Source organism: Rhyacophila brunnea, unplaced genomic scaffold, assembly GCF_057557595.1.
Source record: "Rhyacophila brunnea isolate RB1 unplaced genomic scaffold, BYU_Rbru_1.0 scaffold_24, whole genome shotgun sequence".
Classification (NCBI taxonomy): Eukaryota; Metazoa; Arthropoda; class Insecta; order Trichoptera; family Rhyacophilidae; genus Rhyacophila; species Rhyacophila brunnea.
Genome location: NW_028232904.1, coordinates 10,107,712 through 10,251,890, shown reverse-complemented (window position 1 = coordinate 10,251,890; position 144,179 = coordinate 10,107,712). Strand labels below are relative to the sequence as shown.

Sequence of the window (144,179 nt, the reverse complement as noted above, 5' to 3'; positions counted from 1 at the left end):
TAAAATATATAAAACTATGATTTTTATAGAGTCTATATATCATTTATATTTTATTAAAAGTGGTAGTTTTAAAATTCGTCATCTTTCAAACAACGTTCACTAATTTTATTTTGAATTATTACACACACACTTCTATTAAATATTTGCATCCCCTCTACTCAATTGTTACGTGGAAATTTTATCACCTGTCCCTTTTTCTCATTAAAAATGTCTTTATCTACTCCTTGTCTCACAGCATTGATAATAATTAAAACATTACATACACTTAAACGTAAAATCCTGGTACATTACCTACTCGAAACTAAACTACTACTAAACGAAACACGTGCCGTGAAATATGTGTTCTTTATTATGAATACCTACCTACTAGTCTTAGAGACTTTTAGTTCATAAAATAATTCAAGGAATTTACTTAGATTTCAAAAGTGGCTTGTTTCATTTTGTTAAGTACAATAAATTAAATCTGTAGTCTTTGGTAAATTATACGTTCAAAACTGTTTGTTTCATTAGAAGAGTTTTTACATTTATTTTGTCCCTGTCAATCAAAAAAAAAAGCTGCAATTATTGTATATTTTAGAATTCTTCTTCGTCAGAACCTCGTGACTGAGGATCGTAAGACAGATAATTTGGCGACAGCCTTTTCCGCCGCTTGGCGCCATCCCATTTGGCATTCAGAGACACTCAAGGCTGTGTATCAGTGTGAAACCTATGACATTCTTGGTTCTGTCCATCCATCTGGGGGGACTTTCCACCTACTATCAAGTTTTTACATATTGTGTACGCTAAAGTCAACCCGAGAAGAGTCAGTCTCGAATCTGAAGTTCGCTGAGTAAGGAGTTTATATTTGATATCAATCTCATATCCACTTTTGTAACAATTTTCTAATACCTACTAACCATTAAATGCTATTGAAATTTCAACAGTTCGGGGTTGACCAAATGAAAATTTAGTAAAACTGAATACAAACCCAACTTACCTCAAAATTATTAACCAAAAACCACACATTTTTGTTATTTAAGCTTTCAGTTAGTTACTTCAATGTACCAATTAGATCTGTGTCGTTCATATACCACTGACTTGAGACATGTGAGTCAAAATTTGCCCGTAAAACAGTCGTACACTAGCTTGCGTCATGACTAGGGAATCCAATTTGACAATCCCGGAATTGGCATTTTTTCCATTGTTAATAAAAAAAAAATTATATTTACAAATAACATTGATAAAATCGGTCAAAAATAAATCTAGTATAATTTACACTATTTAAGACATTATTGTTAATATTGTATACGTTCAATCTTGGAAATACATAAGTTTAATGGAGTAAATAATATTGTAATATAAATAATAATGTGAATTTAATATGAGATTGCTGTTTCTGATAGTAAAGCAAATTATGGTGTAGGTTATGGCCAAATATGAAACTGCCGTAAAACGTATGAGATCATGGTGTAATTACTTTGTTAAAAGTGCGAAACATTGTTTTTTTTTTTCAATCTTTCTCATTTTTATTAATTTATGTGAAAAAATAAAATGAAACGGCAACTTACATATGGGTATAAATCAAACTTCATCCAAACTCAGTTTATTTCTAATGTAGCTATTTGTTATTAATAGATATATTTTCCTTTTTATTTTATTTTCCATAAAAATTAATAAAAAAATCAATTCCGGGATTCATAGGTATCGAAAATAGCTCGGGATCCCGGAATTGGAATCCTTAGTCATGACTGTTGCATGCATTCGTTGATATTTTTGTTCTTATTCGTGACTCGAATGACCTAATCAGTAAGTACGAGTCATAAAATGTAATTATCGCTCTCTTATGTTACTCACTTCCCATGACTGGAATACTATCAATTAGTAACGAATATTGACTGTATACAAACGAAACCCGCTCAAAATCGCAACGCAACTATAATCTGCCTATTACGACCACCATAAACGGATTATCATGATAAGAAGCTATTGCAAAAGTCGTTAAGTATACACCCACTGACATTCTCGTATATATTTATATATATATCTTGCCATAAGAATTAAGAAACAAAATTGTATATTGTAAATATTTTATAGGAAAAACAACATCCTCTAATATATTTATTATTTAATTTACTTACTACATTTTTTTATAAATATTTTTCTACTTAATTATAAGCAATAGTTTTATTAATTAAAACTATGTATATTTTTGTAATAAAAATATGACAATATATTGTTTTAATATTATAAAATTACATAAGAATATATTTTGTATTAAATGATAAGGTTACAATGTATATTATATTGTTATAGATGCATTTTGTTCCTAAGATATTTTGTACTCTTTTTTACATACATAGTTATTTAATTATGTCTAGTTGTATTAATTATTTTTCTGTATTAATTAATTAAATAATCGAAAGTATTTTTATACTACGTGCTGTGATTTCTGCTTATTGTATTTTTTTTTTTTTTTTTGAAAAAAAAATCAACAATTTACGAATAATATTTTTTTATTTTGTAAATTAAATCGTATTTTGTATTTATGAACATTGGTGGAGATATTAATTTATTGTAGCATTTTTTTCTAGCTAAAAGACACGTTTTATTATACTTAAATAAATTATCTTAAACTTTTCCTACAACTCTAATATTTACTTAAATTAAATAAATTATTTTTATTTAATATTGTTTATATATAATATATTAAACATGTGTGTTGCTAGTATTATACTTTGCTCTCTGTAACGATAATTAAAACTAATAATGTTCTCATCGAATTTAATAACGAATACTTTGTCTTAAAATATATTCTATAAAAATCCTTTTAATACTCAAATTTTAATTTTAAATGCCAAAATTATTTTTTGACGTTTTTTTTTAGAAAGACATGTGGATACTCAATATATTCCTAATTTAAATTGTATTTAGCTAATTAATTTAACGTATGTGGTCGAGTATACTTTAGTATACATTAGCAATTCTGTGGGGTTTAAAAGTTTATGGTTAGTAGAGATCTATAAGCTATGGTTTTTTTTTATAGAATCTTCAACTAGCATTACAGTAATCTGTATCACATAGCAAGTTAACTTTTATTTTTAGATTTAACACAATTTCTCCGATTAATGTTTCAAAATGAACACACAACAGCGAATTTTCAACTGAGAACACATATTGTCTGTTTTATTTTTAATATTAACTAAGTGTGCGATTTCTATTAGTGTGGTACATGCATTTCTATGCCCACCATTCCCCGCTACCGTATTTTTACACTATATACATACTGAATTACTAAAAATATGCACAGATCCATTTGGCACATTGTAGGAATGAGATTGAAAAATGAATTCTACCCAGGGAACACAGAATTAATGGGAACTAAAATACCTAACGGGTTCGGAGTAACAAGAAACCGATCTCGAGTTTGGAAGAATATGGGATTCACTTAAATACGTGTCAAGAATACGTCATTCTAAGTCTATCCTCAGTTCTGACAAACTGGTCTAGTATATGTATTTGAAATTTGCAACATACACTATTGCACGTCTATAATGTGTGTTTCATTTATCGTAAGACACTCACACATTCAAAATCCTGCTTAAAAAAGTAGTTTATTGGGGTATAGCCTATCTGAATTCTATTTAATAATCTGTTCTGTAATTCTACCTGTATTGCATTAGGGGTGCATATTGAAAATTCACGTTTATGTCTTCATAGCTACACTAAATAATAACGGCATAATGTCCGTGAGGAGAATGCAGTAACTTACTGCAGTATAATTCTAACATTCCCACATAAATATTGAGATTATATAAATATTATGCAATGCAGTGTTAATTAGATTACGAATCGATGACCAAAATATAGATATCGCACATAATCTACAACATTAATAAATATTTCATACTTGCTATTATTTTTTTTTTAAATAAACGTTTAATCTTCTCCTATCATTAAAACAAACATTTTAACTAATATTTTAAAACATGTAATAACAATTTCCCAGTGAATTAATTGTCTTGGCTAATCTTATTTATTTTTTTAACAGTCATCAATTTTTATAATAACTGTAATCATCATGACATCTGATTTCTTTTTAAGAATTTTAAAAATTAAGAATATAAAAATGTATTTCACTGCCAATTTTTATTAATGTGTTATTTATTCTTTTAAATTTAAAATTATATTTTATAATTGTTCACTGCCAATAAAAATATAAACTTGCAATTGAGATTTTTATACTGCCTGATGTAATACTCAATCTCTGTGTACTCATTTTATTTTCAGTATTGTGACTTGAATAGTTGAGGAACTGTGTGGAAGAAGTGCGTAAGTTCTAAACTATATATTTTTATAAAAACTTGATTAAATATTCTGATGTCGTAAGTATATAAATATAACATGTCTCAGTATACGTTTTGACCACTAGCGGCAGCTTCTCATTAATATATAAGTAAGTAGTTTTACATCGATTTACAAGACGTATATGTTAAAAATGTTTAAAATTATACATTTTATATAAATCTATGCCCGGGGTCGCACATTGAAAATTGTTTCGACTGGGATATATGGTCATAAATCAAAACCTGGTGCAATATTGCATTTTTTCCCTGCGCACAAGCCAAGCCTTGCTGGGATAGTGGAGTCACTCGGATAGCCGAAACGAATATTAAAAAAAATCTCTACACATGTATCGATGTGACATTTTGTCATTCTACCTGAGCCGCATGTCGAGTAAATTTTCGCGACAATTAGATGATTTTTTTTTAAAAATTGCTAAATTCAAATATTATGTTTCTTTAATGACAACAAAATCACATCGACAAATTCGACGTGTTGCGATCAAGATGAGTCTCTGTGTGCGACCAGGCTAAGATTCCTCTTCTCCAGGTAATTTTCCTTCAATTTAAGACGTAGAAGTTGATATCTCTCATGATGATAAATTATGTGACCAAATTATGTCAACATTCTAGTTTTTCGATTATTTATTTGACCTGTTTCATCTTTGATTTCACCTCGACATTCGTAGCTTTGTCTTTCCAGGTGATATTGAGTATACATGTAATATTTTGAAAGCATTAAGTTTGCTGAGCGTTGTTTCTGTGAGTGTCTTACAATTCCTTTTTTTAGTCCCAGGTTCAGGTAAGCTTTTACCATATTTTACTTCTACAATAATTACGCAGTGGCGATAGGTTGTTAAGTTCCGACATAAATAGTGCATACTAAACTTTGTCAGTTAAACGCATTTGTTTTCATTGAACTAAGACTACAATGTATAGATAGTGTTTGTTAGTTTCTTTTAATTCAACTAAACCCTGCCTAATCCTAGCCATAGTAGATAATAGTAAAAAAATATTCGTTTATCTATAAATATCTAAAATTATGTCATTAAAACATACATAATTTAAGATATTTTATAGAGAGAAGAATGTTTTTATCGATTATGGTTTGGTATAGGCTAGGCTTAATGAATTTTAAAAAAAACTAACTAACACCATCTGTAATAATATGTATTTGTAATTCAAAGAAAATAAATAATTATGACTGAAAAAGTGTGCACTATTTTTGTCGGATGGCCCATAGTATACCAAAACTATTATGGTTTGGTTTAGACATGGTTTAATTGAATTTTAAAAACTATTCTGCACCATCTGCAAAATGTATTCTTAGTTCAATGAAAACAAATAAATATGACTGACAAAGACTATTTATGTCGAATCTTAACAGTCTACATCCATCCTTCGCCACTGCAATTAGGATTGGCTACATAAAAATCTATAAGTACGTCATTATCTATCTAAAATTTATGAATTTTTCGCTTTTTACTTTAATTGACCAAACACCACAGATATATTTCTGAAAAATAACTTCAATTATAAATAATACGTTATTAATTTATTTGTGTTTCATGTTTATATAGTTAACCTTTAAATCGACTATATATTTTACCTCTGATCTAAAATCACTGCCATAGATTTTAAACATATGTTAAAAGAAATGTTAATAAATTATTTCAATATGTTAAATTATTAATTTACAAACTGTAAAAGTTGTATATTGTGTAATCAAATTATTTATTCATCGATTGGCGTGATATCATTTATTTTATTGTGAGATATAATATAATATATTATGTACCTCAGACCCAGAGTGACATATATTCAATTTTTCTGAAAATTACCTAGTAATTAGTAGAGATTTTGAACATAAAACTTCCATACATATTGGCCCCAATTCACACTTTGAGACTATTCTAAACTTGAAATTCTCAAAACAATTACTCGATGCAGAGCCGTTGACGTTAAGCAGCCGTTCTAACAAGAAAAACATGTTAAGTACATGGTCTTTCTCTCTTCCACTTAGGCGTTCTAATAAGAATTATATATGTTTTTCTTACTGAACTTAGATTGTCGAAATCGGCCCCTTAAAGTTAGGTACGTATCTTAAGGATCACGCGCCTAAATATGGATCTGCATCGCGCTCTAAAGCCGTTCCCGAAAGTGAACATTTTATCTTAATCTCTATGTACAGACATATATTTAAAAAATAATCAAATAAGTGAGATTGTCGAATTAATTTTTCATCAAAACTAATTCAATATACAGATTTAAAACATAAAATTAACTTTAACATGTACTTAATTTAAAACGAAACGTCAAACTGCTATATTCCTAATTCACTGTTTTCCGAACAATGCAAGCATGCAATTCTTGTACTCTTTTCGTAATAATAATTTACATATTATCAGTGTTGTCAACCATATTTAAATTTGATTTTTTTTACCCAGATACTATGGGGTCGTCCATGTACAGCATCAAGGGGGTGTGTTCTTACATACTATGATGATTTGTGTTAATAACGATAGAAAATGTAATGTCATACAACCAACAAAATACTTACAATAAACAACTTGGTTGGAACATTGTGATGATATTTACGATTGAAACAACCAGGACGATTGGCGGAAGAATTTAAAAGTACAGAAAATCGTGACACATAATTTATAAACGACTCCTATATACGATAGTAAGTTAGTATGTTTAATATTATTATATGTCAAAATACTATAATTTTCAATTTCGGTACATTTTTTTTTATTGGAAGTATGGGAAATGTGTCTAATCTCATCTTCTCAGAATATAATAAAATTACATACACCTAATTCCTCGTCAAAAGAAAACTACGATAATATTAACATGTTGTAAGTTTTGGAAACACTGTTCTAATTGATAATATCCCTTTGGAATCGGACAACTGGACGCTAAGACAATTGGACGCCGCACTGTCGTAGACACGTAAACAGAACGTAGACGATGAATTTTAATCAGTTTTTATCTACTATTTAGTAGTTTTAATTAATTTTACTCTTAACATAATGTTTTTTTTTATTGCAGATTGAGAATTACCATGCCCAAGGCTTTATATAAAAATAAAAAACTCTTTCTTCGTTGAAATTTAAACATATGCACGATTAAACCATTATTTAAGTGTGCAATTTAATTTCTCACCAACTATTAAATCATAATATAATAATTTAAATACAAATAATTTTTAAAGGTACGTATAAGTACATAACGTATATTTAATTTCGAATTGCGTGGCGTCCAGTTGTCCCGGCGCCAAATCGTCCTAGACCCTATCCCTTAATAATATACACACTGTATACATTATTATTATTCTGTTACGTACTTGTAACTACCCAAAAATCATGTTACAATATAGAATAATATGGCGTAGTTTTGTTTGTCTCTATGTTCGTAAATATTGGCATTGCCATTGGCAATATTCGAAACAAAAATAATTTTAAATTAGCACACAGAACTATCTCAATTATTATATAATTACTTTTTTATGAGGAATATTTTGACAGCAATCAGTTGGCCGTGACCCAGAGACCCTAGTAGACAAAACATTGTAATTGATTTGTTGTCTATGAAAGACCATAAATAATAATTTATACCGCATCGGCAAATAGTTTACCATTCATACTAGATCATTTTTAATTAATTTTATTACTTTCGTTTTAACAATAATAAATTTATGTACTCACTCTCATATGTTTATCAATTTAATTTAATAATATAATTTATCGTTATTTTATTTTATACTTTAAGTTTTTTTTATTTCATTGTGTATTATTTTAATATGTTTACGTTTTGTTTTTGTATAAAAAATAATTATCTACCGCTAAAAACGCTTTTGATTGTAGTGCGTGAGTTCTGTATTCTGACCGACACGCTATTACAACTGACGTACGTACATCGCTATTCCCCAACGACATTATTAATGGACAACGCACTCAATACAGTAGCTAGCAATTAAATTCACGCACAGCAACATTCGCACATGTATAGGTAGACGTCACGCAATTTCCATTATGCGATATCACGCATCGGGAATTTATAGCAATATCACCTTTATTATAATGGCGTTAGAATAGTGTTTCTAGTGTAAGTGTTCATTTGAGCGAACCCGTTCGAACCGAACCGTCCGGCAGACCCGACTAAAAGCATCGGGAATTTATAGCAATGTCATCTTTATTGTAATGGCGTTAGAACAGATTATGCCATTCGGCAGACCCGACAAAAAAGTGAGTGTCATTTTTATTCCCAGATGATTCGTCCATATTAATGTCATTGCTATTCCCTCATCCCTTGCTGACTGCAAATCACTACTACATTCGAAGTCCTCCCAAACGTGTCGATTAAAATATATATGTCGCACTGTAAATGTTCTTTTACTGGACTAAGTACTTACTTGATAATGAAACTTATTCTTTTGTATCGTATATAGAAGTATATTTTACGATTTATAATTGGGCAGGTATTTGCATTTATAAATCAACTGGTTCTTTTGAAAGTAACATAATTCAACTTAAATGTCCATACATTTTATTAATAATATGTACCCGATCAATGTGCTCAATTCAAAGTTTTATAAAAATAAACTAGGCCCCAGAGTATAAGGACGATTACACACACGCTATTCGAGAAGCGCTTCGAACGCGCGTCAGCGAACGCACGTTAGTAAACAGTGACAGTTTTATGTGTCCCTCTATCTTTATTTATCCGTGTTGTTTTCCAGGATGCCTTTTTGACTTTGATCTCTTACATTCTGATGGGGCGATTGTTTTATCTGCTTCATGAGAACTGCCACTTTATGTTAATACGTCAAAATGTACGTAACGTGCTGTTCAAATATGAATGTGTGAAAAATTATTTTATCAAATGAATTCATATCACTGTTTCCATTCTCTATTTATTTTCATATTAGTAAATCAGTTATGGTATAATTAAAAATGCGTTTTAAATGAGAAAATTTTCATTTTTTGACATAGGACACTATTATACTCTCGCGTGTAGAATTAAGGAGAAGCTGTCACCTATATCTCATTTTTTTAAATAATATTTCGCTCGATCTTTTAATGACATTAAATTATCTTATAAATTGTTATCTTTTACACTACTCTTCCGTCTACTTTATAATACTAAGTATTTAAACATGACTGTATACCTACATTAAAATATTTTACACGTTAAGTAACCGTATATTTTATACAACCAATTTATTCCTAAATAAAACATTGCATTATTAAAATACTTGTGTGCGAAAAATATGGCTCCAACTCACATTAAATTTACATTTCATTAAACATAACATTCAAATATATACCGATTTGATATTAGAAATAATTTTCTGAACAATAGCAGCTTACTATTTTATGTATGTAATAACTTAGCATCACATGCAGAAACCCGTTAAATACAACATGTTAAGGGGGGACATGCTCGTCGAAGGTCAAAATTGAGTTTTTATTGTATTTTCAAACCATGATCCTGGACACTCCTTAAACGTTGTAGATAATCTATTTATATAATTTTGAAGCTTTATTATCCTTTATAGTTATTTTAAATATTTGATGACTGCATAAAGTATTTTTGTTACATAAAATAGTATTCTTTTAAACCTCTCGCTCTAATGTTTTAGAATATAGTCATATTTCGGTACATAACTGTGCAGTGGTGTTAAGATTTTTTATTTTTATTAATTTTTAAACGAATTTATGAAACCATTAGTATAATTTATTGGGAGATAATTTTTGTAAAATATTCACGATAAAAAATTATATTGATAATCTCTGTGATCCCAAATTTGACAAGAATCAGGCATTTTATTATTAAAAAAATCGGCAAGATTAACACATTTGAAGATGATTCTAAAGATATTTATTATAAGCTATGTTTTTGACCATTCAAGTGTGATAAACATCTTATGAATAATGATTGCTTTATAATAATTATTGACCTAAGAATAAGGTAGTGTTTTTTTGAAAAACGCCATTTCTTTTGGCATTCCCCAGGAGTTAAGCTACAACATACGGCCGTAGCCATAAATTGACACACTATAATTAAAATAGGGAGTAATATTATGTTAACGCGCGTGTTTGAACATGTACCTAACCGATTTTATTTTTATTTTATTTTTAAACGGTACATGTTCAAACACGCGCGTCAATATCATATTACTCCCTACTTCAATTATAGTTTGTTAATTTATGGCTACGGCCGTATGTTGTAGATTAACCACTTGAGAATGACAAAAGAAATGGCGTATTTCAAAAAAACACTACCTTATTCTTAGGTCAATAATTATTATAAAGCAATCATTATTCATAAGATGTTTATCACACTTAAATGGTCAAAGACAAAGCTTATAATTGGTATCTTTAAAATCATCTTTAAATGTGTTAATCTTGCCGATTTTTTTATAATAAAATGCCTAATTCTTGTCAAATTTGGGATCACAGAGATTATCAATATAATTTTTTATCGTGAATATTTTACAAAAATTATCTCGTAATAAATTATACTAATGGTTTTATAAATGCGTTTAAAAATTAATAAATGTAAAAAATATTAACACCACTGCACAGTTATGTACCGAAATATGACTATATTCTAAAACATTAGAGCGAGAGGTTTAAAAGAATACTATTTTATGTAACAAAAATACTTTATGCAGTCATCAAATGTTTAAAATAACTATACGGGATAATAAGGCTTCAAAATTATATAAATAGATTATCTGCAACGTTTGAAGAGTGTCCAGGATCATGGTTTGAAAATACGATAAAAACTCAATTTTGACCTACGACGAGCACGTGGGCCGTTAAGTGACTGATTTTCCAATGCTTTTAACACAAGCGATTGTTTATGTATATAATATAATATTTTATTATGTATGTATTTCAAAACAAACTGATTGTATTTAATATGTGGCAGTTTATTTTTTGGTACCTAATAAAACGCATCACTAATGTCTCAGTATTTCTAAATTAAATTTTATTATCGAACCATTTTTAATATTGTAATAACATAGACATCATACAATTTTGGACTATACTTAATTAAAGAGAAATCCTGGTAACTTGCTACACTATGCTAAAAATATACAAAATTTAGCATGCCAATTAATTACTAGTTAGTTACTATCTAGCTACATATCTTCGCTGTAAGATTGGTTTGTCGAATAGACCAAATTTCAAATGTTCAGGAGACGAAAAACAAATTTCATTATCCTATATTTAAATACATGGAGGTATTTAAATTGTTGTTTTTACAGCATATTAATGCTGTATTCATTACAAAGCAATTTAAAGAAAAGGATGGTTCTGGTCCTTTCGACAAAAACGGATATTCGACAAACCAATCCTTATAGTGACGATATTTAAAATAATTCCCCTAAATTCCCGATATACCAATTGGCTATTACAATCAAACATTGTCAAAAGTCATTTCTTTTCAAAAATCAATACAATTATTTATAAGTTTCAATATTGAAATCGGATTAAGAAAATATTGAAATCAGCCTTAAAACGTGATGTTATTATCAAAATGGATTTAATCCTTACGTAATATCAATAATAATAATTATTTTTTTTAACTAACTGAAAGACTCTATTTCTAAAAGTAAATTATATTTTTAAATCGCAATCTCAATTCAGTTTAGTTTCAAATGCGGTCAAGCTTCTTTAAACTTATTCAAATCGATTTTCTGCCAAAACTAAGTATCTTTAGTTAAATATTACTTCTTCATAAGAATGTATAGTACAAGACAGTCTACAGGAAGTCAGGTGGGAACCGTGCTAAATTTCATGGCCGATTTTGATAAAATTCATTAATCCAAGAATGAAAACCTAACCTAACCCAACAAATAATTCAGTATATCGGCTATTTATACCGCCGGCGTCTTGTAAACCGATAAGAACCGAATGTATTTTTTACAGAATATAAAACTGTAACATTATGAAAAAACGTAATATTTAATTTAAAATAATTACAAGATAAAAAGAACTTTTTATATACAACGTTTTTAAATTTTCTGTTGAATTATTATGCTCAATATGCTCAAACTTGTACTTGATATGAAGTAAATAAAAAACAAACAACCAAACAAATATAGAATACTGAAAAGTCATTTTGACATTTCATTTTGATTTCCATAGTAACGCACGTATTTTTTAATAATTTAGCTGCTAGGACCACCCCCTTAGCAACCAATAATAGCCTTTTACTTTTTACGGAGTTTTATGAAATAATTTTCCATACAAAACAGAATTAACTCAAAATTAATTCAATTCTGCTTAAAGATGGCTAAAAGTATTAAAAGAATGCATTGGCATCGTGTTCTGATACATTCGAAAAGTTTCAAATGTCTAGCTAGTCGGGAAGTTAGTTAAAAATCGATTGCAAGATTTGTACTGGACAAACAAGCACCAGACAAAAGAGAATACGAGCTAATAAAAACGTTGTAATAATAAAATAGTCAAACAAACTTTTACTTCCTCTGAAAAAAAATGAATCTGACTTGATCATGTTTGATACTAGAAGGGTCTTGTAAAATCTCCACACATAATTAAAATTATTCACCCTTTTCATAATATTTTTAATATGTTCATAAAATCCCTAATAAATGAAGTATGCTCCATTTTTGATGGTTCTTTACGCCCAATAGCAAGAATTATTATAGATTTTCAATCTCTCGACAACGTCAATTTTATAACGCCCTATAATTATTAGATTTCAGTTATAATTTAAAATCGGTACACAAAAAAAAATGCAATGCAATCTCATTTATACCCGAATCATGCATTTAATGTAATAAATTTTAAAGTCGTGCATCTAAATAACAATTAAAATGTGTACAATTTCTTTTGAAATTACTAATTTTAATATCGCGGCGACCGGCGGACGTTGGCATGTATATATTATAATAATAAAAAAGTAGTTTGTCGTTTGTAAGTACATTTTTTTTCACTTGTTTTGAACACAGAGACGAGTAGACCGGTCGAGTAACTTTCTTCTAGCCAGCAAAAATTTTGATTTACACACTAATTTAATGAGAGGAATTTCTAAAACACGCCCGTAATTATCATTACCATTGCAATTTTACTGCTTATAATTTTTGCAGATAGACAGAGGTATTAAAAATATTATTATTGTACCAAGTACGATTGTTGGAGATGATAAAAATTTTACCGGGTACTCCAGTCAGTGTGCAGAGTGGCAAATCCAGAGTGGCAAATCTAAGAAAAACTGGTTCCATGACAAAACAGAATAACGATAAATATAACTATCTTTCAGGAAAATATAAGCTTAACATTGAAATTGTCCTATCTCTATTATGTTGATAGATTTTTAATAGCACATATTTTCTGAATACAAAATTCTAAATCAAATTATATACCTAATTTCTGCATTCCTAATCGCTAGAATGCCTCAAATAAACGGGACTTTGCCGGCAAACTTCAGATATCTCATCTTAATAAACATAATATGTTCAAATGATTGGGTGACTAGCTACAACGAAATAATTACCTAACGTAACCTAACTTAAATAGATTCCACAAAAAAATATGTTTTGTTTTTCCCCTGGCTGTTCTGTTTTGTCATATTCTGTTTTGTCTGGTTACCGTAAAACTATAGTTTTCAATACAGAAGAATTCAATTGATAATTATTTACAGATTATTTTACAGGATCGGTTAAAAAAGGGTTTTCTTCTTTGTTCGTATTATTCAGTACCTACTGTTACTTCAATCTAACAAGTGACGATAGTCCCCTTCTTCTAAGCTCCATCACTTCCTCGTTTCACTTTCCCTGAAGGTTACCCAAAACCATCAGAATTATATTGAATCTCTGGACGACTGATTTTATATTCTCTAGTTCAGTTGTGTCCCTTGTTATATAATTATAGCCCTGCACTTTTGATTCTATGTAAAACAAACATTAATATTACGGATGGCATTCTCAGACAATTTTAGTTTTATAAGGAAAATCTATACCTATAAAACAATATCCCTTAGAAAGAAGTTTGAAACAATGAGCGATAAAGATGCATTGTAAAACAAATCTTTATCAAACGCATTGTCAGACAATCATTATGCTGCTTATAATACTTGATAAGACTACAAATATAGGCTCAAAATTGCGGGGTTATAACACCCCCATATTGGCAAATTCCAGTTAGGCCACTGACTAAATCAATTTAGTTTTATATTAATTTTACAAATGATACAGTTGATTAAATAAATAATTTATAGTATCATATTGGCTGGTTAAATCAAGCAAAATAGTTAGTTCATAAGTAATTTTATACAATGCAGAGATCAGGACCAGTTTCGCTGACAAGTATTACCACTTTTATAATACAAATTAAATATAATAATTGCTGTATTATTATTATTTATTCATTATATGCTTAGTGGATTCCTTCTAAATTTTAAGTTTGTAAAAATGGAATTTCTGCGTTAGATCTCCATGGTATAAGCAACGTAACATCGTCGTGAATCGAACGAGCATTGAATATAATATATTTTTAAATCACTCATACCGACAAAATATAATTTTGATACAAATTCAATGTTTTTTCGTTCAATTCTCGGCGATGTTCTACTACGAGGTTATGTATATAACTAATCATATTTTTTTTAACTCGTCATCATCAAACAATACAAAATGCACGAAGATATTGTTTGTAAAACGTGCTCAAACTTTTGTCGACTTATTTTATAAAACAGCATTAAAACAGCTGTTCTCAAACATTTAACGATAATTAACAACGACATTAAATGTGCCGTACAGATGCTCTACTGAACTAATCCCCATATTTCTAATTTTTAATTAATATTGAGTATATACATCAATTTGTTCTACAATTAAATTTGAGAAGACATAATATAGCAGTTAATGACGGAAAAACATTGTATACCTTTATAATAAGTATTTCTTCACATATGTAATTTAATTGAATAACAATTGAACCGGGTCTGTCTTGTTAAGATATTCTCAATTAATCTAAAATCAATATTTTATCCAAATAAAATCACACCTTTAAAATCTATATCAATAAAAATTAACAATAAACTTACATAATTTTAAAGCATCTCATGCATATACATACCAGAAAAAATCATTTTTGTAACATTGGAAAAGCATACTGGCGCGAACCCAGCAGATACAGGTTCAAGTCACGTCGGATGTCGTATTTTTTTCTACAAAAAATATTTTTTATAGTGTGTATATGCATGAGATGTTTTCAAATTATGTACATGCAATAATATATAGAATGTTACATTCACAAATCTTGAGTCTTATTTGTTGAATAAAAAAATAGTTTAGTCTCATTTAGTGCTAACACCACGACTGGCGCGTTTGGAGTACTTAGCCATTAGATATAATTAACGTATTATTTAAATGTGGTAATTAAAGGTCAGCAGTGATTGTATTTTAAATAATAAACTTTTCAAAATGTGGAACAGTTCAGTAGACCTCTAAGCACCCTAAATAATTATTATGATTAGTTTTGGATTAGGCGTTTCTTATAGATCTCAGTTTACGATTTTTTTTTTGTATAATGTTGAATAAAATTATAGAAAAAAATGTTTTTTTATCGAATGTATGTAAATTATAAATGTTTTTTTTTTGTATGTAATTAATTATTTTTATTGTTATGGTAATATTACAATGTACATGCCTATTATTATTTATAAACTATTATTTTTTTATTGTTTTTTTTACTATACTTACTATTTTTTGTATCGTAACTTTTACAAAATAAATAATTATATTTTTTCTATATCAAATTATTATTGTCTCAATTTTATTGTGCATTCCATTTCCTATCCCCAAAAACAGCAATTAATTCATATTCAGATTTTATTGTCAGGCAACTAAAAGTGAACAACTGCAAAAACAATATTTTACAGTAGAGCCTTTTTTGTGTTCAGCTAGGTACTTATTAAATGGTTACATTATGTAAGATTTTACATAATAACATTTATTTATTTTTTATATGTAATAGATATGATTAATAATTTTCATAACTTAAGAAATTTATTTATTTTATGAGAAAATAAATAAATAGTCACTTGGTCAATTTTACTTGTACTACAAACATAAAATATGCAGTTAATTATTAACACCATCATAAGAAATAAAACAAAGTTTTACTTTATTTTTGATGGTAAATAATATAGTAATATAAATATTCAAGACATAAAACATAACACATTCAACTGTAGTGTAATTATTAAATAATAATAATAATGCAATAAAGAAAAGAAGCATTGTAGTTCTACAATAATCAAATACGAAGTAATTTAATAAACAAATATATTTAAAATCACCTCTTACTTGGTTTTGACACATTTCACATATTGATCTACATCTATGAATCATTTATAAACGAATTTTGTAACTGTATTGCGAGACAAAAATTCCCTGTAAAATTGTCACTTGGTCAATTTTTCCTGATAAAAAAATGTGTCTTGCCGATAGTCATTTTGACAGACTCGGGTTACTATGTTTCCAGGCTGTAAATCAGCTGGGCATTTTTTCCAGACAACCGGAACGCTAGTAAGATTGCAGATAATCATTAGTGCGTTTTCACGAAAAATGCAGTTGTACAGTAAAAATTATAAATTCAAAACGTTCACAACATCACCTGAAATAATTACAAGATAAAAAGAACTTTTTATATACCACGTTTTTAAATTTTCTGTTGAATCATATAAACTTGACAATTGTATGTATTAATAAAAACTTTTTATTGTACTTGATAGAAATACTGAATAAATATAGAATACTGAAATGTCATTTTAACATTTCGTATTGATTTCCATAGTAACGCACGTATATATTAATAATTTAATTGCTAGGACAACAATAATAACTTTCCATACAAAACAGAATAAACTGAAAATGAATTCAATTCTGCTTAAAAATGGCTAAAAGTGTTAAAAAATGCATTGTCGTCGTGTTCTGATATATTCTAAAATTTTCAAATGTCTAGCTAGTCGGGAAGTTAGCTAAAAATCTTCAATCGTCCAATACAAATCTTGGACAAACAAGAAAAAATATGTACTGGACGAGCTAATAAAAATGTGGTAAAATAAAGAAATAATAGTTACAATATTTAAACAAAAAAAAAAACAACACAATAAAAAGAGTAAAAACAAAAATGTTAATAATGTGCCTACACTGAGTGAACTAAGTAGACTTTATTTTTAAAAATGTACATATATCTGCGTCCACTTAATTCACCCACTCAAGTGGAATATCTGAATCGTTTTGGTCGAACACTGTTATTGCCCTCCCACCAAGATGGCAGATTAGTCTTACACATTGTGATAGCAAATAACTGATGTTCCCGATTTCTAAGACAGTTAATTAATGACAGAGTTGTCAATGACACTGCGTATAAGTTGGAAGAAACACGTAACTGATAAATATATAATATATTCTAACCTTTTAACCTCTGTATGTATACTTAGAGAGAAAGTCAGTCACAACGTTAAGTACGTCTCAAAATTTAATTTATTTTTAACCATAATACCGTAATCCAACTTTTGCAGGGCACAAACAATCGACCAATGCTTCGAACTAAGAAATTATGAATAAGTTTTAATACCCACTGAAGCATTCGAAAATATCAGAAGTATAAGCAAAAATAAGTCCAATGTGGCATGTAACGCTTTGTTACAAGTAAGGGTGTTCGTCCACTGTCCGATCAGAACGGTCTAAATCTCTGATCATCTGAAGTGACAATCTTTACATTTATATACGCCACAACGCCTGTCATCCGAAATCCATCACCTACTATTTAATGGTAACCATATTCCAACTAAAAGCCAGTTTACTGCCAAACGTAATGTCAATATTAAGCTTGGGAATTGGTGATGAAAAATTCTGTCCCACCTTTTAAAAATCTAGCAACAGACGTATGTATGATAGAGAAGCGTGTCCGGAAACCTGTACGTATGCAGTTCGCGCTATCACCCTTCACCGCGAAATGTTGTATCGTAAATATATGGTCGTATATTAAAGACCGTCCAACCTCTTTGGGTCGTATAATATTGAAATAAAATTCATGTGTAAATAAAACACGGTTCTTGTCGATTTACAGGAAGCCAGTGGCAAACAAATTTTGAAAATAGCCAATATTTTGGATTATTTGTTAGGTTAGGTTAGATTAAGTTAGGTTAGGTTTTCATTATTAAATTCATGAATTAATTTTTCCAAAATTGGCGTGGTCCCCGCCTGGCTTCCTGTAAACAGACTTGTACCTAACATACTTAATAAAAGCTTCCTACCGAAATACAAGGGAAAGACAGTAGAAAATAGATATGTAATTAAATTAGAAATACATAACAACGCGTAATTTTTTTTATCTTGGTGCTATTGAGATGACGGTATAGCAGCGATTTCCAAACTGGGAGGAGCGGAGTGTTGCAAAGGGAGGCGCGAAAAGTTTAACACAATTAATGTAGCCACAGGTTTGCACTTTGCAAATGCATAGTTTATAAAACGGCCGCTAGTTATAAACTACATAAAAAGCAGTCCTATAAAAGGTTGTTTGCAAACCTGTCTAAAGATATAGAGACTAATTTTATAATACCTCACTTCTATACTATTGTGAAGCGCGCTGGCTATCTCGCGAAAAAATTAAATAAAAGGGTCAAATCATAATATTGAAATTTGAGGAAAATTTGTTTAGGAACGACAATTTTTTTGTTAAACTTATCCATTTGGTTGAAATAAAAAAAAAGAGTGAATACATCAATGCAAGTACCACTAATGCATTCACTGATTTAAAAAGACAAACTGAAGGCATTCATAAAAAATTGGAGCCATGGAAATCAAAATTACAAAAAAAATAATTTCCATGTTTTCACTTTTAAATAATGATTTCTGCGCCAGATATATTGAAGCAAACAAAAATCTATTTACCCAGTTCTTGGATAGTTTGCTAATGCACTTTTCACATTATTTAATAGTAAAAAAAATCGCCTGCGGCCCTACTTTGTTTCAGGGCTATTAAATATTTTAAATATGTGGTTGTGCGATGCAATTTTATGTGATACCTGATGTGATGATGGATATAGGTACTTAAATGATAATGGATATAGGTACTTAAATGATGATGGATATAGGTACTTAAATGATAATGGATATAGGTACTTAAATGATGATGGATATAGGTACTTAAATGATGATGGATATAGGTACTTAAATGATGATGGATATAGGTACTTAAATGATGATGGATATAGGTACTTAAATGATAATGGATATAGGTACTTAAATGATGATGGATATAGGTACTTAAATGATAATGGATATAGGTACTTAAATGATGATGGATATAGGTATTTAAATGATGATGGATATAGGTACTTAAATGATAATGGATATATGTACTTAAATGATGATGGATATAGGTACTTAAATGATGATGGATATAGGTACTTAAATGATAATGGATATAGGTACTTAAATGATGATGGATATAGGTATTTAAATGATGATGGATATAGGTACTTAAATGATAATGGATATAGGTACTTAAATGATGATGGATATAGGTACTTAAATGATAATGGATATAGGTACTTAAATGATGATGGATATAGGTACTTAAATGATAATGGATATAGGTACTTAAATGATAACTACCGTGTATAATTTAGGAAACACTACTTTAGAGCATCACACTGCAATTAACCTCGGCGATATGTAGGTGGGCCCGCCAAGGATCCTGGCCTGGAGGCCTGCTTCAGGATGTGGGGCTCATGATAGAATCCATTTGTCAATTAACGATGATGAATTTGTATTGACTACTATTGAAAAGGAAACATTGGTAGAAGTATCATGCGATAATTCATTGAAACAAAAACCCTAGTTCAATTTTGGTTGAATTGAAGTAAAGAATAATATAATACTTTGTCAAGAAAAGCAATGCAAGTTGTAAGTAAAGTACTGCTACCATTCGTAACGACATCATATTTATGCAAAACGGGATTTTCTGCATTAGCTGCGATGCAATCCAAATATCGATCCCGTTTAGTGGAAAAAGAGCACTCTGTGCTAATAAACAAGCACATTCATTGCATGGAAAACAAATTAATTTAAAAATGAATAATAATATAAGTAGTAAAACCTTTTTATTAAAAAAAAAAAAAAAAAAAAAAAACATTTTTGGATTAGTACATTTTTGAATATTTAGAAAGGTGTCTATGAAAGGTGAGGCGCCAAGATCAGATTTTCTTTAAAGGGTGGCGTCGTAACACAAAGTTTGGAAACTACCGCCGTATAGTATACGGTCATCTCTTTCCGATAATAAAATGCACGGCTACGGTGAAATGTAATACGTACAATTTACATGTAACCATAGAGAAGGACTTGAAGCTATTGTTGGTGCAGAAATTTCCTGAAGATAGTCGTAGGAGGCTCCCTAGAAAGAGGTTACTTGAATGAAAGTATGGTAAGTAAGACAACCATAATGGGAATGGGACGACTGGACTCCGGACAATTGGACGCCGCACTGTCGTATACACGTATACAGAACGTAGACGAGGTATTTTAATCAGTTTCTATCTACTACTTAGTAGTTTTAATTCATTTTAATCTTAACATAATGTATTCTTTATTGCGGAATGAGAATTGCCTAAGGCTTTATATAAAATAAAAAACTTTTTTTTCGTTGGAACTTAAACATATGCACGATTAAATCATTATTTACGTCTGCATATTTACATTCTCACCAACTATTAAATCATAATATAATCATTTAAATATAAATAATAATATTATTTTTTTGAAGTACATAGCGTCTATTTATTTTCGAATTCCGTGGCGTCCAGTTGTCCCGGTGCCAAATCGTCCTAGACCCAGCATAATAACGTCATAATAAAATAAAATTGATTTTTTTATTTTGGAAGTTTTATAGATTACAATAACTTTCAATATAATATGACACACCTGTACGAACAAGGCGAGAGTGCCGTGTAAAGAATCTAGATACATATTATAAGAATTCACCTGGTCATTCTACGCAAGCTATCAATTTGATTGTCAGTAGGTAAGTAGACAAAGTAACTAAGTTAAGATATTTAGAGGTACGCCATTGGAGTGAAGCAGACAATGGTCACCACACCCTGAGGAGTGCACCGCGCGCCCCGCCGTGGCGTGACGTGTGTCTCTGTGGAACAAACTCGTCACGATTCAGCCGTGACTTTTCGCTGACCCGGCCATTTTCAACAAACTAACTTCGCCTAAATCTCTGCGATTGATAAAGTTTGGCTCGCTGTTTAGGGTGTGGGTTTCCTATCGATTTGTTGGTTTATAATATTAGACGAAGAAATCAGTAGATGAATAAAAATTCGTCGCTGTGTTCGACAGGGATGTAAATTGTCACCTCTGCTATTTAACATGTACTCGGAAGCTATCAAGGAAGCCTTACAAGGTGAATCGGCAAGTATTATATTTAATGAGAAACCTATTAACAATATACGGTAGGTATACAGATGACACAGTGCTGATTGCTGATAGCTGGGTTTGCATCAACTGGTAGAAAGGGTTAATGAGGTCAGTTGCGTACCCAGGGGTGGGGGGGGGCAAGGGGCCCTGGCACCCCCCAAAAATAAAAAATTATCAGAATGATTTTAAACATTGAAATTGAAAGCTAATAAACTATACCTTTTAGCTTAAACAAATAAAAACACGGAAAAAAATGATTTGTAATAATTCTCCAGCACCCTTTTTAGAAAAATTTACTAATGTCAGGTTTTCTTAGAAACCCAATCCCTAATGGAACTGTTAAAAAATTCTCGGTGTCCACCCGAATTCCGGAGTGGTGTAGGTCATGGCTGGGGAGGGCTGACAGGGCTCTAGTCTGGGGGCCCGGGCTGTGGGTGGCCCGGCGTGTCGGGTTGACCAGATAAGTGAGATAAACACACATCATAAATTAGCTTTAATAGTAAAAAAAGTCGCCTGCGGCGCTATTATACTTCATGGCCATGAACATTTTCAATTACTTATTTAATTGTGCAATATATTTTTTGATTATTAGTGTCAATACTCGACAGCTCCATTATTAAAGTAGATGTATTAAAAATCGCCAATAATTCACTGTATAAGTAAGTACCCTTAATTTGAACTAAAACACAATTTGAAATACGTTGATGTATTGTTTCACACTGCCTTTAATCTTAGCGGTAGATAGGGGGGCCCCCAAATATCCTAGCCTGATGTGGGAACCATGGTGTAGGTGCAATAGACAAAAGACCGATAAACGAGAAATTAGGCTGTGAAGAAGAAAAAGACCCTATAGGACTAATTTACATTCTCCTCCTTGGGCCCCCCAATATTAAATCCTGGGTGCGCCACTGAATGAGGTCGACATATACGATATGGTATAGAAGTATGGACTCTAAGCCAAAATATGCCATAGAGAGTTGAAGCTTTCGAGATGTGGATGTATAGACATAGACAGATCCTCAAATTCCTTGGACTGATCGGGTGAGAAACGTTGAAGTTCTCAATCGAATGGGAAAGGACCGAGAAGTTCTGCGTAGTATCAAAACCAGAAAACTACAGCACCTCAGCCACATTATGAGAGGACAAAAAGTACAGCGTTCTCCGACTTGTCATCCAAGGAATGATCAACGGTAAGCGTAGCAGAGGACGACGCCGCATTTTCTGACTTAAAAAGCTCTACTGAATTGTTCGGTTACATGTAAATTGTACGTATAAGTAGCACAGTTCGCCGTGAGCTTTCTTATCTATAGCTTTCTTTCTTATAGGACAGCACCAAAATGAAAAAAATACGCGTTCTGCGTAGAGCATTGCAGACAATAATGTTCCTTCAAGAATGAATATCTAACCTAACCTAACTTAACCTAATCTAACCTAATAAATAATTCAGTAAGTATATAGGCTATTTTCAAAATTTGTTTGCCGCTGGCTTCTTTCTTGTAAACCGGCAAGAACCGTGTTTTATTTAGACATGAATTTTATCGATATACTGGATTATTTGTTAGGTTAGATTAGGTTAGGTTAGGTTTACATTGTTGAATTCATGAATTTTGCCAAAATCAGCTATGGTCTATTAAAGTTTGATTTAGGCAGGACTATGAATTTAAATAAATGAACCGACAATATTGTGTAATATTATATTGTAACTATAGATACTTAATCCAAAGAAACGAAATAAGTATGAATAAAAAAGTATGCACAATTTTGACGTATCGCCCAATATATACAAAAGCTATTATAGTTTGGTTTAGGTAGTATTAATTGATTTTTAAAATCTAACCAACATCATCTGTAAATTTTATTGTAGTTTTAGTTCAATAAAAACAAAAAATACTTACGTATGACTAACAAAGTTTAATGTGCACTATTTATGGCGGATCTTAACAGCCTACATCCACCCTTCGCTACTGATAAATACCTTCCTACTTACTAGTAGGTACCTATCAGGGAACTCAGAAATAATGAGAACTGAAATACTTAACGGGTGTGGAGAAACTGGCAACCGATTTCGAGTGTGGAAGAATATGGGACAAACTTAAACACATGTGAAGAATACGCTTGTATTTCGTTCTGACAGCTGCTCTCGTTTTATGCACAGACGCTAATTCAATATTGATTACAACACTCACTGTTGCTCGTCTATAATGGGTGGTTCATTTTCGTATGACACTCACACATTCAAAACCCTGCGTAAAAATGTAGTGTATTATATAGCCTATCGAAACTATATTTATTAATCTGCCCTGTGGTACCTATAGTAATTGAATTACGTACCTTCTTGTTTATATTTTAGAAGCAGTGGCGTAACTAAACACGAAAATGGCGACGTCAAAATGCACGCATTAAATTGACTCCCTCTTGCGGTTCAATAAAATAATTATTATTTAACTCGGCGAGCGATTTCGCCATTTCGTTCGAGACAAACCGAGACAAGAGCCGGCGCGATGTATTTACAGCGCCCAGTGGACGTATATCCTAATCTACCAATGCGCGTAGAGTGTAGCTGTAACTGTAGACCAGTGTTTCCCAAAACTTTCGACATATGTATATCCATCTATAATTTTCGTAACACTGAGTACACCTCGTCAAAAAAATGCGTACTTATACCTTAATAACAATCAAAATATGTTTTTTCTCTTTTTTTAAGTAAGTAAATAAATAATATAATAATAAACGAAAAATAAAATTCATTCATAATAAAATAAATAAAAGTTATATGTATTATAAATAACATTCATTATAATCAATGAGAAGAATGAAATTGTTTATGTTGAGACAGATTGTCATAATTTGGATCCCTGATAAAGCAACTTCACATGAAGTTGGAAAAGGTAAGATGTATTTCAGGACTTCCTTTGTTAAAACTGGATACACCTGTCGCATTTGCAACCAGAATGATGTTAAAGTACACTCCTTACATTAATTATTTTTCAAGAATCCGTCTGAAGCTAATAATCATTCCAACAATTGTTCTTCTTCTGCATGCGATAAACCATTTTGCAAGTATGTTGTATTGATGCACCATGCGCAGCCAAAGCCCGGTACAGCGCGTACCCCCACCAAACTCTTCCCGTACCCCACTGCTGTAGAACACCATAGTCTTGCAAGACACTGGCTTCTCATATCATTGTTTATGGGTTCGATTCCGGTGAGGTTACAATGCATATGTAAGTACCTACGTTTTCTATTCAACTTTCAGTTGGGCCGATCAGCTATATTGCAACCTGGATTCTACGAGGGAGAATTATTTGCGGCATCACATTGCGAGAGAGAATGTCTTTACGCCTTATTTAGACTCAACGGAAATACCAATAGTCTAAGTCAAACTAGGAATCACATTTCGTTTAGTGCACTCCTCTCACAACCAGAGTGTTAAAGGTAAGTCTTTCCTGGAACGCTTCCGGCACAGTTTTTCAGGGCGCCTCTCCTTTGTTACATCACGGTATATATCCGAAAAGACATGGGTACCAGATAGATGTATACCTACATATTCTTTTTTAACACTACAACTGGCTATGAGGCACAATGACAGTAGTGTAATAATTAGTAATATAAATGAAACAATCACAAACTTTGCTTTGAGAAAATCACATAAATATATTGTAACCTCACCGGGATTAAACCCGAAGCCCCCTTACGTTAAATGTCAGATAAGTACGCACTGGAATACGTGGACTGCAAATACGCTGTAGTAATTCATCTGGAGAACGTGTGTTTCAACCACAAAAGACGTTGAAAAAAACCTATTATTTCTATAGATATAGAACCTACATGAATGAAAGTGAGGCTGAAAAAACGTTCTAAAAACATAACATATTATAATAAGGTTCGATAGTTTTGGCAGACAACAAGACATAGTCGGATGGGCACTGAGCGAGAGTAAACGATGCAATATTGTTAATGTAAGTACAGTCGGCGATAGCAACCGAAGCAATAATGAATTATCACATTAGCCACGTTGAATTCTGAAAGGAGTGAAGCTGACCATGGCCGATAGCCAAATCGCAATCAAGAGGTATCTACCGACATAGAAGAAGTTATTATATTATTAATTATGAAAAGCATTTGCCCCCACCTTGACGCGGTTCTGCCCTAGTCGTGACGAACGATCAGTTTCACCTACTCCACGACACTAACAAACTAAGGCGAAATTTGTACAATATTTATTTATAATAACATTTAAGTGGGATACTTTAAAATAGATGACAGCTATATTATATATATAAAAAAACAACACAGTATAGAGTAAATTCTCACCTACAATCATTAGTAATTATTTTAATATAATATGCCTACTGATTCGTGTTTGAGGTGATTCTAATAATTGGATAGATGGTGGATGTCAATAACGGGCACCCTCTGTGGTATAATAGTGGTGGAATTTTCGGTCTTGAAGTCACGGGTAGGGATCACTGTTGTCAATTACTGCCATTCATAAAAATATGCCGGATAGGATAAGAAAATAAGAAAAAATGCCAGATTTTTCAAAATTAAAAAATATACCCAGGAACTAAGTCATGATTTTACGAGATTATTGTAGAAGACCAATAATCAAGTAAAAATAAAATTATGGAATGTCCGATAAATTCATTAAAATATTGTATAATAATATAACATTTATTTTATTGAACATACATTATTTGAAGACACCTGACAAATTAAATATTTACAACTACTAGGAAAAATCTTTTTTTTAATCCGCTGCATTCGCGCCAATGTGCTTTACCAATTGAGCCGTGTGCGCCTTATCTAATTACGACAAAATTAACTATTACTTGTAACATTTTTGTAGCGCTTCACAAATTGCGTTCATTTTGGCAGTCGGCTTTTGTTTTAATTTAAATCTATGTATCAATCGGTGTCTGGATCTCTCCAAACTTTAGGTAGGTAGGTATAACGTACTTGCACTTGCTAATTATTTTTCAAAAAGATTATACCTTGATTTGTAATTCTTTGAATCTTGCGAGGTCCAAATGCTTCACTTTGGAATGCTCATGGTAATTTACTTTTAATTACGAGAATTTACCAATAAAATGTAATTAGTGGCAGAAAAAGTAATATTTACTTGTGTGTTTGTTTAAATTAGTTGGCGACGTCTCTCGGAATCGTAGAAACCTCACAATTATTGCAGCCTACTGCAGACGAATTCTAAACCTAAACAATTACGCCGTTGTCATCACATATAATTTACAAAATTATATGAGTGAACTACGTAGACAATTTTAACAAATTTACAGCTACCGAAAAAATAAAACTGTGTTTTCAAAACAGGACCTCTGGTCTACTAGTTAAATTGACTCATTGCAGGTTCATTTGAAGTCAACTTTATACTTATGCTATGACACTCCACTATAATTACATAGATACCTACATGCTTATATGTGCGGTATCAAAGCAATGGTTGAATATAAAATTGAATTTAGCTATAAAAACCTGTGGAAAGATACTCTTTTGTCAATTTTATGTAGGCAGCCAAAAAAAATATATTGACCATTATTTTTAAGATGAATAATCACAATACACCGAGAAATGCGTATGAAGGTTATTTAAAAAAAGCAACAGACTTCAAACCAGAACATGCGCCCCCATTTTTTTTGGGGTTGCCACTAGGAGAAAATAATGAACTTGTTACCAGTACGACTACATGACGTATAATCATTCGATTCAAAAATCGAACTGCCTTCAAAACTCTTAATACGAAATACTTACAAAACAAATTCTTTACTGTCCTAGCACTTTTTTTTCAGTTATCCATTACTTACCTCCAATTAAAAAGCACTCTTCGCAGCTGCTTTATAGGTGCAGATGGAGAGAATCGTTGTTACAAAGGGTTAAAAAATAAAATACTGACATACAATATTATTCGTATATTTGTAATAAAAAACATAAATACAATGTAAAGTTATCAAAAAACATTTCAGTTTATTTTATAAAAAAAAATAACATTACATCTAGCTTGAAGCGAATTCTTAGTATCTAGGGTTACAGAGGAAACCATATAATTTTTTTGTTTCACCAGAATATACCGAAACAAATTTACAACCCATAGTCTGGCAAGAACACATCTTCAATACGAATGTCAGAATGAACATCTTTAAGTCAAGGTAACGACTTTACCAGCACAATAACCTATCATTCGTACCCAAATATGAAGTATTTCGATAATTTAATTGTCTTTATAATGTGTAGGTTAGATTTACTTTTAATTAAATATGTATTAACGGAACAAGACAAGTGGTGTATCCATAAAATTGAATTGAATTGAAAATGTCATCTGCTAAAAAAACCAAGTATGGAAAAATTATTCGCCCGTGTTACTTTCAAAGCGTTGTGAATTAAAAGTTTAAAGCAGTGGTCTCCAAAGTGACAGTCGGTCTGTGGGTGTACGCCAATACAGATTCACTGTAGATTTCTGCTCAATTAAATCGCAAACACATATATACGTATATCTATTTTTTTATTGGGGATGTGTAGTATTTCTTTTTTTCTACTTTAGGCGTATACGAAGTCTGGAAACCACTGGTTTAAAGAAAACCTTGTTCTATTTAAGATTTGGGTCCAAATTTATGAAAGTTATGCTGAATTATAGTACTAAGGCTTATTGGTTAAATTAACTGTAAGAATTTGTAGCAAACTTCACAGTTATGCTCTAAGATATGTCAGATCTGCACGGAGATAAAAAAAAAAAAAGCTAAAGTAACCAATGAAATACTCCAAGACAACCTGCCATTTTCATTTTTATTCACAGACAAAGCTAGGTGTGCATAGAATAATCGTATTTAAGTTACCAATTATTAAAACATACTAGAATTGATTTGAAATCGCTACCAAGTATTGCACATACTTAATACAATGTGTTGAAATGATTTCCTCAAGCTATAGTCCAAAATCTTTGGTTTAAAGCTATGTATCTGTTTCTCAAAAACGTTGGCTGATTTAAAAATGCATCCAATTGATATCACTGCAATAAACCATGTAACTATTTAAATTATTGTTGCCAGACTACGGGTTGCGACAAAAATTAAAATCCCCAACAGTCAAATAATGTCAAAGAATAAGATATACCGACTCCATCATCATTGTAGTATTTATTATAATAATTATTATGTATAATTTAATTTATTTTGTACAAGAGAAGTTCTAAAACACAAAAGTATCATTGCAAAACTTTTGAAAATTATTAATGCAAAAAGTTGTATCATACATTTATTTTTAAATAAATCTCGCCACAGATTTGACTCTCAAAATGTTCACCGAAATTCCAATCCACGGTTAATTTACAATCATTTTTAAGAATCGGGATTCTTTCATCAAACAGTTGATTGTGTAAGCGTAAAAGCTTAGATGTATTATAATTTTTTTGAAACTGGATTCAGGTTTTAAAATAATAATGGGATTTTCAAAGTTCGGTTCCAGTACTTAAGATTAAAAAAATATATATTATTCTTTTTAACACTACAACAGGCCATTAGGCCCAATGACAGTAGTGTAATTAGTAATAGAAGTGAAACAATCACAAACACCCAGGCTTTTCACAAATGTATTGTGACCTCACCGGGTCGAATTCGGAGCTCCCGGATGAAAGACCAGCGTCTTACGCACTGGACTATGAGGGCTGCTCAGTTCCCAGCTACGGTTTTGGTACTTCGTTACTATAATAACGAAGTTAATTGTTTCACACAATTGAATTAAAATTAAGAATATAAATTCCCATTCAATCAACAAATTAAATACATATTATTTAAAGGTTACGTAAATCAAATGGAATTCTTTGGTATTATGATTCAAGAGTCGAATCTGGAGCACTTTCTTCTACAAAATTAATGAATAACTTCCAGCCCGGGACTAGATGAAAAAGAACTGATAGTCATCAGTGTAACAACATGGTGTTTCTAATATATCTTATACTCCAAAACACCGATGTTTAAAATATAATTTAATAACCACCTCGCACTCCGGCAGGAATGATTTAAGGATATTAAATATCTCATTTACTACTAATTCAGCTGTTGAATATAGTATTTGAAAACAATCTTCCCGTGCAGCAAAAGTGCTCATGAATTCATGAGTAACACAGATCCTCAAGTCAACAAACAACCAAAAACTCTTGGGACAGGAACAGAACGTATGGATTTTACACCAATCTGGAGGATAATCAATTATGTAGTTATGACACACTCCTTGTCGTCTAGTTATCCTGTGTTGTGGTGATAATTATGATCACATCATGAATTGGCAGCGCCTGTTGATATGATCTACAAAAATATCTAAACCTGAAGAAAAGAGTCATAGTTTCACAAGATGTTATCTCACATTTTCAATTTCAAGAAGAAGCAAGAAAACCCCGTAGCTACTATGTAATAAACATATCAAAGAATTTAATGTTGTAATCGAAAGGTCATTAAAACATTTTTAAAATGTCATCTAAAATTATTGGAAAACCTTAAAATTGTGAAACTTATGAACGTAGCAAAGAAACTTAGGTCATGTGACAAATGACATCATTTCATGTCATTGTAGTGGAGTTAGCGCCTTCTGACTTTTTCCAATAATTTTAATGATTTTTTTTTAATCTAATAGTCTGTACAAACAGCCATTCATGTCAAAAGTGGCATTAACAACTTATGAAACTGATTCATATCTAGTTAAATGTGTGTAGAGATAGTTTTCGATTAAGAGGATTCTATCTATATAAGAAATCAAATTCAGATGAATCTGCGAGTTAAAAACCACTAACGCGTCAAGTTGATTTTAGCAAGTTCATGCTTTATGTTTATCAATCGAAGAGGTGTCCTTTATCATCCGTTGATCAGTTATATAATCTTACAATCACAATATGAAAGACATCTATTAAAAATATGATAAGAGATTGCGTCTGAATTTTAGGTTAGGATTTAAATGAAGACATGCAAAATCTGAATCATCATTCATGCCAGAGTACGATAAAATAGAAATTAAAAAAAAAAAATAAAAAAAAACATTTTAAATTCTTAAATATCTATATTATTAGTATTTATATATATAATTTATATAAAGGTATATTTGTTTCTATAATAAATTTATATACAATCCCCTTTTGCTCCCGAAATCCTCAGCGTTTTGTCATGTTCATGTACACGTTACAATATTTTTATTCTGTAATGAATTTTTTTTTACAAGCAATAAAAAATTATTTATAAACCTCACATGCTGCGGCGACACCGAACTAATTAGAATAGTCTTTCGATAAAATCAGAATATAAACAAAATGTCCGCCTTTAACGTTTTTCTCCAAAAATTTCAAGATCTCTCAGTCAAATGAAAAAATACAGTCTTGAAATTGCACCACAAAAATTGTCAAAGAATACAATAATTTATCATATTAAATTAATTACATAATTATTCCAACAATACCTCCTATCTGCATATTTTTTTGTAAATTTGACATAGGACCTTTTGCAAAATTTTTGACATGTCAAGTTTTTACAATCAAATATTAAGAGTCTAAAACACAGTCACGCCAAAGAGATAAAAGACAAATAAATAATTTAATTTCTTTTTTAACCATGAGTAATTATATTATTCAAGCACATTTAAAAAAACATCATATAGGAGGTATAATAAAAACATGGAGTACAAGTTAATTGTATACCAACCACGTTTATAAAGACGCTTAGAATAAAATTAAGTTTGATAAAAAGAAAAATTGTTTATAGAACCCATTCAAGGGAACTATTAAAGGAGGAATTTTTATAGGCTTGGTTACCATTGTTTCAATTAAAGAAAAAACATAATAAATAGATTACAATTCCTAGGAAAAACCTCTAAATGGCTAGTATACAATTAACACGACATACCCATATTTAAAATACAATATAAAAAGTTTTTTTTTAATAAAATTACTGATGCTGTATGTTATGTACCTATATATTATTATGTAATCATTTAAACACTAGAATAAATGCAGTTTTATCAATACCACTAATCATAAAAACCTCATATGGAATCAAAATTAGAACCGTTATTTTGAGCTATCGTAAATTAGTATTTTTATTTCTGTACAACACACACGACATTGTATAGGGTTGTCACCGTATGCTATTCCTGTTTCTGATATTCCTGAAGGATTCAGGGGGCGCATATTTGACAAGCCGTTGCGGATGACTGAAGAAGTATATTGGCCAAACCTCGTGTGAGTGAAAGACTGCAAATTTTACTTACAAACCAACTGAAATAAGAAATATTTTTCACACTTAGTAAAGGAAGCTGTTGAAATACACTGACGATATTATTAGGGTTTAAGAACATCATTGCTTCCGGCTCTTTCAGCAAAATTCAATACTCAATCTGAAATTTCCGGTCATCGCAACTAGAAACACAGTAACTATAGCTCCCTTTTTTGCTCTAGAGAGAAAAAAAACTTTTCGACAGATTTAAGAGCGGTGTTTTCATTCACACACCTAACAGTACGTAACAATACACTATCTCTTGAGAATGGGCTCTACAATATCGAAGAAAGAAGAATAAACAAATGGTGATACCTCAAAAACCTAATACAATAACAAACCATGAAAATATGAAACAGTATATTTATATCATTTTTACTAATCGTTATAATTTAAAACACTAAAGCATACCAGAGTCAAAATAAGGCTTGTAAATCCCACTTCTTCATTTTGTATCAGCTTGTCTTATTTGGCACAGGATACACAATTCGTCATAAACTTTTAATACAATATAAATCTGGTATGGCTCCAGAATGAGATGTATTATGTGTTGTACAGAATCAACAGTAATAATTTACAAAAGTCTTAATTCGTAAAAACTAAGATCTACGTTTGATTCCATAAGATTAGATTCTTTCTTATTCAAAATTATACAGAACACTCGAAAAAAAAAACAAAGAGTCGATGAAATCAATTATAAAGATATTGTTTAATTCAAGGGAATATTTGAAAACATTTGGAAGTTTCATAACAATTTCACGCATACGTATTTTATCACAATATAATATAATGAATACAAACAAATGCCCAATCAATTCCTCGAAGGATTAATCAAATAGTGACTCAAACGTTTATCTGACATATTCAAAATTAGTCAAATGAGCGATGAGAAATTATTTGTAAATCCTTCCACGAGACAACCAATCTTTGCCGAAGCACCGTGACAGTTGACAATACGTTTAGGAGAATTATATTTGGCGTGCAACACCCGATCAAGACTACAGCGAAAATGTGCCATGCAAAAGAAAACGTATTTCAACTCTAAAATTTCATACTTACAGCTGTATTTTTGTTATAAATACGACTTTCCAACATTACTGTCACAAGACCAGAAAAATTCGCCAGAATCTTTGTCGACACATTTAAAATCTGACTCTTTTGATTGAAAAAAAAGTGATGAATTCTGATTAACTCTAGTCATATAGTGGCTTTTCACTGAGAATGAATCTAGAGAATATAATACATATTACATTTGTCCAACCATCAATGCATCTTTACTAAAAAAAATGTGGCTTTATCAGCCGTTAGCAATTCATTATAATAGCTCGATCATCTTCGGCACTTCATTGCGGCAGACTTTTTGAGCAAAATATTCTCCTTCGAGTATTGTCACTGTGACGGTGTTCGGTCATATCTGAACCGATCAATAGGCCAACTAGCACTAGAAGATACTGCAAGCCGAACGAATCGCGAAAAATGAACAAAAATGAAAAATAAGCGGCCGCCTATGGAAATATAATAATGTACCATTGTTTGTTGATTGGGTAATATAATAGATTCCTTATCATTACAATAAAAAATGTCTACAGATTATTCTAGCTACGTTTATCTTTATACCTTGACTTAAGGTTGAGGAGAGATACCTAACTAACCCCCGATTGCTTATCAAATGTTTGATTTCAAACTCAATATCATATCAATGATTGCGACAATAAATGAGCACTAATAATTACCTATTCAATAATAAACATACAACATAATTTTGATAATGTTTCCCTTTCAAATTATAACATGATTAAGAATTATGAATTACAAATTATAATTTTTTATACTGTATTTAATTCAATAATATCTGGGGTGGGGGGGCTAGTCAGACTTCACTATTCATAGAAAGCTACAAAATGCTATTTGTTCTTCCGCTAAGGGCCATTTTAAAAAGTTCCACCCATCTAAAAGTGATGTAGAAAAGTCACTATATTCGTAATAATAATATATAATATGTTATATATATATTATATATAGATATCTTTATGGTACACTTAGCGTAATATTTAGTTTAATTTTTACATGTATTTTCACAATACCATTATCATTAAATCGATATATAAAACCGTAAAAAATATGGGCACTCGCTTTATACTTGGGTTATACAAATAGTCACTGAAGGTTGGTTTACATATATATATTACGTTTGTTATTTGTTTTGTTATATCATGTATAACAGGATTGCCAACTGTTGTACAATATAATATAGTGACCGGCATTCAACACATGCTGACAATAAAATATAAATAAAAGACATACTCCCATCTTTAATCATCTTCTTTTTTAATACACTTGTAATATTGAATGAAGGAGACAGAAAACAGTGGTATTCCTTTTTTATTATATTTCAATTTATTACACAATATGACATGTAACGCCGGTCATGGAATATTATACTTCTAAAGTAAGGTATTAAGATTCAATATCGAAGGAATTTATATTTTTTTATAAGCCATTCTACTTTGGATATTGCTTCATTGATAATATCTATGCATTGACAATCCCGTCTGCTTAGTATACAAGTTCTTTTTTTTTTGTTGATGTTTTCGTAGCATTTTTTGGTTAATTTATTTATATATAGTATTAATTTAATATTGACAGGAACATTTAGGAATTTTAAAATTTTATTCAAATTTCGATTGTACGTACAAAAAAAAATACCAAAAGACAACAGTGAGATCTAGAAAGAGTAGGTATTAATTTATCTTGAAATCATTAGTCACAAATTTAAATCAAAAACAAACAGACATTTTAACTGTCAATTTTTGTAGTGTTGCTAATAATAATTTAAAAAATTCCCTAAATTGAGTACCAAAAACAAATTGTAACTTAATATGATTGATTCATTTTATATTTATACAGTTCGAACTTCGCTGTTCTTTTTTTAAATATATATATATTATATTTTATATAATAAACACAAGATATATATAGAAAATAATTACGTAAAAAATCCAATGTCGCACAATGACTCATTATTATAATAATATTAAATTTCTACAATCTTTTGTTCGTCCGCTGTCAAACCAGTCAGGCTCGGGTGATATTCCATTACAAACATATCATATAAAAGCACAATATAAATAAATAAAAGTATGACCATCGTTCAGTTTAAAAGTGGAGCAACCGCCAATAGAAATGTGATATTGATCACATTGATGATCAGTAGAGTGACCCATATGGACCTCGACAGTGTCAAAGCGCCCTAACATAAACACATTCTTTGAAAAATTTACAGCAAGTGAATTTAATTCACTCACTGAATTTTACCCTACGCACCATTGAACAAGAGATACCACCTTCCAGCCTCTACCCCATGGTAGAAAATTGAATTCAGAGATGTCAGTTAGTTAAACATAGTGAAAATAATATTGATTTCAATTCTTCAGGACATTTAACTTTCCAACTTCACATCTCAAGTGTGTATTCTGAAATTTTGATTTGAACCGAAATTGTTATCAGGAGAAAGACATCTTTGTGTTGGTTAAATGGATAAGACATTTTTTCAATATGAGGTCTCGAGTACTGTGGTAGCCTAAACCTCAAAAATTGAGAAATTACATTAATTAAATTAACTGTGCGTAATACAAAATATTATTTTCAATGTTGAATGCATTGGGTTGAATATGACACTACGATAATCGCCTCAAAACTATTTGAAATTTGGAAAAAAAGAGTGATTTCAGAGAATCATATTTCTTATCGAGAGATATTTCGATAAAATATCTCACAGAAATATGGTATCAACCACAAATTAGCGGCACGCGAAAAGTCAGATAGTAGATAGTGCACACAGGCAACAGAAGTGTACGCTTGATTTTCTTGAAACTAAGAATATGAAGAACCACAGTTCAGACCACTGTAATTCTAACAACATCGAATACAAAATCGGGTACATTAATAAATATTTAGAATAGTATCGTTGAATTGTGAAAATAAGATTATAGGAATGAAAATATCTATGCTTAAGAATTTAAAAAATGTGAATAAATGTGTCGGGCCGTTAGTACTAACGGATCCAAACTATTGGCGGTTACTTCACTTTAAAATTCATGAATAATTCACACACTACAATGATAAAACCTTTCCACACTTCACATTGTCTGTAACATAATTATATAAAAACAGTCCGATTTGACTTCACTCGAAAACGAAAGCTCTTTTCATTTCGATTAACTAACAATATTGATAAATCGTAATAATTAATTTTCATTATAAGATATTCATTTTATAATATATGTAAATAGCGTGTTCAAACATTTACTCAATGCGTCATTCAATTCAGACACAATCAAAGACCAATACAAATTCTGGCGTGGCACTACTACAGAAAATCAGTACATATAAAAAACACAATAACATTGTTAAAAGAAACGACAGATTCCGCGTCAATAATTGTTCATATCGATGACAAGGCTATAATAATAACGCATTAGCAAGCTAACATATAAATCCAACAAGACCACAACTCAGCAATTTAATTAACACATTGCTTAATGTACGAATGCAAGGGTCGACAAACTACAGTTCGCAAGACACTTGCAGCTCTTTAGAAATATTGAATGTGAAAATAAAACTAGGTGACAACAAAACATGCCCCGTTCGGAATCATGATTCTGTCGGTGACACGAAAAGAAAAGAAAGAGAGGAAAACCATACACGGTTGTTATTTCACAAACATATCTGTAGAACTGAAATGCAATATTGTCGATATTTCAAATCAGTTTTTAAGACTACATGTATATTGGGAAGAATGGGTTTCTTCAATAGAATTATATTTAAAACTTGAAAATTTCTAAATCGTCACGCTACTCATATAATATGGGTGTTCTGTTTCAAAAGTTTGGTGACCCCTGCACTGATGGGCAGTAAACACAACATTGTCTCCAGGATTTAACAGTTGATCAGCGTGCTTGTTGCTTACAATAAAATTGTCATATATCAACAGGCATCAAAGATGTACATTAGATAGAAGTAATTGATTCTTTGTGCCTTTGAAGACACAAAAATATTTTTTTTATATTCCCTACACGGATGAATGAATGAACTATGCTATATTCACAAACACCACATACACATTCATTCAATTCAATTCAGTGGAATTATGGTACAAGTCCATCTTTACTTTTTAACACAGTTTGGATTATGCTGAAATTATTTACTTAATATGGAATGACTTACTTTGAGACCAAACTGATTGGACTAAGTACATAATTAATGATATGCGTGTTTCAATTGGTTGCCAGGAGTATATCTCAGGTGAAATCACATTACTCCTGCTTGTTCGGTACTAAGTGAGCGGTATACCAAAATACTAAACAATGGAAAACTTCCACAAACTGAGATCTACTCTCTCCATGACACCACAAAGATATAATTATAAGTCGACATGCCTGTTATATTTTATATACAGCAATCGCGATGATCAGCGATTATTGAACGGAAAGAATAATATGTAATATGTACACTTGAGTCACTACGTTACATATATTTACGCTGAGCAAAGTGCGGCAAATCTTTTGAACTTATTCAGCTTCACCAGAAATAGAATATGTTCAGTAAATTTAAAATTTCTGAAACTCATATCTCTCCATAGTAGCAAATATATTTCAAACAAATTTTAGTTAAAACTCATCAAGTGCACTAGATTATTGTTGCATTTAATGAGTTTTATCCATATGATAATAATTAATAATCGTTTAATATTGATTCATCGCCATTGTTATACAGACACAATAAAAACAATTATTGACTGGTAGTCCAACGTTTTCTCCGATATTGTATTTTTTTTAAAATAAAAACAAATGCAGTCCGGCAACTCTGAACAATCTATCTCTTACGACAAGAGATGAGTAGATATTTCGACCAACATCTGCCGCTGCGGCTAACAGTAGTAATTTCTTCTAGAGACAAACCGTATATTATTTCTTACACACCTGTCGAGACACAAAAACGTCTCAAATGCACGTGTGAATCAGATGGTATGAGATCAAGACATAACAATAAATGCATTCTGCCGCATTATTAAAGGTTATAATATAAAAGTTTGTGACACAGTTTTTGAGCCTTAGGGTTTGGCCACACCAAGAGAAACAAAAAGGAATTCAGACCGTTAACCGAACATCTAAATATGATTTCAAAGTGCAAATACATATCGAATATGGAGTCGATAGATATTCTCTCCATCTCCATTTATAAATCTCTGGAAAACTAGAGACTTTCGCGTTTCGATATATAGATATCCTTGGCTAATATAAAGAAAACCAATAAATAAGAAAGTATTAAAACAAGCCAATAGAACTATACATGATTAAAATAAAAAATGATTCTACTCCAATATTTCAATGTCCAAAGCTTCAATGATCTGACATATCCGGCCCAGGATAAGGAGACAAGATGAAAATCTATTATAAACATTTAATTGGATATGACTAGCCGAGAAGTGGTATTGCAGTAGTGCGGCGCTACTCATAAGATATCACTTAAGATACTGCGGAGACGCAACAATTTTTCCGTTTGCACTATTTCGCCCAGTGTGGCCTGGCCCTTATTGTTAAATTTAACTATCATTTAATAGTATAAAAAAAACTCTACGAAAAATAGTTCTTTTAAACCTCTCATCGCGTATGTACACCTAAATTATATATATATTTTTTTTTATTACACCTAATAAAAAGGATTATAAACATTTTATTGGCTGTGTTTAGAAAAATACATTATGGTTTGAACAGAGAATTATAATTTTCTTTCAGAAAATGTAACCTTGTTACTGTAACAATAAGCCTTTACGCATTGATGTGACAAGATACTCTATAAAGCAATTATAAGTTACAATTTAGCCACAATGATCAGAATGTTCAAAATACTTAAGAGGTAAATGTAGAATGGTTTGGAATGATTGGTGGATGGGTAATGTAAACAAACGGTAGGAGGATTAAAAGAACTAAGACAGATAAAATGATTTGTGACATCTTTACGAAGATATATATTTTTAAAGGGATATAATATTGTTAAACTGCTCAGTCAGTATATAGTAAAGTTGTATTACTAATATGCAAATTATTTTTTTTACACCATGCACATTATAAAACGTGTAACACATCGGTTAGTTTTTGCGCCACGTGCCGACCATGACGGTCGAAGATTTAAAGATTAAAAAAATCGTGACGATACAATATTCTCCGTCAATTTTCCCTCGCGCGGAGAAATCTGGGAAATATCTCCCGACCGAGTTCGAAAGCAACGTTGTAGGTACCACACCAAAGTCAGTAACTCTCACGGCACCGCGAGATCCTCACGCTCCCGAGGATAACATTAATAGCACATCGTAATCATTCTACGGCAGACCGGACGTCCGCTTGAATTCCTTGAGCTTAATTCAACATAAATTTAATATTCACTCGTAAAAGCGATAAGGTATTATATAGTTTTCTTTTTTTTAACATCTCACTCGAATTTGTATTGCGTTCATATTATTGTAATTAATAAATTATCGAACTGATGTAAAAAATAACACACAAAAATCGCCAACAGTAATTTTTCTTAGATTGGCATTTGAGATTTGTTTCTGCATCACTTTATAATGTTACTCCGTAACCAGATCGCCGGCTCGGCTTGCCGGAGTGTAAATTAATTTGTCACTCTTTGCAAAATTACCGGGTGACTGATTTACTAATTTACGAAATCGCCGAATTCCTCATAATATCACCGGGTGACCGAATTCACTCGATCGCAACGTGAACAAATTACAAAATTATAAAATCGCGTATCTGAATTACGAAATCACCAGGCGGCCCGGATCGAATGGCATCGCAGACGCGGGTCGACGGGATTACCAGTTTGCCATGCCGGGTTTGTTGAGGGTCATGAAGTAGATCTGGCAGGAGGAGCCGCCCTTAGCTGACGAGAAGAAGACCTTGTCGTTCCTCTCACATAGGAATTTGAGACGTTGCGCCTTCTTGTGCATGAACACGCCGTCCAGGTGGCCCGACTCCACCGAGCGGATCTCGATGGCCTTGTTGCCCCACCCCATGATTTGGCCGGTGCCGATGTACGCCACCGACGTTGGCATCTCGCCCCACTGTAACAACACAATCCCTATCAAATAAACATAATAAAAGGAAGCTTCACTGAGCCGCAAAATTTCGAGGCTTAAGTAGCAAACCTGTAATTTTTTTCTTTATTAAACACCACAACAGGCTGTGAAGCCCAAAATGAAATAGTAACTATATATTTTTGTTTTTTTTGAATAAATTTAACAGACCTTACCCTCAAAGTACAAGCAATAAGCCCATATTAGACACAAAAATGCGCACAATTGATAGGTAATTTTATGACATATCTTATTACTTATTTAACTGATCAATATTGTTTAGGAATTGAGTACCTTGGTATCAAAGTGCAAAGCTTGGTATCAAGAAACCATTTACAAAATTTTACAGGAGACTCACAAACATGTGTGAAAAGTGTCTGTTTTTCATATAAGATACCAACTTTAAACTCAAAAATCTCTATGAAAACTACCGTTTGTAATACTTTTGGTGAATTTTTTGAAAAGAGCATCACTTGCACTACCATAAACAATTAAAACATGAATTTAGTGGGAGATGGCGTTTGTCCCACTTTGATACCAAGGTACTCAATTGCTCCTTCATTTTATATTCCAACGTCTTTAAGCCTTATGAATACTTTACTTATAAATAAAATTAGCCCACCTGTAGGACAATGTTTTTGCTAACTCGTCCATATGTATTGACATAGACACCTTCGTTGTCGTAGCAAAGCAGCAACTGCATCCCGCCAGAATTTGGCAACGGAACAATGCAGTGGGGAGATATGGCATTGGCGGTCTGGAATCACAAAACAAAAATACTAATTACAAACAAATAAGTTTTCCTTTTTTTTTTTCACAATACAAGTGATGTTTGGTGAAATGGGCATCAATTTGTATACAAAAAATAGTGTCGAATTATATTTAAAGAACTTAGGCGTCCTAAACAGTAGGGAAACGGCTTTGGACAGATCTGGATGGAGCAGATGCTGGAGGCGACCGAGACCCACATAGGGCTGTAGCACCAGGAAGAAGAATTAGTACCATAATAATGCACTGCAAACAAGTTACAGTAAATCCACGTTAATTCAAAAGGACAGAAAATGGTAAAAAATTTGAATTAGGAAATGATTGCATTAGCGGGAAATCACTTATATTTCATATATTTTAGCAAAATATTTCGAATTAACCGTATTCGTATTAACGGGGTTTTACTGTAGATGTTTTTCCAATCCGAATCGAAAATTGATGTGCCTAAAATTGCGAGGCTCGTGGCATCTAATCCTCTTGCTAACACTGATGCATGGCTTTATCTCAGACCAGTCCTGGCAAATATATTTCAAACCACAAAAATGTGATGTTTGCTGGTCTTTTGCAACACTTTTATTATTAATAATAAAGGTTCCATTAGTATAGAAGAAGGTTTTTCTTCAACATCTTTGATTATAACCCTCTCTTGTGGCTAACATGACAATAAAATTAAAATAGTTGCTGACTTACATGTTTAGGCAGATAAATATCGTAGACGGAAGCAGAATCCAGATCGACAGCATGGAAGCCGTCAGCGGAGCCGTATATCACCTTCAAACGAGTGCCTTCCTCTATCGTCAGATCAACTAACAGGGGCCTGAAATAATCAACATTACACTTTATGGGAAATCCCAGCATATTGAAGACAGTTAGGCTAAATGGCAATTTTATAATTCCTTATGTATGTAGTTTGGTATAGTTGAGTTTCACAGAACACATCATGTATTAAGATACACATTTGTGACAAATTTGGAAGGCGCTCAACATAAATGTCTGTAAAAACTGAATGTATAGTACAAATAGTATCAGCGATCATTCGGGCACAAGGTTTTCAACTATACTCAAACTTGAATTGATTCTATGGATAATAGTGGGATTACAAAATGTATGAAATGGACAAAATGATGTCCAGGTTCCTCACCTATGGATAAGATCCCCAAAGCTTTTGAAGGCCATGAACTTGTGGTAGGGCTTGGGCGCCCACGCGTATATTTCGATGCTGTCTTTGAGCGCAATCACCAGGAACTTGATCCTCTCGTACTTGACTATTTTGAAGTGGACCGCGCCCTGCAGATCACCCACGTTTATCCATCCGTTTCGCCTTTCCACCAATTGCTGGAAAATAAAATATTGGGAAATCGTATCATTTAAGTGCATCATTGTCATTCTTCAACTGAAACAACAATATTTGTCTTTCGTCACGACAAATAAATACTTGATTTCTTATACGTCTTGAAAATGATAAATGTCTGTCTTCTTTTGGGCACTAGTCGTACATATTATCCGAATATGCAAAGAGCATACTGGGTAGCGATAAGGGAAAACTATGCCTCAATTTAAATGGCAATATCGACCAAGATCCATCCAGTGATCTAAGGCATTGGATATGTCTGATTTGCATGATTGCAAAATTGTACCTAGTTTGGACCATAGCTGTATGCTTTTACAATGCTTTTGCGGAACGCGGAACACACATGGCTGTATTCACGATATAATAAAAATATCTATGTATAGATAATAATATCACTCACATCACAAACTCCGTCAGTCCTAAGGATCTTGGACTTGAGCCAGCTGAGGTAGTACACTCGGACACGATTCTTCTTCCCCGAGACTGTCACCAGGATGTTTTGCCCTTCGAGTACTTCCATCTGCTGGAACCTTCGTCGGGAAATAAGCTGATATACTTTGCCCTGGCCAGACCGGTCCAGTAACATCAGACCGTTCTCCGTGCCGATCAGTAGATTCACGCCTGGAATGAAAAAATGTAATATATAAAAAATCAAACCCAAGACGACTGAGGCATTCAAATAAACTGGATACACAGCTGGCACTCAAGTGAAATTAGCAACGATACGATTCCATCAAATAAAGTGTTTTCAATAAACAAAGAAACTTACCTATCACATAATACATAATTACGAATGTGACAGTTGATAGATATGTACATAATACAATAATATTTTTCAGGGTGAATTGAACTATTGACGAATTGAATCAATGTTGAATCTGACTAAATCATTGATAATCAATCGGAGAGCGGAGAATTAAATGGATCCAAACAAACAGGTAACCAAGTAAATTAAACTAACTTCAAAGTTAAATGTGTCATATGCAGTTATAAATTCTATATAACTATTCTCAACATTTTAAAATGTCTCAAGAGTTCAAAAATGCTACAGTATTCCTAAATAGTCAGTATTCAAAAATATTTATATTTCTTTATATTTATCAGTGTCTATATATTGTATTGCTTTAACAGTTACAAGTGACGCCAAAGCATTCACATTAGATATGTTGCTATGAAAACAATAATAACTCAGATTTCGTGAAATGTAATAGTTAAAATGTTGGGAATAAAAAGTTTTTTGATGCATAAATAGTTATGTGGTGATATGAAAACTCCTAACTAATCTGTTACTTTTGTATTTAGCAGTACTTTCCTGAGATCCTCAATTATTTACATGGTCTATTTAAAGTACAACCACTAACCCCACAGTGCAGCGCAAAGTATCTCCGAGTTGAATCTCTTCTTGTACTTCCTGATCTCCGGAGTGTCGGAGCCGATATCATGACTGGTCGGAGTGACGTTAACATTGACATGACTCTCCCTCCGCGAGGAGGGTCCCTCGCTGCCGGTCGTCCCCTGGCTTCCGGCGCCGAAGCCAAAAGTGAGGAAGCTCCGCTGCTTCTGTTGAAGCGGAAGGAACTGACTGTGTATCGGACCCATCGAGCCCGGGGAGGGGGCCATGAAAGATTTGGAAGGAGTGGAACCTGCCGAGGAGGTGGGAGTTGGGCGGGGGGACGAGTGCCGGCCGTGGCGCGTGTGATGCTGCTGAAAAAATTACAACACAAATTATATAATTTGTCAACGGCCTTTGAAGCTCAACCAAATTTATTTTTTTAATAATTCTTTAATTCAATGTCACTTCATGGTTTTCAAATAACGCCAATTAACTTATGTTCGAAAAATCAAAATCCTTTTTTTTTTTCAAGAAAAAAATCTACATACACTAAAATGTAAATTGATACTTCAATGGTAAATGGTTATACGATGCAGTTTTAGTCAATTTTTAGATTTATTCCACGAAATATCGCTTTGATGTAAAAATATACAGCTGCTGTAACTGTTATGCACGCAACTACTTGTCAGTACTACAGATCGCAGGAGTTAATTGCCAAAACAGTCCTGATATGAGGCTTTGACGCAGGAAAATGTGTTTTGTCACTCTGGCAAAGAATTATGTATGCATGGTGTGCAACGTATGCAGTTTATAATCCGCCACGCTGCACATTCACCGTATACATGTTTCTTTCACGGTCAAATTCTCAATTTCAGATCGTCTTTGCGAACACCTCGTCTGCGACCTGTTGCATCGACAAACGTTTGAAGTGTGCACACAGTGTTACCGAGCTTGAGAAAAGATTTCTCTTACATGTCATTCAAAAATACAAATATTTTGATATTGCAAAAGAATTTAAATAGAAATGTAAAATCTAATGAAAACCTAACATGTATTAAATTTAAAGATTTAGAAAGAGAACTATTAATAATGAATATAAGAATAGCATGATATGATTGTGTCTGATATAGACCTAGGAAGCTGTCATTATGGACCAATCAATAATGTATATGAATAAAGAACCAAAAGAGTTACAAGCAATGTTACGTATTATATAAATACAAAATTGATGAAAATGATTCACAATTTACGATGGTTATTATTATAGATAATTACAGCCAACTTTAATTCCCAGTTCCCAAAACCAGAAGGAATAATTAATATTATTCGGAATGTTAATTAGGATTTAAAAAGTAGATTTAAATAACCTTTAGCTGTCCGTAAAGAGTCAATATTTGTGCACAATTATGAACAATATTCAATTTTGGACAATGTCAGAGCTCTAGTAATTTATGACTGATTAACACGTCCGATTCCGTGAATTTCCCATGCCATAAGAACCAACCACTAATTTATGACAAAAGCAGAATGAAAAAGTTATATATTTGAAACAGATGACGTGTTTGAAAACTATAGATGTTTTTCCTATACAGAATTAGTCACAATAGAATCCCGCGTGTAGTTTACTTTGGTAACACTTTTCTATAACTTTTTAAAGTCTCTTATGCCTTCTCTAAAAGCAAATGCCGCTTCCGAATTATCACAATAATAATTCCTACAAACGGATGAAAATTCCGTTACACAGAATCTGCCAATGGACTTTTTGATTGACACAATTTATGCAAAAATATTGAGTGTCTATGGACAGCTGTGAGATACGTTTAAATCTTGACATAAAATTATGACATATTTCTAAAATGGACGATGTATGCATTTATAAATCAAGCAACTTATTCGCAATCTGAAATAACCATCTTTTCTTAAAAATGTACGCAATTGGCGCAACGATGCTCAATTGAAAATCTGGTGAGACTCTCATAATCCGTCATCAATGTAATTTTTTCCAAGCCTGGGTATTTCTGTGATTGTATCAATGCTACTACTACACTATTGTCATTAGGTCGCATAGTCTATTGTAAAAAAGATCTTTCTCAAAATAAATTAGATCCATATTTTTGACCATTTAAATTTTTGTTATTTTTGCAGCCATATCTTATTTTGTTATAAATGTCATTCAATCTATATTTGCATAATACAGTCCTCGTAATCTGTAATTAATTATAAAGTAAACTTTAAATATTCAAATAACTCTTAAATTTCTTTGTTTGTAAGAGAATGCAAAACATGATTGATGGATAAATGAAACGACGGCACTCGTCATGAAAGTGTGAGTCGAAATTGATGAAAATATGACGTGAAGTTTACAAAATCGTCATTGAAAGATTTGATATTATTTCGCGATTCAAGAGTGAATACAACAAAAACTAAAAATGATTTTAACATTTTCACTACAAGACATTGCACAGCTCGGCGCATCCATTCAATAGACAAGGCTGCTATCAAGGGAAGTTTATCATATTTGTGTATTGAGGTATTATAATTGTTACAATAAGTTAGCAGTCTAAACTGTCAAAATTGTCTCGCTCTAAAAGTTAACACAGCCAAGAGAGGTGCAGTTAAAACATAGCACTTTTTGACAGTTCAAACGGTTAACTTATTGTAACAGTTAACCGCCTCAATAGATAAATATGATAAACTACCCTCGATAACCACTGATAGCAGCTTAGTGTATGAATAGATGCGCAGGAGTTTATAACTTAATTGCTTATCAAAAACCGACTGGTATTTCGGCTCACCGTAAATTGTAATTTTATTGTATTAAGAATAATGATTTTGTAATATTTTAAGTGCTTTACGAAGTGAACGAAAGTGCTCATTCCATCAAACATAAATGTGCAGACATAACAGTGATTGATTATCACAAACTATCCAAAGTAATTCAAAGCATCATACATTATCATTGTCACAGTAAAAAAGAATAACATCAACATTCAAACAGAAAATTTGTAAAATAATAAATTTAATAGTGATTGACAACCAAAAACAGATAAAATAAAATGTGTATAATATAGCTTAAATGAAATAAATAACTGAAAGTAAAATCATAATAATTATGTAAAAATGATTGGGCACGATTAAGGGCACCCATATCCACATGGTAAGAAAGATAAACACAACATTTACGTCAGAAATTCACTATTGCCTTCAACACACGCATTCAAATTATGGATTTGTTTTGCATACGAATGTGGTTTATGCGGATATGCGATGATATCCCATACATAATACGGTTCGGCCGAGTGTAATAACGAAATTTTGACAAATAAATGTTTAATACTTGGTCAACTACAAAAAAAAAGCGAAATCATATTTCCAAAAACCCTTTTGACAGCAGCCGTTATGCAGACACTCCGTCAACAAGCAAATCAGAAGCCTTCACAGCAAAATAGAATAGCAGCAAGACTTGGCCATCATGCGAGCATATTGTATCGCCCCATCTGTGTGGGAAAGGGTTACCGACTTCTGCTCTACAGTATGCTAGTCTGGCCGCCATGTTGTTTTGCTGTGAAGCCTTTTTATTCGGATTGATATTGACCTAAGTCGTCTGACTCGCTCGTCAATGGAGCGCCTGCTTTTGAAAAACAGTAATGTTGACCATAAATGAAAGTAACATGTTTTTATCATTAACACCAATACTGCCGCAAACCAAAAGGTTAGTTTTAAACCATATATAAGACTGTTTACAGACCCATCATTATCAATATTATCTGGAACAGTTCTGTCACTTTTGGACATGTAGTCAACTGACAATATCCATCCAAGCGAACAAAACCAGTACTTTTTTATTATATAATGGCGTTTTAACGTAGGTTTAATATCCTTTTTGTATAATATATATTTTATAACAAATTGTTGCTTCTCTGTCTTTTCAGAAGTTTTGATAATAATGGCACAGCCGATTATATTTTATAAATAATAATCCATTTAAACAATAAATTATAAATAAAATCGTCAATATTTAAAAACGGAAATAAAAATTAAAAACTATGACACTTGAAAGAGAAAATAAAATTTTAATGAATGAAGCGTTTAATTTCAAAACTTCTTATTGGACAAAAGCACAAAAAAGAAGGTAGACTTTTTTAATGTAAGTCTCTGAATAACTTGATTTGTTCTAAATATATGGTTGGTAGTTGGAGCCTCGTTATCGAGTATTTATAATGGGTCCAATGATGTGATGACTGCGCGTACATGAAGATATTAATTGGTCTTATTAAAATTATATCGGAGGTTTCTACAATAATCATATTTTAATTTTGGATGTATATAGAACATTGAAGACAAAATAGAAATATAAAATCAAATGTCACATCAGAAGTTTCAATAGCTCAACAAGGAGAACATGTATTATCTTCGTATGGCAGCCGTTTTCATTTTATCATTCAGCTCTATATACTGTGGGCAATTGTTTTAGTGAAATTTGAAACTAAAACATTGCACACTATTTTAGATTTTGAAATCCGAATTAAAGTAAAATTACACAAACTAACTTTTAATCAAAAAAAAATTGTGAATTTTGTAATAATTAAACGCTTCATATTAACAACAATATAAAAAAAATACACCACGTAACATTAATGTAATTAATACTAAAACTAAATTACGACAACATTGTTCAGCCAGTGAGAGACAGATTACAAGATTACAAGAGTAGATTAAATTTAATATGCAGAGGTTGGTTTGTTTTATAGCGAATATATGGGGGTAGGGGGTTGTGCAAAGCATACATGGTCAATATGTACGCCACGTTTACTTACCGCGGGACACGGCCGGCCGGGCGGGCGCCATTTTGTGCACCTCGGGAGCGGGGGGTATGCGCGCCAGAGAGAAAGACAACACGGACACAAGTGTGAAATGTGGGGACAAATTTGTAATAATAATAATGTTTCAATATATAACAATCGACAAACATATATCGGCTAGCGATTGTGTATTTCTTCCCAATTGGAATTTATCAATTATGGGATAATAACTAATACAGATGTGAAACCCAGAACACAACATCTAAGTACCTGACTCAAGTTACTGACTGTAATATTTTAAAAAATATATCATCATTCGAATAAGTATAGAACTATCCTAAGCAAATTAATAGCGTTTTGAAAACGTGACATTTGTGCCACGGTAAGTTGATGCGTTATAAATTGACATTGTTTATTTGTTTTTTATTTAATACATTAAATGACATTTCTCATTAGGTATCTCTAATTTTATTAAGTTCTGTAAGTAAGTGAGTGACTTAGGATAGTTCTGTATTCATAGCCGTAAATAATAATGAATATAGTCTTCTTCTTCGTTTTATAATCTTTCAATTTCACATCTCTATTATCTATTACTATTACTATAAAATTCTGGCTGAATAACAATCGGGTTATCACAATAGGAGGCGTAAAATGAGGCTTAAACGACACAATATTTACCATTAAGAATAATCTCAGAGTGTCATGGAATAAAGAGCTAACTTACTTTTGTACAAAAGGGGCTAAGTGACATTTGTATTTCAGTACAAAAGATGATCTGCATAACGAGAAAAGTCCAATTTACTTGCATGTTTATAACAATAATGAGGTTTATGTCATAACTCATTATTCCACGGCACACAAAGTTTATATGTATTATATTACTGTGTGACACACAAAATACGGACCCACAAAGTAAAATATAGAGGAGTTTTGTTATATACTTGGTGATACAGTAAAATAAAAGTATGTATTCTTTTATAACTGAACAAATTATTACAGTAATTTATAAACCTAATATTAGCGGACATTTTCCAACCGTAAGCAATAATATAATGATGAATGGGTGGGTGGTGCATATTAAAAACGAGTTTATTTATTTGGTCACTTTCACCTTTCCTTGATAGCCAACATATGGATATCTTTACTTTCACCGCCCATTTATAATGAATAAATAATCATTCGAGGACAGTAATACATCGATTAATGAAACCTTCTCATAAAATTTGACAACTCAAAGGTGTGAGAAAATGTCACACAAATATAAAATAGTATTCTAAATTTACAATTGATTTTTTTCAACAGTAGTAGTCACCCACACATACTGTTGAACCAACAAGTACGTGAAAATGGTTACATTACGTTTATAATTTTGTAATGACTACGGACCGTTCCTTTGCCGCCCATTATGACGGCTAGACGCAACCACATATCGTGGCAGTCTGGGTGAACATTTCTGGAACGGTTTGAACATGCGGATATTTTACAAGGGGGTGTACATGTCACACACCTTCCGCAGCTCAAACAAAACCAGTCCAGTCACAGTTCTTTTGATCGAGCTGCAGATTGATGGCCGCATAACACATCCTCATCTTGATGTCCGTACCCTCCCAGAAATGTTCACTTAGATTCCTACTTCCCACGATTTGTGGCTACGTCTAGCTGTCGTAATAGGCGACGAGCCTAAATTTTCGGGAAATAATTTAGGTACTTCATAAACCGAGGTATTCACTGTACAAGGTAAAGTGACTTCTACATTTGCAGGTGACATAAATTTTATTTCCTCATTAAATTAATTAGTCTGCAGTAGACAAAACAGGTTTAGCAAGCCATTTTACTACACAACCGCAAAAGCGGACTTAGGTGGTTCTAACATCAATTATATTAATAAATCTGTAACGATGTTCAAAAAGACCAATGTCACATTTTAGTATCCAATGTCAATTGCTGCAGATAATAGTCAATTAAATTATCCATTAAACTAAAAACTGTCTTAAATGAATAAATGGATAAACAATTGGTGCCATACCATCCTAAACGATATTGAATAAAAGTGACTTACCTCTTCGGCTTGTGGTTTGTCATGCCTCGGGGGAGGCGTGGCTGGTCTTCCGGCCTGGCTGAGGAGATCGGGGAGAACGGAGCTAGTCCTGGAACCTTCAGCGCCGCTTCCTCGACCACCCTGACATCGGAAAATCAAATATACAGTCAAACAAGTGTCATTTTTGTGTACACTTTAAGAGATCAAGGCAAAAGTCTCTGGACAATAACACAGTATCACTTTTGTCCTGTTACTTATTATTTTATTGCGGTTGTATGGTGTGCAAAAAGGATCCAACCAATACATAAAAAAATCTAAAATAAATAAGTCAATTGAATGAACAAAATTATAAATAAGAAAATTAATTATATTAAATCAATCAATAAGTATTAATTACAAAACCATTGTAATTATTGTAGAATGAAATAAGCACATAATCCCATTTATAAATAAAGCACATTTGGGTGGTACTTTGCCAGAATAACATAAGATATTCCATAAAAGGCCTAAGTGCACTTGATACATAGTTGTGAGTTAGGATATTATTACAAGCGTGCAAATTGAAAGATGTTTTGAATTTAATATCGTAATGGATGACGAATGTATGAAGTCAGTAAATAAAATGGCACATATTACATTGGAGGTACGTTCGTGTTAGCCAGAACACGTAGATTAAAAAAATAGACCCAACATTATAAGTTCGTGATTAATGATGAATTAAGCACACATTTTTTTTTGTTAGTACATTATTGACAAACACACAAGAGAAAAAAAACACAAACATACTCAAACACGGCATAAGTACACATCACAATAACAATGGTATAGTTTTTTTGCAGTTGTCTTAACAGTAAATATTATTTAAAGCTTGGATGCACTTTTTCATATTACTAAAACGATTTCATATCATGAGCAAGACAAAAATTGTTGTCAAGCATGATTTAAATATGTTTTACTTTTTAAATTCCTTCACATCAGTCATGCTATATATAATCGTCATCATGCCCACAATGCATCATGCAACAATTCCGCAATTTTTTGACACATTTTTTGTCACACGTGGCAATGTCTTTTTATTTCTGTCCGTATTATTAAAAACCTGGCGATCTCGGGATGGAGTACAGACGTTGTAGTGGGGATTTCTTTTAATTGTAGGTATTTCGTTTGTGTGGGTTAGTTGTAATTTTATAGTGTGGCATCATAGTTAAGTGTATGTATTATGAGATATGTCTAGTTATTGTGCAAAGTAAAACCATCACCAACCGTATTGAGAAATTATGAGTTAATTATTTTTAATTGATCTAATTAATCTATTACAATAAAATTAAAGAATATAGATGCAATAAAGGTCTATCAAGGCAATCTACAAAGGCACATTTTTACAGTTGAGATGATAAAGTTTAACATTTGTATGTTTAATGTTAAAAATATTCATTAAAATAAATGGTACTTGTTAAGTAGCACAACGCATTTTAACTGCTGCAATACTATATTAATGTTAAAAAATATATGTATAATATATTCTTTTTAACACTGCAACAGACCATGAGGCCCAATGACGGTAGTTTAGTGAAAAAGTAGTGCAGTGGTAGAAACGAAACGATCACATGAACACACCCAAACTTTGAGAAAACCACATATATTGTGACCTGACCGGGAACCAAACCCGAAACCCCCTTACGTTAAATGTCAGACAAGTTTCGCAAGCGGGCCTCCAAACATGTCAATGCCTCAGGCTTCTGTGTACCTAAAACCGCCACCAGTGTCACTACAGTAATAGGTTCGCCTATATCGAAAGAATATCCCCTTCTACTTGTAGGGAACCCATGGTTGACCAATTCACATGTTGTTTTTTCAATGTCATACCCCGGATCCCGGGTCTAGCAAATTCTCATGTTGTTTTTCAATTATAAGACCAATATAGCGATTACATTATTTCAAGTCCATAATATGAACTGTTGATTCATAATTATTATCCAATTTATATTGTGCAGTTTTCCTACTCTTAGCAATGTATTAGTGTTGCCATCTTTTTCTAAGTGGACAATAGTGTGGAAGCGTAAAAATATATATATAGTACATGCAACATTTTGCATTTTTTGAATCCTTCAAAACTACTATTTAAAATTTTTCGCAGAATCAAAATTTTAGTATGGGAATTTTAAAAAAACAGAAACACTTTTATAGCAAAAAACGACATTGTCTTTTTATGTATAGTTTCAACATTATTATAAACTGTGCAACATATTCATAATTTGTAAGTTTAACATAATGTTGACCTCTTTGCATCTGGCCTTAAGTCTATAATGATTGGTGAGGAAACGGTGAAAACCAACGGCTTCATGCAGAATACAAGTGATTATTAGACAACTTTGAACTACTGTATAAGCATACTGTACACATTCCTTCGTCCTAACATTGCTTTGGTCAAACCAAGACATAGGATTAGTTTCAAGTCTTTCCTGTATACACACCACCTCGAGTTAACTACGCAATGTTAATGTTAGAAGCACAAATGTGTTAATTCGATGATTGCCCAGCGTTTAGTCGTGTTAATGTTTTGGATTGTTAGTCACTCTCTCCCCGCAGGCACGATGGGTTATTATTGTCACAAAAGCGATATAATATTACACCATACGACGCACCACACTAGTGATTCGCTTGACGTCATATTCTATGTTTCTTACTATGTACATATGAAAACTAAACAAATATTCATACAAAAATAATCATTTGTAGATATATTGGCACAGAAATGATAACGTCATCAAAATCACTCAGTGTACACGCTCTCTACGAGTTTGCAGCAGTTAAAAGGTTTAGGGATGCCTTAAAGTTTGATATTATTTTTTTTTTAAGTTTCAAAGGTATAGACAACAACTTTCCAACACAAACTTTTCACCATTTTGTATTGCACAATTTTAAGCAAACATGACATTTAATCTCTTGACACAATAGGTTTTATTATTTAGTTATCTTTATCATAAAGCAACATATTATATAAACCAGTATTTCCTAAACTATGGCACATGTACCCCCGGGGAAGCCGCGTATGACTTTAAAGGGTATGCGGTTGAACATTCTTTGGACAGGCCATAAAACGCAAAAAAATACAAAGCCTGCCGAGTGTGCTCAAATATTACCAATATTGAATGCGCGTTTCTTTTACGTGAAAAACTATGTTATGATACAGACGTTACTATTACAAATAAAATATTTTTCAACACGTGTTTAAGTTTATACTATATTTTTCCACAGTCGAGATTTATACCTTAGAACTCACTTCCCTTATTTTTGGGTTCCCAAACACATTTCAATAACAGTATGTGTACTCTGTGGTGCCCAATATGATTTTCTTAGGATCGGACATGGTCAAAAGAAGACAAAGAAGAAAAAGAACTCTGTTGAGAAGTGTAATTTTACATTTTTGTACTATAATTTTGTCAGGAAGACTAAAAAAGCCTCAAAACTCAGTTTGAAGGGAAAATTTTGAGTTTACTGCACAGAATATACAAAAGGACTCGCCGAAAATACGGTATGTTGGTAAAATCCACATTCTTAAGTTTGGAAAACACTGAAAACAATAATATCACCAATATTTTTATGAATCTTCATCGAGCCATCACGTGTCCCATAGGTTATAGACATAACGAGTCAAACCTGTTGTGCGTTCAATATCAACTTGTTCATAGTACAACCAACTAAACAAATATAAGAGTATAGTAAGCAAAGTAATTACGAAGTATCTATGGCAGAAATGATCATGTCAGTTCGGTCTCTTCGAGCATTTACAGTGAAAAATTGTATTACAGTCGACAATATTAACATAGTTTTAAAACTCGACTTTATTTTTATTTTGACCCACAGTAGCGTAGTTAGTAGAGCACTCGTCTCTGATGCCGTTTATGCAGATTCAATGTGAGAGAGAAAATGTGCTATTTTTTTAATATTTTCATCTTCTGCCAAGACAAAATTTAATACAAACAAATAAATAATGTAAATCAAGTTCTCTGTTGTACTCTAAATTTCAAAAACAAAATCTACAAACTCTCGACTGCTACGAATTAATATGAAAACAATAAAATTGCTAAAAACTATTCTTTTAAATTTGCTAATAAATCTATTATTACTCAATAAACTATCATAATAAAACCGGTGTAATTTCGCCACTGTGTCGGTGAAATGGAATACTCCATGCGAATATCCCATTTTGACTAAAACAATTAGCAGAATGGGATATCCCGATATACCTCTAGCACTATAAACAATATACCATATCCCAAGACATCCCAAAACCATCAAGCAACAGCAAACAGTGTCCCTCCAAGCAATCATAACATATTACAATCATCGACGGTGAAATACTTAAGACACAAAATTTTACAAAAGAAACTTTATATCAAATAAATGGTGGGCGCATTCAACCAATCAAGAGTAATAAATCAAGAGAACTTATCGCTAGTCATATTTCCAGCAATAAACAGATTCTTTTGGCAACGTAACCTCTGTAAGTGGCTCAAAGTCCAAAGGGGTTTATGATCTGATACAATTACCCCAGGATTGAGATGTACTGTAATTTGATTGCCAAACTTCATTAAAAGACAGTAACAACTTTCTTTAACTGTGATGACGGCTATACCAGAGGACAAACGACCATTTGGGCGAGATATGAATCAGCTAAAGATTGTTTTTGGATTAAAAAATCAATGAAAATTCCATTGATTTGATTGATTCTAAAAATGTTATGTCTTCACCATAGCCATTAAGGGTATGAAAGAAAGTAGGGAATTAATTATGTGACATTACAGGTATATATTAAGCATCAATCCTGTTATTAGAATTGGACCTAGTTATAGATTAGAGTGAAGAATGCCAACTGCTTATAAAGCTTTTGAATTAAATTAAAAAATAATAATAATAACCTAAAAGCATGTTATTTTAAGATTTCTCAATCTGTTGAACAAAACAATTCAGCACATAACATCGCTTCCATCCAAATTTATTTGGATATGGTGGAGCTCCATTATGTCAACAAATGGTTATAATATAACCGTTATATACAAGATAATGGTAATTATACTACATTGACAGTTTGGGCTTGTACTATAACAATGTTCAAACGAGGGATGAGAAAAAAATTCATATTGAGTTCATAACTAAAAACCTCATATTCATAAGTCCCATTTGAAAAATTCAGTATTTCCTTTAGTTAAAATATTCCACAATCGATGATGTAAATAAACGTGCTCGCGTTGTTAATACGTCATGTAATGTCAGGTCCCGGCGTACGCGTCATCCGTCGCGTCTGTTTGTTTACCTGATTGTGCATAGCGTCCCGCGACCCCATCACGACTGAGTGCCTGTAAACAATGTCAGACTCGGTTTTTTCCCTCCGCGGCCGGCGCAGGAAGTCTAAGGGGGCATTGCCAGCCCCCGGTGCGAAGGCGATACTGCTGGCGATGCTCGCCGTGGGAGAGTTGCCGTCTTTAGGGACCGCCGCGCTCTTATCAATCAACACTCCGATGTTCCTCAGAGCATTACCGCCGCCCTCTTCGTCCAATTTCTCGAAGCCTTTATTGCTATTGCCCGTGTCTTTTTTGATGATTTTTTTAATCTCTCCTTGGCGTGACATCTTTAAGCTGTCGTTCATTTTAATGAACTCCGTCAAAACGGGTTCGCCTCTCGCGGCGGGTCGGCGGTTATTGTTAAATATTCCACTAGACCTTAACGGATTCGCTTGAACGGCCGGCGGGTCGCTTTTCGGTATATAAATAGCCGAATGCCTCGTACTGGACAACGGGAAAAGATCTGAATTCTCTCGACGGAATCCTCTAAAGAACGGACTCGATATCTTCGAATCGGAATCTTGCCTTCTGTGTAAATTGAAAACGGCAGAAATCTTATCGTGCGTTTTCACATCAGACTTTTGAGCGACACTGATAACCTTCGATTGTGTTATATTATCTTTGTATTTATTCTTGACTTCTTCGATATCGATCCTCGACTGCCGTTGCAGCAGATTGCTCATGTTTTCTTTGAGATCCGAGTCCCGTTTGTTTTTGTCTTCGGTGAACTTTGACGGGAAGAACTTGGCAAAGTCCCAGTCTTTCAGGAGGGTCGCTTCCTCCTGCTCCGATCGGCGGTTTCCGTCCGGTTTCTTGGCCGCCGGTGATGCTTCTTTCTGGTCCTTCTGCTATTCACATTGGTAGATACATTGCAGTCATGGTGACGTTGGTAGGAAATGTGATAAAACAGAAAACAAATAAAAAAAAAATAGAAATAATAATAAACAAGTGAGAGAGAGAGAGTGGTAACATGCCGTGTGCGCGGAGTGTACATACAACGACAACGACAATTGGCAAACGACAACACTGCGATATGGATAATGATATTGTGCACGACATTTACACCCGATTATTTCAGATCTTTAAAATGTTATTTTATTTTGTTTCATGATCAGCGTTTTAACTTTACCAACAATGTCAAAACACTTTGTCAAAAAGTAATTGTTTTCATATAAAATAATTCAACTGTACAAAAATACTAATGAATAGCGAACGGAATGATTGAAATGAAGCTTAAAGCACATGGATCAAATTTAATAATGTTTTATAAGCAATTATAACTGATTTATACACTCTACTCCGTGATTTTGATGCGGTAGTCCCGATCCCGGTCCCGTAAAAAGTTTGATGAATATTCAATGCATGTAAGGCACTGGTCGTAAAACAAAATGAAAGCAAGCAATGATGCGGTAACGAGTGATACACTTGCATGTCACGATAGCACATTAAAACTATTTCAGTCAATAGATTATGCACTGCATTATATCCCAAGTGAGATCCTGCCATCGCACAAAATCATCCCAAGTACATATTTGGACAAAAGTAAAATGGTATTTTATTTTTTTATAAAATTAACAAATCAAGAAGCAATACTCTAAGCTAAGTTATCTTTTAATAATCTCCTTTACGAGTCTGAAATGACAAAAGAGAAAAATAGGATAGCTCATAACCGAAGAATTAAATAATAAAATATTTCACTTCTTGATCTTCTCAGTATAATAGAATAAGTGTAGACAATGATTACTCAAAGATACGTCTGTCAATACGGAAAGATCCTACATGCGAATTAAATATTTATAAAAGAAAAAAGCAATCGAGTCACATAGGATTATAAATTGCATTTGAGTGGCATATTCATTTTAAAACTCTTTAAATGGTGTTACAGATAGTGTCATATCGAAAGAAACGTTTTAATACTTTTTTGACAGCCCTAGCCGCGAGAACTTCTACTATTCAGATATTGTGCCAAAAACAATTTGGCATAATGAAAAAAAATGTATCCAAAAATGTCACATAGGATGATTTTGCATACAACTGCTAAACTACCCAATTGCCACTGCATTAAAACCTTATAAGTGTATGCCCACTTTGAATGTATATTCACAGAAATGTCTAGTACCTGCTAAATATTAAAACTATCGGAAAATTGCAACATCTACATATATTATCTTTGACAACAAGTAAACAGATTAATTAAATTAAAATTTTGGCTGTCATTAGTGAACCTTACCCGCTATCTACAACCGTGAATATTTTACAAACAAATTTACTTTCCGGGTTAGTTGTGGTTAACGTTACTCCAAATCTACGGAAGTGTCACCATCAGAAAAAAAAGTTTTTTTATCATTGTAATCTTACATAACCCCTCACAAATTCGATCTACTAGTGTGCAGAAAGCAACCAACCCACATGACAAAAAAGTGACATAAATTGAGTCCAGTAAAGTAATATTAAAAAAAAAACATTCAATAATATTTTATCAAACACAACAATACAGATTCGATGATTAGTAGAATTCTGCAGATTTGATAGTTTACGGTAATACAAAGATCTGATCAAATGCACTGTTTTATATAAAAATAAAAAAAAAACTGATTAGTTTCCAATTACTGAATGCTCAGTGAAGCTTTAGTTTGCAATCGTTAACTAAAAGTTGTAGCGCCTGTACACACATGTGCATGGATTTACTTGCAGCAATAGTGTGTATTTTAAGCTATCACGATAATAACTGTTTACACTTAAAAGTGCTGACTGTCTCTCCAATCTCATTCTTCAAGAGTAAGTAAACGAGACGCGATGTTGTCATTTAATAGTACTGTTTGACAGGTCGTGAAAATCGGTTAACCTCAAAATGAGTGTAGTTCGTTTTTTACCGGCAGGTTTGCCACTATCGTTCCACTGCACAGGCGCAGAATGGACGCAGATATAGAACAAATCCCAAATGTCTTGTGAAAATTCAGAAACTTTCAAACTTTTTTGATTCATGCATGCAATCTTGCAACTTGCATGATTAATACATGTTTACACATGCATTTTCTTGTTATGGCCACGATAATATCAACAGTAAATCCATGCACGTGTAAACGGGGTATTAGCCTAAATTGTGGGTTGGTGTTGGTGCACATAACATGGGAAAATTGACCTACAAATAACCGTCACCAATTGTCCATAATTTCAAATATCTGCATTATTTTTTCCATTATGTACATAGCAATAAAAAATATTTACATGTAAAACAAAACAGTACACAACAGAAAGACAGTAATTTGGACTATCACTCGCTTCGAAAAGGAGACCATGTTTTTTTAAGATATTTAGCCGTTCCCAAAGTAAAACCTCAACTTACACAGAAACTCACAAACAAAAATATTGATTCTCACGTTACTCGGAGAGTTTCGAATTTAAAGAATTAATTAATTGAGGTACTGAGGATTGCACAAATACAAGTGTGCCAAATTTAAATATGGGATTGTAAATTCTACATAACTGTTTTCGACATTCTGTAAATAATGATATCTATTAATATATACTAATGTTTCTAGCGTTTGAAAGAGGACAAGTGAGTCTAAAACATTCAAATTATATACGGTTGCTGTGAAAATAATAACAACATTTTATACACTGTGTCGTAGGAATATAATCCAGTTTCAAATATAATTGGCGATAGAAAAACTGCTCTGAACTCATTTTTTAATTATACCTCACTTGTACTCGTTAAATCCCCAGCACCTTAATTATGAGTTAAAAGACAAAACATAAACGTGGATTTCTTAATATAGCAAAAATGTCATTTCTGCCAATTAACAATCCAGGTGTTAAACGTGACGACAGTTATTCAAAAAAAGAATAACCAAATGTCAGGTTTCAACTCCATTCATCACTACTCGTCAATTTACTGTTCTCCCTAACTACCCGGTGAAAGCCGACGGCAAAATGTGTTAATTAGTATTGTTGCATGAAACTTTGTGACAGATGAAAAAAAATACACAGCACTTACACACACCTACATCAACGTTAGAGACGGAGGCTAACTTTATGTCGGTTATTGTTGGTATCGAGGGCTTCTTTATGCAAGTATAACAAGAAATGCGTGAAATGAGTGAATCATTTTCACTGCTGAGGCATGAAAAGGACCACGTAAGTCTGACGGAAGTCGTAAAGGAGGTCTTAATCCAACAGTCCATTCTCCGGATAAAATCACCAATACAAACAATTGCCGAATCAAAGTTCACCGGTATCTCCATAAAGCAATAATTATTAACAATTAACAGAGAGTAAAAATAAAATTGATCATACCCTCTTCATGACGAGGGTTCTATCTCCGTGCGCAGCGAGGGTGTCATCGTCGTCGGGCGTCGGTGGCAGCGGTCGATTGGGCGCACCACCGCTCATCATGCTACTCACACTGTTGGCGTTGCCCGCCCCCGCTGATGACGATGATCCTCCTGCGACATCCTCGGCCAGCGGCCCCAGATTGGGTCTGTAACAGAACTCTGGACTGATGGGGGGCAACGCAAAAGAGAATGGTAAAATAATGGGTGTGTATTCGTGAATTTCGAATTATGAATTGTGTTTCGAATTATGAATTATGTTTTCAATTATAAATTATGAAATTTTAATGTGCGTCACCACAAGATACATATTGCAGAATTACAAATAAGAAAATATCATCGTTAAAAACATGATATAAATAAATAATTGTGTAAGAAATAATATATTTTTGTGTAGATAATTTTAGTTGTTTGTCGACGATTGGTAATATTGATGTGTTGCCGTGTAATAAAAGTATATTTGAAATAAAAAATTATCGAAATTAACACAATATAATTAAATAAATAAAAGGGATGGGGAAAATTAAAAAAAGCATATTAGTAACAAATAGGTATTACTAAAGAATAAAATATACTGTAATTGTAGCAATAAATGTTATTACTGAATAATTCAATTTGACAATTTCAACTTGTCCTTTTCTTTATCCATGTCCACTTCTTAGGTGGAACATATGGACGCCATGATGCCCTCCAAAGAATCATTACCACTGAATTTGCGAAATTGCTTTACATCATCTCCTCCGCCTTGCCTTGGAACGCCGGTTGGACACACCAAAAGTATGGAAGTCCTTGAATAATTATGATAATTGCATGAAAATGATATTCTGTTCATCACGCAGATTCTCTCCGGATTCCCTTTTCAGAATTTGATTCAGTGTCAAGACTGATATTCGAAGATAACTGCTTGCAAAATGAGTACATAGCCATCTTGGGTTTCCCTACGGCCGATATTGCTAAATACTTTTCAACAGTGTAGTTGACTTCCTACAAATATTCGATTGAGCCCAATAAGCTCTTCTTTCAATTGAATCAATATTTGCATGTCAATTATTTATTTTTTATTATTATTTCGACCATGTCCGATCCTGATAGGATCATATGGGCCTCCACAGAGTGGAGGTTTGTATTGACAGATTTTTTGTTTTTTACGAGAAATGGATGTCAGCCACTTGCTCAACCTATTAGGTCCGTACCCTGACACACACAAATTGAAAAATAATATGTGTACTTGCCAGACCCAAGATTCGAACCTGGGACCCACGGCTTTATAGTCCAACGCTTAAGCCGCACGGCCACCGTGGGTGTGAAATATAAGTAGGTTTTAATGTTTTATTAAATGAATTCAAGATGGAGTCTCACAGGGGCTTGGGCGGATCGCTAGCCAGAAGGGTGCCATCGTTGCGGGCCCTTCCGTTGTTCTCTTCGGGTTCTGAGTCCGTATCGGAGTCTTCCAGAGGGTCGAGGATATTCCGCTCGATCGGTGGAGGCACTGCAACGAAAAAAAAGCAAAAAAATATAATCATTTCAGTAGATCAGGTGTTTGTTGTGAGACGATCGATGGTGAATTTTTATATTTAAATGATTAAGTACTTCACTCTATATCCTTCACATAAGCGCCAATAGAAATTGATTCAATTCCATAATATGTGTGTGCAATCAAGAATGCAACTTTGTTTCTGAGTTTAACTTAAGTTGGCCTCAATGTCACAAAGTAATCAATAACTGTCTCCAAATATTTTCATTAAAACTAACCTAGTGGCACCTATGCGATTTGAAGAGAAGCTTTTCTATCATCAGTGATGTGTGTGTATAGAACAGCATGAATCAAATTACGACATAATTACCTTGAGGATGCCCGTGTCCATTTGCAGTCTGCGGTCCGTGGTGCGGTGCAGGCGGCAAGGGAGGCGGTCCGGCCGAGGTGACAGCCACAGCGATAGCGGCCGCAGTGGCAGCGGCTGAAGAAGAAGAATTGGCAGATGACCCCCGAGGAGGGGCACTGCTGCCGCCACGGGCCGAGTTGCGTGGGGGCGCTTCCGGCCCAGACACCACTCCCAACTCGTTCAATTGAGCGGCTAACATGTCCAAATCCTGGAATTGCATCAATGCATTTTATTATAGACCTGTTTTCTAATGTAATGACAGAACTTACAGGAGTACAAAAACAAAGAAATACACGCAATATTAGAAAAACAGGATAAAGAGTACATGGAAGTACACCAAATGAACTAAGTATACCCTATTTTTAGAATTTATAAAACAACGCCCATATATAAAATCGTGCTCACGTAAGTGGAATATATCAATAACTGAAGCAATTTTGTTGACCAGAGTTATTACTCTCCCAATTGGCATTATATCTACTTTATTGTAATTTTAATGGCCATAGCCCTGAATAAAATATATATTTTTATCGAGTCAGCCGACCACTAAATTTTTGTTATTATTAGATGAACACAACCTCTAATTGAAATCCAGCTTTGTGGCTTTCGTACTAGCAGTGGAAAGTAGTGTATCTCAAATAAATGCAATGTATTTTTTTAAATAGCTAAAAAAAATTGTTTGTTTTTCTGAACGCTCTTCTTCCTATATGAATAGGAATAATGTTTTCAGCGAATTCACACTACAACTACTTCTTTTGAGCTTGGTAAGACACTGTATAAACGAGTGAAGATACTCATTGTAAGAACACTTTGAAAGAACATTTTTATTATCTGTCATTCATGCAGAGGCTGCAATATAAAATTAATTTTCTTCCCTCACACCGTAGTTTACCACACGACACTTTTTTAATTAAATGCTTTGAAATAAGGCTTGGTAAAAACCGGATACAGAACAATATGAGTGTGCTGTACGGCATGATGTATCGCTGGCTTCATCCGCAAGGTTATCGTGCATGGCAAAGTTCCACAGTAGATCTGTCTGATGAAATAGTACATGACTGCCCTCTTAAAATTCACATGACAAAACACAGATATGGCAGTTGATCAATGGACTCACCTCGGGTTTTCTCGCCGGCAGCTGCGTTTGTTACACAAGCGTCCGATTCAAATATGTGCGTACATTTACAATGTTCGAATATTGCGTTTGAATGTGCGTACACACGTATTAAAAGCGAAACACGCGTGTGACGGACAGACAGACAGAGAGAAAGAATGCGGCGACACATGAAAAAAAAGAAACAAATAAATAAAAAGGAATCTGTCGGCGAAATTAAAAAATTATAAAAAAATCACTGCTTACAAATAAAGGAGAGATTAGGAAGCTAAAAATTCCAAATGCAGCACACCTTAATGATTCGATTTGTTATTAATTGAACAGGCGTTTATGCATTCAAACTACATCACAATGGTTTTAAAACAAAATCTTTCTTAATTCTATGATATTTGAGTTTTTTATGTTTTGCCCCATAAACTACTAACCTCAGAACAATCTAAATACAGTATAACCCCTATTTTACGTTTTTTAAGGGACTGAAGAAAAAAAACCTAATTGGAGGGAAAATGTAAAAGGGGGGTATTGAAAAAAAGAACATTTAAATATTATGTTTCTAAAAAAATAACTTTTTATTAAAAAACAAGTCAATTAAAAAAATTATTGAATTTTTTTTTATTTTTTATTAAAAAAATCATGTATATTAGTTTGTTGCATTTTTGTTTTTTTGTTATGTAAAGACCAATCACCGTGCGCCATTCTAAAGACACGGAGTTTTCCCTCCAAACACCTTACCCCGTTCGAATGTCATGACCCAATCATTGTCAAGCGCGCGTAACTCGCATATTTTGAATATTTCCGACGTAAATCGCGGGAAAGAAAAACGTAAATGCGGGTATTAAATGTACTGAAATACATCGGGACTGAAAAAATTACACGCAATTGCCGGGAAAACGTGATATCCAGGCACGTAAAAACGAGGTTATACTGTATCTACAACTATATTTAGACCATTCTGGAATGAGCTTTTGAAAGATCTGTTTTGTATGAGAAATTGCTACTACTTCACACCAACCCAAATATGTATAAATGCGAAAATCTAGTATAAAATACAATAAAGTGCCAGTTTCACGGAGTCATAGATAATAAAACTTTTACGTGTTCAGTAATACATGCCATGAATTTTCAAGACATAATTGGACACTGTTCAAAACAACTTGCTAACTTTTTAAAAACCACACGTTTAATTACGGTCCTAAAATTGGGTTCACTAGTCTGAAATATCTGTCGATATAATATGTAAATTGCTATTTTCAATCATAAGTAGATTATGGGAACTCAGATAATGAAGAATAAAAAATAATTTTGTTTCAAAACCAATGCACCTGTCTATTTTAATACAGATTTACGAAAACATCGAAATCATTCAACTCCAATAAAAAATTAATTTATTCATTTTAATTTCTTGAACATTCGAATTAATAAAGTTTTACTGCAACATGTACTATAACTACAAGCGAATCTAAGTTATCATTTAGTTTCCGAACCCCCTGTGTCCAAATTACCAGCCAGGCCAAAAAAAAATCATAAAACGGATAGCAATTTGGACATAAAAGATTTTTGAACTAAATTTAACGATAAAGTAGATTGTTAACATAATGGCTCACTCTCTCATTTAAAAGACTACGATGAAGATAAAAAAAAAAATGTGATCATAAAATTATGATGAAAGCTATAAATGTACTACTATAGGAATGATCGCCCCGTTTGGAGCTGCAAGCAAATCCCTTGAACATCGCTGTAGACAATTTGGGATAAGCATTATTAGTAATTGCAGTGGACGAAAATTTATTTTAATTATTAAATTATTATTATTTTAATAATTAAAATTTTTAATTATGACTAAAATTTTGTTATTTATTTACAAACAAAAGAATCCAAATGAGTTTTTCTCTGTTTTACACAGTTGTCATCACTTTCTGACATTACATCACAACTGAATATTTAAAATGTATGAAAAAGAGATACCAATGGCAACTGTGTTATTTATTATTCACTGATTCAATAGAAAAATTCATTGGATTCACAGTACGCAAAATAAAACAATCGAGTGAATTTACACATAAAATACAGAACCAACCTACTAAGCAGTGAGCCAAAATATCTATAAAAATGAAATCCAAAGATTTTTAACTGTAACTAGGAGACTTTTTTTTATGTACCACACTACAGTTTCAGTGTGGTTGAATTGTAGTCATCAATATTCTATACGCTGGCGGCACATTGCAAAAAGATAACATCGCCATCTTTATCCTTTTTTGATTATGTACGTATTTATATGTATATAACATACACGATCCATTGTGATTTTGCATCCAAAGATTGGAAATAACGGCATTCTTAAATTAACCAAGAGAAGGTTACCTTTAACATCTTCGAATCAATTTTTACGAATTATGGTTAAAAAAAAAATGACAAATGTTGGATAGCTCCTTTTTGCATATCGACCCAATTGCAAATAAGATCAATGCCGTATTATATCAATGGTTAATATTTCCACAAAACTACTGATTTCTTGTCCAAAATGATAATATCAAAATCATCATGTGTTAATAGCCTCCACAAAAAGTTTATACAGAGAGCCGACGAGAATAAAAATGATAATTAATCAAAATTCTTAATATGGAAGATGAAAAATTAAAAAATTTAAAATGTGGGTTAGATAATTTGGGTTCATAGCTGAAAAAAATTTGAGTGCAGTTTTTTTTCCATGAGTCCGATCGACATACCATTGGCTTGAAGATATGTTGCGAGTTCCTCTGAGGTTGCGGGGGCGGCAGGTTGGGGCCGTTCGAGGTGAGTGGGCTTCCCGCACCGCCATTGCTGGAAGGACCGTTGCCCGAGCTGTTGGATGAGCCTGAAGAACGAGGTGTAGGGGGCAGAGGCCTAGAAATCACACCCGATATTAGTCCTCATTTAATTCAGTCTACTACTGACACACTTTGTACAGATCCATAACCCCTCGTCGACACAAATGTGCGAATTTAAGAGAAAAAACACAATATCATTTTGGCTCCAATAAAACTTTAAATCCAAAAAAGCCGTTTTTTATTGCTATATCTTTATTAGAACAAATATTTATTGGACTCATTTCTGGTCATGTTTATTGATTTTTTCAATGTAGCAAGTTAATAAAATGCAGTATAGAGCAAGTGACCGGCTCCGCTAAGCTATACGCATTATTATTTAATGAATAATATATAAGATTCAAGAATGCAACATTCTTTTCTGAATGAATGTGATAGATATAGGTTCAAGGCCCATTCAGTACAAATTTTAATCTATGATTTTTTCTAACATTCAGTATTCTTAAGTTGTTCCAAATTACATTAAAATGATGGGATTTATCGCAATTTACCATAGCGTATTTATTATTAATAGATTAGTATTTATTATTAATTAATTACAGTAGCGTAAATGAGTAAATTTAAACATTAGTATAATAAATAATAATTGTAGAATTAAAATATGTCTGTTGTGTACCTGTATCGGTTGGGTTGCACGGGTTGGGGATCGGGTACGACAATCAACCTCTGAGGTACTGCCGGCCGAGATACTGCTCCGGGATCTGAAATAAGTTGCATTATAACATTGAAAACGTCTGAATGATAATAATCGAACATCAGATTGCTTAGATACTTAATATAATTATAAAAAGTAAAACCTTGGACTGCGAGTTAACTTGATCTGCAAGTGTTTTGCAATACGAGCAAAATTGTTTGATAATTAATTTAACAACTAGTATTTCATTACATGCTCACAACCGAGATGACAGTTCTTTTCTCTCTTTCTCTATCTCTCGCTGAGAAATCCTCAAATGCAGGCAAAAGCATGTGTCATTGGATAGATACCGTGGTAAAGTCGCACAAAAAGAAAAAGACTCCAGCGAGCCAACAGACAGCAACAATTCCGTTAGTCACAGTGGTGAATGTCGTTCTACACAATAATTTATAAATTCGATTACATTACAGTTTCCATTATTTCGTATTGAGAAATTTGCTTTTGATACACAAAATGTTCTGGATTACAAATACGTACGCATAACAAATTATGCTCACAATCCAGGATCTGATTGTATAGTAAATTATACCGATACTATAAGGCTCTTTTTTCAAACGTTCAAACACACGCGTTAACATCATTTTACTCCCTACTTCAATTATAGTTTGTCAATTTATGGCTACGGCTGTATGTTGTAGCTTAACCACTGGGGAATGCCAAAAGAAATGGCGTATTTCAAAAAAACACTACCTTATTCTTAGGTCAATAATTATTATATAGCAATCATTATTCGTAGGATGTTTATCACACTTGAATGGTCAAAGACATAGCTTATAATGAGTATCTTTAGAATTATCTTCAAATGTGTTAATCTTGCCCATTTTTTTAAATAATAAAATGCCCAATTCTTGTCAAATTTGGGATCACAGAGATTAACAATATAATTTTTTATCGTAAATATTTCACTATAATAATGTCGATATAAATTATACTGACGGTTCTATAAATGCGTTTAAAAATTAATAAATGTAAAAAATCTTAACACCACTGCACATTTATGTACTGAAATATGACTATATTCTAAAACATTAGAGCGAGAGGTTTAAAAGAATACTATTTTATGTAATAAAAATACTTTATGCAGTCATCAAATGTTTAAAATAAATATAAAGGATAATAAGGCTTCAAAATGATATAAATAGATTATTTACAACGTTTAAGGTATGTCCAGGATCATGCTTTGAAAATAGAACAAAAGCTCCATTTTGACCTACGCTGAGCATGTCCCCCCTTAATGAAGGTATCAGGTATGTCTGGGGTTAGTTATGAACTCAGTACAATAATATAAAGAGAGTGTGTATTGTTCAGCTATATAAGCCGTATTTTTTGTACATAACGCACAGTAAAAACTCAATTTTAATATTCATCTTAACTATGAAACATTATACCATGTTGCTTCTCAGTATGGCTACCAAATTTAAACACAACATAGTTAACCATATTTCCTACTAAATTAACTAAAAATAATTACCACCAACTTTATATTAAACACAAAAACAATAAATTTCAGCAATACGTGCTCGCTGTTTTTGAATTACTCTAGTCATCCAAACCAATATTTACCGGCGATGTGTACAAAAAATATTCAATTTAGCTGTAGAAATTTTATCTTACTCTAACGCATATTGCGGAGAATATAAGCTTGCCGAATGCTTTCTCACTCGCACTTATGGTTTGTTTTTGTTCAGGCCTTGGTTATGAACCATGAACCAAATTCATGATTTATAATATGAACAAAGTAAGAAATTAAAGCGATGAACCAACCTGGCACCTCCTCTCTCTCGTGTTTCCTGGCCTGTTTGGGCAGCGGCGCAGGTGGTTTCTGCTGCGCGACAGCCGCCTGCTGTTGCTGCAGTTGTAACTGTTGCTGCTCGGCGGCAGCGCGTCCCTCTTGGATCTGCTGGAAGTTACGGCGGAGAGTGTCGCCACCCGCCGGTCCCTGGTGGATAATGGATGACGGTTCTCCCGCCACTGCTGTTTCTTCTTCTTCGCCCTCCGAGCCAGAGTACCTGTAAAATACAATATTTGATAGTTAAACATCAAAACATAATATCGTCTAGTAGTATGCAATGTAAAAAATCCAATATGTTGATTACGCTTTTATACTGTTGTTTAATTTAATAAGCTTTTGGACAAGGTGTATACAATATTATTACAGTAGAACTCAATGAATAGTCCATCACTTCATCAAAAACTGAAACGCATACAAAAATATCATTGGCGCTAATTAACAAGACCCCAGTAGATCAAGAATCAACTATACCCAAAAATGTCAGTTCACCCGATACACGTAGAGGCCGTCGATATGGTCCAAGGACATTATGAGTCTAAACAACCTAATATCACTTTTTCAATAAATGCATGATTACTAATTTACCTGTAGTCTTCTCTGACAGAGTTCTCTTGCTTTCTTTTCTTACATCTGTCGATGTGATCTTTCAATTGAATTCGAACCTGTCGTTCCGTCGGCTGATCCCTGAAACATAAAATTCAAATTTTATATCCAATATGCTTGTCATAATAATTTATGAAAATATAAATACGCCAATATAAATCACATAGTACAAATCTGGAACTAGAGCCACCAAGCAGCTAATAAGCTACAAATTAAAACTAATGAATGATATGTCACATTAATTACCTGATGAAGGCGTGTTTGAGGAGTATCTCGGTGTAGGGCCTCTGATGATAGTCCTTTACAAGGACAGTCTCGATGAAGCCGTGGAATTTCTTTGCCCACTTCTTCGATTTTAAGCGGGGCGGGGGATTTCTGAAAACAACCAACAAATCTTATATTAATGTTACGGGGACAAAAATATTAACATCAATCATCAGTGAGATGTCGTCAATCCACTGCAGTTTGAAAGCCTACCCCAGTTCCGACAATTCGCTTTAACGTATTTCTGTGGAACCTAATAACTACATCTTTTCATTTAGCACCAACTTCACCATGTGTTCGAATTATGAGAATTGGTCATCGGCTATTTGCACAACCTATCCGGCATGAGCCTAGCATTCATCCATGTTTTTTTTTAATTAGCTCTATATTTGTGGATCTTAGCATCATAAAGAGGTATTTTATCAAATTTGTGTTCACAAGAAATGAATGCTGGCCACATGCTCAACTCACTAAATCCATGTTCTGAGTCCAACGCATTGAAAAGACAACATGTGAGTTTTCCAGATCTGGGATTCAAACCTGAGACCCACGACTTTATAAGCTGATACATTAACACTAATAGGCCATTGAGGAACACCATGCGAATTTACCAGTAGGTAAGTCACAAATGTAAAAGAGGATGTACTCTGACTATTCTGCAACTTAAATTACACGGCTGTGTTTTCATAGTGCTATATAAAGGACAGAAATGCGGGTCGACATAGATATGTGAGGACGGATTTATAGAAGGCAGATCGCCACTAAGATATCAATAGTCCCAAGTACACCCTGAGTTAAACCATTACCTGGGTATAAGAAAGAGCGCCCTCATGGGATGCAGGTCGCAGAGGGGCGGCTGGCTCTCTGCCATCTCAAGAGCGGTGATACCGAGAGACCAGAGATCGCTGCGGTTATCGTATGTAGCTTCGGGATTCTCATCACATGCAATAACTTCAGGCGCCATCCAATACGGCGTGCCGATGAACGTGTTACGCCTTCCGATGGTTCTGTCCAACTGGGCCGATACTCCAAAGTCAACTGGATAAACACAAATAATTTTTTCATCAGTAAATGAATAGCACATTTGAAGACGGCGAAGAAGTGACATACATTTAATTTGATTTGAGTTCAATCGCTTACAAATAATTGCACAAGCCGGGACCATTTACAATAAAAATATTACTCCTCGAGACGTCTGTCCATTTGTCCGTCAGGTTTATCAGACGTGTGATACCTTGCCAAGTGGCATGAACTTGATTCTAGGGCAGAAATTTTTATTTATTCTTTAAAAAAAAATACAAAACATTGTGGACATAACAAATCTGAATTCAGAATGTTCACAACATAAGATTTAAATTGAAAAAAAAACTGTTAAATAATAATACATACTTGTATAGCAAATATTACCCTCACAAGAGAAAAAAAAATAAAAAATGTTATACAATAAAATAAAATTTAAAAAACAAACTACACAGCACATCACATAGTCTGGCATGGTGCCTGATGAGCTTGACACGAGGAAACGGTTCTGACCCAAGTAGGTCATAGATAGGATTGGAAACCATCCCTCGTGATAGCAGGCAAAAACGTCTCAAGAGCAGAAGTGCCTTGTAGAAAATCGGTCAAAAAATAATCATTTTAAGTCACAATTTAGTAATTTTAAAGACTATATTACAAAATTATGACTTCAAACCTATTAGAATACAAATCAATCCAATGAATAGGTATCCTCCCAGCATCAAAATATTAACAAACAACTACAATATGGATCTATTTAGTCAATAAAAATGTAAGATATAATATTGTGTATTTTTACAATCCATATGTTTGCATCGCTGTGAAATACTTCCTGACTAATGGATGGCCACCTTAATGTAAACATGTGACATGATGTCATACTTTGTCAGACCAAGCTGATAGTTTCGAAGGAATTATTATTTCTTCAAATATAGATAGGCACATCAAAATAAATCATTCATTGATTCTTGGAAATACTTATAAAAATAGCATTCCTTTTCAGTGGAGAAAAAAAGTAGATAAATATTATATAAAAACACAATTTATAATAATATATTCTTGGAATTTCAAATTTCAATATCAAGTGGATTTCATAGTACACCTGTTATTAAAATTCCAAGAAGAGACTTTCTCACTTAAAAACCATTGTGCAGTGCAGTAAATTTTTGTTTCAAGATAATATTTGAATATTTTCATTAGTGTTGCAAGCATATGATCAAATATCGAATCTAATTCTCCTAGATTCTTCTGGATCATGGAACAACAGATACACAACAGATACACAACATCAACAACGTAGAAATTTATTCCAAACATAAACTCTGCGATCACTCTTTCCAAGAACATACAAATATCACACAAACTCACACAGAATACTAACAGGCCACAGACCAGTGCGAGCCCATCTAAAAAGATTTAGATTGAGGGATGACGACTGTTGATGTGACGGCTACACATCTCAAACTGTGTGGCATGTCATCAACGAATGCTCTCTACTAGAAAAAGAGCGGTGGACTCTCAGAACTCTATGTAGACAGCATAACCATGAAATTGACCTCCAAAAAACCTTATGAAATAACCAATTGGTTAATGTGTGTCTTGTATATCCCGTAAGTCAGTTTACCGGCCTGACTATCTTCCGCCATTGCTCTAAGCAGCTCTTGCAGCCTGTGACTTAAAAGGAACGGAATACTTGCATCATGCTCTCACTAAAACTTATTATGTGCCTCACGCGAGATAGTCTCAAGGAGTAGTTTAATGGGATGTAAGGGGAAATCATTGATCCATTCTGCATATCGATTAAAATGAGATATTTATTGACAACAGTGTGAAATCTCAAGAATAATAATAAAGAACCTAATTTTAAACTTTCCACTCCTATTACGCCAAAGTATCAAACAACGCCTAAGCAATATAAGTACAGTAGAACCTCGATATGACGGACAAAATATCCAGTCAAATGTGAAATTTGTTAAAAATATTTTGCTAATATAATACATGTTTAAATCCAAGTGTCACCGCTTGTAAACAATGTTTTGTTAATAATAATCACGTCATACCTCTCGCACTCGAATTCGAGTCATAAAGCCATCGTGCTCATAGACTGAACGTAGCACTGACATGTGCAACACTGTCCGCTAATTCACACAGCTGCACATCAGTTTAGTTTGTTTACCCGAAGTGAATGGATGCATTTATTACTTCATTAAATAAGATTACAATGGTTAGGAGTAGATGAAAGTGACCCTGGGTATAACATCATGACTGAAAGTGAAATAGCAGGTCAAGTTATGATCTTGTAAAATGGGGATGGAAGTGAAGATGGCGAGGAAGAAGAAACAACATGCCGTAAAATAAAGTTATCAGTGATAAGATTGCATCTCGATGACCTAATAACATTTATTGACTATTTGTCAGATAACGAAATCCAACTATATTACACGCATTTTCGTAATTCTAGAGAGTTGATTATAAAAAATCAAAAGACTCAAAAGTGCAAACGAAACTAGATTATTTTTCATAGCAGGATTACGGTATCGAACGATATCGAACATTAACGTCACTCCATAACGGTTATGTCTGGATATATCAACCGAAGACGAATAAACAGGATTTTGATTGTGTTTTTATATAACAGACTTTCAGCTTTAACGGACACCCCTTCGCTCGTATTAGTCCCGTTATATTGAGGTTCTACTGTATATAAATACATATTTTCAACAATTAATTGTCTTTTAACTAATGGTTCCCATGCATCTCAATCCCTTTCAACATCGACATCTTCCCCTGAAAATAACGAAGTTTTCATTGGTCAAAATCAACTAAGGACGACCCCAGGGTCTCTGGACTAGAAAGATGAGGGGTTTCAAGGTGCTAATACTGATTCGTTATTAAGCAGATAATATACACTGACAAAATATGTCAAGACAAATAATACTAGTAAACATTAGCTGTACCCAATTTCACTTCTGCATTATCGGTGAGCAGCACATTCTGCCCTTTGATGTCTCTGTGGATGACCTTGTTGGAGTGCAGGTAGCTCAGTCCTCTCAGGATCTCTCGGCAGATGTAAGCTATCCACTCCTCCTTCAGGGAGTTACCTTTGGTCGACTTCACCAGATCTGTCACGGAACCTATCGACAAAAATACAGAAGGAAATTATAACAAATGTTTAAACTCAAGTAAATGAGGCAAAAAACCAAATGGAAATACAATATATTCATTGACGAACGTGACTCGATACTATCCCTAATCCATATCTGTAAGTGGTCAACCAGATCTACGTTTGACTTCTGGCACCCCGAATATAAGTTTCTTTGACGTGAATGATTCTTCCGTCATATGTACATGGCCCAGAAATCCAAGACAACCCAATTGACACAACGATGTGATGCCTCCTGCAACTTGGTTTTATATATCTATCTCCACTGTGACTCGTGTGTCATCGGTGGGTCAGAAGATACCACACAGCACACTTCGCTCAAATCAGCCCAGCACGATACATGCGTCGTTCATACTATAATTGAAACATGTGAGTCACGGGCTGCCCGTGAAACAGTCGTATACCAGATTTGATGCACATGCATCATGACTGATTCATTTGTCATGGCTAAAAACTACATTTCCATCCAGCCAACGTCTTCGTGAAGGCTCTGAAGATAGGAGCGAGTGTTGACTGTGAATACATTCGATGAGAATTTTTGATATTCGTGACTCGAATGACCTAATCAGTGAGAACGAGACATGAAATGTAATTGATGGAAAGACTTATGTTGAAATTTAAGTGACTCATTTCTCATGCTACCCAGTTAGTACTCAATCCACGTTTTCGCAGTTGTCACATGCCATTTTTTCTATTCATCTATATTTAAAACATCGTCTTTATGCTGCATTCGAATCAAACACCTCCTTGCATATTATGCTGCCCTGATAGCAAAGTTTTACTTCAAAAACTTCAAAGCAAACACTTAACTTATATGAATTGCAATATGACCCCTCAGGATCAGAAAACCGTATCCCATTTTTCTCTGTTTTACAGGAGACGCTAAACACAAGTAAAGTCTTTTATCTGTTGAATTATTTGATAAGTCTCTGTGTCGCAACGTAATATGTTATTTTATGTCCGCTACCATATGTAACTCTAAAAATAATAAATTTAGTGTTTACTTTACAGATAATTGACTAACATAAAAGGGTCTATGTCAGGGATAGCAAATTGGATTTCATCAATGTGCCAAAGGAAGATTAAAATTAATCCAATATATTTCCCATGTCTATGTACAGGGTATAGATAAGTACTGTTATCATACGAAAAACCCTAGTGCGGGACAGTTCCAAATTCCAAATCAGCAATTTAACCAAAAACATCATTCGGATACCCCTGACGAATGTTTAGAATCTCTGACAAAGATAAGTAAATAATAGCACCCTCGATGGGCGAAAAAAAAATTGTACCTGCCGGCGAAATCGTCGCTCGGCCGAAATGACAGAAAAAAATCACCGTTAGGTCTTAACTTGGCCGGATAGCTTCCCCTCACCCCACAGCCGTAGCGATGCGTCTCCCGCCTCACCTTACCAACCAACACGCTTTTTAAAAAAAAGATATTCAGTTTGCAAGTAACCCCTAAATAAACCGGCCGTGGAGAAATCGTTTCTCAACGGACGAGTCGCTCCTGCGGGAAGCAGCACAATTGGCAAGATAAGCCGGACGATATGTTACCCTAAATTGATATCAGTGCACCCCTTTTACCGGTAATGTGTTAATATTAATTCCTATAACTACCTTTAAACACGAATCGTGCGTCCGAAAAAGTGCTTTGGCGTCAATGCCGCCGGTGTGACCTAATACGTGCTCAAAAATAGCGACAATAATGTGCCTAATCTAAGATCCTCGTTGTAGCCTATATTGTAAAATTATCAATGTTTATCCTAATGTAATTACAACCCAGGCTTGTATAATTTAGTGTAATTAAATTTCTCCGCGCGGAGGTTTCGAATCAAAGTTTCTGAATTATAATTATGTCCCATGATGTCACACATTTCCCCCAACTCGAAGTGATGCTGGATGAAGGGTCTACCAAGATACATGTGAGTCCTTCTTCCCGGTATTAGTACCTACATATAATAATATTAGTTCAATATAAACAATAAATTATCTAAAACCAGTTCTAAAAATATATATATAAGACATAAAGAGATGGTAAATCTTTTGTGTCATATTACTTGCAAGATTTTTTTACGATGAGCCTGTATATTGTCGATTGCAGGGTAATTCCGCCGAATCTTCTATTTACCAGTTTGTAGTAGTATTTTAAAGCTTCTGAACCATGCATGCAATCTTGCGACTCGCACAATAATACGTATTTACACGTGCATTTTCTTGTTATGGCCGCGATAATACGTACTGTCAGCAGGATATCCATGAATGTGTAAACGGGGTATAATTACGCACAACACAACGGCATGACATAACCGCTGCAGTGGGTCAATCGCCCGCTATTGCCTCCCGAGGCGTTAACTGTCGCCCGATTATCAAACACCTGCGGGACCGGTAAAACATAATATGTGTTAATTATAATCTAAAAGTTCGGTTTGATGGCACAGTCAATAGCAGGTGAAGCATGGTGGTTTACCTGCTAGATTTTACAAAAATTCCTTGCATGCCACTTTTGCATTTGCCATCTCTGGTCAACATTATTGGTGATAAAATAAGCTAATCTGTCATTTCGTACATACTCAGTATCACAATACTGAAATTGTATGATTGATAAGCTTAATTTCTTTATCAGCATATCCAAGATACAATACAAAAACTGGTGATAGCATTTTATTACAAGGCCTTGGTAAATTCATTCTCGATTCCACGAATCCGTTGCACTTAAAAAATACAATAAGGAATATTGTTAATATTACTCATTTCAAGTGTTCGCTTATCTCTGTATATGTTAATTTTATCTTACTAATAATATCTGGGATATTTTACTCAAAATATCTTGAATTTTGGTATACTCGGCGTCCGCAGTGTCAGTTACAGACGTTTCTTTACACTGCTCCTTGCCTAATTTGTCTAAAGCAGTGACGATACATTGTTTGAAAGATAAAGAATATGCCTACAAGCTAACAAATTTCAAAGCTAATGTTAAAATGGCAGCCATGTCAAAATCCTTTTTCTTCTTTCGACCATGTCCGATCCTAATAGGATTATATTTGCCTCCACAGAGTGGAGATTTGTATTAACAGATTTTGTTTTTACGAGAAATGGATGTCTGCCACTTGCTCAACCTATTAGGTCCATAATGTGACTCATACACAAATTGAAAAACAATATGTGTACTTGCCAGACCCACGATTCGTACCTGGGACCCATGATGCTATAGACCGATGTCAAAAAGTGTCAAAATCACCTACGAGTTTTACATTTTCACCATCTAAAACGTTCAATATCTCAAAAAACATTTTAACACCCGCAAAAAAAGATCACAAAAACATTGAACAATCAGCGTGGTGTTGTATGTATGTATAATTTGTAATTCAGTCATAGCTTATCAAATCCCAGTTGGGTTTTAATCGTACAATATTTTACTGTAAAAAGCATGGCGTTATATTCGAGCATTGCTGAAAAACAATACATAGATATGTATTTCCCCCCACAAGCATTTACCTACCAAATTCCAAGAAATTTGTCTAGACAAGATCTGTAGTATTTAGGTGATGTAACTACTTACTGTTGCATTTTTATTGTCATTTGAGTTAATTGTTAATTTCTTTTATTTTGTTAACTGTCAATTCATGGTGGAACTGCATTGTATTGTTGTTTTTATTTAATAAAACGCAATTTTTATGTAGTACTTATTCTACTTTTAATCAAGAGATTAGGACCGGTTTCGTCCGCCTCAGAGGGACATTTTCTTGTATTGAATTCTATCCAAGAACTCTCTAAAAGTAACATGGACAACATTTTGCTTGTTTATATTATTTTATTGCGGTTCATCACTCTACCTCACAGATTCTCGCATCGTAGCCGACCCACCCTCACCATGTAGCAATGCTACAAGAGCGTTCTACATGTTGCAGAGTTAAAATGCCGTTAAATTGAAGGAAATGATGATTGTGCTTGCTCGTTTGCTTTATGCTGTGAGGCTAGATTAGAACATTTTTTTTGAGTGGGGTCTACACCCATAAACTACCATGGCTGCCACGGACCATTTGAAGACGCTCGGTCAATGGAATAAAGCAATTGAAGTGGGGTAGCATTGCATCATCCGGGGATGGAGAAAGTTTCCGGAGAATTGCAAGACCCAAGAAGTGTAGTAGTACCAAAAATGTAAATTAAAAAAAATGTGTGGAATTTATTATTTATATGACAAACGATGAGACTTATTTGTATTTTTAGCATCAGCTGATAAAAAGCCAATGAACCCACTGCACTGTTCACATTAATTTTATCTTAAAACGTATATTCAATACTAATTATTATTACATAAAACATTTAATGACTGTCAACGAAAGGCCATTTCTCCACTCAGATACTGTCATTGGATGCTGTGAAAGGATAGCACTGTAGAGTAAAACATACAGTGATCTGCCATTGTCCAGTCATAGGCAATAAAGCAATAAAACATAAGATATTTGAAAACCGGTCGAAAGGCATCTGCAAAAGCATAACTTTTTAGTTCTAGCGTATTATTTACCATATAGACACGACAACACGAATTTAGGTGAACATTTTGCTAACCAAGTCTGTACATTTAGTCAGTCAAAATCGTAAATATCTGTTACAGAAATCACTTATTTAGAATGTAAAAAAAACCCTTGTACTATTATACTTTTCCAACTTTTTTCAGGATTTTCATTCCAAGATGATTATACCTATACCAACTGAAGTACTGGGCCTCAAACAAGGTCGTTTTATTGATCGATGCATTTACCTCACTTAACAAAACAATAATAATTACATTCTTCAATATTATATCTAGGAGGCATACATGTCAAATTGAAAATAATTCTGACAGCCAAAAAAAACAAAAGAAATTAAAATTGAATCTAAAATAGGTAAACTTTATCAGCTGTGAACATGGGCGCCGCCAGGATTTTGTGTAAGAACCTCAACTATAACAACATTCATCACAGTCGGTACCTTTTACAATAATAGGTGCCGTCAGCGTTGTCTATATACGGAGTATGTGTGTGAGTATTGAGATCAATGAAATGCTTAACTAAAATTCAGATAATTATCTAAAAAAAAATTTGAACTGAAGGTTGTGCACTTGCACCACCTTGCACCACAGTGCCGGCGCCCATGGTTATGAAAATTCATAATTGAAATTGGCAGACGATGTAATTTGACAAAACCAACTTTGTATTTTTATAAATGCAAATGCCAGTTGAGGTCAAATAGGAAAAGAAAATCAAAAAATCATAATATTTTGACTGTATTATGTGTATGCCGGGCTGGATTGAGTGTCGCAATAGAGTTTGTAGTCTAGCATTAAGAATTGCAAAGGGAAGTGTTCTTTTGGTCCGGAGGGCAAAACCCTTGTCGTTAAAACTATCAATATGAAAAACTAACCATAAAGGTGTAAAAGTATTATTTCCTTCTAAAACCTTCCAATAAATCTTTTTTATGCTTTGCAAAATGTTTTCAATTATTTTAAGGGCCCACATGTGCCACGTAGGTCAAAATAGAGATTTTATGGTATTTTCAGAGCAAGCTGGTTTTTTATATAATGTTAAGAAGTAGGTATCAGCGAGATGTAAAATAATATTGTTTTCATTTTAAAATGCAGTTCAATAATAATTTTCGTAGAATCGAAGAAAACACAAAAAATCTTGTACACACTTCGCCCCTTAAGGAACCACCACATTAATTACAGTATAATTTATACATATATACTGTATAATTTAATTAATAACTAGTTTTCCAGTGCGTAATGCGAATGAAAGCTTTGAAAAAATGTTTTTTAAATAATTGAAACTGCGCATTTGGAAAATGTCTTTATTTAACCCATTCGCTGCTGACTAGATAATGATTTTTTAATTACCACTTTTAAAATGCACGTTAATTACATCGATTGGCCGCCTGGTCATCACGCGCTAGGTACGTTTTCAGCGTCTAAAGTATTAAGTACTCATTTTCACAATAATGACTTAATATTTTTACTACCAATCGTAATAATTAATTAATAATAAAAATAAATAAACAGTTGCAAAAACGTTTCGATCACAAAAGAGCCTGTTTGCCTTACAATATCGAATTTCTCAGTTAAAATGAATGAATAATTTTTTTTCTCAAACAATGCCTCCCAAACAGATTAAAATATTCTGTACATCACTCAAATATTTAGATTGCTAGACTAAATTGAAATCTTATTTTTGCTATCCTTAAAAATCTTAAAATTGACAAATGGGCACTTCTGCATCCGAATACTGAACTGTCATTGAATAGTCAATGTTCACTTGAACAGTAAAGTAGTTAATAATATTGATTATCTTACCGGCTCCGCAGTACTCCATAACCAGCCAGAGCTGGTCGTCCTTCCCCGGCGGACTTTTCTTAATGAAGGCGCCGTAGTAGGTGGCGATGTTCCGGTGATTGGAATACTTCTTCAGGACGTTGATCTCCAATTTTATTTCCTCTTCTTCGTCTTCCGTGACGTCCATAACCTTAATGGCGGCCAGCTGTCCCGTCTTGGTGTGCCGCCCCTACACAGACATGATAACACATGGAGATTAATCATAATGAAATATAAGACACTTATGAATGCACTGATTGATGTTTAAGTAAATATTAATAGACGATTTCGAAAGGTGTATCAAGTATTTATATTTAAATATCAATAAACATGCCAGGTTTAATATTAAAAAATCAATACTAAAAAGAAATAATCAGTATTTTATAGAAGTAACTCGGGTCAACAGAATAAAATAAATGCCTATTTTAATGTTAATAGTTTCTTGACAAGTAAAAAACTTTAAATGAGCTGCATAGCGGTTTAGGGTTACCATCATCCCACACGTAATTCATGAATGTAAATTGTAATAGCTGAGATAATAGTATTGGAATATACTTATATATATATATATATATATATATGAGACGAAAACACAGAAAAAACAGCTAATAGTACAGTTCACAGGAAAGGAAGAGAATTTTTGTCTTCCAGACTCAACTTAAAAGCGCCGAATAGTCCAATTGTTTTACTACTTTTTTCGACATCACAACTTAGATATATTTGAAAAACGCTTTAAATGTATTTCTGTGATCAATTAAGTTTTCTGAAAAACGGTGCAAATACATTAAAACTAAAATTTGGAGACATCCTGATGACTTCTAGAAATCACCTTCAGAAAGTATCTACCTTAATTCGAAATCACAAAAGACAGTCACCAATATTATTGAAAATTTTAAAATATCTCCCGACGCATAGTTACTTATTGGTTAATTTGTCATCTGTGTCAATTCAAGGCAAGCACTAATATATATTTTTTAATATGTATAATATGGTAAATCTAATGTGTAGGTAGGTATATATCGTAATAAAAATTAAATGAAACTAAAAAATTAATAGGTATGTATCTGACTCATTTCGAATATATGTTTTTTTTTAATTTAAATAGTTACCTACTTAACCCACAATTACTTTAAGAAGGTTATTATCTCTATGCAGAGTTACAGTTATTTATATATGAGTTTCAACATAGTAACTCATATTTCTGAAGAAATAATGTCATTCTGGTAATAAGCCGTGTATATTGAGGGGTGTGTACCACCAAACATATTACCCATGAATCAAACTATTTAAATTGATCTTAAATGCTCATCCAGTGAAACAGAATTCCAAGAAATTTCAGTTATGTGGTGAATCATCACAGCAGTAACAAGGCATCTTATCACATATCATATAGATATCTTATCAGAGGTAAAACAGGTCACAATAAAACATATCATATGTTACTACAAAAGAAAAATAAAAAACAAGAGAAATTTTGGATTGTTTCAAAACATATTATATTATTTATCAATAATAATATTATATTGCATGGATTGTCATTGCAGTCAATTGACCCATAAAAGGTGACTGACTGGAGGCTGATTGTGATTACAATGTAGATGTCAGCATTTAGAATTAGACAAATTAATAAGCAGTTAGAGTCTGTTTTCTATAAGCTGTGCCGGTTCCCCCACCCCCCGCTTCAGCATCCATCTCGTTCCCTCCAATTGAAAACTTGCAACAGTTGAACGCGATGGCACAATGCTTTCCGTGTGACGTGTACGCCAGTTTAAAGAATACAAACTCTAACTACCAAAGTATTACCGATATTTAGTTAATTTTCTACAATAACTCACCTGTGGGGTGGGAAAGAGGTAAACTCAAAATGAAATCTTCCTAGAGCCGTACCATTTGGAGGATTCAGCAGCAAAAAATGTCAAATGAAGAGAGTTTGGACAATGCCAAAGGAGTCTTATAATTTTTTGCATTACAATTCTCAATGTCGATTCTGTGACATTCTGTGTGGTAAAATGTGTAGCTATATAACGATTTTTATTCTATATATTGACACATTGATGCATTGAAACATCTTTTTATGTTTAATTATTAAAAACTAGCAATACAAATCGACCCTGTCCGTGTGAAGTAAGGTCAGATATACAGAATGAAGACATAGATTGATTGTAAATGTTTGCTATCCCCACCTTTATACTGAGTTAAACTTGAAGATGCCGAAAGGCAAAACCAAGTCCATAACAGACAAATTTTGCCAAACTCTTGTTTGCCTGAGTTTTCCTGAGTTTGCCAAACCTTTCACTCTTTGAAAAGTGAATGAATGCCTACAAATGCTCTTAGTAGAATGTCTACTAAATTGGTTGACTTCTTTCTTTTTAACAATACAACAGTTCATGAGATTCAATGATACAAGTATAGTAGTAGCAGTGAAACAATCGCAGAAACATCCAGGGCTTAATGCAATGATAAAGTCACATAGATGGATTGTGACCTCAACGGATATCGAACACTGAGGCCCTGAATGAGAGACCGATGCCTTACATTTTGAAATACAAGGACAATGTTATGACACATTCCATGTTGAGAGGATGAACTCTTGGATTCAAGTGGATTTAGTGGTTAACACCAATCCTCGGAAGACGAGCTTGTTAAGATACCCTTGCATAGGTCATAATTCATAATGATACATCTTCTACAGTAAGATGAAATTATTAATTTTTGTAATTTGGTTATTGATGTTGGCAATTTGGCTATTAATATTAATTTCATAATTTGTGTTATTACTTAGTGATGGTAATTTGTTATTAAGTAAGTACTTTTTGCAATTCGTCGTTATTTATATTAGTCATTTGGTTGTTAATATTAGGATATTTGGTATGTCTTATTGTAATTTCATATATTAACGTTGGTACCAGTCTCGGTCTTATTTGACAGTAATTTAATCATACATAATTATACTTCATTTGGATATTAATGTTTGTAATTTTGATGGTTTCGTCTTAAATACTTTGAAAATTAATTCTATTTAATCTATAATCTAATTTAGTTATTTTAACCATGTCTGATCCTAATAAGATCAAATGGGCCTCCGCAGAGTGGAGGTTTGTATTAACCAATTTTTGTTTTTACGAGAGATGAATGTTAGCCACTTGGTCAACCTATTAGGTCAATGCTCTGACTCAAACATATATTGAAAAACAATATGTGTATTTGCCTGACCCAGGATTCGAACCTGAGGTCCACGATGTTATAGGCCGACGCTTAAGCCGCTTTAGTTATTAACGTTTATAATTTTGATCACCTATGTTTTTCTCGGTTAACAAATATTACTGCTGCACCACCACACTGTCTGTGTCTTGGCTCTTATAGCCATGGGTATATATATGGGTAGTTTATGGGTGTGTACTTCAATACATGTACATGTGCTCAGTCTGGATGTGGACATGGCAATTTCAGTTCAATCAGCCAAAAGTATTTCACGGTACAGTTCGGTTATCAGGAATACAGCGGAAAACACATTTTGAAAATACCCGATATACTGGATTATTTGTTAGTTTGGGTTAGTTTAGGTTAGGTTAGGTTGTGTTTGGTTAGGTTGTTACTAACAAATAATCCAGTTTATCGGCTATTTTCAAAATGTGTTTTCCGCTGTATTCCTGATAACCGAACAGTACCTATTTCGCAAAATAAAGAATTATTTTATTTCAGAAAAGATCGTATTACATTATTAAAATTATATAAACTAAGCCAATACTTCTCAAACTGTTAGACCACCACAACAGACCACCCAACAGATTTTCACAATAGATCAGTTGACCACAAATTTTATATTTCTTTGAACAAGTTCGTTGATGTAAAATCCCAAACGCCTACATACAACTTTCGATGGGCAGTAATCAACCAAACTATGAGGAAGTTTGTCAACTTAATATCATTTCATAAACTAGAATGACTCAAGCACTCTTTTTGTACCAGCCCAAAATACCTTCCCCTCTTCCAGGAAGCAGGATATATATTATAATAACAGTTTTATTATAAGCAATGACAATATTAGTATTTCTAACTAAAACATCAGACACCTGTAACACAAATACGCATTATGTACGGCTTACTTAACTGATACTACCTTCCAATGACAAAGGGTGGAGGTAGGCTATTGAGATTCAACATAAATAGTGCACACCAAACATTGTCAGTCATACTTTGTTAACCTGACAATACAAATTATTGCAGAAGGTTTTTAAAATTTGATTAAACTCTACCTAACCAAACCATAATAGAAAAAAAATATTCCATGTATAAAATATCTAAACTTATATATCATGATTTAATGGCATAATTTTAGATATTTTATAGGTAGACAAATATTTTTTGACTATTATCTATTATGGCTTGGTTTACGCAGGGTTTAATTGAAACCAGACAACAATTAGTAGTCTTAGTTCATTTAAGTAAAACAAATAAGTATGAGCGATACAGTTTAGTATACGCTATTTATGTCAGATCTCCACAGCCCACCTCCACCCTCGGCCACTGCTATCTACTTATCAGATGTAATTTAGGTGAATAGAATATTACTTCTTCTTGTTCTTAGTCAGAACCTCATGACAGGATCGTGGCTTGGATGACTTGGCTATCAAACTGTCAATGGGTTGGCCTCACATCTGTGCGCATTCTACATCAGTGTCAGTAGAAGACCCGTGATAATACAATGTAACCATTACTTTGGTTTAATATTCTGACGTGGCACGTCTCAAAGACAAGACACCGCGGACGACACAAACGGACATTAATGATACTAATAATTATGACCGTTAGGCCACGCACATTCGATAACAATTTGTGGGTGTGACAGATCGCAAGAAGTCATCGGTGAGCATGCGTAGTTATAGATGCAAGTTAGGTGTACATCCCTATACCCAAAGTACTGAGTGTCTGGGTATGGGGAATGTACTTGGGAAATGCAAGACTCTTACTGTCGATACAATAAGATACTATAAACAGTAGGCAGGGTAAATATGGAAGTGAGTGGCAACTGCTAGATTTTGTTAATCATCAATTAATGTTAAAAATCAATAATAGGTAGGTATGTTATTTCGATATGTTTTAGAAATGGGTCACCCAAACCATTTTTCTGTGTGTGAAGCTGTTCCATTATCCTTTTTACATATCATAATAGTATATGAGGAGTCTATTTACAAAAGCCAATAAATCCAACAAAAGAAATGTACATAGGTATATTGTACAACACATACATAGGACTTAATAATAAATGTATTTTCACACATTCTGTGATGATTTATAATATTGTGCAAAAATCGTTTTTAAAGCACAGAACAGATTAATAAGATTGAAATGAAAAAGCCAGACGCCATGGAACAAGGCTTTGAAGCTAATTTCGGTTTATGACTTAATGACTGTCAGGCTGTAAATAATACAAAGCTAGCCTGAATGTTCTCAAATATTACCAACATTGAATGCGTGTTTCGTTTACATGACAAACTTTATTCCGTATCAAATAATATAACTATTGAAAATAACAATAAGTAATAATATATTTTTCAAGACATATTTAATTGTATCCCATATAACTACACGCTCGAGAATTAAGCCTTGTTACAGTGTCACCCAGAAGGCAACCCACTTCCCAATACTTCCTGGTCTAAATCATATGAAACAAATTTATAAATAATGATGGTTCAGTATAAATTTCGCTGTCTATATTTATGGTTTCGCAGGCAGTTATAAGCTATGTTTGTATTATAATGTGAATGCTCTGGTTCCGGTACAAGTCGAAAATGTTCCGCTTTAAAAACGGTCAATGTATATTGCAATTAATAAAACAATACCATCCATTCATAACAAATTCAAGTTTCAGGGTTTACCTTGCAATATTTATACATATAATAATATTATATCAAAATTAATTATTTGAGTGGCTCTAAAACGTGTAGAAATATTTTTTGGTTTTTTGACAAATGACAGTGTGAAGATTGCTACAAATTAAAATTTGCGTATTGATTATGAATGTTTTCCTATAAATTTCAATTGTCTGTGTCTCCTGTCAAAGTAAAGGCTGATTATTATGTGTGAAACAGGAACCCACAATATTTACAGGAGTGCAATGAATTACTAGTGTGTCTTTTAAGTTACGACATGCATCTGCAATCCTAACCATTGCGTATTTTAATCGTGTATAATTTAGAAAGATAAGAATTCTGGGAGATTTCCAGATAGATCGATATTTACGTTCAAGAATAAACCTCATTAGCATGTTACGAAATCATGGTAAGATTGTTAGGAAGTAGGTATTTCCACGACTACGCGGCCTAGACGAGTGACGAAAAGTTAATAAGTTGTATAGCTAATATATTAGGAATTACTGTACGTTTATGCTAATTACAAAATAAATAGATCTATAAGTACGTAGGTATATTGAACAACTTGCCGCGACAAGTGAACGAGATGAACTTCACAAGTACTCATTTAAACGGAATAAAAGAATGATTTAATGCAGATATCATTCGATATTGCGTGCAAAGAGCGCTGCAAAACTTTCGCAAGACGTCCCATTGTATTTGCATTATTGTATATTTACGTATTCAATTAAATTTGTTTCAACGAGACCCGTGGGTAACAAAATCACATAAACAATGTGTATTTTAAAACAAAAAAAATCTCACCTTATAAACTTGCCCGTAGGTTCCATTGCCTACGACTTCGATCAGCTCGAATATGCCCGCTGGGTCCTGCGAACAATATTATCAATTTATTACAATTAGAAAAAGGCTGTAGCACCCTGCGTGAGACAATAATCTATCGCTGGAATTCGAAGGAATGATTCACTCCCTAACTCACGAACACCAATTAATCACTGCACTATTAATTTGAAAGAATCATAAAAACAAGCACTAGATTATTATTTAATGATTTCTTTCATTGTTTTTAATGAGACCATTTTATTTACCTTGAGTGCATTCAAATCAATATCGTCAAGTGAACAATTCACAGACGGAGCTAGCTGGTGCGCCATCTTGCTCGTATTTTGTCACCCACGAAGACAAAGCACGAAATACTCATGAAAGTCTATATAAATTCAACACGATCGTGCCGCGGCAGCGTTTAGAGACCGTTCACGTTCGATATAAATCTATCCATTAATCTCATAATGTTCTAAAAATGTCATTATTTACAAAATAAAAACACACTTGTCGGACACAAACAGACGTAACATGGCTGACGCGCCCCGAATGGCGAATGATATTATCTATGGGCAAATGGATGCAGTGTTGCCATATTTCCAAAGTGGAGTTAAGCCGCGTTGACACGGTCCAAGTATGATCCAAGTAGACTTGGATAGGAATAATTAGTATGAAGATGTCTCATCCAAGTGACAGCTTCATACTATTTATTCCTATCCAAGTGACAGCTCCATACTATTTATTCCTATCCAAGTTAACTTGGATGAGTAGGACGCGGTCCAAGTAGCTTGGATAGGAATAATTAGTATGAAGATGTCACTTGGATGAGACATCTTCATACTCATTAGTCCTATCCAAGTCTACTTGGATCGAGTGCCATCCAAGTGACAGCTTCATACTATGTATTCCTATCCAAGTTAACTTGGATGAGTAGGACGCGGTCCAAGTAGCTTGAATAGGAATAATTAGTATGAAGATGTCTCATACGAGTGCACTTGGATGGCACTCGGTCCAAGTGTACTTGGATCGTACTTGGACTGTGTCAACGCGGCTTTATAGTACCGAGCCTCCAAAATTATAGTATTTCGCCCAAAAATATAGTACGCGTTGAATGACAAATACTTTTCTGCATTTTCAAAAAATTTCGCCTATAGTAATTAACGTCACCTTTTTTGAGCCAAAAATTCAAGTGTAAAGTAATTACGTCTCGTTTTTTAGACAAAATTTTCAAAATTATAGTATTTTGGCCGTATCTACTATACCAGTGGGTCTATTCTATGCTTATCGACCGCTAAAGTGATAAAGTGAAAAATATTATCAAACTTAGGGTAGGTTTGTATCAAAATATTAGCACTTATTGTAACAATTACACGAAGCCGGTTTTTATTGTTGCAATAAGTGCTATATTTTAACAGCACCTATCTTGCTGCTGTTAAAATATCGCACTTATTGCAACAATAAAAACCGGCTTCGTGTAATTGTTACAATAAGTGCTAATATTTTGATACAAACCTACCCTAAGTTTGATACTATTTATCAATTTAGTGTTCGATAAGTATAGAATAGACCCACAGCTGTTTTATATCGTATATAGTACGCAGACGAAAATTATAGTACAAATTTGCTTATATTGTGAAATTAGAGTAGGTACTTTGCACCAGTGGCGCACCCAGGGGGGGAGCCAAGGGGCCCTGGCACCCCCCAAAAATGAAAATTATCAGAATGAATTTAAACATTGAAATTGAAAGCCAATAAACTATACCTTTGGGCTTAGACAAATAAAAACACGGCAAAAAAATGATTTGTAATAATTCTCTAGCACCCTTTTTAGAAAAAATTCTAAGATTTTAATTTCAAACACAAAAATTTCGAAACACTAATGTCAAGTTTTTTTATAAACCCAATCCCTAATGGAACTGTCAAAAAATTCTCGGTGTCCACCCGAATACCGGAGTGGTGTAGGTCATGGCTGGGGAGGGCTGACAGGGCTCTAGCCTGAGGGCCCGGGCTGTGGGGGGCCCGGCGTGTCGGGTTGACCAGATAAGTGAGATAAACACACATCATAAATTAGCTTTAATAGTAAAAAAAAGTCGACTGCGGCGCTATTATACTTCATGGCTATGAAAATTTTCAATTACTTATATATTTTTTGATTATTATGTGTCGATACTCGACAGCTCCATTATTAAAGTAGATGTATTAAAAATCGCCAATAATTCACTGTATAAGTACCTACCCTTAATTTGAACTAAAACACAATATGAAAAACGTTATTGTAGTGTTGCACACTGCCTCTAATCTTAGCGGTAGGTAGGGGGGCCCGAAATATCCTAGCCTGAGGGCCCGTTTCAGGATGTGGGGACCATGGTGTAGGTACACCGAGTGCAATAGACAAAAGACCGATAAACGAGAAATTAGGCTGTGAAGAAGAAAAAGAGCCTATAGGACTAATTTACATTCTCTTCCTTGGGCCCCCCCAATAATAAATCCTGGGTGCGCCACTGCTTTGCACCAATTTAAGTACGGAAATATTGTATTTTTTCGTATTTTTTCTGATATTCATAATAATTATAGTATTTTGGGTGTATTATACATTTTTAATGTCGGACACAGTACGCGGACCACAATAATTAACAAAGGGCAATATATATTCGCACAATTGAATAGACTGTTTTCACAAAGCGCTGACAGCATTTAAAAAGATGTTCGTCACATCGGAAATGGATGATATTCACAAATCAACTACAACACTCAAATGATCGATTTGCACTAAGGAAAAAGTAGTCTTCACGTATCAATATACTATTGTAACCAATTAATCGTAAAAGAATACGAACACTATGAAAATTAGGTTTAATGATTTTAAACAATATTTGGCAAAACATAAGTATGTATTAGGTACCTACTTTCAGATTCAAATAATACTATAAATACCTATTTAGAAAGTGACGTTAATTAAAACTTATGTAATTGTGCCGCAGATGCCGTCATGAGCTTTTATGATTTTTTTTACGAAAACAGTTTATTCCAGTAGACATAAATACCTTTTTCTGTCGGCACATAGGTTTTTCGATTCAATAATTGTTAATTTAAAATTTGAAATGCTCATAGATTTTGATACTTCATTATCACAATCTAAGATTATATTATTAGGTACCTAATATTAGGTTGGGGTAGGTTAGGTTAGGTTGGGTTAGGTTAGGTTAGGTAAGGTTAGGTTAGGTTAGGTTAGGTTAGGTTAGGTTAGGTTAGGTTAGGTTTTTTTTTTTTTATTATGACATAAAGGGTACCTTGCTTGCTATGTACAAGGTTTTGTTAGGTTAGGTTAGGTTAGGTTAGGTTAGGTTAGGTTAGGTTAGGTTAGGTTATGTTAGGTTAGGTCAGGTCAGGTTAGGTTGGGTTAGGTTAGGTTAAGTTGGGTTAGGCTAGGTTAAGTTATATTAGGTTAGATTACGTTAGAATAGGTTAGGTTAGGTTTAGTTCAAAAATGATACTTATACAATCTCATGACGGCATCTGCGCTACATTTACCAAAATTTATATCGATGAACCGAAAAAGATATACCTAGGTGGTGTTATTTGGTTGTAGATTTACATCAAATAATATATGAACGGTAGCAGCACAAATATACACAAATTTATATTACTGCGTTAAACATTAATTATATTGACACCTAAGCATCATTTTTGCGATTGCCTTCTAATAAATTGTATTGCTGCTACAATTATTAGTTTGACATTTGTGAATTTCTACCTTTTCGTTGTGCGATATATTATTTGTCGGTGAAAACAATTTTACAAATGTGGGCATTATTTGTCAAAATTGAGTGAATTTATATTTACAATGAGTGATTTATGATTTTTTTTTGTGAAACAAACTATTATTTTATGTGATTTCATTTATTTATTTGTGAAATCATTTAAAACTACTTTCCAAATGTTAAAGTTATTTTTTTTGTGAATTTTGATTATTGCATTTTGCGATTAATTCCCACCCATTAACAAATACTATAATAATTATAATACGATTGGCAATACTGATATATGGTCACATTTTTGTACATCACAAAAATGTCACTACCGGCATGCTACGGTGAATATTAGTGCATATATTTATAAATGAACGTTCGCGACAAATTTTCAAATTAACTTCACGACGTCATACAAAATATGAATTCGATATTAAATTTTATAAAACATGTAACAAGAACACTCAAATTGTTCAATAAACCGATACCTAAATCTTTTTGAATTGATTACCTACCTATATTATTATACCTAGTCGGCATTGAATAAACTGTTATGTTGAATTTTATATAGAAATTTATATAGAAGTTATGAATGCTTTCATTTTGTCAGGAAAGAATACATAATTACTTATTTATCAATATTTGGCCTACAAAATAAGGTTTTCTTTAGTGTCGCTAATATTTAACTGATGATTTATGACTGCGACACAGATTATTATCATCCAGCAGTGCATCCAGTGTGGTTGAGATGATGATGATAATATGTAATGTTATTCATGGTACCTACATTTCTAAAGCCGCGTTGACACGGTCCAAGTACGATCCAAGTACACACTGACCGCGCGCCATCCAAGCGCACTCGTACGGGACATCTTCATACAAATTACTCCTATCCAAGCTACTTGGACCGCGTCCTGCTCATCCTAGCTTGGGTAGGAATAATAAATTAGTACCTATAAAGATGTCTCATACGAGTGCGCTCGGTCCAAGTCAACTTGGATCGTACTTGGACCGTATCAACGCGGCTTAATTTAAATAAATAATATTCTACGTACAGACCGACAAACTTATCTATATGGATGGGGGAGCCACTGTCGAAAACTACCCAGTCAAGACTCGCAATTGGCCAGAATCTGACATTCGATTGACGTTTTCAAAATGGTGTCCATTGGTAGTTCATAGTTCCATTTTGACCGTTATTTTTAAGCCGCGTTAACACGATCCATGTACGATCCAAGTACACTTGGACCGAGTGCCATCCAAGTGCACTCGTGTGAGACTGCTGCATACAATATTATTCGAATTTGACTTTGAAGTCCTTGAGATAGGGTTTGCTCTTCCTTCTTCGCGTGAGGTGTTATTCTACTAATTTAATTTCCTTTTTCTTGCCGTTGGTCATTCCTCCCTTTTTATTTACTGGTCATACCCGCGTCTTCATTTTTTATGTAGGGAGTTTGGGACTCCTTTGTCTTCTTTCTGGATTTGACTTTCTTATTGTTTACAAGTTGCGTCTGACAGTTCATTCTATCAAAAAAAATATCTTGGACGAACGTTAAGTGATATTTAAGTGAACGTTAAGTGATCAGTGATTATGGCGCAACATCTGAATGACCGTGAGGAGGATATTCTAAAAGCAATGGACACCAGACGGCGAAGCAGAACTGCTACAGGAGGAAAAGCTCAACGTACGAGCGTTGATTAAGATGCTGATGTTTGAGGTATCCTCGTTACGTACCTTATTTCAGCAGGGGGACCGACAAGGAGTGGCACAACGCCCAAAAAACAATTCTTGGCGGCCCCTACGGTCGTAGAGTTAGGTCTAAATGGCAAGTTGCGTCGGTGCGACCACTCGTCATCAGCTAACCATCTGATGGAGAGGACCATCGCGGCCCTCCAGAATGCGATGTTTCCCAACGAAACAGCTTCTGGAAGGGTATGCAAGGGTTAGTGGATTGGGCAACCAATCCTCAAAACATCATACAGCGATGGGCCTGTACCAAAAAATCGAAGAGGGCTTTGGTGACAACGCATAATAAAATTTGCGAGAACATGACTCAGATCCTTACCGGAAGGATACCTTCACTCGGGAGGCACTATAAAGGATTCCTCCGAGCTCAGAGTCCCGGAAGGCCCTCGAACTCACATTATGGCCGGGGTACTCCCAAGGGGCGACGTCCTATGGGAAGGGAGTTCTCCATCAGAGGTACGGGCTCCATCAGGGATCCGTACTCTAAGCGGAGGTGACCGCATCTGGACGACCAACAACATTGGAGGCCGCCTAAGAGACTTTCGGGGAGTCTGGATGGCGTAGTGTACCCCCCCCCAACATTGGTAAAAATAATAGCCGTAGCCCGCATACCTTTTGTGTACCACCATTTGTAAGTCCTTCTTTACTTTTACGGAAAGAATTTAAAACGCAACAATCAGCAGAGGTTACTCTCGAGATCGAGGACTTAAAGAACTCATGGGTTCTAGAAGAAGCGGGTCCAAACCCTAGTTTTCTCTCAACCCTGTTTCTGATCTAGAAACAAGACGGGACCCTATGCCCTGTTTTCAACCGAAAGCGTTTGAATGCGTTCCAATAGCCAAAGCCATTCAAACCAATTCACCATTACGAGGTTCCGGCCGTCTTACAAACAGAAGACTGGCTAGTAATAATAGATCTAAGCCAGGCGTACCTCCAGGTACCCATGGCTTCTCAATATGGCTCATGGCCAACCAATCCGAGAAACAGTCTCGGTTCAGGTGGAATACAGGATAACCTTCCTACAGTCTTTAGTGTGGTTAATAAATATTAAAAGATCCTGTCTGAACCCAAGCCAACAAAGAGGGTTTCTGGACATCACGTGGGACACACACAACAAGTGGAGGTTTCTGTCTCCGGAGAAGTGTGTAGCACTCCGTCACCATCAGCGCTAATGCAGGTACAAAAAGGTAGTTGGTCCCTAAGATAGGCACATATTCAATCCCTTCTGGGGCGACTCAACTTCACATCCTACATCCACGAGGAAGGTTGCATTGCCGACGGCTACAACGCTCCAGTCATCAATATTGCCGAGGTCCCATCCTCGCCAATTGATGACAATCCCACCACAGGCCCAACAGGACATCATGTGGTGGCTCTAGGCGATATGATAGTCAGAGTTGACACAATGCAGGTACAAAAAGGCAGTTGGTCCCTCAGACAGGCACATATCCAATCCCTTCTGGGGCGACTCAACTTCACATCCTACCTCCATGAGGAAGGTTGTATTGCCGACGGCCACAACGCTCCAGTCATCAATATGGCCGAGGCCCCATCCTCGCCAATTGATGACAATCCCACCACAGGCCCAACAGGACATCATGTGGTGGCCCTAGGCGATAGGATCCTCAGATTTGACACAACGCAGGTACAAAAAGGCAGTTGGTCCCTCAGACAGGCACATGTTCAATCCCTTCTGGGGCGACTTAACTTCGCGTCCTACCTCCACGAGGAAGGTTGCATTGCCGACTGCTACAAAGCTCCAGTCATCAATATTGTCGAGGTCCCATTCTCGCCAATAGGCGACAATCCCACCACAGGCCTAACAGGACATCATGTGGTGGCTCCTGGTGATAGGCTCCTCAGAGTTGACTCACAAAACGACATTCAATTACTTCCCGACGACAGACGCAGCCGACACAGTCTAGGGAGCCAAACTGAATGAACACCACCTATCAGGTACGTGGGAACAAGACCAGTTAGCATGGCATGGCATTCCAACAGGAAGGAAATGTTTGCAATTCAATCTCGGGTACAAGCGATCATTGGATCAGATCTGCTTCTGCAGACAGACAACAAAACAGTGGTGGTATACATCAACAACGAGGGCGGCACAAAATCTGTCACCCTCCTAAACCTATGCCGACAGATACTAGTATTTACCAGTCGAGCCAACATCACGTTTACTGCACAATACCTCCGCAGAAATTACAACTGCGTGGCAGATCATCTCTCCCGCAGACAACTCATTCCCGAATGGCACATCATCAACACCGCAACCACCCCCCTGTTTCAAAGATGGGGTGTTCCCGAGGTGGATTTATTCGCAAGCAAAACAGCGGCACGCTGTTTCACCACGTCTTCAGACTCGCGTGGATATTTCCCCCACCAAACTTACTTCCACGGGTCCTAGCGCACCTGAACTTAGCAAAAGGGAAGTACTTACTAGTGGCACCGAGCTGGAAATAATGCTTTTGGGGAGTGGACTTACGAAAAAGGGCGATAGTACCTACCTCCTTATACAATGCCTCACCTACATACACACTAGTAGGTACGGAGTATGGGTAATTTCGGGTGTGGTGAAATAACATCAAATTGAATGGTGGAAGAAAGGGCACTCCTTACTTCCAGATGGCGGCCTTCGACTCTAAAAATTTACAAAACTTGGAACAAATGGAAGACAATGACATGGGTAAAACGAACCTAATTGATCATAATAGCCCTCAACCAATGGAATTGGCCAGATACCTAGGCTACTTGCACAACACGGAGGGTTTGTCGTACATCACCATCCTGGTGCATAAGTCAGCCATAACCACATTTTGCAAATCGATGATCATTGTAGATATCAGCATCAATGTGGCAGTAGAACACAATATGTTAAAGGCAATTTCGGTACATAAAACCAAACCCGTCAAACCACCGGTTTGGGATCCAGGACGAGTGGTACCTAGATCATCTTAAGAAAACAACACCGGTGGAGTACAACCTATACGAAACGTCTCGCAGGACAGCTACGCGGCTGCTTCTCGCGTTAGGACAAAGGGTTCATGACATCACACTACTCAGTGATAGTAGACAATGGATTGGTGGATAAAGGTGACCACATAATTGTGTGGCCAATGTTTGGCGCAAAGACAGATACCGCCAAGCATCGTCAATCGGAATGGAAGCTAAGCGCTTCCACGTGTCAGAACATCGACCCTGTATTCTGGTCACGGAAGCTCGTCTGCATGTCAAACCCAAGGAGAGAGGAAGGTGGGGATATTTCGGAATTATTTATATCTTCAAGAGGACAACCAAAACCAGCCACCAGGACAGTTATAGGGAATTGGATAAGGTCAGTACTGTTGGAAGCAGGGGTACAAGAACCACCAGGCAGTGTCCGCTCAATGGTGGCTTCCTTAAATTGTAAATATACCCAATAGATGATATATTAAAGATTGGTAACTGGCGTAGTGAGTCGATATTTATTTCACTACATCTACCAGAGAACGATGGACACACCACCATCAGAAGGGGAAAAGAACCAATTCACTTCTCTATTCAACCCTATACATTGAACCTTACGATGGTCTATATTTCGTCAATGAATCATTGTCTCATACAGGAATTTGGCATATCCAACAGCAGGTGATAACAAACAGATATCTCAAGGACTTCAAAGTCAAATTCGAATAATGCAAGGAGTTTTACCTACCAATAAAACTCTTCTTATTCATGTTGACTTTGAAGTCCAGGTAACTTCTACCTGGTTCCTTGAGCCATATCATAATGAAGACAAAGGAGTCCCAAACCCCTATATAAAAAATGAACGTGCTGGTATGACCAGTAGGGAGGAATGACCAACGACAAGAAAAAGGAAATTAAATTAGTAGAATAACACCTCACGCGAAGAAGGAAGAGCAAACCCTATCTCAATTTCATTATTCCTATCCATAACATATAACATAAAAAAAAGATAAACAAAGAGTCAACTCATTGAATTTTAAATATATTTGGTATTTTATCATTCATAATGATCAATGTTATAATATACAGCAAGCAGTAATTATAAATAAAATTGTACGATTACTGTTTTATTTTTACACCGTAGGTACTAGCTACGAAATGCCATTTCTAACAACCTTCGAAATCAAACAACGCTTTTGGCCGCCATATTAACTTTTGTAATGTGGTTGCCGTCAAATCCTGTCTAGTGTGAATTAATCCAAGTGTAAATTTATTTACTGTGTAATGTAAATATATAAGATTTATATTGAGTTTTTAGGTATCAATAAAGCCTAGTGATTTTTTATAAAGTGAACGTGCCAAGGTATTGTCCCCCATGTTATTTTATTTAATAAACTTCGCCTGTACAAAATGCTGTAATCTGACTTAACCAATATACAATGTCAGTTGACAATTTATTATTTTCTTTGTAATCCGTATTATTTTGTATGTATTTTGTTAATTAAATCATCTAGAAATTTCAAAGCTTCGTGTTTAAAGTGTTTATATTTCCTTCCAATAGGTTTAAAGCCGGTTTAAAGAGTATATCGATATGGTATGTCTCTTCAATTTGTGTGTACCTATTTCATGCGAATAAATTATGCGTATTTTGCCGGCAATCATATTGGATTCCAACGTTTCTTCATTCGGCAATTGCAAAAGGTTTCTCCAAGGCTTGAACATACAAGATTACTTCCCCGTATCATATTTTTGATAATGGAATAATATATAACATTACTGTTTGCCAATTGCATGAATTTAGACTACCAACCTAACCTGACCAGTGACGTCCCGTGATGGTAGGCGGGTTATGAATTGCTCAGAATCTAGATGTTTTTTATTTGTTTGATTCCAGACATTGGAGGATCAAGAGATTATTGACAATACAATTGAATTGATTAAGTTGACAATATGATGGACGGGAATGGACCGAGAGGAATGCGTCCCAGAGGGCCTCCAGGGATGGGCGGAATGAGGCGCGGAGGATTTGATGGCAGAGGAAGGTGAACATAAAACAAAATTATAAAGCTTGTTACAACATTTTCAGTACTTATTTATTATTATTTTCTTGCGCCTGCCTTAATGTGGAGCATATAGCTTTCACAATTTGAATATATTTCTGTAGTACCTCAAACCCCTTTTCGCCACACTATTGCGAGGAATTGGGAAGAACGTCAGTTGTACCATTTTTAGAAAAATATTTAATAAAAAGGTTTGATGTTTTGGGTGGGTAATGAAAAAAGCAGCAAGAAGGAGCTGCATGATATTTCAGACCAAGATATGTCTATTTGTGCACAAATAGAACATTCTATAAAAACAGTATAAATATTTCTATAAGAACATTAAAAAATTGGTACTTGTGCATTATAACTGTGCAACCGATTTTTGTAGTTTGTGTGTGCTGTGATGTGGAGTTATCGTGCCTTGTTCAATACATTGGATGCTAAAGACGCGCCAAATGCGTAACGATTAAGGTGGCCATTCGATGTAATTAGCATGCTATTTAAATGTGGTAATTAAAAATTAATTATCTAGTCAGCAGTCAATGTGTTAAAAATTTCATTATTAACTATCGGACTGAGATTTAAGGCTCTTCGTGAAAGTTATGCCCTGATGTTTTGCATACTCTTGCAATGAGGTAAATACACTATTGATCAAAGCGCGCTCAAAGTAGGAAAATTGGTAACGCTTATAACGCAGGATTACCAATTTTTTTTATATAAATGACCATATTTTGTATTTCGCTACGGATGGAAAACATTGTACAAGTACAGATGTATCTTGGTTTGAACTAGACATAAGAGATGTGGATATGACAGGAGCAATATTAAAAGTAATCAATTACAATTATATACAACGTACAAATCAGTCCCGTCTACTTATTGCACACAGGAAGAAGAAATGGTATTACATACACGTCACGGTTTAATTTTTTTTTGTCATTTGTCTTTCAGAGGAATGGGTATGGGCATGGGAATGCGGCCCCGAATGGGACCTCCGCCAATGCGAGGCTTTCCAGGTGGACCTCCCAGACCCCCATTCAGAGGAGGCGGCTACCGGGGGAGAGGAGGTTTCCCTCCTGGACCTCTGGGGCCTGGACCGCACCCGGTGCCAACCATCGAGACAAGGGGGCCGCCACAGAATCGTATGTTCATTATTTTGCTGCATTAATTAACCTACAATTAGATATTTTTTGGCGATGTTGCTTACTTGCATGGGAAACTAGAATGACAACTTTATTTATTCAATCATAAACGGCTCATGCAAGACAATTTAAGATGTGTCAGATACAAATAAGGCTGACATACATAAACTCGCTAAGAATTAAAATAAAATATTACAATCAATTAAGTAAAATGAATTTCTCAGAAAAAGGAAATCTTAGTTAGGTACCTACAGCTGCAATTCTAAATGAATAGGTATGTATCAGTGGCAAAGGATGATTTTTGGAAAGGGGTAGGCTGTGAAGATCAGAGAAAAAGAGCACACTTCTCAGGTATACTTACGGGAAATTAGAAGATAATACAATATTACTACTGATGAATACATACACACCAATGACAAGACGCATTAAATTGATGAAATTTCAATAGCTCACTGGCGAAAATTGAGCAGAGTTTAAATTATGTATTTTCCTAAATAATCATTCACGTAACATACGATCAAAATATGTCATCGGTAGCTTTGAAAAATGCAATTTTACTGCGTCAGAATTTTGTATTCATAAACATTTACGTATGTTACATAACTGAATTAGTTGTATGGGACCCTATTTAACGGTTAGTTAACATAGTTTAACGTCATCATGGATGGACACTGTGTACTTCAAGCGACTAATGGACACTATGGAAATATAGTATTCACCTGAGCTTCATTTTTTCACTCACAGGTGTAATAAAATAAAATAATAATAAATAAATAAAACAATCACTAAAATGGCTACGTTGCTTTATATCTTCAAAAGTTTTATACAATGATTTATCTCTGTTTGGCTGTACCATTTTTTAATAAAAAATTCTTTCTAACAGGTGATCAGAGAGGTGGGGGAACTGGAGGCGGTTTCATGCCGAGGAATCCCTCAGGAAACTTCCGAGGAAACCGACCACCTCGCGGAAGAGGTGACTTTGTCCCTCGGGGCATGAATAGGGGTGGCATGCATAACAACATGCCACGCGGACCGCCCGACCAGCAACGAAATAATGCCAACAAAATGCCACAACCGCAACAGAATCAGTCGGCGCCGCCACCCAAAACGAACCAACCGCAAAACAATGAACCGGTCAATAAGCCGCTGGTGAACAAGCAACAGCCACCCGCACCGGTTCCTAATAATCCACCGCCGAAACCTACGCCTGCTCCGATTGTGGAGTCAGCGATACCAATAATGCAGAGGACGAATATACCCCCCAAACGGGACATGGGTCACAGTCACAACCAGGGGCACATGGCGAAGAGGCCACGGCGAGATATCAACAGACCGCCCCAGCAGGGAGGCCCCCATAACAATAATCAACAACATTACAATCAGAATAATAACAACAACAACCAGAGAAGCGGGCCACCCCCTTATCAACAGCAGCAGCAGCACAGAAATAATAACATGAACAGCGGGGGCGGGGGACAAGGACAGCACGGTGGGGGCGGGGGTCATGGACAGCACGGCGGGGGCGGCGGGCAAGGGCAGCATGATGGGGGCTACAGGAGGCAATCACAGCCAATGCATCATCAGAATCAGCAGCCGCCTGTTCAGCACCACACGCAGATGCCCCCTGCCAACGGATACGCCCCACAACAACAGCAACCCAAGTAAGTTCAACTTTAACTCATCTCAGTGGCGAAGATTTCTTAGTAGGCATTTGGAGCCTGCCTTATTGCTATACTTCAGTTGAGGCATGGTCTAAAAAGATCATGGCTAGGCGATGCGCGGATTGTGCAAATATAATTTGTCATAAAAATTCAACATGCGTCCATTTAATGTTATGTTTATTGTTATATTACTAACAATAATAGTATATTCATTGACATGTTTCCTTTTTCAAGTACATACGTAAAGTTTTTTAGTCATCTTTGCACGATTTAAGAATATATTCATCCGACACCATGACAAAACAAATCGACGTGCGCACATCTCGACTGTCGGTCTCCGATTGGCGACAGGTGCGAAATTTCGTCGCACCTGCTGTTGAAAATTATTTGCCATTTCACTGAAGTACGCTCTTAATAACACATACTTGACCACAGAACCCAATACCTATTTATCACGCCCACGATAACATGTCAACTTAACTACTACATAAAATATTTAATCCTGGCCATAAAGATTAGCCCCACATCAATGCAACTAACCCACCCAACCACCTTGTACGAAAAAGCAAGGGCATGGTTATTAATATTTAAAAAAACTTATAATGTTATGGGTCCTGTGTTGTTTTTCTATTTGGAGTCAGAGTATGGACCTAATAGGTTGAGCAAGTGACTAACACCCATTTCGATAAAAACAAAAATCCGTTAATACAACCTCCATCCTATGGTGACCCATATGATCCTCTCAGGATCTCTCATGGTGATACAAAAAAAAACCATTAGTAGTAATATCATATTATTATTACAGTAAGTCCCAAAAGTATGACTGTCAAGTAACTACTTAGGAACTATGATGTATATCTTTTTAGTGATGATCCCCTTAGTTTACCTACTTCCAAAAGCCACTCTTCGCCACTGTCTTATCACATTCGTATATCTGTGTTGTAGCATTGCTTTAAGCTAAAGGGACAATAATTGCGTCAGCTGAATGCAGAACTATTCTAACTCGCATTTGAAATATTTTGCAGAAGTGTTCTTTGAAATATCCTATTTCAGTTATTTATTATTTATATAGACACATTTATGCATCATTATTTTTGTCAATAGTCCTACTAAAATAATATGATGTATACATTTCGCGAGCCTAATACTACAAGGTTCTAAGTGTTCGTCCTTGAAAATACAAACCCAACAATGAAGTAGTATTCTAAGCTGCCTCGTTGTTACTTTTGTTTCTCCAAGGACAAACACTTAGAACCTTGTAGTTCTCCACTCGCGATTTATATGTACAAATAATAAATACTTAACGTAGGTTGTTTCAAAGAACTCCCTTCTAAAATATTTCATATGTGAGTTTGGTCACCTTGATAGTATCCATTCGGCATACATCGTGCATACAAGTGGAGTTGACATGTTAATTCTGTGTGTGAAAGGAAGAAGGCGTTAAGTCTTAAAAATCTTTACTTTTCAGGACAGCGAAAAGAAGATTAATGTTTAGACCATTTTGTATGGGAACTCCAATGTTTCTGTATTGAATTTAGTAATTCAGATGTGTTGATTTGACTTATCCTTTTTCACATTTGTGCATGTGTTTATTATGGGTCATTTGCCATCTTTAACTCATTTTTCGACTTTTAAAACTTATCGCCCTCCTTTTGCCCACAGAATTACATGGTTATTTATTAACCATGGACAACACTTAAAATTTTATTAGTCTTCCCAATTAACGAAAGAAAATCATATTTTATAATAAAAAAAAATTCGAATTCTTTCAGCATTTTTATTGTTTGGGAAAGAATCGACCTTGAGATTATAACATGTAATATATACAACACGACCATGTGGTCATTTAGTGCCCCCCGGTACCACTATATGACTGCATTTGTACAGTAGTTGTATTTATGCTTTATGCCACTTTGAGTTACTATTAAATTTTGCTCACATTAAGGCTCCATGTTTCACAAGCATACATTGTCTGAACACTTCGCTTTAGACACAATGAGTAGTCACACTTGAAGATACTACTATTCAGGCACTTAATGTGCTCTGGACCAGTTTGGTTTTATGAGCAATCTCATAATTCTTACCATCATCAGTAGACATTTGTTGTTAAAGATAGACGTAGTTATCACCTGCTCTATTTTCTCACCATTAATGAAAATCGCTTTCGGCTCAGCCAAGCAGTTTATGACTATGTAATAATTTAATTAATTTTATTGTCACAGTTATCCAGCGTACCAGACATATGACACAGCACCTCCGCCAATTGACCCGTATCAGGCTCAACAAGCTCCGCAGTACGCCCCCAGGTAAATATTTTACCCTTTGATTTATCATTCCGATAGTACCGTAAAACGGGGTGAATAGGAACGTTCTCAGATTTCAAATTCAATTTAAACCCCATGCTGTATGACTGAAAAGCTAAATTCGCTTCCCAAAACTTGTGTCTGTGATTCAGCAGTATGGTTTGGTAAATGGGAACACTCAATATTCACTCGCAATCGATTTTCCCCCAAAATTATGGTCTGTTCCTATTCACCAGCGAAACGGGGTCAATAGGAACGGGGAGTGAAAAACTGCAAATTTTATTAAAACACATAATTAAATAAAGAAATATTTATTTAGAAAACAGAAACTGTATTATTTCTTTAATCAGTGGATTAGCTGAAACAAAACTATGTACCTATTTAACTGTGTTGAGTTCATTCTTGGACATAGCCACGTTCGACAAAGTTTTTCAGACCTGCAAAACATGCGAAACGCAACAAACTTTTTCACGTCTGGTGAATAACAAACGGTCAAGTTTCCTGTCCTATCGGAGTTTCCAAAAGGCAGAAAAATAAATTATCTGTCAAATAACATACATATTGGAATGCAAACGATAGCATTTTGGCAATTGCACTACTCTGAATCTTTTTACCGGGAACTATTCCTATTCACCCCGTTTTACGGTACATATTTTTTCACATTTCCTAAAACAATCTGGATTATTCATTGGTATTTTTTTTTTTTTTTTTTAGAATTATTAATAACCATGTCCTTGCTTTTTCGTACAAGGTGGTTGTTAGTAATTTGAACAATCACAAACACCCAGGCTTTGAGAAAAACACATAAATGTTTTTGTCATGACCGGGAATCGAACCCAGGAACTCTCGGGTGGAAGGCGAGCGCCTTACCCACTGCACCACGAGAGCCGCCTATTCATTGGTATTGGTTAGTTTGCAGCCAATGAGGTTCGGTTTATTGGTATGGAACTGTTTGCGATAAAGTTTTATATTGCTTAATTAATATAGGATACTTGCAGAAGGAGCTATCTGACAAATCAGACAACAATCAATGAGAAATTATCATAACATTTATACCATAGATGTTGAAAAATCTTCTTCAAAGATGGAGCCTAAATCTATGAAATTGAAACAAATAAAGGTCCTCTGGTCTACTGATTAAGTTTGCTTCAAGTGACTTCGCATTGTTCGCATCTGAAGAAAACTTCACACTTTTACTATGACAATCCACTATAATTTCAGATTCACCGTGATGCGAAAGTATTGCCAAGCCTTGAATACTTAAATTCGTAGGATTGGATAGTGTATTATTAAATTCGACTTCAATTTGACATTTCACGGATCTCACATATTGCCGTATCAAAGCGGACATTAAAATTAAGCTATAAATACCCGTGGAAAGATATTTCCTCATCAATTTTATGCAGACAAGCCTAAAGCAATTCATTGACCATTATTTTTAAGACGAATAATCATATAAATCACTGAGAATTGCATAATATTTAGGTTATGTAAATAAATCAACAGTCTTCAAGTCAGAACAAGTGCCACCATTTTGTTTTTGGGGTTGCCGATATGAGAAGAAAATAATGAACTTGTCATGTACCAATACAACCACATGTACAATCTGCCTTCAAAATTCTTTGATTTATACCCACAGAACAGATAATAAATAGAATACCGATAGGCTATATTCAATACGCCGCATGTTGATGCCGGGTTTTTAATGTGTGAGTGTCCTACGAAAATGAAGCACGCATTATGCACGTGCAATAGTGTGTGTAATACACCAACATTAAATGAGCGTAAATGCATAAACCGAGAGCAGTTTTGAGTATTCGACATAAAACGTATTCTTGACACGTGTGTAAGTTTAACCCGGATTCTTCCTTACTCGAGTCGGTTACCTGCTATCGCCTTACCCGTTATGTATTTCAGTTCCCATTATTTCTGAGTTCCCTGCTTATACCACTTGAAGTTAAAACTACACAGATTTGGCACCTTCATGAAATGGGTGTAATAATTATTATTTATGGAATTAACAGTTTTGGTGAATCTAAAATAACGCTTAATTTTTTGAATTAACCTATAAGTTTTGTAAATATTTTATTCATCTCAATATGCATAGTACCCCATATAACAGAATATTGTGTTGCAGTAACACTTATCCGGTGGGTAACAATGGGTATGCCCCTCCCGTGCAATACGGCGGCGCGGTGACGCAGGCCGTGAGCTCGTATGGAGTTCAGCAGCAGCAGCAACAACCCCCACACCAAGGGTACTCCGCTGTCCAGCCGCCACCCGCGCAGATCACCCATCACTCGTACTCCCATGAAGCCTCAGATTATGGGTTAGTATCTAAAGATCCTAAAGAATTCAACTACAAATTACTTGCTTCAGTCCATCACGTTCCAACATCATAATATTATGACAAGCACAAAGTAACGCTATTTTTTAATCCATACTATAATATAATATATGATCATCATATGGCGATTGTAAAAAAAATAAATTTGTAACATTTTCTTCAAATAGAAAAATAAATACATTAGAAAACAAAATCATATAATAGGTCACAATGAAACTGGCAAGGATTAATCCACATATTATGTAATAGCTTCAATAGGAAGGCATATATCGTCGGTGTTTTTTAAAAAGGGCGAATCAACCATTTTGGCGAAATCGAGATTTTCATGAAAAAACAATATGTACCTCACTAACTTTATTGTGTAAAAATGGCTAATTTGTATCTCCACAGGAAAGTACTTAAAAATGTATTGTTATTTTTATTTAATAAAACGCAATTTTTTTTGTAGTACTTATTCCACTTTTAATTAATATATTAGGACCGGTTTCGTCCGCCTCAGTGGGACATTTTCAACTCAGTACAATATATTGAAAATGTCCCACTGAGGCGGACGAAACCGGTCCTAATATATTAATTAAAAGTGGAATAAGTACCACAAAAAAAATTGCGTTTTATTAAATAAAAATAACAATACAATGCAGTTCCACCATGAATTGACAGTTAACAAAATAAAAGAAATTACTTAAAAATGATAATCGTAAGGCCGAATATCCATTTTGTATTACGAATAAAAAGCGAAAATGTGACATATTAGGCTTTTTAAAATATTATAATGCCTATTATAAGGACAGTATTCTTTCTAACCTTTACTGTTAACTTGTTAGACATTAATAATCATCCACAGGTAATTAAGGCCATGCATTAGTTGAGGCACGGTCTAAAAAGATCGTTGCTAGGCGATGCGCGGATTGCGGGTCGCGGGTGCAAATGACGCCTGTCAAACGAAATATTATTTGTCATATAAATCCAACATACGTCCATTTTATGTTCTGTTCATTGTTCTATTAGTAACAATAATAATATATTCATGGACATGTTTTCTTTTTAAAGTAAATGGGTAACGTTTTTAGTCATCTTTACACGATTTTAGAATTAATTGACCCGTCGCCATCACGCAGCAAAGTGACATGTTTCTGGCTCGACATTCTCTCACTGAATGGCAGCGAGTCCAAAATTTCGTCGCGCCTACAGTTGAAAATTATTTGGCGTTTCACTGATGCGTCACCTTAAGGCTATTCCTCAGCTGAGGCATGGACTAAAAAGATCGTAACTATGCGACGCGTGGATTGTGCTAATGACGTGTGCCGAACGAAACATAATTTGTCATAAAAGTTCAACATGCGTCCGTTTAGTGTTACGTTTATTGTTATATTAGTAATAATAATAATATATTCATTGACATGTTTGCTTTTTTGAGTACAGGCATAACTTTTTTTAGTCATCACACAATATAAGAATATATTCATACGATGCCATCACAAAAAAAATCGACGTGCTCTCACCTCGAATGCCGCTCGGCGTTTGGCGACGATGCGAAATTTCGTCCCACCTATCGTTGAAAATTATTTGCCGTTTCACTTATGTATGCGCTTAACAAATGAATGTCAAAAGTAAAAAATCCTGTAAAATAGCATTTTGGTTAATTCGCCCTTTTTACAAAACACCGACGATATTATGTTGCATGACTCCATGAAGCGCTTTGTGGTCTGAATATCACCACATTCACAGTATGGGGACTCTTAAGTATCGTGTAAGCAACACCCACACCGGTTTTATTGTCATCACACAAATTTTTTATTATGTTACCACATGAAGCGTTTTTTCGTAATCACATCCATCACCAAGGACCGATGTATCGGCTCACAAACTCGACTGTATGTATGTAACACGGTCTTTCCAGTCTACCTTGACACGTTTGAGCCTTGATAAGATACCAAGTCTCTCAGCCATATGGGAGTATAAATAGCATGCACGAGTCAAATGAGTAGCTCTTAATTGACTAGATGGATAATAATTAATAAACTGAATGAAGCTAAACAATTTAATCGTTATAGTTCGCAGTATGCTATACCAGAACCGGCACCAGTGTACCACCAAGAACCTCAATACTCTGCACCCGTTGTCAGTTATGACCAACAGCCGGCAGCTCAGCATTACGCGCAGGTGCCGCAGTATACAGCCGCTCCCGTCTACCAGCAGCCGCCTCCCACGCAGTACACCTATGGTAAGTAACTATAGAAATTCTATTACATTTCCGGATTTCACTCTGGGTTTTGGATGACTAATAAATTCTTTGTACTTACAGTGAAACCCCGATTTTACATTTTTGAAAGGTAAACGTTTTTTTTTTTTTTTTAGATACAAATTGGTTTGGAGCATATATCAACGTGTTCTTTGACCTTTTCGAGAAGGTTCCTTTTCTCTTGAAACAACAATGTTTTCAGTTTTCAGAGTCACTATTTGACAACAACAACATAGAAGCACAAAACTCTTATTGGGGTTCCACTGTTACAGTATTTATATGGACATAGATATATTATTTAGTCACAAGGCAAAACAACTTACACACAGAAGTGTCACAATGTCGATGCAATTTAATAATTCCTAAAACAGGATCTGTCAACAAATTAACTTTTTCATAGGTATTTTTTTGTGATCACAGCAAGAGTAGTGTAAACACCTGATCATCACAATTTGAACAGAATGAAACAAACTGTCATCCATCCGGTGTTGCTACATTTCAATGAATTTTTTAAAAATAAGTGTCGGGTGAGTTTTTTCTCCCTTCTTTTCAGAAGTAGATAATTTACATGATTACATTTGTTTGTAATACATATGAGTCGCTTAGAATCATAACTCACATATTCCAAATATCAAGTTTTGAGATAATCGCTAAAAACCAACAGAGCACTATTTTTTGTAATTAGAAGAACAGTATTGAACTCCCTAGAATATTAATTAGTGAGAGAGTCGAATAACTTTTTTTTTTTTTAATATATATACCTAATACTCCTAACGTTGCAGACATACAGCATACTATGAGAAATAGAGCTCCCCGATTGGTTAGGAAGGCGTTGGTGACAAAACTCTATTCTTTGAAATATACGACATATTACACCAACAATGAACTTTGTTAACAATTTTCACATGGCTTAAATTGACTTTTAATACTCAACTATTTTTCGGTATATAGATTAATTCATTTAAAATCACTTGGCATATTTAACTAAAAAACGAAAAAATTGCAATATGTGAGTTATGATTCTAAGCGACTCATATAAGGTTTTTCAAAAAACATTTGATTTTGTGTGTGCTATGATGTGCTTTTAGACAAATGTATAGAATCTAAGGGCTACAAGACACCTGACAATGCGGCTTCAACGCAGGTTTTTACTTGATTCCAAATGTATCGAATTGTAATAGTCTTGCTTGATTCCAATTGGATACATTTACAGTAAGGCCTTGCGTTGCTGCAATGCGGTCTCCGTTGCCGTGTGTTTGGCCCTTATTGGTTTTTTGAATCAGTAATTCAAATTACTGATTCAAAGGGATGCGGAAAGGCTGGGGATAGTCAACTGGGAAGAGAGAGCGCTGGACAGAGATTCCTGGAGAAACGTTGTGCAGTCGGCCATGGACCTGAACGGCCCCTAGCGCCAGTTTAATAATAAATAATAATAATAATAATAATAATTTTAAAAAATGCATCATATAAGCACCCAATGGCGCTGACGAAGATAGACTTCCAATTTCATCATACAGTTTCGAAGGCGGTCAAATGTCCAGGCTTTATTCTAAAAAATGACAGCAACCCTAATGACAATATGTTTAAATAAATTAGCTAATTGAAATTACGTAGCATTTCTGCTCCAAAGTAAAGCACATTATAGTCCCCCACGGAATGATAGTTTTCAGAGCCCCTCGCTCAAACCATTTAATTCTCGCGAACAAAAGCAGATTGAAAAACAACCTGTAAATTTTAAGCTTGTTGCGTGACGCTCGCTTCACATTAATACGGTTTTGACCATACGGCAATAAATCAAACAGTCAAAATCCAAAACGGCAACAAGTTCTACACGCCACTAAAAGAATGTCGCTTTTCAGGTTTTTGCTGTACGGTCAAAACCGTATTTCTTGACATAAAGTCTTTCCATCCAACCCCTAGAAATGTCTCGATCATAATCGATATTTATATCTATCAGAGCTACTGCAAAACCATTACATCTGGTTCAAGTGTGTAAAATTACAATGGATTTTGTTCCGTTTCAGTTCCCAGGTCTGGTTTATATGTACGTATAAGCTGCTTGTCCGATTATGTCAAAAGATGTAAATTTTTTGTACGTTTACTTTGTGATAGATACGCAAGGGTACGCAACTACTGCAAGCTACGCATCGAAGCCTGAATATCTGGATACGCAACCTCAAGGTTACTACTAGAATGTCCAGAGTTGTAGAGATCATGGTGAGTTATTAATTAATTACATATCGATCATTCCAATTGATTTACCAATATCGTAAATGGTTAGGTTGTATTTTTATGGACAGCTTCACTTCACTTCACTTCATCCATGGATGAAGTGAAGATTCTGTCAGACAAAGACAATACATTAGTAACATAAATAGGTTGTCAATTAAGAATTTACGATATATCAGGGAGCTAAGCATGAACAATCGGTAATTTTTATAGGAAAGGAAAGAGATATCTGTGTCATTATGATGTCCTATCTTTTCTCATCAATTGTATATATGTACATTTAATCCTTTGCAGTATTATGTCTTCGGTGTTTCGGCTATACGATTTATCAAGTTCATTCATCAGAAACACAATTAAAATTCATTCAAAGATGCAAATAATTTAAAAACCTAGTAGAATAGTATTAATATTAAAAAAAAATACTCTAAAGCCTGGAAGAGAGATTAATTATATTTACACAACTATAAAAAATAGTTATTTTTATTTTTAATCTTTTTGTAATAATCTTTAGAATACAGACATATTTAGTTTCATAGGATATCAATGGTTATTGTACAAAATTATCTTTTGTTAATACGCGTTTACTTTCATTTTCACCAAACATGTAGTAAAATATCGACATTATCAAGTCAAAAGTACGTTAGTGCCAATTATAGGAAAACAATTTGAAAAAAGGATTTTATTGGTTTTGTCTAGGGATATTGAAGAATTTATGTACCTTCTTATAATAGAGATGAAACCTAAAGATATTAGAATGAGACAAAAGATGGAAATCTGGGAATACAGCACTAATTTTCATACAAACTCTGAAATGTAGTAAACTCAGTAATCTTTACCATAACTTCACTGTCAAAAACTAGTTGTCATTTCATCACGGAATACGGAATAATTCCTGCTGACACTTGGACGCTGATATTCTGAATAATCTTACATCTCAAATAACTAATTTTTGCCATAATGTACCTAACGCCTTTTTGACTGATCACCCTCAATATAATTGGTAAAACTTTCTATTGAAGTTATTAATTGCCGTGTAATTTTGAAGAATTTGCCATGCTATCCATGGGTTTTGCTTTAAATATATTGCCTTATTGTGTATGATAATATTATGTTATATCATCACATCATTACGATTTCAAACTACTACTGACATTTTCATTTTATTTACCTATTGTAAATAAATTTTATAAGTAAAGTGGACCATAATTATTTATAATGAAATTGAGTAGACATGGTTTTAGGATTATAAATAATTAAGAAAAAAATGATTTCTGTAATAACTTGCAGCTACAATATAAAATGTAGTCTACATTATTACGATAAAAAAATATGTAACCTAACCTAACCCATCTAGGTGTACGTGACTACAATGTTTATAGCGGTAAAGTCACATGATTTTAATATTTTTTTCTTCTGTATAACTATTTTTAATTATTGTATTAAACAATAAGATCTTAATTTTCAGATAAACGGTACGGTAAATGTCATTAAAATCAATTTTGATTTTTTGGATAATCGGACGAAAGAAACGGACCACAACCTTACGTAGGTTCGTTGTCAAATAACAGTACAATAAGGAAACATAAACAAATGTACTTCGGTATCAAAAGGCATATATATCCATAAAAATGACAAAACATTATTAGGATTTATATCGCACCGTGAGTGTAAAACCAACGTATGTGCAAATTACATAGTTTGGAGATATAAGGGTTTGAAGTTTTCATTTGGTCAGGATAAATAGAGTTTCTAAAATAAAACAATAATATTTGGTGTATGTATACATTATGACATGTTCTTTTATTAATTTTATTTTTTTTCATATAAATCCATCAAGATTACAAGTTTTAGCAGTTGCTATGGTTTTACACTTTCATGATGCATAGAAAATGTTGATATTTCGCAGTTACCTGAATTGCAGTAAGATTTTTATTGGGAACTTTGGTAATACCATTATAATATAATATATTATATTATTATTAAATAAATCAAGAATGATATTTACCTATAATATTTTGATATTTTAAGCTTACTAACTATAATTTATTAAAATAGATGCATACAATTTTAAACCAAAATAAAAATAGCAAATTACAATAATTGTAATGTTTTTATAATTAATTTTATCGACGTCAATTATTATCTGAATCTGTATTTAAATGTGTAGATGAAAGTTTTTTTTATAAAAATTATGGTGTATTTCTGGTATCACTTTTGATGAACATAGGGAAATCAAGTCATTTAATTTTGCTTCGGAGATCCGAGGTGGTTTTATAAATGCTTTGTGTAGTTGAGGTTGTACTGATTGACGTCCGCCCTGACGTTTTCTAATATTTATTACATCAAACACTTCTGTTTCATACTTATTTTTATAGAACAGGCAATAAGGATTGTTTTTCCTCACTTCAATAACGCAAATGTCTACCCAACTAACCTTTTTACTATTTTCGTTGAGTTGAAAATTATTGCCCATTTCATTTGCTAACTTGTGAAAATCAAAAATCTCGTCAGTGCCAATTTCCAGTGAATCACTGGAATCCACTGTATTGGTATATAAATTGGACCTGACATTTTTTTGTTTCTCTATGCAAGAGTGTTATAGAGTCACCCTCGTTCTAGGTGTGTCCTACGACCAAAAAGTTGTGTGTGATTTTTGGGATATTAAAATCCTGGAGGGCGTATAAATACATTGCTGTAATAAATTTATTTTTATTCTGTCCGGCACAATTATCCGAATAAAAAATGACTTCCTTCCCAATTGATTTATCTTCCAAAAATTTTACAACACAAGAACCAATTGCATTGGCCCCTTTGTTTGTAGTCCCTTCATGCTAAACAAAACAGTAACCATTTTTATTATTAATGTGTGTAAGATGGTAAAATTATAGGTTGAAAGCTTTGTTTTATAATATAGCACTGATATCTGGGCATTTGGTGTTGATAATACGGCCTGCAGATTATAGCAACATACTATTTTATTCGTCTTTCGCCTTCTGTGTTCTCGATAATTGTTTATTTTTTTGATGAATGTCATATATTATTTAACTTGAATTATATTTTTCTCTTCGCTACTGCAATTTTTATATTTTTCACAAAAGTCACATAGGTCCTTGTTTGGTTGAAAAAAGCCTATATTATAATGGGTATTGTTCCTCTTGCAAACCAGCAGCATCTTTATCTATATCCAACATGGGTTCTTCAGCATCAGGAAATGTACTTGTCACATTTTTGAAAATCTGTAACATTGCAAAAACAAAAATATCATAGATCTGATTGATATACTGTTGTGTTAATTGAAAGAGTTTATTATTGTAGGTGCATAAAATAAATACATAGGTACATAAGATAAGTCGATAATAATAAGTTTCATAACAATAATAATATTAAGGTTAGTTTTGTATATCATTTTAGTATAATATTTATCACAAAGTCTTACCTTTTTAGAAGTTTTTCAGCTTTTAAAGCTAACTCCACCATCATTCGAATCCTTAAACTTATATTTGATAAAAACAAAATACACTGCACTACATTACTTGAATCAAATGAAACAATAATGTGTTGTAGAATACGTCTGGATGCGTTATCAAAGTCTTAACACTGAATCATTTCAATAATTGCCTGCTATCACAATAATAAAAACAATGCCACATTGCATTCACCAAAAGAATGCGTCTGATGCTCGGGTTTCACAATTAGTCATGGATAATCATTTGCAGATACTATGGTTTTACATTAACAATGGAAGTAAATCTTTGTATTGTAAAACCCAAATATCTGTCTTTTTTAATGAAAATTTTTAAGTTTGCAGTAACTTCAATTTTACATTATCAAGTTTATGACTTTTGCAGTTGTTCTGCATTTAAATCTCGAAATTGAAAAATTTGCACTTGCTATGGTTTTACACTCACGGTGCGATATACTTTTTGTTTTGATTGTAAAATTTTTGATAACTTTTTATTTCGAGTGGTGTTGAAGTAAACATCTAACCAATAGAACAGATTGGCATTAGAATCTCAAAAATGGTTGTTATAGGGTTTTTGATATTGAAAGTGTCAAAAATGGTTGTTGTGTGGTTTTTGATATTGAAGTACTTTGTCTTAGATCTTAAGTACACTTGACACGAGTGTTCGTTTGAAATAGAATAATAAACATTTAATCAAGAAAAAAAATGATTTAAGAATCTTGAATCTGTTTGTATTTCATTAGTCCATAATGAATATTATTTGAATAGTTACTATAGTGCTTTTAACCTATAAAATGTAACAATTATAAAGAATTCACAATAAACTTTACACAATGTAAAACTGTTTTTATATATACATAGTTGTACTTTACCTCTTTATTACATTTTGAGTAAAACATGTCATATACGTTTTCATTTGTGGAAGAAAGCTCTATGTGCCAATCGATTTTTTCATTTTTTAAATTTCAATCACACCAACGGGTTTACTTATGTATATACCTATTTTAATTATAAAGGGCATAATTTTTTTTATATGATTGTTGATTTTCTTAGTTTTTTATTTCAATAAATCTATTATTGTAAAAATATTCAATATCACAGAAGAACTCAGTAAAAATATGTTAGATATAAAATACAAAATACGGGGTACTTATGTTACTTTATTTAATTTAAACAACTGAAAATAATTAGTTTTTCTTATAAAATTTTAATGTACCTACCTAGATACATTTTTGATCAATTATTATAAAAAATATATATATTAACACAACAGCTTACGATGTTATGGCAACGTGAATTATTTTACGAATGATGTGATGCCGCCCTACAATCTTATTATTATGATGTGAACGGTAGGCATTATATTATTGCCTTGATATGTAGCAACATTGGCCTGAAAATTCCACTTTGTTCTTCAAGAGATGACTGCCGCTGATGTAACATTTCTTCAAGGAACCATAATGAATATTTTACTTTATTATAAAAAATGGACATCTAAATTTTACCTTATTGATACTGTAATATATATAATTTTAATTTGATTTTTTTAAGAGAATTTGTTGACATAATATGTTAATGTAATAAGATGTAATGGTATTTCATTATACTCTTAACAAACTTTAGTCATTTTGATCAAAAAATGTGTCCATTTTTTATACCAGAAAAGGTTACTCTTGATTTGTGTAGGTATTTTGTTTTTTTGAATCCCTATAATAGTTTCCACTGGAGTATAAATGTTTAATTACATTGTTTGCTTTCTTTAGAATTTTTTTTTTAATTAATTCATTGTTATTAAAAATAGTGTCTTTGTGTGTAATAAATATAATATGTGTATTCAAGAAAATCCTAATGAAGTTAATAAATTTAATAATATGCTACATAATATTATCTCTTTGATATCAATGTTTTCATTACATATATATGATGTAAAATAAATGGAAATCGATTATTCAATAATAAATGACAATTGTTCAAAATTGTGAACTTAAAAATATTGAAAAAAATTATTATTGAAATACCCAATGCGAAAAATCCTTTCATACTTATTGCAACACTAAAATCCATATGTCTCAATGAAATGACATAAATTGTTATAAAAAAAATCCATAGTTTCGTGGGGTAAAAATTGAGTTTCAACATTATCTTGGCAGACTATTCAATCTGATACTGAAAATTAAATAACAGTGTATTTACACTCTTTGTACGTATATCGAGTGTATTTAAGAAAAAGGGCGTAACCCTCGATTTTTCTAAAAGTCCTTTTATTATATTATATTAACAATGTATACAACTAAATTCACGTTCTGTACAAAGGATACTTCCACAAATGCCGATTTATTATCTAAATTCAGGTTTTAATTGAGCTTTAATTAACCCTTTTACTCCCACGGGGCCGATATTTCGGCCCACCATACCTATGCGAAAACTCCATCTGGGCCGATCCATCGGCCGAAAGTTTGGAACCAAATTTACGATTTATTCCAAATTTTTTCCCGTCATATTTCGTTCATGTAGACGAAGCATTATATTCACTGTGTGTTGATTGTGAGTAACATTTATTTTAGTGTCGGCATTGTTTATAATTATGCCATACCCTAATAACTCACAAGTCATAATTGCTCTGCTGTCGAACTTGAGACCAAAGAGGGTCATAAAAATAATAAAACATTTTTATGACACATTTTAAATTCTGATATTTCTTTTAGTTGTTTTATGATTCATATATCACATTACAAAATGAAATTTGTAATTTTTGAACTAACAATGGATGCCACTGTATTTTTGGTAAGATGGTGAAAAAATACATGAATATAAATATTATTATAAATGATTTAGTACTTTGAGACTTATTTTTTGAAATTACTTCATTCCATATCAGTTAGTCGTCGATACTGTATCGAATTCTCTTGCGATTTCGTGAATTGAATAATATTCTTGAATACCTTGACACTATACGATTTTTTTTGATTACTTTATAAAAATTCTATTTCATAGAGAAATAATAATATGTTTATTTTTTTTTCTGTTACTACATAAGGATAGATTATATTATAAAATTTGATATATCAATTATAAATAAAAAAATGTTGTCACACTTGTTTTGTTGTTCAAACATAGTTTTATCCGTTCATTTCTAAATAAATATTGATACATTATTTTTTTCTTTTGTTTTATTGATGTAAACTATCAATATTATTACTTATTATTGCTTTATACACCATTGAGAACACACAAAAAAAGTTTCAAATTTTTAAAACATGTGTAGAATTAGTTATTTAAAAAAAACTAAATCGACGATTTGTTGTCAAAAAACGCTTGGGAGTTTTCGCATATGCTAGGCTAAATCAGCTGGGAGTAAAAGAGTTAAGTTTTAATTTAAGGAAAAAAGCATTTACTTTCAATTTTATTGATTTTTCTGTAATAACTTCTTTAATTATTAGTAGATCGAAAAGATATTACACCAAATCATCATGCACCCAATGTCTGTGCCTATTTTTTTTTTATTAATATTGAACCAAAATCATTCAAAAAACGTTTTTTGCTTCTCCTGTAAAATTTGATCTGTGTGGGTTACGCCCTTTTTCCTGAACACGGTCGATATGAATATATTACATTCGAGAAGATTGTTTCTGTGAGTTAGATACTGGACACAGTATAATATCAATTATTATATCTTAAATATTTTGAAAAGTTTGTAATTTTTTTTGTTACATACCAACATTTGAATAAATTATAAATGCATTATTGCGAGAGAACATAGTTTGGTTTATTACATATTTTATAATTGAACTTACTGAGTATGTATCGTAATTTCTTTTGAAATTACCCTTAATTAATTTGGCAATGTATTCTTCTTAATTTCCCTTTATTCTATTTATTCGTGGAGGCTTTTTTATACGTTTAGATTCAATTTGTCTTTTTTTACCCTACTATCACTATTTGTTGTGTATAGTTAAGTGCAAAACTAGCTTAAGCGACATGGGACACTTGATAGATATCACTTACATCACATCTGCGTTAAATTCAAAAATACTTGCAAGCATTTCTATATTTATGCAAAATATTGCATTACAATGATATTATAATAAAACATGTGTACATTGTTCATAATATTATATTCTTGACTGTACATAGTCATCCTTTGAATGATTTGATATATACATCACCGGGTAAATATCTGATGCGTTACATCAAAATTTTTGTATACCACGAAAGCACTAATGTAAAAAGAAAATGGAGTATTTATAAATGTGTCATGTATGACATTACATTGACAAATACAATTATTGCTGTCCACCCCTTTTCAGTACATTATGCTGATGTATTTTTGTATCTAAAAAGATAAAGATAAAAAGATAAGTCTGTTTAATTTAAATGAAATTGCAAACTTAAGTACGATTAATTTAAAAGCAAAAAGAATTGATTTGTTTTAAAAAAAATAGTGTTAAATTTCATTTTATTGGAAAGATACCCGATACAAAAAAAAGATTTCTTAATTTCGATAATTTTGTGACCCAAATTTACAGGAAATCGTTGGAGGCTGCCGAGTCTTACAGAAATGTTACAAAGACCGATGAAAACATTGTTAACATTTGTTTTACAAAATAAAATATTTCGCTTACGAACTTGCGAATATATTGCAATCAATATTTAAAATCATAGTAATATTTAAAGTTAGTTATTAAACAGAAAATGATATTGATGAGATTCATGAAACACTTATAACTAAAACTAAAGTTCATTAGTATTGGATTTTAAATAATATTTCTAATTTTGGCACTTTGTTACAAAATTACATTTTTTTTACTTTGTAATTTGTAGTATTTATCCTTTTCAATATATTTCATATTACAAAGGCTCATACAACGCCTATATATTAAATTTAGTTTAAGACAACAAAATTGAATGATTCTAAAATTCGTTAGTTTAACGTTTATATTGGAAAGTATTTTATGTCTTAAACAAAATAGAGTGGCTAGTTTTATTTGAAGTGAAGATATTTCGTAATATAATATAAAATATATATGTGTAATATATTGTATTATTGAATTGAAGCAATTCAGCGCATTGTTATGGATTTAAGAAGAAAATATGACGCATCTGAGAGTAAGTAACCACAACCATTATTGTACCTACAATTATTATGAATATTAGTTGAACGCTAAAAAAAAAATCGAAATAAATATATATGATTGGAAATAAAATAATGAACTCGCGTTGGCATCCAAATAGTTTTGGTTAATTTTAAACCTCATAGTATGTATCCAAAATCAAAAACTTTGTCATAATTTATATGATGAAAATATTTTAGAATATATCAGAGTTATATTTCACAAATTTAAAAGTACATAATATGGTTTACTGAACTGTTTGAACTTCAGAATTGATTTTATAAAAAAATGTCGATTTTGGTATTTCCATAGTAGTAATTTTAGGGTATTCTGTTTCGTTTGGATGTCAACGATACTCATTCATTATTACCATTATATTGTTTGACGGGTGGATGAATTAAATATATTATTGAGATATGAGATAAAACCGATGAATTTTTGTCACATAATATATTTGAATGTTTTACAAAGAAAATTGATAATTATTCTAAAGATGTGTTTAGTGGTAATAAAAGATCAAATCAGTATTATTTTTGAAGATTGGTTTTTGTTTCAGTAATTCATTTTATATTGAATTCTAATATACAGCATCCTAATCTTGAATATTGATTGATAATATTAGCGTTATTTTAATGGTAATTAACCTTTTATAAAGTTATAAATACGTTTACTGCATCTTACATCTGCCCGCCAAATGAAAAATGATTAACTATTCTTAGCAGAAACAACCAGCTGATTAAGCTTAAAAAACCTACAATTCCCCGTAAATTTATTTTCAATGAAAACAAATTATATTTCTCTCTAACATATTTAATTAATAGGAATAACAAAATGTTGACAGACAAATTGAACTGAGAGGTATTTTTTAACAAGATTTCTTAGAGTCAGTCTTTATGTCAATAGAGAACATAAAAAAATATAAATTATTTCTTACATTCCGTACATTACCATGAATGAAATTAACTGATTTAAACTTATTTTAAATTCTTATTAACGTAACTATATTTTTCGAATGACTGATAAGAATTTATGATAGTCGGATACATTAATTTAAAGTTTTACAGAAAATTAAATTTCTCTCATAATCAGTTAATAAAATAGGCCAAATATACTATATATATATATATATCTTTTTTAAATTTTTTTAGAATGTTTGATATATCTACCATCAATGTATGTATAATTTTTGATATATAAAATTACAGTTTATGAAATTATTATAGGTACAAAATATTTTCTTTACAATTTGAATTAGCAATGAAATAATAATTATCGCAAAATATATACATGAATTTCTAGAATATTTTATATGTTTAAATTTTTATATTTAAAAATTCGTAAGAAAATCCAAAATACATATTTTTTAAATTTATTTACAATTTCAATACTTAGCTATTGTTGTATTCAAGAATTTGATTAAATATGAAACAATCAATCATCTACCATTTAAGAGATTACGCATTAATTATTTTATTAACAACCGAGAAAAATTAAATAAATAATGCATTCAATGTTGCCAACTGTCATTGATAAAAAATATAGGGTATAAAAATAAGCTGTTTGGCTAGATTTTTAAAAAAGAAAAAAAAATTGTAGAAACTGGCTTTTCAAAAAATAAGTTTAAATTATTATACATTATTATTGTTTTCACAACAAAGATTGAACAATTCATTTATGAATTTAAAATTAAAAATTAAATTATTCGTAAGATATATACAAAAGTTCAGCATGTTGATTTTCAAGCAAATTTGGTGTAATATTCTAGCTTTTTTATGAGAAATTTTAAGGTTTTTGCAGTGTCAAAAAATACTATACTTTAGGCTTTTAGGTCATATACAAGATATTTTTCAAGCTTGGTGCCTATTTAAAAATCCTAGATCTGGCAAGAAAAACGCCATGTCGGCAACGCTGATGCATATATTAATTTGATCTTCCATCCTTGGATCAGTGTCTTCGTGACATTAAAACTATCACAAAGCACATTATTGAAATTAAAAAAGTGCAAATAGTTTTTTTTAATATTTTCAATCTAACACAAGTTTCTGTTTAATTTTTCTTATGAAATCGTTAGTTTATCAAGCCACACAGCAAAGCATTTCAAGTTTTGTATGTTAACGACATATCGACCCAAAATGAATGAATTCAAATCAACTTGCTAGTGATTATTTTGTAAAGATTAATAATTGTAAATTACACTTTAACGTTGGCATTGAAATTAAAATGAATATTGTCCATTGAGAAAGAAAGTAATACTTGCAATACTAAAGAATATAAAAATGGCTTCCAAATAGACAGGTACTAAGTATGACAATGAAATTCAAATCAAAATTTGTGTAATGTCATACAACCATACATATTATTCTTAGTTTAGAGACATATAAGATCAATTATTTGGCTTTGTCAAAATAATATTGGATCTATCAGAAAAAGATCGAGTCAGGGCCTGATGCATAGATGATGTTTTATGTCATATTAATGTCACTTTCCATAAACAAGATTGTGGCCCATTTTTTATGTTACGTGAATTTTAAAAATGCTTTTAAATTGAAAAATGGTACTAAAAAAAACCCCCACCCGTGGAGACGAGTGTCTCTAGTGTTTGGGAAATATTTCTTAAATTACAAGTTTTGCATCACCAGTCAGTTGACGTATGAGTACACTAGATGTTAATCTAGTTTTAATTGTTAAAATAATATATTAAGACATTTTAATACTAGTAGTCTTTCATATTTGCATAGATAATTAGTAAAAACAATTTTGTAACTAATATATTTTTTAAAAACTATATTTATTGAATTTAGCTGTCAGGGGCGTCATCTATGTATCATTATGCATTATTTCTAATGTCTGAAAATCAGTTGACTAACACATGAGCCCTTTTATTGAAATAATTATTACTATGCATTAGGCCCTTATTTGTAAATTTAATAATGTCTTTAATATGCGAAAACACTGAATATCTCACATAGATTCAAATATCCGTAATTATATTCATGTTCCATAAAAATTAATAGTTTTTAAAATTTGGATATGTCTCGAATATAAAACCAAATCTGTGTATCCTTCAGACAGACCACATTTCTGTCTCTGTTTTTGTCAAATAATAGCCTTAAGAGATACTGTACGGAGGCATTTATAATGGCAGGCGTTTTGTACTGGTCAAAATGACCGATTAGTTACTCTGTTACAATAAACATTACTGTTCAAATTAAATCTTATAAACATAGTTAGTGACAAATTACATAATATATCCTTTAGCAAGCAGTAGACGTCTATAATAAGAATATTTTTTTAATGTTATAATTTTAGAAGAGAAGAAATTTTATTTTGGAAATAAGTAATGACGAACGAATACACAATATTTGACAATATTTTCCATTGTCAAAACAGTATAAATGCGTAAGCAAAGTTTTGCTGGAAGAAAACTTTGTTTTTGTAAATACTATATTCTTTTGACAACACGTTCTTGAATAAATTTAATGTTACGTACATTATAATAATAAAATTTAAATGCATGTATTCAGATAATAAAATATAAAAAAAAAATATATATATAACCATTATCTATTGTTTCTGTAAAAGTTGATAAGTCTAATAATTTATCCAATCTAATATATATTTTTTTCATTTTCAGGAAGGCAAGCTGAATTTAAAGATATGTACCAAAGACAGAGATGTAACAGGACTATCTGCCTGTCTCAGGTCATATTTTAAAAGATTTTCTATGACTCGTCTATTGTGAATGTTCACATCTTAATTGGATATATTGTGAATTGTTGAATGTTGTTTTTAATTCGTAATTCAACTTTTTGTTTCTCAAAATTATGTGTCTTTCGATTTTGAACTGAATACTGTGATAAGATACAGCTTCTAGAAGAAATTGCATATTATTCATCTCACATACGAAGAGTATAATTCTTTTTTGAAGTGGCTCTTTACACAGCACTAGGGTGAAGAAAGCGATGATCGGTTAGAACAGGGGTCGGCATAAGCAGCTCTTTGCATAGATGTTTGCAGCTCTTCAGACATAAACTCCAATTTCACCTCATCTCAAGCAGCCTTATAACTTATGAGTTTATGAGATAGAAAAAAATGAAGAACAGTTTAGGTATTCTCACAATCTTTGGCCCTTTATATATATGCGAGCAAACATTCTCATCTATGAACCAATAAACTTGGAAGCAGAATAACGGATGAAAATTTACAATCATGTATTCAATTAAAATTAAGTAGCTATTTGTCAGATGTGGTAAAGTTCTGAAAAGCGATGCATGGACGTCGTTCTATAATTTTTTTAATAAAAAATCTTGAACTTCATTCCCCTAAAAATCCATATACATAGTGTGTATATTACATATATGCGGCTCTCTGGTACCTTTGTTATCCTGTTTCCTTGACAATTTGGCTCTTCTCACTTGACAAAGTGCCGACCCCTGGGTTAGAAAAATAAATTATAGTATACGGGGCCAAGTAATAATAACCTAGAGACAGTTTTTGTGATCCTTGTTTTCATAACAAACATGTCGTCGGCTTAACTTGCAAACTGCTTATCTACATTTATGCAAAATGTTCAGGAGAGCATAAAAACTGAATAAATTCAGTTATAAGCAATATTTTCCAATGAACATTGCATATCTATATTATGTAGGTAAATAACAATATTTATCGATTTGACATTCAAGATTTAAAAATAATTTTAACCATAACCTCAAAAAAGTTCTGATATGAATTATTCTCCTTGTACTGCCAACATACCACCAGCAGTTTGCGAGTTAAGCCAACATGAATAAACCACTATATGATTTTTTTGAAAGATAGATATATTTTTGTGAACATAAAGTAAGAGAGAGGCCGAAGATCGAGATGGATGGAATGTCTTGGTCGCTCAAAAGATGACAAAATTCAAAGGTGGTCACGATCCTCAGCCATGAGGGTATGACCAAGAAGAAGAAATTATTTTTGTGTATACATATACGGTTATTTTTTAATCCAACGCAAACAAAACATCAAAATATTAAGGAAATAAAAGTAGTAATCGTCAGATTTTTTTTGTATTATAGTAGATAACAAAAAATTTCACAAGCCAGATAGTAATTATTTTAAACATAAAATTCCTCAATTATGAGTCGGAAACTCTATTCTTGCTCTTGAAAAATAAATCAATCTGAATATTTATCCCAGAATGAAAATTAATCAACTTTCTACCAGTGTCATCTAAACAGGCAATCTCTTTTGTTAATCTTTACTAAATTACTACTATCCCAACCGAGGGTAGTTGATGGAATTTAGTGAGTATTTAATGTATCTACTACGGGTTTTTACAAACACTTTTATACTTGCTTCTTTACATAGTAGGTAAAAGGGTGTTTAGGTTTTTTTTTGTATTAGTTTGTTATATAAATGAGAATTAACTGTATTAATTGACAGGTATGTCCATTTCCCTGGAGGCTGTATTTAATACAATCTGTGATAACAATTGTGATATTTTATTATTTGTGTACTAATGAAAATAAAAGAATAACTTTTTATACTACATACTGTCTTTAACTTTTTAATATAAGTAATATCTTCATTTGTTTGTGAAATATTTAAAAATCATTTAATTTACCTTACGCTTATTTTTCTTTCAAAAACTCGCCTTTAAAAACAAAATCATCTTAAGTTTGATTCTGAAGAGAAAGTTTTCAAATGGTTAGTCAAAACACATGCCTTTTTTAGGACTATAAAAGAATTTTTATTACTAAAGTCAGTCACTGCTACAAAATATTTCTTGAAAATAGTGTATGCAACAGGACCTAAAGTAAGGAGTAGGGACAGCACATGGTGACAGCCTAATTACCGAAAAAGATATCAAATACCTGAGAACACCTCGAGCAAACTAGTATTTTGTTACCTTCGTGATGGTTGCTAACGTGTACCCTCACAACACTGCTGTTGGTAACCCTAATGGAAACAGTAAATTATTACCAAACTAATGAGAATTTGTTCCACTTTTGTGTTGCTCAATATTAAATAATATAAATTAGGGAAAATGAATGTCATTAATATCAATCCACGTTTTTAAAATGCAACTGCATGCTCTGGCAACACCGGTTCCCTTTCTCAGTGCATGACAACCTTTTTAACATGATAATTTTATCGAAATTGTTAATTCATTAGATATCATTTATAACAGGTATGTCCAATGCGTCAATCAGTCAAGGGGAATCGGTAACCATTCTCATTTTTTTACTTTTACTTTAAACAGCTTAAGTACATGAAACAAATTAAATATGGTAGAACCTCGATTATTTGGATTACGTTTTGATCATTAGTTTCTGTTATGTATGATTATAAGACAAAAGTGTAAATAATGGTGATTATGTAAAAATTCAGATTCCTATTACTTAAAAAGGTTTATTCTAGAAGTAAAATAGATGCTTAGAGACACGATACCCGACCAGTAACACATTGGTTTATAGTGTTATGGATCCTGGATTTGGCAAAATTCGCATGTTGTTTTTCAAGGTGAGCAAGTGGCTAAAATCCTCCACTCTGTGGAGGAGGTCCATTATGATCCTCTAAGGATAGAACATGATAGTGAAAATAGATGTTTTATTACTTTTTCAATTATCCAGACTACCTTCATCCCCAATTATTCCGGATAATCGACGTTCTACTGCATAAGGAAGCCTGCTTGACTTTGTATCACACCATTCGAGAGATTATGAGAATAGTTTCACCCTACAAAACTAAATTTAAGCTAATGATGACTGACCTTACAAAAAATACCTTTGATCACTTGCCTTATAATGCAGGACTGTCAATAACAAAATCCTAACTCTAGAAATACACCTAGAAAAATCTTGAATCGAGTGAGATTCGAACCCCGGCGAGGCAGTAGCTTTTACCCACCACAATTTTTGTGATATGTATTTTTCCGATGGTAGTCCAAAAATAATTTATTATAAATGGTTGATTCACCATCATGTAACTGGAATATATCTATATCAGAAGCAGTTTGGTTGAACACAAATATTGCACTCCCATTACACAAAAGTCAGAAGTTGACTGCTTGACGGCGAAAGCAGGCAGTTATAATGTAGTCGAAGATAACTACTTGGAAAAGCCACCACCAGAGGAAAACCTTCTCAAAGTTTAAATATATGATAACGAAACTGAGAAAAAGAGTGATGTATTAGTATGTAAATTAATTTTATTTTCGCCTGTATCAAAATTTTAGATTTACCGAAACTATAAATTCCATAAAATTATAGGTTACATGTAAATTGTACGTAAAATATTTCACCGTAGCACAGTTCGTCGTGAGCTTTCTATCAGAAAGAGATGACCCTATACTATACATGCTCCAATTTTATTAGATTCAATATGAACATTAATTCAATTTTCATAGCCGATTTTGGCAAAATTTAAGAATGAAAACTTAACCTAACAAATAACCCAGTACTTATATCGGTTATTTACAAAATTTATTTGCAGCTGGCTTTCTGTAAACCGACAAGAACCATATTTATAAATGAATTTTATCTCACTACTATACGACCCAAAGAGGTTGGAAGGTAGTCTTTAATATACAACCATATATTTCTGATACAACATTTCACGGTGAAGTGTGATACGGCGAACTGCATACGTACAAATTTCCGGACACAAAATTTGTACTTAAGCATGAACTATTGTGGTATCCATGCTGGCCTAGTTGGTAGAGCGGCTGTCTCTGAAGGTGTGGGTTGCGGGGTTCGAACCCGCAGATGGTCAAATATCATGTTTTGTCAAAATTTTATGATTTTCCCTAGGTACTAATCAGAACATCGAAGATATGACCTTATTATATTTTTATCTGCCTTTCTCGTTTTACTTTTTCCCTTTCTTATTATTAAATTCTTTTTTTGAAGTTATGTCAAACAAAATAAGCCGTTACTTGATTCTATTTATATTACAGTGGATTAGGTTGATGAAAACGTACGCGATTCATCTGTGTCTCATATAGCACATGATAATTGTAATTTAATTATTGTATTGGACCAAAACTCATCTTTGCCATACAGCGGTTATAATCGATTCAGAAGTGCCCATGATGAATTAATAAAAAATCAAATTTTAATATATTTTTTGAATTATTTACCAACTCAACATTCACAAAATTTATTTATTTATATATAATTTTTCTCATAAATAATACTTACAAAAATATACACTCCAATATAAATAAAGTTTTATGAATATAAATTAACAGTGTAGAATGTTAGTCTCCAGAAATTTGTTTATAAACATATACCTATATTTATTATGACACAATATTGGTTATGGTTACAACACATGCTGTTTATTTGGTTGTATTGAACGACTAACTAAATGACACTGCGCATGGCATGTACCCCTGAGACCGAAATGAATATAATCATATTATAAATTATGTATTGCATCGGCGCGCGCAACTTCCGTCACACGCCAAACGTGTTACATCGGCGCGCGCAACTTCGTCACACGCCAAAAATACACTGATCTATTTTCCCAAACGCGCCAAAAGTAGTTTAACTTCAATAAAAAAGTTGTATTGAAATATTGAAAAAATAAAAGCGATAATCATTTTTACTTTTACATACTTTTTCCTATTACCCATGCCTTGCAGACGGGGGTTGCCCTGCACTGATTTCAAATTAACGCGTCCAAAATTCCTCCCGCCCACGTGTCAATTCGACAAAACAATCCATCGCGACACCAGCATGAGTGTTCATAACATAACACACGCGCAAGCCAGTGCGGGTACGAATAATAACTTACTTGCGGCCGTCTAATTGGCAATTGAAAGGGCGCGAGAAGAAACGTCAGACGCAGCCGCGATAAATCACTTTTGGCGGGAGACCGAATTAAACATGGCGGCGCGCGCGCGTTTCCGCCGGATATACGCCAAGATGGCCGCCGACAGTGTTGCAAGGCGTCATTATTTAATTAGTTATTGTGGCGTGTGGCACAAGCGTCCCACATACTAAATAACCTTAGGTATGATTTTATTACGGCACTCTGAACAGGTTGCCTCTCACTGCTGTCAACTTTGTGTTATAGTTTATTGCTCATATGCCATGTTATGAGGTGCGACATATTATTATTGTAACAGAGCATTGAGATAACAATCTATGACAACATTGTAACAATAAATGCCTACTACTCCCCAATATGTGTCATTGTTTCACTTGTTTTTAAGTAGTCATTGTTGGAGTATGATTGTACTGATTTTTTTTACCGTATAGGTACCAGAACAATTGATAAAATTACCTACCTGCGCATCTATTCTACACGCATGACTGCTAGCGGCCTTGACGGAAGCTAAATAGGGTAGGAAAGTATCGAAATATTAACACTTATTGTAACAATTACAATAAGTTAGCCGTCAAAGTTACAATAAGTTAGCCGTGAAGTGTCAAAACTATCTCACTCTAAAAATTATCACAGCCAAGGGAGGTGCTGTTAAAACATAGCACTTATTGTAAAAATTACAACTATCTTATTGTGATTGTTACAATAAGTGCTAATACTTGGATACTTCCCTACCCTAGATTGCGGCCAAAAGCAGTCTTGTGTATAGGAAATGGAAAAGTTTACGAACCGGATCGCACGACAGTTCTCTGAAGAACAATACATAGTTAGAAGACATAGTTATCATTTTTTGTGTATTTTATAAAAATAAGTATGTTAGATTTTCCATTATATGGCCTATCTAGCTCAGACGGTCAAATTATTTTTTCCACGAGACGGAGCGATAATTTTACCGACTTCAGGAACAGGAACAGCGCTCCGGTCCATTTCGAGCCCTGAGATAACGCGTTGATATAGATTTTTCTAGCTCCACACGCTATATGAAATATTTATTTTTTAATTCATTTTTATCGATCCCGACCTGACCCACTATAATGAGGTTTCCAGATTGTCGTCGTTTCTGCGGGGTATATGACCAAAAAATAAATAAAATCCGTCAAAGGCAAGCCGAGGAGAATCTGTCTCTATTCTGGAGACCAGCGACATCCTTAGGCAAAGTGCCGTCCCTAGGCTGACAGATAATGCCAGCCCCTTTCATTTTAGTCTCACATTTTGTGCGAAATTGTTAAGTGCATACCTATATAATATTTTATTATGTTAAACTAAACAAGCAAATACAACAAAAATCATTAAAAAAATACATACACAATTGACTGAGTATTAAAGCTTTTCCACGACATCCAATCTTTAAAAAGTGGTGGTTTTATGTACGTGGATATCTGAGACGGTGACAAGTATGGAAACCCCCTTGGGATGTTTTAAAACTAATATATCGGCAGGTCATTTATAACGAAGCGACATGGAAAATCGTCACTGTTTCCGAAAGTTGTAAGAGGGCTCGCACATCAGAACTCGCCGCTGCGTCTTACGACGAATTCGTCGATGTGACGTCATCGTAAACCAAGAAACAAACGTTATCAAATGGAGCTTCGCAGATTGGCCGATGCAACTGCGACGCTGCGACGATCCTGCATGCAACATGTCGCATTCTGCTACAGCCTGCATGTTGTATCTAAAAAAGTCGACTCCGCGCAAGCGCACAATTCGCGGATCGGCCATTTCTCTCCAGACTGTCGCCGAGTTTGACGTTTCCCGTACATCGATAAAAATGGCAGACGAAAGAAGCAACATCTCATTCGTGCAGGAAATAGAAAAATACAAATGCATTTATGATTATAAACGGCGAGATCACTCCAATAGGGATGTGATCGAAAAGGCGTGGACCGAAATCGCTAATCGTTTCAATATTACCGGTAAGTCAAACCAATTATCTACCTTATTTTGTGTTGGGACTGCGTGAAATGATTTTACATATTATGACCATAATTGCAAAGATAAGTACGTTATCGTTATGGTTATTAATCAAAAATGTCTTCAGCAATCAGTGTACCCGCGTGTTCCAAGGAATGTCGATGCCGCTAGGCAGATGTGCGAGGTTGTAGCATGCAACATTCGTCGGCGGTCTCGCAAATTTTGATTTATGGCCGTCAGGCACACAAGGCGAGTTGTGATGTGCGAGCCGGCTATGATCGTATTCGTTCCTTCATTTGCCGCTCCTGAGCGACACATGTTCTGTTTGCCCCAACGGGACGTAACTGATGGAAACGTTCATACGTTTGGCCATCTACGAGATTCTAAGCATCCGTCACCAGCACTCAAAGGCATAATGATAATATATTACATAAATCGGGAAGATAAGAGATCTTACTAGACCAGTGGTTCTTAACCTGGGTTCGATCGAACCCCAGGGGTTCGGTGAGTCAGTCTCAGGGGTTCGGCGGAGGTCAAGACACACCCGACTCATATGATTCGTGATGACACGCCCCGCTTGGCCATCATTGGCTGCAGGTGATTACGCAACATCGCTTGGCCTATCTGTGCTGCAGGGAATTTGGTGCGCTCAGTAAAATATATACCTATGTTTTCAATTTGAAAAAAATCATATTTTATTTTTCCAATTAAGAAGGGTTCGGTGAATGCGCATATGAAACTGGTGGGGGTCAGTACCTCCAACAAGGTTAAGAACCACTGTACTAGACTCATTTAAGTTGTTTTGGAAATATTTTTGCTCTTCCAAATTGGTAGCAGTTTCGACTTTTGAGTTTTGCCATAATTATTGCGCCCGTACACGTGCATGGATTTACTGGCAGCAATAGTGTGTATTTTAAACTATCGTGACAATAACTGTCTACACGTAAAAGTCCTGACTGTCTCTCCAATATCATTCTTCAAGAGTAAGCGAGACGCGATGTTATCATTTTATAGTACTATTTGACAGATCTTACAAATCGGTTAACCCCAAAATGAGTCTCTCCGCGGTGTAGTTCGTTTTTCTGCCGGCACTGTCGCATAAAAATTCAGAAGCTTCCGAACTTTTTGATTCATGCATGCAACTTGCAACTGCAGGATAATACATGTTTACACGTACATTTTCTTGTTACGGTCGTCATAATACGTAGATACTGTCAGCAGTAAATCCATGCACGTCTAAACGCTGTATTAAACCCGCATCCATCTTTTTCAGATATGCTGGACCCGACACGCAAAATTGACATCGATTGACAATCTATTAAGTACAAATTTGTTCGTAATACCTACAATGTATCTATGATGGGCTCTGCACAATGACGTCACTAGACAAAATGCCGCCATATTTTTTTATACTTACAATATTTTTCACCATCCGCGAATGTGTCGTTTCTGGTCACCAAGGACGTCGAAGGGCAACGGAAGTAAACTAGACATCGCGAACCCGACAAAAAAAATACAGTCCTGTTCAACCTTTTATGTTAATTAATACATTTTCTTTCCAACCAGTGAGCTGAATTTTTAATGGAAAGATATTTTCGTTATTACTAAGTTTAAGCAGGTAGATATTTCTATATATACAAAATGATTATCCAATTTGCCGCCCTTCGAGTAACTGCCGCCCCCAAGCGATGCTCAATCTGCCTACCCCCACGGGACGTCACTGGCCTCTGCAAAGTTTTGTCTGCGCGGTGGTTAGCCAAAATCAGATTATTTAAATTCGTTTTAACCTCAGATAACGCTCAAGCGGCTCCAAACGCATCAAGGAAAACCGCCACTGGTTGCAACGTAGGTACGTGGTCATCTGCGATAATCAATATGACATTTTAAAACAATACCAATAATCGTGACCATTTTTTTCATCACGATTCATATAATATCACTTTATAATTTATTATTTATTGCCTCTGCAACGAACCCGAAACGCCGAGGAAAGAAAAAAGTCCACGCGGTAAAAACCGAAAAATCAATTAAGTACGACAAAGTTTCCATCTCCACTTAGTTACATGTTTTTATTCAAAGTACTGACCAAACCAATGGGAAATTGTATTGGTTTGTCCATTATTTCATGTATTTTTACCACGTTTTTCTTAGCTCGTATTCTTGTTTGTCCGGTACAAATCTTGCAATCGATCTTTAACTAACTTCCCGACTAGCTAGACATTTGAAACTTTTAGAATATATCAGAACACGATTCCAATGCATTCTATACTTTTAGCCATCTTTAAGTAAAATTGAATTCATTTTCAGTTAATTCTGTTTTGTATAAAAAGTTATTTCGGAAGAAATCCGTAATCCAATCCACTATTATTGGTTGCTAAGGGGGTGGTCCTAGCAACTAAATTATTAATATATACGTGCGTTACTATGGGAATCAAAATGACATTTCAGTATTCTATATTTGTTTGTTGCAAAATAGCAATAAAATGATTTGTTGTCGATTGCCTTATTTGTCCTAAATTATTAATACATAGAATTGTCAAGTTTCTATGATTCAACAGAAAATTTAAAAACGTGGTATATAAAAAGTTCTTTTTATCTTGTAATTATTATAATTTTTCCTACTCCAATTATTAGATTCATATACATTTAGGTATTTATATTTGTATAAATAATATTGATGTTATGAATGATCTATTTTTTAGTAAACGATTTTGTAAACTTATATTAAGTATTATATATTTTGATGTTACAAACAACTGATTCGGGCGAAAGTGGTGATGAAAATGTTTTATAAAGACGTACGTTATGTAAAACTAAGATATTTTTTATATTACTCACAGTTGTTATAATTATCTAATATTGCACATTTTCTTCGTAAAATTTTCTATTTCGAGCACTGTTGCTGAACCAAAAGCAATCCCCATCAATGGCATTCAAATCGAGCGGGTCAATAGCTACATCTATCTTGGACAACAAATGTCAATTGACGGTGGATGTATGACGACATTTCTCGTAGAAACAAACTTTAAGTTAAGTGTTAAACCAATATGTGCTACCAACGCTCACGAATGCATGTGAAACATGGACTCTTAATGTAAGAGAAATCCAAGAAATACGAGTAACGTACTGTGGCATGGAAAGTTTCATCTTGGGCATACCGCGTAAAGATCACAAAATAAACCAATGGATACGGAAGCAGACAAGAGTACGTGATGTTGTTAAATAGATGAAATGGCAATGAGCTGGACATGTCGCTCTGGAGTGGACAAATGTCGTCATAGAGTGGTACCCAAGGTACCTATTATCTAATATGGCTTGGTTTCGCAGGGTTTAATTGAAACTGAAAACAAATAAGTATGATTGAAAAAGTTTAGTGTGCACTATTTATGTCAAATCTTAACAACCTACGTCCACCCCTAGCCATGGCCCCCACAAAGGGGGGAGGCTGACAGGGCTCTAGCCTGGGGGCCCGGGCTCAGGAGGGGCCCGGCGAGGTGAGTCGACCAGATAAGTGAGATAAACACACATCGCAAATTTGCTTTAATACTAAAAAAGTCGCCTGCGGCGCAATAATATTATTACCTATTTAAAGTAATGTGGTTGTACGATACAATTTTTAATTGTGTATCAATACTCGACGTCTCCATAATTTAAATGGATGTATTAAAATATACAATAAAACACTAAACTTACACATTAATTTTACCGCGTACACTATTTGGAAAACGCTACTGTAGAGCGTCACACTGCCTTTATCCTTAGCGATAGGTAGGGGGCCCGCCAAAGATCCTAGCCTGGGGGCCCTCTTCACGATGTGGGGCCCATGCCCCTAGCCACTGGTATCTAGGTAAAATTTACAATATTATATTCCTCGGACATTTTCGAATGATCTTGAAACCTCGTAACAAAGTATTTTGCTATTCTATAATCTACCGATGTCAAAAATATGATGATTGAAACAGAACTTTGCATCATACAACTAAAATCAGTACTAGTTATGCCACTGCACCGCGTACCATACCCGTTTTACTTAGAGTAGAAGCCGAGTTACAGTAATATCATGTTTATCCCAATGAGACATAATAATATAAAACATGAGACCATATTTCGTTATCCTAAGCGATAGCGCTCACAGAACGCGTCGAGCGGGCGTGCAGTGTTTATTCATAACCATAATCACACGTCTCTTCCCGCGCATTACCCTTCACCTATGTAATATGCGGCTCAAGCAGCACAAAATAAATATTAATTACAGCGCCTCTCATAACAAAGCAATAAAAATATTATATTATTTCGCGGCTTGTAATTAAAATTTACGACGACATTATTCAACCAGCGAAATATAATGACACGAATAAAATAAAACAATGGGTCTCTGTTATTAAGTAATTGCTTTTCGCCCGTCCATCGACAACGCCACGAGCAGCGTATTTTGGTAGCCGTATTCAATGAATGGACTCTATTGTATTTTCTTTCATTCGTATCGCCGAGGAGCGGTGATTCGCGAAAAAAACGATGATTCATGCGGCGCGCGCGTATAATGCGTCGCCATATCCAGTGGGCGCTGGCGTATTCGATTACGTTGTATTTTCAATGATTTATGCGCCACTTGTAGAAATTTTGCGCGAGTGCGGCGCTTGACGCGTTCTGTGGGCACCATCGCTAATGCAGTGTCGACAGGCGGCAGACGCGTGGATCGAATTTCGCGAGCATTTCAGAATAAATTGAATCTATAAATACATTATTGTGATTTATTGGATACGACACTCTCTATGCATACATAAATGACATGTCTCGCTATAATATGTTCACACAGGGCTATCACTGCATTACTTTAGTGTTTTAGTGTAGGCCACGCGCACAGGATAAAGCAAATAGAGCTCGTTATCAGAATGGGAATAGCTGGAGCAACATTAAACTCGATGCGGAATGTCTGAGACTCAAGACTGTACTCGGTTTATTCAATGCTAGCATTCTGACGGTGCCGCTTTACCGTAGCGAAAAAGGCTCAACGCAACCGATATTATACTGAACAGGTGTTTGCGGTGGATACTAGGTGTGTATAGAGTTGGGTTTCGGGAATTTCCGGACGGGAATTCTTAAGAAATTTTCGAGATTCTCCATCCCGTATCTCGAGGATTAAAATTTTTAACATTTCGGGAAATCCCGGATCTCGAGAATCTTTTCTCGGGATTCGGGATTTCTTTATTATCAAATATTAATTGAAAAAACGATTTTCTATATGAAAAAAGTGGACAGAAAACACAAAACGTTCAAAGACTGATCGGGGCATTAAACACAATTAAGCTAACGTCGATTCAAAATGAGCGCAATTTTTCCTTCAACATCAGGGAATTTTGTGTCTCAAAAGCGTACGCGATTGTCGGACGCAGCGATTGATTGTCTGTGTTTTTTGAAATTCCGTTTCAATAAGTAATGTTTTGAATTATTTTTGTTTTCCTACTTCTATTTTGTCTGTCTTCTTACATAAATAAAAGAAATAATATTTTTTTGAATTTGTCTGTTTTTACACTGATAGAGTTCATCACGCTGAGAGTGAAGAGGTGACGTTGGTCCTGGCTCGGCCAAGTGCTGCGAATGCCTCAAAAGAATTTCAACCTGTCATAGTTGTTCTTCAAGTCAACCGGATTACGGTATGTTAAACGGCCGCTAAATACAATTCACAGAATGTATATGGTGGAGTTACGGGATGCTGGCAATTGGCATGACCTGGAAAGATGTCTTGGGTAAACATGCGAAAATGCAATTTTTTCCAGTGCGCATTAATTGGTGTGAGTAATAATGTGATTATTATTATTACGATTGTTTTCGTTGACTCCACTTATATCAACAATAAATGCCATAGCTTTAGATCGGGGTTTTTCTGACTATGTCTAGTTTTCTGTCAAAACTATCGAACCTCACGCTAATGTGGTATATTTTAGTTGAACATCCAACCTCTCGCAGTCTAATGTGTGAGGTACTGGGTTTTCACGGATTTGATTCCTACTGAGATCACAACACACTTATGTGATTTTCTCAAAACCTGGATGGTCTTGTAATTGTTTCACTGCTACAAATTTCACTTTATACACATTTTTTTTTAGAAAATCCGGTGTTTGTTAAATTAAATATAAAATACATTAAAACAGTGAATTATTAAAGAAATCCATGCGAAATTACGTGTAGTTCGGCGTGGAAAAGTGCATGTTGGGTATAAACACGAAAATACCACAAAATAAACCAATGGAAATCGCGATGTGATGGAGGTCGCCAAGCAAATGAAATGGCAATCAGCTGGACATGTCGTTCGGCGAGTGGCCTCGCTGGACAAATGCCGTCATACAGTGGTACCCAAGGGGCCACTAAACCGTGACAGGAACGTCCTAAAACCCACTGGATAGACGAACTCATAAAGTTAGGTTAGGTTAGGTTAGGTTAGGTTAGGTTAGTAGGGTAGTTAGGATGTACGTGGCGGCGAAAAAGTATAGACCAAGGAGAGTGGAAATTCAATTCAATTCAAATTATTTATTTTATACATATTGTGGACATTACAAATTATAAGTTTAAGACGTTCACAACATGACATGAAACATTATTATAAAGAAGAAAAAAAAGTAACACAAGGGATAAAAATGAAAATATAAAAAGAGAACATAATATAAACATACAAAAGAAGTGAAAATACAATTATACATATTATAGAAGTTCAAAGAAGTACGCCGAGTTTGCTAAGGAGACCCTATTTTAAGAATTTATAAAGTAGCGTCCACCTAAACTCACCCTAACGCAAGTGGAATATATCAATACGCGAAGCAATTTGGTTGAACATAGTTATCGCCCTCCCAATTGGCATTACCAGTGTCAGGTTGGTTCTGCATCTTGGGAAAATAAACAACTGATGCTCCCTATTTCTGAGATAGTTAGTTATCAGGGATACGCAGGTGAACATTACCCAGAATAGCAACTTTTTTTTTTTACTTTTCTTATTAATATTTTAGATATGTAAGTAGGTACCTAGTTACCAATTGATTAATTAAAACATTTTAAAATGTAGTTTTTCAAACAATTATATTAAATTGCAAGTTTCATATTTTCCCGCTAGGTGTCTCCAGTAGGCATTAGACCAGGGGGGGGCAAACTTTTTGGATGGAGGGCCAAATTCAAAAATTCAAAATGAGCGGCGGGCCGCAAGTGAAATACCATTTTTAGATATACACTATTTATTATCACGAAAAATAAACATTACAAAAAAATTAATGAGAAGAATGAAACTCTTGTACATTTTTTAACATTGTTTTAAATTCAAGTGTTAATTTTGTAGTTGATATTATCAAAACTGCTTGTAAATGGGCATCGGAGATATATTTTGATCGTAAAGAATTTTTATTGAGGTTCATGATCGAAAATGTTTGTTCACATAAGAGGTTGATCCTAAAATAACGAACATTTTTCTTGCATAATCTTTAAGTTGGTCGAATTTGTCTGAATTAAAGGCATTGTAAAATTTAGAGATTTCTTCACGACGATGCAATTCTCTTAAATCAGTGTCACACTGCAGATCAATAATCTCAAGTTGTAGCTCTGTTGGTACACTATCAATATCTATTGAAAATGGATCGCGTACTATTGCTAAACGAATTTTAATCTATTGTCAATATTTAAAAAAAATATATAAAAAAGTTATTCGTAATCAGAAGTACAATTTTATTAATAATGGTGAACCACAAAAAAATACCCGGCGGGCCACATGCGGCCCGCGGGACGCAGTTTGCCCCCCCCCCTGCATTAGACGGACTGTGGCTACGTTGAACTTCCTTGCGATTAGAATTTACGTGTAGGCGTTTAGGTGCCTACACTAGTTCGTTCGACTCGGCTGGTGTAACTCCGCCTTTATATTATTATGCAGGACAAAATAATCTGAAATGCACATTTATTAATAGATTTTACAAGCAGTTAACACTGATTGAGCGAATTTTGCGACGCAATAGACTTTTCGGTCTAGGGATCGTCAACTTCAGGGATTTTTGATAATCATAGAATAGAAGAACAGCTGTGAAAAATATGATAAACACGTTTATTGAATTTTGTGATATGATTCATTTATGACGGTAGGATGTAGATGACAACATAGGATCCACATAAACAGATTCACTAAATCACATTATCTTCACTGGAGAGGCACCGGTAGTGACTCGTTCCATGCTAAGGCCTTGTACAGGTGACGCGATTTGACTCATTGACGACCTCATTAAGTCGTCCACATGTAATTACCGCGTGTAATTGCCGCGTGTCACTTCTCGCGCGCGTTTGAGGTACAGGCGACTTCATTGAGCTGTCCACATCAATGACATTAATATGGACGAATCATCTGGAAAAGAAAATGTCACTCACTTTTTTGTCGGGTCTGCAGAATGGCATAATCTGTTCTAACGCCATTACAATAAAGGTGATATTGCTATAAATTCCTGATGCTTTTTGTTGGGTCTGCCGAACGGTTCGGTTCGAACGCGTTCGCTCAAATGAACATTGACATTAGAAACACTGCTCTAACGCCATTACAATAAAGGTCATATTGCTATAAATTCCATTATGCGATATTGCGTGATATCGCATAATGGAAATTGCGTGACGTCATACACATACGACGTGACATACACATACGACGTGACGCATAGGTATACATGCGAATTTACTTGCTAGCTACTGTATTGAGTGCGTCGTCCATTAATAATGTCATTGGTCCACATGCACTCACGGCGAATCGCGGCGAGATACGCGTCATCCGGACAAGCTCTAAGGCGTTTTCATCAGCTTGGTAAATGGCAGAAAGTCTCACAATCATACAAAACGCAGGTCTCAAAAACATGCTCATTGATTTGGATTGAATCCCAATTATGCTTGCTACACGCCTGTACGCATATAGACGGCGGCGATTTTCGATGCCACAAATGACGCAATCAATTCTTCAGAAGATTTAAAAGGGGGCATCGAAACAGTTCAGACCACTTTTAATACCGAGTGTGGTGCGGGGCGGTTGGGTTGGAGGCTCCATGTTTGTGTTTATTATAAAATATTGATTATGAATTAATATTACCCAAAGCATAACAAAATCTCTGAAACTAACATCAAAGGGCCCCATAATATAACCACTGGTACGTATGTACGTACTTTGCCGAGTTGCCGATTGCCGTACGCAATTGCCGAGCACTCGATGGATACAGGACACAAATTTGACTTTGAAACCAAGATATTGGGTCGGAATAAGGGATATTTCTGACGATTGATAAAAGAGGCTATTGAAATCCATAGAAACCCTGAAAATATTCATAGGGATGATGGTTACGGTTAAAAACAGCATGGCTTCCGGCACTGTCAGCAAAATCCAATATTCGAGCCGGTATCCCTGGTCGTAACGAATGACAGATTACTCTGAGCAACGTTTGCTCTTAGCTAATCGGATTCCTTTTGACATTCTTAGAGCAACGTTTACATTCACATACCTACACTACATTTTCATCATAAAATATATCATCTCTTGGTAATGGCCTCTGCAACGAGCCCGAAACGTCGAGTAAAGAAGGAAGAAGGACACACGGTGGAAACCCAAAAATCTACTACGATAAAAAAACAACCGCGAAAGCCTCAAACATTATACGTATTTACGAAAAAAAATTACTAATATTATTAGGCATTATCACTCCCGTCCTTAATGACAATTGTTTTTAGTGATGTGATGACAGGTCTCTAGCTTAGGGGCCCGGGTTCAGGAAGGGCCTGGCGTGATGAGTCGACCGATAAGAGAGATAAACACAGACCACAAATTTGCTCAAATAGAAAAAAAAGTCCATAATTCAAATGGATGTTAAAAATACAAAAAATCGTTAAAAATACACCTTAATTTTACCGCGTACACCATGCAAAACGCTAATGTAGTGCGTCACGCTGCCTTTACCGTTAGCAATAGGTAGGGGGGCCCGCCAAACATCCTAGCCTGAGGGCCCGGTTCAGGATGTGGGGGCCATGATCTACATAGAATATTAATTACAATTTCAGCATCACGAATCTATAGTATTAAATTTTATAGTATTAAACGATGGTATGGTTGAAAAAAAATATCTGAGAATGTCAAAAGGAATCCGATTAGCTAAGAGCAGACGTTGCTCAGGATTTAACTCTTTATATAGCGGCGTGATTTCGAAAAGAGACCCATTGACTGGAAGTCGCAAGCACTATTTAGACGGATTAGAATTTAACTCTATTATCACAATCACTGCTAACCTTTTAATTACCACATTTAAATAACACGTTAATTATATCTAATGGCCAACGACTCCAAACGCGTCAGTCGCGGTATTAGCATTAAATGAGGGAGTCAATAATTGATATCTCTCACAGTGATACAGCCAGTCAGTTTAGTCTGATTAGCTCTGACTCATTTGGTCATACAGGTCCTCTATTTTGATACTAAGCGCCTTACACTATCGAGATTCATTTTTAGTAATAAATGTGCTATATAGTTTTCAATTAATGTGATACGTACCTGAACTGAACTAATCCTTTGACAAGCTCATCTGGTTATTTGATCGAGCGAGTCGTCTTATTCTGTTAATCTATTTTCGTGTACCGTTCAAAGTATTCTCTGTTATTGTTGATTAATCTTTGTGAATTCGGAGTAAATACTAAAACCGGAAGTGTTTCTATTTTATAACTAAAACATACTATAACTGGCGACCAACGTGGGCCCAAAATGTTTATATGTTATAAATAGATAAAACCATCCTATAAAACTGTGGATCAAAAGCTGGAGTAGGTAAATAATTTTCTATCCCCTAATTTGGTAAACTCTGTTTTCTTTATAGTCTTATAGAAGACGTATAAATAGAATTCCTAATAAACTTTAAGTTAACCACAGCGCGACACGCGAGACAGAATTTAAAATGCAAATACACACTGTCTAGTTTGTCGCGTTATCACGAATCTTGTGGTAAACCATTTATCTATTTGAGTTAGTGCCGTGTTAGTGATAAGAATGAGTTGTTTCATTATGACAAACTCCAACCATAAGCCACACGCATTATGAAACAGCCGAAACAGGTGAGAAAACATCTTGCAACAATAATTATTATTGTGGTAACCACAACTCTACCTTTTCCCAATACGTGGACGCAGTGACGTCCCGTGGGGGTAGGCAGATTGAGCGTCGCATGGGGGCGGCAGTTACCCATAGGGCGGCAAATCGACGAGAATCATTAGGTATACATAAATAAAGCTACCTAAACTTAGTAATAACGGAAATATCTTTCGACTAAAAAAATTCAGCTCACTGGTTGGAAAAAAAATATTAATTAGGTAGATACTATAAAAGTTTTAACAGGAATTTTTATGTCGGGTTTGCGATGTCTAGTTTACTTCCATTGTCCTTGGACGTCACGTTCTTGGTGAACAGCAATAACACGTGCATACCTAATTTAAAAATTATCCAAATATGTTTGCCAGTCACTCGCGAGTTGTGGAAGTAGTCAGGAGCATTTTTAAATGTACCTTTCTGAAACCGTAGACTCGCAATATTGTCTATTGAAGCGGAGATAGCATTTAAATTCGATTTAGTGGTATACCTATATCTTGTTAGTAATGTATCCATACAAAACATTTCTTAGATATTAGAGTCATAAAATGATGATAAAAAGTACCGTATAAAAAATGTGGCGGCATTTTGGCACCGCCTAGGGGCGGCATTTTGTCTAGGGACATCACTGCGTGGACGTGGAACCACATAACATATTAATACGATGGATATGTGAAAGCCAGTCGCCATGGACCAAGGCTCTAAAGCAGTGGTTCTCACGTGAAATTTAACTGTGGCCGCACAATTGACATTGCCAGTTCTATAAAAACGTCTGGTGGCCGCAGCAATTAATTTCACTTTTAAATTAAAGCTAAATTTTATTTATTGAAAAAATGGATCAATTTATTTATAGACAACTCCATTTAATAAAAGACATTTGAAGAGGTACATATCTATTTATTTAAAAATACTGCAAATGGAATTTTCTCAATACTCCTTTTTTCCAATGCGAGCTGCATGGCTGCTTCTAAGTTTACATCTTTCAACTGGCTTCGATATTTTGTTTTTTATGAAGTGCATTACACTGAATGATCTTTCACAGTATACAGTAGTAGGAAAAGTCGATAATATTAATAAAGCAATTTTATTGTTGGTATTATTAAAATGGTTTTTACTTACTTGGACATGGCTCATTTCATTTCCAATAACGCCATTGTGTCTAGATTTCATAATCAGCCAAGTCCACCTTTAGGTATTTTTGACTTTTTTATGAATTGTTTAATAACTACTGCTTTCTAACATTTCTGCATTATCTAAACGTGGAACTTATTAATTTTAAATATTATCCTATAATCAAAATAAAATAAAATTTCACCCTTGTGACTAGGGAATCCAATCCCGAGCCAAAATGTTGATCCCGGGATTTCGGGGTTACAATTTGACGATCCCGGGACTGACATTTTTTTCGATAGTTAATATTAAATTTTTATATATACAAAAACATTGATAAAATCGGTCAAAAATAAATTTAGTATAATTTATACTATTTAAGACATTTATTGTTAATATTGCGTACGTTCAATCTTGGAAATACATAAGTTTAATGGAGTAAATAACACTGCAATATAAATAATAATGTGAAAGTAAAACAGTTTTATTTATTTATGAAAAGATAACAAATACATATGTAAGCTCAATTAAAATAAAAAATAACATTGTGTCGACAATAAATACTATAACAAAAAATAAATATATAGTAATTCAAACATTATTCGAAATAATATGCCCGAAGTATTACGAAAGCATGAAGTGTTAGTTTTTTTAGTTTTTTTCGATGTTGTTACGATTGCGTAAGGCAGCAGAAATGGTTGTTTAATATCCGGTGATTCTCACTGTGTTATGTTATTAAAAGTATTTTTTCTGTTATCTATTTTATTTTACATAAAAATTGATAAAGAAAAAACAATCCTGAATGTTTCGGGATTATCTTTACCGATCCCGGGATTTATAGGTGTCGAAAACAGTCCGGGATCCCGGGATTGGAATCCCTACTTGTGACTATGTATGCCTACTTGAGAAAACAAAAAGCTGTTTTTCTCCTATTCATCCATTATGGACTGCTTTTGAAATCTAGCAACACTTTAACGTTAGCCCAGTTAATTAAATTTGATACTGAAAATGATGTTGGTGGCCGCAGCAAAATCCTCTGATGGCCGCACACGAGAACCACTGCTATAAAGCATGATTAGATACAAATTAATTATTTAGGTAAATGAAATATTAGTAATATTACGTCTTCTAATTCTTCGTCAGGGGATAATCGTCGAACAGCCTATGATCGGGTAGACCCCATTCTTCTCGGTATTCTACGTTCATTCGGCATTCGTGGCACTCATAAATTGTTGCAACTATCTGAGGCATCCAATGTTTGCTTTAATTTTCGAATGCGTCATGTCTAAAAGTCACGACAGCGCGGACGACACAAACGGATGTTAATGTGGACACTTGTGGTTGTGACACCTCGCAATTACTCGTAGGCGAACACACTTAGTTATACCTCCAGGCCAGGTGTTTATCGCTTGACTTAAAGTGTGTCCGGGTATGGGGAAAGCATATCGTCAGCTGAATTTAGAACTATTCTAACTCAGATTTGAAATATTTTGCAGAAGAGTTTTTTGAAACAGCCTACTTCAGTTATTTATTATTTATATGGACAAGTGTATGCACCATTTTTTTCATCAATAATCCTACTAAAATATGATGCATCCATTTATCCATAAAGATAATAAATAATTTCAGTAAGTTGTTTCAAAAAACTCTCTCCTCAAAAATTTCAAATGTAAGTTAGAATAGTTCTACATTCAGCTGACGAGGTGGAACTGTGCGATATACCGATGTTGAAGCAATGAGAAGCTATAAGTGGGTTTTGCTTAATTTTAAAACTTCAGCTGGGGCACAGTCTAAAACGATCGTGACTACGCGACGGGACGATTGTGCAAATGACGCGTGCAGAACGAAACATAATTTGTCATAAAAAGTCAACATGCGTCCATTTATTGTTCTATTACTGATAATAATAATATATTCATTGACATGTTTTCTTTTTCAAGTAAATGGGTAACGTTTTTTAGTCATCTTCACGCGATTTAAGAATTAATTCCCTCGTCGCCATCACAAAACTAATTGACGTGTTCACAGCTCGACTTTCGCTCTCCGATTGCCAGCCAGTCCGAAATTTTGTCACACCTGTAGTTGAAAATTATTTGCCGTTACACAAAAAAACATAATTTGTCATAAAAATCCAACATGTGTCCATTTAATGTTATATTTATTGTTCTATTAGTAATAAAAATAATATATTCATTGACATGTTTTCTTTTTCAAGTAAATGGGTAACGTTTTTTAGTCATCTTTACACGATTTAAGAATTAATTTCCCCGTCACCATCACAAAACAAATTGACGTGTTCACAGCTCGACTTTCACTCTCCGATTGCCAGCGAGTCCGAAATTTCGTCGCACCTATAGTTGAAAATTATTTGCCGTTTCACTGAAGTATGCTCTTAAGTCGTGTAAAGATGACTAAAAAACGTTACCCATTTACTTGAAAAAGAAAACATGTAAATGAATATACTATTATTATTACTACTATAACAATAACATAACATTAAATGGACGCGTGTTGAATTTTTATGACAAATTATATTTCGTTCGGCTCGCGTCATTTGCACAATCCGCGCATCGCCTAGTCACGATCTTTTTAGACCATGCCTCAACTGAAGTATAGCCTTAAGACAGCTCACTGTGAATAATTGTGCAATGGCGGAAATGTAATACGCAGTAAGACTATAATACTAAGAGGCCATCCATGGACTGAAACCGTATGCGGTTTAGATCCGTGTGCCATACTGAACATATGATTTTTGTTCATGAAAATAAATATTTTCACTAAATTTGTAAGTGTAAGTGTATGGTATAAACGTATACGATCATATTATGCTTATAATATACTTTGTGAAAATATATTTCCATGAATTGAAAAGATAAGCTTAGTATGGCACACGGTTCGAAACCGCATACGGTTTCAGTCCATGGATGACCTATAAAGCACTTACTTCAGATTCTTAGATACAGGAATCGGCCAGTTGAACGAATCAATAAAAATATACATAAAGGGCAAACAGTAGGCAATGATTTTGAAGTGCGTACTTTGAGATTGAAAACAAAAAGTAATGATCTGGGTTGAGTATTGTTTTATTTTCTTAATTTTCCTACCAATATTCTGCATTCGCATTTTGTGTAGGCATTTATCTATATTAGAAAATGTAGTTAGGTAGAATTTGGTTCAAAGCGTATCCAAGGCAAATAAAACAGAAAACTAACTCTGAAAGTTAGACTACTATAATACTAGCCAGTGATTATCAAACTTTTTGTTTCGCGTTATTATACCTTATAGTTTATACATACGTAATTGTAACGCATGAAAGAAAACATAATATATTCATAATTACAAGATAAAAAGTACTTTTTATATTGTTGTTTTTATTTAATAAAACGCAATTTTTTTATAGTACTTATTCCACTTTAATTAATATATTAGGACCTTTTTCGTCCGCCTCAGTGGGACATTTTCAACTGAATACATTTTTTTAAAACAATATTTATCAAACAAACTTATATACTTTTTATATACAACGTTTTTAAATTTTCTGTTGAATCATATAAACTTGACTTGACTA

At 33.8% G+C, this 144,179-nt stretch overlaps 2 protein-coding genes across 9 annotated transcripts; one reads left to right on the top strand and one right to left on the bottom strand.

Annotated features, from left to right (window-relative positions):
* Nucleotides 1-38,170: 38,170 nt before the first annotated feature.
* Nucleotides 38,171-87,170, bottom strand: msn (serine/threonine-protein kinase msn). Of its 7 annotated transcripts, none has more exons than XM_085951671.1 (22): nt 86,867-87,161; nt 86,583-86,648; nt 79,888-80,095; nt 73,351-73,527; nt 70,183-70,414; nt 69,359-69,487; nt 69,095-69,193; nt 68,482-68,726; nt 66,640-66,724; nt 65,886-66,042; nt 63,163-63,183; nt 62,007-62,253; nt 61,522-61,651; nt 60,128-60,311; nt 55,804-56,679; nt 50,508-50,627; nt 43,675-44,017; nt 42,714-42,934; nt 42,104-42,297; nt 41,653-41,779; nt 40,817-40,951; nt 38,171-40,182 (listed from the first exon to the last, which is right to left on the bottom strand). In XM_085951671.1, exons 1-22 carry the CDS (start codon nt 86,930-86,932, stop codon nt 39,934-39,936), a joined length of 4,311 nt encoding a protein of 1,436 aa, XP_085807797.1. In that variant the 5' UTR covers nt 86,933-87,161; the 3' UTR covers nt 38,171-39,933. The 7 variants fall into 7 exon arrangements, with proteins under 7 accessions (XP_085807797.1, XP_085807798.1, XP_085807799.1 ...); XM_085951672.1 differs by having other exon boundaries at nt 43,675-44,014; XM_085951673.1 differs by having other exon boundaries at nt 43,675-43,873; nt 55,804-56,676.
* A 9,067-nt stretch (nt 87,171-96,237) lies between these two features.
* LOC147069019 (uncharacterized) lies at nt 96,238-123,118 on the top strand. Of its 2 annotated transcripts, none has more exons than XM_085951250.1 (9): nt 96,238-96,408; nt 96,940-97,087; nt 98,039-98,229; nt 99,113-99,890; nt 102,113-102,196; nt 104,331-104,522; nt 106,595-106,764; nt 108,895-108,999; nt 121,220-123,118. In XM_085951250.1, the coding sequence occupies exons 2-8, from the start codon at nt 96,996-96,998 to the stop codon at nt 108,972-108,974; spliced, it is 1,587 nt and encodes a 528-aa protein (XP_085807376.1). In that variant the 5' UTR covers nt 96,238-96,408; nt 96,940-96,995; the 3' UTR covers nt 108,975-108,999; nt 121,220-123,118. The 2 variants fall into 2 exon arrangements, with proteins under 2 accessions (XP_085807376.1, XP_085807375.1); XM_085951249.1 differs by lacking the exon at nt 121,220-123,118 and adding an exon at nt 110,477-110,616.
* Nucleotides 123,119-144,179: the final 21,061 nt, after the last annotated feature.

Bases quoted from the DNA above. Each gene is read 5' to 3' on its own strand.
- msn (XM_085951671.1), bottom strand. From the start codon at position 86,932: ATGGCGCACCAGCTAGCTCCGTCTGTGAATTGTTCACTTGACGATATT. The intron at 61,652-62,006 runs GTAATTATGTCG...TTTTCGTTGCAG, and splicing joins TGGACACGGGCATCCTCAAG to TGCCTCCACCGATCGAGCGG. The intron at 44,018-50,507 runs GTAAGTCACTTT...TAATTTTTTCAG, and splicing joins ACAAACCACAAGCCGAAGAG to CAGCATCACACGCGCCACGG.
- LOC147069019 (XM_085951250.1), top strand. From the start codon at position 96,996: ATGATGGACGGGAATGGACCGAGAGGAATGCGTCCCAGAGGGCCTCCA. The intron at 97,088-98,038 runs GTGAACATAAAA...TTTGTCTTTCAG, and splicing joins GGATTTGATGGCAGAGGAAG to AGGAATGGGTATGGGCATGG. The intron at 102,197-104,330 runs GTAAATATTTTA...ATTGTGTTGCAG, and splicing joins GCTCCGCAGTACGCCCCCAG to TAACACTTATCCGGTGGGTA.